Source organism: Phaethon aethereus (genome assembly GCF_964289735.1).
Source record: "Phaethon aethereus genome assembly, chromosome: 7".
NCBI classification, from domain to species: Eukaryota; Metazoa; Chordata; class Aves; order Phaethontiformes; family Phaethontidae; genus Phaethon; species Phaethon aethereus.
Genome location: NC_138583.1, coordinates 26,819,417 through 26,934,925, shown reverse-complemented (window position 1 = coordinate 26,934,925; position 115,509 = coordinate 26,819,417). Strand labels below are relative to the sequence as shown.

Here is a 115,509-nt window from a genome sequence, read left to right as displayed (position 1 = left end):
TGCGTGTGTGGCGGAGCTGCTGGCACCTCTGCGGAGGACTCTGGTTTTCCCCCAAAAAACCTGGAGAGGAAAATAACCTTCCTGTGAGCTCAGGCTGGCTCCTCTCTGCACAGGGCCGCCCCCCCCTTCCCAAGCCTGGCCATCCAATTGGAAAGTAATTATACTGCAATTTTTATTTATGACTTTTTTTTTATTGCTAAATGGTGACTCATTTTGGCAACATTAAAATACACAGGAAATCATCTCCATTTTACAGTAATCACCATTCAATTCATTGTTAAATATTTATTCGGCGGACAAGCGCCGGGCCCCTTTCGAAGGGTCAGAAGGGGAGCGGAGGGGCATCCCTGGGGGGTGGGAAGGTGGCGGCAGGGTTACGGCTGGGCTGCCCGTGGGGCTGTCAAATGCCTGCCATGAACTTCAGGGTGGGGAGCCGGGCGTGAAAGCTCCTGCCAGATGGTCTGGCCACGAGCAAAATACAGACGCACTTTCCCTCGAATCCAGTGCTACACCCCATGCTGCTTTGGCGGGGTGGGGGGGTAACCCTGTGCCACCTACTAAAAACCCCATTATTTGGCCAAACCCCAAGCGCAAATGCCCAGCAGCGAGGAGCCATGGGTCTCTGACACGAAGCTCTCCCAGCGCCGGGGGGAAGGTGATGGCGGCCACGGTGGGAAGAGCCAGCAGTTTGACATTCACAGGCCTTACAATGGACGGGGTCTGCATCTGCGGCCGCTTTGTCCCCCTGGGGAGCCCGATTTCGGGGTGACTCAACGTCAGATGCAGGCGGCTGCTCTGCCTTCCCCCAAATGGCTGCATACGCCAGCAGGAACCGGGGAGACAACCCCTCCAAACCCCCCGGCCCAGGTCCTCGACCCTTCCCCATGCAGCCCAGCCCGGAGCAGCCGCAGGTCCTACAGCTGAATGGCCCAAAGGCCTCCTGGCATGGACCCCCTTCCCCAGGGAGCCCCCCGAGCACCTGTGGACTCCACCAGTGCTTGGCTGGAGCGGCCACCTAATATGTCCGCCGCGGGGGGACCGGGCGGAGGAGTAGCAGCACCAGGGTAGATTTCGTGTAGGCCCTACCCAAACACAGGCCTTTGGGGAACAAACACGGCAGGGAAGAAGGCGGCCAGGGAAAGCAGGGCCCCCCAGGCTGGGCAAACCCACGTCTCTGCGAAGGTCCGACTCACCCTGATCTCATTGCGGCGGATCTCCACGTCACAGACTGAGTGTCCCTGGTGGGCCCCGCTGTAGTAGCAGCAGAACTGGCAGACGGCCACCTGCTCGGCCTCGCAGTGGTACAGGCGGTAGGCGTTGTGCTGGGGGCAGCTCCAGGCTCGCACGTCCTCTGCCTCCACCAGGAGATGGCCCCGGGCCGTGGAAGGTTGCTGCAGGTGGGTCTGGACGTGGGACTGGCAACACGGGGCTTCGCACCTCAAACAGATCTTCTGGGCCGGCAGCGGCGGGCCCCGGCGGCAAAAGACGCAGTGCAAGACAGAGGGGGGCTTCTCCAGGTTGAGGGAGTTGAACTTCTCCACGATGTTGGTGAGCTTCAGGTTCTTCTCCAGGTTGGGCTTCTGGTTGTAGGCCTGGTTGCACTCCGGGCACCGCACCAAACCCGACTCCTTGGCCCACGCCTCCCCGATGCAGCCCCGGCAGAAGTTGTGCTTGCAGGGCAGCTGGACCGGCTCCACGAAGACGTGCAGGCAAATGGGGCAGATGAGCTCCTCTTCGAAGCAGTTCTTCCAATTCTCGGCCATCTCTGCTGGCAGCCTCTGGCGACGTTTCCCCCCCTACCCGCTTCGGTCGCTCAGTGCGGTCTAGGGGCGGACGCCGGGGTCTGTCCTCCCTGCAACGGGAAGCCTGGGGGTGAACGGCTGGGCTCCCCCCTCCCCGCAGCACGCGCCGTAAATAATAAACCGCAGCAGATTTTTAAATCGGGGATAAAATAAACCACAGAGCAGCACTCTAGGAATCTCCAGCGAGAAAACGCGACGTCCCCGTTGCTTCGTTAAAAAAGCAACACAAACGGTTAAAAAAAACCCCAACATGATATTGTAGGATTTAAACCCCAAATTCTTAACCACCCCTAAAAGCCATATGTTTCTTTATACCCCAGAAGGTGAATTGAAACTTACCAAAGGTTGAAAAAAATCCATACAAAATCCAGCAGCAGAGTCCAAGTTCCATATAAAGCTCCTAAATTTAGCACTCCGGATCGGATTTTTCTTTTCTTAGGTTTGCAACTGACATTCAATATTTTAAAGGGACTTTTGTCCCCCACCAACCTGGCCAACAGCTGAGAGCACGGACTCGCCGGGGGGGGGGGAGGTCTCCCCTGTATTTCTCCTCCCTCTCCCCCTGATGGGAGTTGGGAATCAGAGTCTTTTAAAGGAAACAGATCAAAGGGTTAAAATCCAAAATGGGAAAAGGAGGAAGATTAAAAAAATAATAATAGCGACGATGACGATGGCGAAAAAACGAATTCTCTCTGCGGCCCCCGAGATTTGCTTCTAACCCGGCGGAGCAGCAAAGAAAAAAAAGGAAGAGGAAAAAAAACCCAAAACCCAACAGACAAGACAGGAAAAAAAAAAAAAAAAAAGAAAAAAAAAAAAAAGAAAAAGCCTCTCGCCTGCTTCGAGATTGCGAGGTCTTGAATGGGAAAGCTCGGTCATTCAGAGCAAACCCCAGCCCAGCGCAGCCCTCCCAGCCTCGTCCAGCGCTCCCGGGGAGGGATGGGGGGGTGGGGGAGGACGAGCTTCGCCAAGGGGGGGATCTAAACCCCGCGGACCCCAAATCAACCTGCTCCGCCTTCCCAGCGGGGCCGGGGGAAAAAGGCGTCCGGCGGGGCGGTAGTGGTGGGGGTGTCCGACCTAGCCCGGTCTCACGGCCGGCCGGGGGAGACAATGCAGTGGAGCCGGGGGGTCCCGGGGCGGAGGGACGGTGGCGGAGCGCCTTCCCCCGACGCGGCTTCCCCGGCCCGGCCGGGAAGGGGCGAGGCGGCGGCGAGCAGCCGGGAGGAGCCGGCCGGAGCGTGCGGTTCCGGGCGAGCCGAGTCAGCCCTCAGCCATTTTGAGCTGCCCTGCTGGAGAACGGAGACCGGAGGCGCGTTAAAAAAATAAAAGAAAAAAAAGGAAAAAAAAAAAAGGTATTTAAACAAAAATGAAATAAATAAAGTCACCCGAACAAAACCGCTCCCACTGCCTCCCCCGCCCGGCGAGGCTCCGCCGAAGGGCTGCGGGGCCGCGGGGCCAGCCGAGCCCTCCCCGAGCCGTCCCGTTCCGGCGGGGCCGCTCAGCAGAGCCCCCCGCGCTTGCCCCCGCCACCGCCGCCTCCAGCCATCTTGGGCTCGCCCTGGGCGCCGCCCGCCCGCCGGAGCCCCACGCCCCGGCCTTCCTCCCGCCGCCCCCGGGGAGGCGGCCGCGGGCAAGGGGGGACGAGGAGCGCGGGTGGTGGGGTGCAGATCCCCGCAGCGGGTCTCCTCGGGCGGGGGGGGGGGGGGGGGGGAACCGGGGGGCGGCGCCTCGCAAGCGTCCGGGCTCAGCCCCGGCGCGGGGGGCCGGGGCGGCGGCGGCGGGGGGCGGGCGGGGCGGCCATGGGGGCGGCGGCCGCGGGGGATATATCGACCGGGGGGGGGGGCGGGCGCGCCCCGCCCCGGCGCGCCGAGGGGCCGCCCCGCTCGGGAGCCGGTCGCGGGGCCGGGGGGGGGAAGCGGAGCGGAGGCGCCGGAGCCGCAGCCGGTGGGTCCCGCCGGGCGCTGCCGCTGCCGCCTCGGAGCTGCGCGGCGCTGCGCTGCGGCGGGACCGGCCCCGCCCCGCCCGTGGGCCCGCCCACCACGCGTCACGGGGAACCGCCCCGCCCCAAGACGGAGCCGCCTTAAAGCGGACACGGCCGGCGGCGGGGCCCACCGCGGTGCTCGGCGCTGTGCGAGCCCTGGGCTGGCGCGGCGGCGGTCCCTGCGGCTGCAGCCCAGCCTTCCAGGAGCCTAGGCCTGTATCCAGCGGGGATGGGCCTGCTGGCCACTGCATCAGCGGGTGGGCCACCCTGCCTGGCCACCAGTACCCCTAGGGGGCCAGGAGCCGGTGTTGCTCAGGGTGCTGGTCCACAAGAAAGGGCTGATTGCCCCAGAACCAGCTCACATCTGGGCCACAGCTGGCCCTGGGTACCAGAATTGCCCTCTGGAGCGCCCTATGCCCTCTCAGCTCCCCCTTGGATGAGCTGTCATTCTGCATGGGGCCATTTCAGGCGCAATTCCTCCCTGTGCAGAGCAACAGCCGTTTGTCCCATGGGATCTTTCCAAAACCGGTCACCCCAGCACCTCATTCCAGAGGCCTGGGCACAGAGGTGTCTCTGTTAACAGCTCTCCCACCAAATGTTTCCGCAGCTGTTTCACGGGACACTATATATCCAACCCCTGCCAAATGTGCCAGGCCACTGGGAATGAAGCATGTTGCTGATGTAAATCCACTTCCCACCAGCAAAGGGGTCACAAATGGCTTCAAAACAGAGTATTTAGACCAAAAAATGCTCCGGGTGCAGAGTCGGGTTTGTGGTGGAGTGACAAGGGGGCAAAGGCTCAGACAGTGTTTTCAGGATCTGGCCCCCACCTTGCCCCCGGGTGACACTCGCTGATGGCAATTTGCCTCCAGGAAGGATTTAGCAGGAATTTCCCAATCGCAACCTCAAAGCCACAGACCAAACTGTCCAGAGAGCCACCCAGTAGTGTCTATAGCACCCTGTAGCCCTGGTGCCACAGGGTCCCCAGGGCAGCCAGCTGCCTGCTAGAGCGATGGGCATCCTACAGCACACCTGAGGTGGGGGTGATCCAGGTAGTTACACGCTTTCCTTTATGGGAACCCCATGTGTACAGGCAGGTCCTGCCATGAGACACCTCAAAAAGGAGACAGAGTGATGGGTACCTTCAGCTGTCTTCAGGTTGGTTTGGATTTGGGATCCCTAATCCCATTTCCCTGCCTCCATTTTTCCCCTCTCACTCCATGCTTTGATGGGATATTGGGGAACACTTCTACCTGCCATCTGCATTATGCCCAGCGCAACCCAGTCCCAAAGTGCTGCCCCAGGCAAATAATAAAAAATAATAACAGCGTCATACCCCAGCACACCCCGCACTGCTGATGGGGCTGTAGCCAGCGTGTAGTGCCTGGGCTGGCTCAGGACTCCTCACTTGCCTCTCATTCCTGGGTGAGGCTCCAGCAGCCTCTTTGCCATGATAAAACCTATTTCTGGGCTCCACCAGCCGATCCCTGCCTGCACGGGAAAGCCTACAGCCGGGCCACTCCGGGACTGGGGTTCACCCTGTACCACCACCCTCGGCTGTCCCCTCCAACCCCACGCACCCAGCCCACGGCACCGATTCTTGCAAAAGGAGCAGTTTGCCGTGTAATTCCTCTGCCAGGCCTCAAAGCCCTCAGGCTGTACGTCTCCTCCGGGCTTTTACAAGCCATCCGGCAGCCGGGACCGGCGGGAGCTGGGCAGGGTGATGTGGGATGCGTCAGAGCCGCTGTTGGCCGGCCGAGCCCACACGGAGGCAAACCTCTCCTCGAAAAGTCAGCGCAAAACTATTCATGACTCTCACTTCTTTATAAACACAGGCGGTGCAGGGCAGCCCCCGGTGACACCCGCCGTCCCCATCCCATGCAGGGCACGGCTCTCCCACAGGGGCTGCCCGGGGTCCCCCCTGTGCTCTCTGCTGCGGGTGAGCCGGGGGAGCCGGCTGGCATTTCGTGGGACTTAAAAGTGGAAGGTGAATAGGATGGGGCTGAGCCAAGCCTAAAAATGTGTCCTGCTCTCAGCTGGGAATTCAGCTGCTCCGGGGCCAACGCTGGCCCTACTGTTGTCACACCTGCATCTGGATGATGCCATCTCCCCGCCCAGCCCAGGGAAACCCCCATGGCAAGGGCAGCCCCAAAGCTAGGCTGGATATTGCAACCCTTCTGCAGTCGGCGGGAGCTGCCTGGGGGGGCTGCAGGGAGGGACCCCCCTGCCCACACAGGTCCCAGACACCCTCCTGCCAGCACTGGGTGGCTGACGGATACCAGCGGGCAGGAGCTGCAGAAAGCCTGCCCATGCTTTGGGCTCCCCTCCACCAGGATCCAGCCCCATAGGGGTGCCCCAGCTCATGCCACGGGGCCGCAGAGGCAGTTTTTAGCTGAGTCCTGGTGCGCATCCCTGTCCTGGTTTCAGCTCAATCTCCCCTGCCCTGAGAGACCACCACCCTCACCAGCCCCCCGGTAAGATATCAGCATCTCTGCTGCGGCCCCAGTCAGCACTAACGGCTTTGGGCTGCAGGTACCCACCCGTGACGGGCTGGCAGAGTGTCGCACCATGCCCTGCAGAGCCAGCACGCTCCGCCACTTGTCACCGGGGTCTGGTACTGAAGTGGCATTGCCTGGTACAGAGGGACCTCGTCCCTGGGGAGCAGGGACATGCTGGCCGGTCCCCAGAGCTGAGGCGCCTTCGTCACTGCGGGCAGGGGACGAGTGAGGCTGAGCCTGGCAACTTGCGTGGAAGACTTGCCTCTGCTTTCCCTGGCAGACTCGAGCACTGTTTAACCACCCCGCAGACGTACAGAAACTCTGTTTGCTATTTAGGGTTGCGGACTCTACGGAGCTGATGGGAGAGGGAGGGTGTTCGCACAGATTTACAGAGCTGTGGGCTGTTAAAGCGACAGCTTCCCTCCCTGCCACCACGCTCCCGGCGGCTCCGGACCCAGCCCCACGCCTTCCCCAGAAGCCTTGAGCCCTCCAAAAGTAATACAAAGCGATGTGCTGCTTGGGTCATTTAGAACTCCATTAGCCAGCCAGGGAGAAGCCATCACTGCCCTTCTGCCCCCCTTCCACGTACGCTCGGTGGGGTGGCTTAGTGTGATGGAGAAAGCTCTCCCTGCCCTGCTCCGTGTGAGGAACACGTTGAAGGCTTTCACTGAAGGTTTAAGATTGGGTTTAGGGACTTAAGGAACTCGCAGGGTGGCAATATCCTGGTTTGCAGCACTAAAAGGGACGGCTTGTGGCCATGCCCCGTTCGAGCTGGGGGCCTGGAGGAGGGAAACAACCCCACAGAAAAGACGCGTGACACAGACGTCCCCACGGACGGTCACCCCTGCCCCAGCCCAGGGCATGCACTGCTTGTGCCCACTCATCCCACGCATGTCCCCGCTGCGGTGCCACACTTGTCCTTGTCACCTGCCTGCTGCGGCATCCCTGCCGCCCGGTACCTGCGGGGGAAGATGCACATGTGTGTGCGTGGTGCATCTGCAGGGGAAACCTCCCGTCCTCTACGATTAATAAAGAGGGACCAGGAGCTGGGGGTGCAGCCTGGACCCCGCAGCACACAAAGTAGGTTCCCTGCCCCAAGCACCCAAGCACTGGGATCCAGCAACATCCGCATCCGATGCTGGCAGCCGGGAACAGGGCTGGGACGGTGTGCTGGATGCAGGAATGGTGATGCCCTCGTTGGCCCCTCGGGAGAGCTTTGGCTTTGTGCAATGGATGTGCAACGAGGAATCCTCCTGGGGCAAAAAAACGCTGGGCTTTCTCCCTTCCTCCCTTGGCGTAAAGCATGGGGCGAACCAAATACTGAGGGCTGGCCAAGGGGACTGCATGGGGGTGTGACGGAGGGGAGCTCCGCTTTGGCCCGAGGCAAATCCAGAGTGGAACAACCCAATCTGGGGTTGAACACCAAATCTGGGGTTGAACAGACAAACCCAGCGTTGCACAGCCAGCCACGGGGCAGGGGTGATGCTCCGGGGCTCGCCGCCCTGGCCAGCCTCAGAGTGCCGACGGGTGCCGGCGAGCGCGGCAGCAGGTCCGGCAGCCGTGGGTCCGGAGCGTGGGGAGCCGGGATGAGGGCCGGTGCGGTTCCCTGCCTGGTGGGGTTTCTTTCTATGCAAATGCCTGGGAGCAGCTGCCCTGCTGGCGTGACTCATTTCCTGCTCTTGTGTCACATTCTGGTCAGGCCAGTTTGGCAGCGGCTTTCTTCTCTCCCTCCCTGGCTTCTCCTCCTTCTCTCCCCCACCGCTGAGGGCTGGGATGTGCATTCGCTCAGCCCCTGGCAGGACGAGGCAGGATTTTCAGGAAACTGCGTCAAAGCCACAAAACCTCCATATATATAGATATATAGATATATATATATATTAAAAAAGCAAGCCAACCAAACAAAAAACGCAGCACAATTTTCTTTTCTAATTTTCCTTTTTTTTTGAGCGTGAGGGAAACTGGCGGCCAGATGGGCTCCTCTGCTCTTCCCCCGCTGGGGTGGCTGCTTCCCCAAGGACAGGATGGGACCCGGCAGAAGAGCTGTAAAAGTTTGCTGGCCAGCCAAGGGGGAGAAAAAATGTAGCTTGATCTAATTTTACCCGCTGCTGCCAGTCGGAGAGGTGCTGCTGGAGCTGGGCTGCCAGCGGGAAGCCTTTAACAGGGGGTGGATGGTGTGAGCACCCGAGGGAGCCACCAGCATGAGGTTCGCCCGGTGTTTCGTATTCCTCGGCAGCGCTCTGGGGCAGCCTCATCACTGCACCCTGAAAAATGTACTGTCTGGGGTTAAAAGTAACTCATTCATCTTCATGGGATCGGGAAGGGATGCTGGCGAACACTGGCAGACCCCAGTGTGGTGGGTCTGCACAGGGGTCCCATATCTCCCACCATGGGTCGGGGCAGGGGAAGGTGATGCTGGGAGCGAACCCCTCTGGTTGCTCTCATGGCCCCATCCAGGCTGGCACTGCCCTAAGCCCAGTCTGTGCCGCAAGCAGAAAAATCACTTTCTGGGGCATTTCCCGCCTGGTCTCTGTTGTAGCTGCCAAGGCCAGGATTTACAGCCCCCGGGCAGCGGTGCAAGCCCTCCTGCCCCGGGGCTCTTGCCTTCCTGCGCCTCTGTCCCCAGGGTGTGGGGTCCCGCACACACACCCCTCGCTGCCCAGGAGGCCAGGGCGGAAAGCAGGACCCCTTTGCCCCGTGCCTGTGGCTACCAGTGGCCGTGTTCCTCCCTCTGCCCCAGCCCTTTCCCCCGTGCATCCAGCTCCGGCCCAGCCTCCGGCACCATAGCTGGGGCAGCTCCCTGGGGGAAAGCAGGAGGTCCTCGGCACTGCCAGCCCCGCGATGAGCTTGGGGACACGAAGCTGCCAGCCCCAGATCCGATCGTGGGAGACTGAGGGTGGGAGCAGGGTACAGTCCCACCACCTCCCTTCCCATCTGCGGTTCGGTTCAGCCTCCCGCCCACCAGAAGGCCCCTGCGCTCCCTCCCGGCCCGAGGTGTAACCTTTGCAATCTTCACTCCGGAGCAACTTCTCAGCCTCCTTCTTCCTTTCCTGCACGCTCCCTGCAATTAAAGCTGGCTGCAGCCAAATGACCCGGCGCCACCCGCATGCTAAAAGGCCGCCCGCCAGGCAGCTGCCGAGCCTTCCTTTGAAGGGCAGATCATCCGCTGCCACCGCACCCCGTGCGACCCCCAAAGCCGCAGCCCCCGAGTCCAGCGGCGCCGCTGAGCCCCGTCTCGGCGCAACCAGGGGAAACCGAGGCAGGGTGAGGGCAGGGGCTCGCCCCGGAGCCGCAGCCCCTGCACCCCCCGCTGCCGGCGCTCTCCTTCCTCTCCCGAAGCCTAAAGGTCTGTTTGCCCACAGAGGAGGGAAGAGCACGGGGGTATCAGTGTAAATTAGGTCAGGAAGCATTGCTAATAAACTGTCACTGCTGGTTGTGTAATGGGAGCAATTACGGGTTTAGGTCTCGTTAAGACACCAGGAAGGAAAACATGGTCTGGCTGGGGGTAGGAGTGTGATGGCAAACAAAAAAGGAGGGTCCTGTTGACAGAAGGATGAAGCTGCCTTCGCATCGGAGGCGTTTCCGTCCCATCCCGATGCGGCGGCAGCCTGGGGGTTGGGTTGATTCCCGTGCAGGGGGATGCAGGGAGCGGGTTCCCGCTCTCCCTGTGCCCTGCTCCTTCCCCCGGCCACCGCGGGGCACCAGGGGCCGGAGGCAGGCGGTTTTAACCCCTCTGAAATCCCCGGCCCCGGATCCACCCTGCTCAGCTCAGCACTTGGTGCCCGCTGTCCCCACACAGCCCTTCCTCGGGGTCCGACGGGGATCCGTGGGCGGCGGGGCCGGCGCTGGGCCGTGCCAGGAAAGCCTGGGAGAACTGCCCAAGCTCTGCCCGCCTGCGTCGCCGCCGGCGGCCCTCCTCTCCCCGCGGAGCTGCCAGGCTTCCCTCGCTGCACCGCCGGGCAGCAAGCGCCTCTCTGCCCGTCCCTCTCTGCCGCCGCGGCGGCCCCGAACCCACCGGGCAGGTCCCTCCCAGGGTCTCCAGAGGGATGCTTGGGCGCTGGCAGAGGTCATCCAGAGCCTGGCCAGAATAAATCCAGGGCTTCCCATGAGCAAAACCCCACGGCACTGCCAAACCTGGGGTGGGGGCACCCGCGCCCCCTCCATGGAGGCTTGCGGAGGGAATCTGGCCCGTGCACACCGCAAAGGAGGGGCCGGGGTGCCCAGCAGCCAGGGTTAGCCTTTAACCACCCAAAACACGGCACGGAGAGAGAGGAAATTCTTGAGGCATCTATTAACATAGAAAGAGTCGTACTTTACATTCGGTCCCGCTTATGGCTTATAAATGATTACTGCACCTTTTAATAAATGGTTAATCAAGTGTTAGAGTCCAAACAAGTTGATGGGTTGCTTATTACCACGGTTTATAACCTTTTATGAATGCCTTCTGTCGATGTACTTATAAACATCCATACCACGTACTTCTCGTGTCTTGACATGTTGGTCACATCTGTTCAAAGTTTATTAACTCTTGAGCTGCTCGCTAAGGGCAGACCGGGAGGGATCCCACTATTTATCTGTATTGATCCCTGCGGCTCAGAAAGCACACCTGCGCGTGAGCTGCTGGCCGAGGGGCGACGTGGACATCCCCCTTCATCCGAAAAATGTTCGAAGCAAGCGGGATGCAGCTGCATCAGAAATAAGTCGGCAGCAGGGTGTTGCTCTTGCGGGTGCAGGGTTTTTTTGCCACCAGGACAAATAGCCAAGGGAAGTCGGTGGCAGATTCTTCCTCTCTTGAAGCCATCGAGCCGAGACAGGACATCGTCCTGGACCACTCACTCGAATCCAAACCACAAGTTACTGGGCTCAACGTGAGAGGAATTGGGTGAAATTCTCTGGCCTGTGAACACGGGAGGTCAAACAGGATGAATTAATGGGCTCTTCTGGCCTGGAAATCCACGGAAACATCCTTGGCCGTCACTGTTCATGCGCAGCCGAAGCCCCCCTCGCGTCGTGTTGCAAGTAATGAAATGAAACTCTCAATAAGCTGAATAATCAGAAAACAATTTTCCAATAAAAGCGTCCCCCGAAATCTCCTTTTAAGGCAAGGACTGGGATTCCCACCGCCGAGCATGTTCCCGACGCCTCACGTTATTGTTCAGCTGCCCGGACCGGGGCTGGGCAGGCTGCCACGCCACCCGTGCCCCCGGGGACGCTCCCTGCCACACAGCCCCGCCAGCCCCCCCGCTTCTGAGCCCTTTTTGCCTTGATTTTTCCCCATTTGCCAGATGCTTCAGATAATTTTCCCGTTCAAAAAGCAAGCAGGGAGTACGAGGTGCTGTGGTCCCGCGTTTGCTCCAGTGTTTTTAACAGCCAGAGAAGGGATTTATGCATTAAGTGGATGGGGACAGTCACAGCCCGGGCGAGAAGCTGGGTCCCCCCGGTCGCCTCAGATGCTCCTGCAGGATTTTTAATACCTAGCTGTGCTCTCCACTTTGCTCCCCAGCTCCTCCGGAGCATGTACCCCGTTTCCGGCAGCAGGAGCATCTCCAGCACGGGGCAGCCTTGCCGGAGTGTGGAAAGTCTGAGGAAATGTGAATGGTGGCAAAGAGCATTAAAAATACTTTCCTCTTGGAAAAAGCAAAACCAAACCCAAACGATGCTTTTTTGGAAAGCTGCCTGAAACGCACCCGCAGCCAGCGCACCCCTGCCGCAGGTGAGCGGTGGGGGGACTGAGGGGACAGAGCCCGCATTGAGGCTGCGCTGGCCGTGCCGCCGTGGCCTGTCCCGTGCGCTGCTTCCATTAGCTTGGGCAATGAGCTGCCGGGGCGAGATCGGGACAGGTTTTTTCTCCAATGCAAACTCTGCCCAACAGCGGGAACAGTTGCTCTGAAAGCTATTTGGAGAAGCCGGAGCTTTTGGGCTGGCCATGGGCTCCTAGACAGGGAGCTGGGGCATGTGGGAGGCTTCCCTACAGTGCTTCTCCCACCCCTGCCAGGTCCCGGTCTCCTGCGCCCGACAGTAAGGCTGTGGCTTGCAGCGGGGTGAGGATGCTTGCCGGCTCCCTGCCGTCCTTGAGGCTCAGCCATGGGGTGCTCGTCCTGCCCCGGGGGAGGCAGCAGGACCCGGCCCAGCCTGGCTGCTTTGTGCCCCGCTCCGGGTACAGCTCGGCCACGGTGCCCCCGGGAGCGCGGGGTGTTACTGTGTCGGGTCCTGCGTGCCGCGGTGTGCTGGGAGGCTTTCCTCCGCACCGAGGTGCTGCCGCAGCCGGCTGTGCCCTGAACGCCGGCCGGGTGAAGCAGCAAGCAGGAGAAACACGAGGCAAAAAGAGGGGAAAATCCAAAGGGACTTGGTGTGCCGATCCCCCGCCAGCCCACGTTTCTGGGTGCTGCGTGACATGTCCTTGTGATTCAGGTGGGCTAAAGCATGGAGCACCCCTCCCTCCCATGGCTGCACCATCCTGCTGTGGGCAGGGGGACATGCCGTGGGCAGGGACGTGCTGCGGGGGTGATGCTATGGGAGGGGGTTTGGGGGTCAGGACTGTCCTTGGGTGCCCATGTCCAGCACAAGCAGCAGCCGTGCTGGCTCTGTCCTGGGTGGGCAGGGAGCACTGCGGGACTGGGAGCCCCTTGCCGTGGGGGCTGCCCCCTCGTCCTGCCCCACGGGGACCCACCTCTCTTCCCACCCCGTCCCCCCCTCCTGCCCCGCAGGTGCATCCTCTTCCCCGTCGAGGCTCCCAGGCGCTGCTGTTCACTTCTCAGATGGGAAACCAGCCCCAGCCCTCCCTCCGCGCTCCAAAGAAAAAACCAAAAACCAAGAGAGGAGAGAAATAAACAAACAAATCCCTTCCCTCTCCTGGCTTGGCATCTGCTCGCAGTCCTTCCATTATTAATTAGAGAAGCTGCCGGCATTATTAGCAACAAACCACTCCTAATGAAGTTCAGAGCCGCAGATCCAGGAGGGGCTCCCAGACACCGCTTTTCAGAAACCTTAATTAAATTCACTGCCCGAAGGTGCTTTCGGCTGGGGTGAGGCAGAGCGGTGAGGCTGCTTGGGCCGGGCATGGCCGCGCCGGTGGTGGGGCTTGGGGTGAAGGGTGACAGTGGGAGAAGGGTACCCTGTCGTGCCACAGCCCCCAGGGACACCCCATCCCCTCCAGATTTGGGGCTGAACCAAGGACCCGGCTGGGATGAGCCATTGCAAAGGGAGGACTGCCCGGCCACCGCAGGGATGGCGAAAGTGGACCATTTAATTCATGAATTAAATTAACCAAGTACCAGGGGAAGGAGTGGCCGGGGGCCAGCGGGGAGGGCTCCCAGCACTGCACGAGCCGCAGGGTCCCCAGCCGGTCCCGGCTCCGCCATTCTTGCTGGGAGGTCCTAGTGGGGTGGCCCTGTGCTTTTAAGTGCTTCGAGGCCTGGGAAGGCGGGAGGCACGGGGGGTCTCAGGCCAGGAGACCAGCTGCAGATGGCCTCTTGTCCCCCCTGTCCCCACCGGGCAAATAACCTCGCTGGGGATCCCACAAGCGACACGATGAAAGCTAGCCAAGCTATGGCCACGTTCCCTTCGGCAGATCCGGCACGGGCTGCTCTGCACCGGCGGCGCTCAGAGATCCCGCTGCTTTGCCTTGGGGCTGGGACAGCTCGTGTCAGGATGCGGCTGCGGCAGAGGTTCTTTGGGGAAGGATGGTTTTCACCCCAAACTTCAAAAGAAAACAAAACCTCACGGGAACCCTCTCCACAGATTGCTCCCCTTCTGATACAGGAAGGGCTGAGCTAACAGCCCCGAAGAGCAAGTGCAAAACCTGCCCAAAGCTGGATTTTGGCTCCCGTGCATCTTTTCCCTTCCCTGACACCCTCACTCTGCGCACAGTGATCTCCCTCCCCCTCCCCGATATTCCATCCTTCCTCTCTCTGACCTTAAAGGAATTTATTACTTAGGAGTGTAAAAAGATTACTGCAAAATCGTTCTGCGTTACTGGGAAATCATTGCGACATTAGCTCAGTAATATATTTTCAGAAGTGTTTGCTGTGTCTCTTCTCCGACATATTCGGTCTCCGTGCATACATCCACACCCCCGCAAATCCCGCTGAAGCCAAGAGGCGCTTGGCAGAGGCCGGGAGCGTGGACCTGACCCGGCACTCACCCCGGCTCCCTCCTTCCCATGTCAGCGGACATGGTTGCCATCCCTTGGCCGACCGGCCGCATCCTCAGACCCACGTGCAAGCGCTCCCCATCCCGGCTTGTCCAAATGGCATGGAAAAGCCCGGCCATCAGGGCGCTTGGGCTGCTCCAGCTCAAGGGGTTTCGCCAGCGGACAGGAGAGGGGAGCTTGCAGGGGATCCTGCACTGGCAGGGCCTGGGACTGGCCATTTTGCCGAGTTTTTTTGGGAAACAGAAGATCCCTTTCTCTCCCAGGCTAGGTGAGAGACCCCGCTCCCCCAGGGCCGGAGGGCGAAGATGTCAACGAGGAATGGTGGAGGGGATGGGGCTGCCGGGGCAGCCGCAGGGCCGAGCAGGAGGCAGGTGGTCCTGCCGAGTCGCCCGCAGAGAAGGACACCGACAATTCTGCAAATACGTTTAATGCACTTAGAATACACGGGAGGGAAAAAAACGTTTAGTGATTCACAAAAATATTACAAAAAGTCACGTGCAGGCGAAACACACCCAGCACTGCAATAACAATGTAAGAATTTACATTAGAAACTAATATAAAATATTTAAAAACCTCTGCTAGTTTAGCTTTCCATTTGTTTTTTGTCTTTTATAAAAAAAAGAGGAGGAGAGGGGGAGGAAAGGCCATCTACAAGGTACTGATACACTGGCTGCAGAAACGCGGGCTCCTTCCAGCCCTGTCAGTAGCGTCCCAGGGCTCCTCGCTCGACACGACCCCGCGCACGCAGACCGCACACACTCACACACGCACACGGGTGAACTACAGAAAGGTTCACCCCGGGCTGTGAAGGCAGCCCCTGCAGCCAGGGTTCACTGTGGTCCCGGTCACTGCTCGTGTCCCCTGCCTTTCCTCTAGGTTTTGCAGAAACTGTCCAGCGTACAAAACAAGTAGTGTCCCCAGCGAGCGGCAAAACCTCCATCCCTTTAAAAAAAGGGAAAAGTGTCCAGGCTGGATGAGATAAGGGGCTTGAATGACTAGACTTGGGTTTGGAGCGTGACTGTGGCCAAATGCAGAGCACCGGGACTCCAGGGCTGGATGGGTGCAAGGGGCATCCCGGCACGAGGGCCAGGGTGTCGGAACAAGCCCCCAGCGGGATGCCACCTGCTTCCACGGGGCTGCAAATTGCTGCTTCGGGGAAAGCCAAAAGCCGAGAACAAAAGGGCCCGGAGCCCCCCAGCCCGTGATCAGTCACTGCCGGGACGACATGGCCGCTCACACCCGCCTCCCCTTCCTCCGCCCCCCGTGGGTTTCGCAGCCCGCTTGCTGCCGCAGGAGGAATGGCGCGGGAGCCTCGTCGTCAGCACCGCAAAGTCCTTCTGTGCTTCTGTGCCCATCCTGCCCGCAGCATTGTCAACACATGCCGTGTTTATGTAGGACCTACCGCACACGGAGACAGCTCGGTCCCTCCCACCCTCGCCGCTCGTGCAGCGGAGGGTTTCCGGAGCCGCACTTTCGCTGCAGTTGGGCCCCAGGGAATGGAACAAAGGAGCCATTTTCATCTCCAGCCTCGCTGGGAGTGGAGGGAGAGGGCGAGAGAAAAGAGCAGTGTTTGCAAAGCACAACAATCGGCAGGAAATTTTCCTCCGGCTTTTGGAGGCTGTTTTTTTTTTCCTCTCTCTCTTCCTCTTTTAAAAGAGGGGAGACATAGCATCAGGACAGTGTAAAAACAACCAGGCACTGGCCGGCCACATCTGCCATGTGCAGCCCTTTCTGGGACGGTGTTCCTCTCCCGCTATCGGGGCCCTATGAGCCAAACAGTGAACGATGCCGTGGCCTTTCAGTGAGGGAAAGGGCTACCTTCACAGCACACTACAAATGATGTTTCTGAACTGACGTGCCACTTACAGTGATTTCATGGTCTGTCAGCGATTTTAGGGGAAACAGAATCATGGTAGAAATGAAGAGGTGGTGAAGCACGATACGCGACAGGTTCACTGCCTGAGAGACAGGTCGACACACGGCCGGGTTTAAAACACATTTGCAACCTCAGGCTTATTCTCCAGTTGAAATTTTGGACTCATGTTGAATACAAGGGGTGGTTTTTTTAAAGAAAAGAGAACAAACAGACACTGCACAACAGAAAGAATGTTATAAAAACAGTAGGTTGCTACAGAGCTCATTAAAAACTGCCACAGTCCCAGCGACCTAAATGCAGCTTTAAAATCCTGGGAGGTGAACCCCACCGGCAAATGTGCATTTCAAGATTGTTTTGGATACAGTTTGGCTCCTGTGCAGGCTGGCGTTTATCGATAGGGACAGATGCACAGAAAAGGATTCCTGGTTGCTCGACAATTCATCTGCTCTCGTAGCTTCCCTCATAGGGAGAATTAAGGCACAATATATACTCTAAATGGAGGGCAGTCACGTAGAGGACCAAGTCCCCAGGAGGTGGAAGGGTTCTCATGGTGCTGGACCCCCTCCTCACCTGGCCACGATGGCACAGGGGCTGAAGCTCAAGACTTTATACAGCGGAGCCACAGGGTGCAAGGCCATGCTCTGGGCTAGGGGGAAATTGGACACATGTGTCTAAGGGTCTCCTCCGGCCTGAAGGTCTGTGGATCTCTTCTCCCCACCTGACATGATGCTGCCTTGCCCTGGCCAGACACAAGCTGGCAAAGCAGGTCATGGTCTCTGGATGCCTACCGAGGAGGAGGGAGTAGTCATTAGGACAGACAAGCAGCCAACCAGCCATGATTCCATGCTGACCCATCATCTAATCCAGCGTCCTGCGAAGCGTGCAGTCAGCCAAACATTTTACAGTGAAGAATCTGAGAAACGTTTTTGTGAGGAGCTGAGGGGACATTTGACAAAGGGAAGGGACGGTAGGTGAGCAATAAAGCTCGCTCAGTGACCAGCCTGGAGGTTCTCATGAGGGGCAGCTGAGCACCAGCTCCACTCCCCACCCCACACTAATTAAACTAACAAATAAGACCCAAGCAGCCACATTACCACTCCCTATCTTTGATGCAACCTCAGATGCAGCTAACGCAGCCATTTGCAGTCTCCACCATCAGCGGTGGGTACAGGCCAGGGAGTGAACATGCAGTGGGATGTACGCGGCCGGCTGCTTGCACTCGTGCAGGACCTCAGTAGGTCCTAGCATGGAAATGAGGACTTGCCTGCTTCATGCTGTGCTGAGGCCCTGATGACTTCAACTGCTGATTCTCTAGCTTCCCTGCACCCATGCGAGCTCCCCTTGCAGCACCCAAGATGCTGCCTTGAAGAAGCCTGAGCTGTGGGTGCAGGGGGCAGGCTGCTAACCACACAACCTCTTCCCTAGCCATCTGCCCCCCCCAAGCCAAGCATCGCTTTCAACTATTTGTTTTTTTTTTTAAAGCTACATCCCCTAAATATTTTTACTGGTCACAGAAAAACAACACAACCCCCACTTCTTCAAAGACCATTTGATGACCCGATGGTGTCGTTTCAAAAGCCATCCAAGAGCAACTGAATATTTGAAGTGAAGAGCTTCAGAATATCATTTCAAATCATTGTTGGCAAATCTATGTACAGTAAAACCAATATATCACCATCCTCAAAGACATTATACACAGCAGGCATCACTTATCTAAGCCACTGAAAATACCATTGCAGATCACACCAGGTACAAAACTGACTGCTCTGCTCAGATTGTATCCCACATACTTTAATACTGAAACTATACATTCCTTCTCCTGTTTTTAATCACGAGCTGAGAGGGAGTGTAGTCCTGGCTTTTGGGACTTCTTTTGTTTCAGAATTGCTGTCACATGTTGGATTTCAAGGCCTTGTGGGTCTGCCATAAAGCTCTTCACCTTTGGAAATATCCCTATCAACTGGCATCGCAAGATTTCTCCAGGAGGGAGAAAACCTGTACTCACTGCTTCTAAACTGCACTCATTTCCATCCAGATCACTATCTTTAGCCAACACAAGCCTCACAGGTTTTGGTTTCATACAATCCTGCTTCAGACCTTCTACACAATCTAGAAAAAATCAGCACCAGCAGACCTGTTGTCTCAGCAGGTTTGGGCTAGAAAAATACTGTGGCCTTTCTTACCACTGATGCATTTCCCTTTTTCAAACTACTTGCTCACTAAAATACAAAGGTTTCTTTTCCATTTCCTTCACACACAGGCATGTCCCTCTTGCTCCAAGATGAAAATATCCAAACTTGAGATCTCATTTACTTGCCAGTGAATAAGCTTTTGGCATGGTTGCAAACTTGATGTGAATCAGGGGTGGGGAGGTCCTGTGGGTGCACAGCTCTTCACGATACTGAGTTACATGCAACTTTTCTTATTCTTAGATAACTGTTGAGGGGCAGCAACATGACCTTGGAGCTTAAGGGCTGACTTTCAACAGTTTCTCTCTTATAGTTGGTCTAACAATAAGACAGAGATTTCTATTTTAGCAGTTACTTGTCTAATATTTTTCCCCTTAATTAGATAGGAATATTTCATTTCCTTCCCTTCAAACCTTCCCCTCAATTGTTATCTGGCTACCAGCAAAGATCTGTGAGAAACTGTCTCAGGAATAGAGATTTCTGGCATGCCACCTGTTCATAACTCAAATACACAGAACTATATATAAATACATGACATGGAACAAAAATACACACACACAAGGATACTGGGTGGATTTTCAAATGCATTCAGCGTGTTCCCTCTGAAGTCAATGAAAAACCAACCCAGAGCGTCTTGATGAGAGTAAATATGGTGAGGAAAACATACACATAAGAAAGGCAGAACTGGAGCACAAACCAGCTCAGAGGAGGTGCTTTCCCTGCGTACAGCACCACATCCCTGCTGCGAAGGCTCAAAGAGTTCATAGGGCAGGATGTCCTAAGCTTTCCAGATGTGTGTCAGAGCCCAGAGAGGGTCTGATGGGCTTCTCTCTGCCCTGTGCTGATCTCTGTAGGAACAGCAACAATTGACCTTCCAAATGTCCCTTCTCCACTAAGATGTGGATTTTAAGCTCCTTTTAATGAGAGCTAGCATCTGGAAACAAGGAAGAGCAGCCAGCATTGTGGCAACGGGCCAGCTCTGCTGCAGGCACCCCCGGCAAGCTCGTACAAGAGCAGTCCATGGGCTACTGTTGGCGGATGGCTTTGGGACAAAATTGTAGTTGCTGCCCTTGCCTTTTTCCCCAACTGACACAATCGTCTGTTTGTTCGTTATCTTGCGATGGGACACTTGGGCACGTCATTTTTGAAGCTGGACTGGTATATTTTCATGCCGCTTTCTCGCCCACGCTGCCCCCTGCATATACATCTACAATGCAGAAGGGATGCTTAGTGCTAACCAGGACAAGGAAAACTGGCCAAGAGATCCCACGGATGAATGCAGTCTGCCACAGCACAGAAATCACTCTGGCTAGCACATGCAGATATCTGAAAGTTTGTTCTTTCGCAGCAGGATTTTAAGATGATCCTCTGAGTTCAGACAAAATGACACACTCATTTACATGTAAATTGCTTTCGTAGCTTTGCAGAAAGGAAGGTTCTGCCGAGCAGTGTTGGACCCTGCATTTGGCCTGCCTTAAATTATAATATAACAACAATTATAATAATACAAATACTACTTTGTACACAAAGCACGCCCTCCCCTGCAAACCCTGGCATGCTTCGGTAGGTCCTACAGCTTTCTAGTCAATAATCACCCTCTCTGCACAGAGACACATTGAGTGACTTGCCTCAGGCCACAGAGGAATTCTGTAGCAAGTCCAAGGAAAGCTTTGTGGCTCCTAAGCTCTGCTTCTTGACCAGCATTAACAGCCTCAAATATATGCGAAAAACATCAAAGCTGACGGTGCCAGGAAGAAATTAAATCAGAAAACAAACAGAAAACCAACCCTGAGGTACTGCAAGGCCTCCTGGACTTCACTGTTTGATCAGGGGAGTTAAGTGTTAAAAGCTTTTGTTATACTTGTATTACGATCACACAGCAGTTGCCCATAAATCGCCAAGTTAGCTTGTAGGCAGAAAGGGGTGGAAGGAAAGCTGCACCTCCCCTGACAAGGAGTGAAGAGTTGTCACCAAAAAACAATGGGCAGAGGAAGGCTGGGGAATACGCATCAGAAACAACCTGCAACAGCAGCAGGGGGTAAAGCCTGCAGAGTTTTGCTGCAGCATATCCACAGGGGCCAGCATCTCGATGCAGAGACAAAACCTGACCCTGCAGAGACCATCTCCTCCGCACACCATGTTTTGCTCCAAGGAGGAAACCACAGGGGTCTAGAGAGAGGGTCTTTTCAAACTGATTTTGAAGCTTTACAGTTCAAATCTATCTGAAAGGAGGGACGTCAGCAACAACAAGAGCCACCGCAGCGAAGCTAGAGGGAAAAATGGAGCTGCACTAGGGCACAACCCTGCTGGAACAGGGAGAATAGTTGGCTTTATTGAGGCTGAGTCTCCTCTCTGCTGTGCCAGGGCAATGAAGACCTCCATTTCATATGCTTTCAAGCAGCCCTCTGGATCCTGCAGAGCTGCTGAAGTTGTCCCTGTGAACAAATGGTCCTTTCTAGCTTCTGAAATTCTGTACAATAGCAAGGAAAAAATACTTGACAGTATCTCTTTAAAGATAAACACACTGTAAACAGGAGATCTCCCCCGCCCCAGTAGCTTTCTTCCTCCTGCTTGTGCAAAACCAGAGGTTGTGACCTTCCCTGGGGTTCAGGCACAAGGACAGGATGCGCGAGAATAAAGTTGCCTCTGTTTGCAGCGATACCATAGCTAATAGCACCAAGACCAACACTTAAAACATGCCTAATTTGAGGGCAGGGAGGATCTGAGTTTGTTTTTCTTGACTGAACTAGAAAGTTCATCTTTAAATCTGTTCAGCTTCAAGCATGTGAGCTTTTGGCCTCCTTTAAACAGGGGAAATACCATTCTGTTTCTGAAAAGAAAAAAAAATAGCACATGGAAGAACAGTTCTGCAGTCAGTAAAAGTTTGGCTAACAAAAGGACTCCAGAGTCACGTAAAGAACATTTAATCCATGGATTATAGGCTCGCACCTGGCAGAAATGCATGTGTAAATACAGGCGTGCAGAGCGTCTACACCCTGGGCTAAGGCAGAGGGGAGTTCTGTAGCTAGGAGAGAGAAAGGATTCTTACTACTTATTTTCATAGTTAAATATTTCTCACTCGCACTCACACATACGCAGGCTGTTCCCAGAGAGCTCAGCCTTGGGAAGGATAAAGGAAAGGGCTCAGTTCGGTCTGGGCTGGTGCTGAGTAGCTCCTCTTCTGTTTGCAGTGGTTGTGCAGCAAACTCTTTTATTTGCAGGCAGAGTTTTTACTGCATTAATTATCCTGTGAGTCACTGGGTAATGGACAGTAACTTGGCTCTCCCAGTTGTTAGGAGGGTGTAATTCAGCTCTAATGCAGCGGGTTGTCGAACACGGCATCTGGCAAGATGGAAACTTTCAGTTTCTTTTCAGGCCAGCTGTACTCCTTTGGAAGTTTAAACTGTAAGACAGTAAAGACAAACAGTTAATGTATATCGCTGCAACCTAACCCACAGAAAAAACCAAAATCGTTGCAAAGGCAGGCAGCCCCATGTTGTTATTATTTTTTAAAACAAGAGCCCACTAAGAAAACATTTCCCCATCAGTATGTTTTGGACAGCAGTGGACATTAGATAATGTGGCCTGTGCCTCAGCTGCCAAAGTAAAGTTCTGAGATTTCAGCCCAAGCACTGTTTATTTCATCAGACGGATTCTGGAGGGTTTCTGCCGCCATCGCCATTTCCCCTCCCCGACCTCTCTGCAAATCGCAGTGCAAGGATCTCCCCCCGCACCTGACCATGTGCCTTTCCTTTCACCTACCCCAGCCCTCAGAGCTCCCCGTTTGCTTTAAAGGCAGACTTATGGCAGCTTTCAAACTCTTGCTCGTACAGGCTGGGATGTAAGAGAGCTAGCACGGCTCTGCCGGGTGACAGGCTTGCAAATGGCCATCACCTTTGGGAGGGCAAACTGTGCCACCCTGGCTGGGGACAGCCAGCGTGCCTGAACAGCATTTCTGCTCCAGCCCTCCCCACCTCTGGTACAAAGGCTTTGCAGAGTGCCTGTACAATGCCTCATATTCACACAGGCACTCAGCTGCTCAGGCTGTTTTGCAAACATTGATTGAAGCACAGGGAATGGAGGGTTTTTTGCCCCAGTCTGGTTTACACAGCACTGTCTCTGGCCAGTGTTTCCCAAACACAGCAAGTACACTGGTCCCATCCCAATGCCACTCCAGGGCACGCCCCCTTAGGCTGGGAAGTCACCTCAACGTCTCGATCCCAACCACGACTGTGTGGGGGCAGAGGTCTAAGGAGCCTTACCACCAACCCTCCTCACAACCACCTTTGACTAAGGCCCATGCATTCACAGAGATCAAAAACAGCTCTGTGGGGGATGTGGGAGGTGGGGGCTGGAATCCCTTAGGCTACAGATCTGCCCCACAGCTGGATGCCAACCAGTTCTGGACACGGATTTCATGCAATCCCAGTGCCCAGCCTGAGGGTCCAAAACACATGGGGGCCAGCTCTGGAAGTCAGTTTGCAAGATGATTTTGTTTATAAAACTCTGCTGCACCCATGGTATAGCACTGACATATCGCCTGACACTGCGATAGTCCCTGACACCCCAACAAGACTCTCAGGGAAGAATCTCACCAGGATCCCACACCACCAGTGACAATCTGACCTGGAGGCAGCTAATTCAGAAGGGTTAGAGATACAGGGGTCCTCTTCTAGGAGAATCCTCAGACCAAGGCCAGCAGCACCATAAGCTTCCCTGGGGCTACATGAATTAAAGACTCGGTGCAAGGGGACAGTGACCTGCAAATCATCCATCTTTACCCGATTACTTGTCTTTCTTCCCATAAGCACTCTGTTTCTGAAGGACATTAACGCATGCTCAGTGGCAGGTTCCTGCTAAAGGAGATCCCCTCCAGCCGCCTGCTCCACAGCAAGGGCGGCTCTAACATTAATTTGCTCCTGACCTTGCTCCATTTGCAGCTCTGTATGAGGGTAACCTGCTGTTGGTACCCACGGACCTTAGTATGCCAGGCTGGCGGTTCAGGGTCTGACCCATGATCCTGGGGCATGGCAGGAGGATCGTTCAGGATAGTGGCTACCATAAACTCCCACTCTTTCTCCTCTAGGAAACATAAACAGCCCAAGTCCCACCTATGGTGGTTTTTTTTTAAACTCAAACTCTGCGTGTATCTTGAACTATATAATCTAGTGGCCCTACACTGCCCAGGGGATTCTTCTGAGTTCAGTGTCTAGGGTGTGTGAAAAACTTTGCTAAAGATACTCAGATCATTTCACTAAATTTCACTTAACACAGGTGGCTCTTTAGGCAGCAAAGCCTTGCAGCACTTGGTTCTACCACATAAGTATCATCAGCAACAGCCAGGGCTGTTGAGGAATGCCTTCAGTTAGCCCAAACTGGGATCCTGCAAGTTACAAATCCTTGGAGGAATCTGGATGCTGAAAGATCACATTTTGTCTCAAGTATTTTCCTTTTTATAAACAGGAGTGGTTCCAAAGCAATCCTCTTGGAGAAGTCATCCTTTGCATTTGTTTGTTTTTCACTTTTTAATTTAGCAGTGTCACAGTAACTCAGAACCAAGTGCCCAGTTGCTATGCCAGGAGCTGCCATGCCCATTGCCTCCGTCTCTCAGCGGAGAGCGAAGGAACACGAGCTGTCCAAAGCCTTAACTAAAAGGCCTTCAAACCAAAGTGCTCCTGGGCTTCCATGTTACTAGCAAAAATGAGCTTTGGATTAGGTTTAACTGGATAAAAGCTGGCCTGAAAGTCACTGCACAGCCAGCAGCGTGCTCCCCTCACTCACACAGTGAAAAACACCCTGGCATTAAATCAACTCTGGATTAAACAATTAGAGCCCTGAGATTTTCCTGGGGGGAGGGGAGAAGGGCGAGAGATGGGAGGGCTGCTCTACAAGCCAAGGAAAGTTTCTTTAGAGTCTGCAGGGAGCTGTAAAAAATGGGATTAAAAATATTACATGTCATTTCTGCCACTGCTCTTTGAAGTCAAGCAGAATATTTATATGGCATGCATGGGAGAGAGGGTGTTAAATGTTCCCCAGGAAGAGATCACATGGCAGGGGGAAGTTTAGCACTGCACAGCAAAGCTTTATAAAGCTCCTTTGGCTGCTGCTATAACGCTTCCAAGCTGGTGATGGTCCTCCGCATGCTGTGCAGAGGCAGCAGGTAGAGGCCAGGTAGCAGATGTGAAAAAGCTCCCGTCTGCTCCCCAAACCTCAAAAAGGGGGCCACTACAATAGATTGTTCAGCAGAAAATGTGCTGCCACTGTCTTCAGCCCTTCTGAAAGCGGGGAAGGTGATGTGCCTGGAGCTGCTGCCAAGGACCGCATGTATGGCATGGAGGTAACCCTGCCGCCTGGCCCAGGTGCTGCACCGCTTTGATCCGGGGTGCTCAGATACCACGTTAGGAAAGATGCTGGTGGAAAGGAAATGCATAGTCTCCCTTAATACCCATCCCTGCCCTGTATTTCTTGCACTCCCTTCTCTCAGTGTCTAGTTTTCATGGCAGATGTGAAGGTTTAGCAAGGCCTCAAGTCTCTGGGGCAGGGCTGCAGCCTGCAAGCTGAGGGGAGGATCAAAGGCAAGCTGCAGGATGGGCTGAGCTCTCTGGGACAGTAAATGGGAGATATGGCAATGATGCAGCCTTACTTCCTCTGGAGAATTCAAATCTTCCAAATCTTCCAGCATTCTCTCTACAAACTCTTCGGTCAATAAGATCTGCAAAGGAAATACAGTAGTTTACGCCTTTACACTCCTAGTTTTAGCTAACTGCCAAGAAACAGAATAACTTCTGCAGAGAGCACACTGTACCACCTCGCTCCTTCCCCCATGTCCTTCTTTCCCGCAATAAAAAGGTTTGAGGGCAAGGAGCTCCTAACTTTGCCTCCCACCCCAACCACTGAAAAAAAATGTTAAAATTATACAGCAGTCTTTTTTGACCCTCAATTATCTTCCTCTAAAATTAGAGGCTTGGCTTCAGACAGACAGAGTGGGGAAGGAGGAAAAGGGGTCAAGATAACAACTGTTGGAGAGACAGCGAAAGACAGAGCCACTTTCATCTGATCCACTGAAGTTAAGCTCACAGATTAATCAGGAAACAGCAGCGTAGGGAGAGCCTGAGACCCGTGCAGAGACAGTGCTCTGGGCACGGGCAGTGCAGCATGCTGTTCAGATGAACCAGACGCTGGGTACGGGAGGTGCTCCCAGAGGTGCCTGTGCTAGGCACCTCCACGTTGCATCTTGTATGCCTATCCTGTGTACTTGTGCTGGGAAAGCTTCTGGCTCATCTCAAGGCCAGGCTGGCAAGCATGAAGTGGCCTAGGAAAGCAGCTGCTGATGGGTCAAAATCCCCGGCTGAGGGCCATGACCCTGGCTCCATGGAGCCCTTCAAGTCACGCAAACCAGAGACACCAGGGGGAAAACCAGCCCCGGGAATTCAAGGGGAGGAACTCCCACCCGCTTTAAAAAAGCATGTGATAGCCAAAAGCAAACATGTCCTGCCTCTCTTCACAACAGCCGTAAAGGCCAGAGCTCCAGGCAGGCCAGCTGGCTTGGCGCAGGAGCAGAGACGGCAGTGCGGGACCAGGCAAACATCCCCATGCGGTGAGGGGGCGTTGGAGCGGCATTCCTGGGAGTTAGGTTGCAGCAGTATCCAGTGGATTATTCCCATTTCAGCCTACAGGTTTGTTTCTTCCCCCCTGCTCCTCCTTTCCTTCCTTCACTCCACCCTTTCCTCTGTCTCTGGCATTACTTTCCATCCTGAAGCAACCACCAGCCCCATGCCCCCTTTCTCACCCTTCCCTTTCCCTGTTCTCCCCTGTGAGCTCTGTGCTCACTCCCAGAGAAGGGCCTGCTCCAGCACCAAACACTGACAGAGCTAAGTGCCCAGCCCCACTGCTCGCCGCCATCCCCTCCAGCTCACATCTGGAAGAGGGACAGCCAGGCTGTCCCACCTCCGTGCAGGAAACCACTTCCCATGCCCACCAGCTCCTTGGTACCAGGAACATCCGTGGGGAGCGAGTCACCACCAGGATGCCATGGACTGTTTGGCAAGTGGAAGCCTCTGCACTCCATTTTGGTAACACACAAACAGGGCTATTGGACAGAAAGAGAGAGGGAAGACTCTGGTCTCACTTTCTTCCTTTGGCTGGCAAAAGAAGAGATCCAAGAACACCAAATCCAGATCCGAGAGCTACCAGGTGTCTGCAGTTCTCTCCCCTTCAACCTTGCCACCCTGCTGCCACTGCATACAGATTTCCTAGGGGACAAGGCAACTGCAACCTCCCCTCTCCACCACATTCCCCTCTTCACTTAGCTTCAACCTGCAGCAGGCTCCAGGCCAGGGTTTACGGCCAAGCTGCTCAGCATGGACAGGCCTTTCTGATCATACCTCGAGCCTGAAAAAGCCCTGCTTCAGCTAGCAGCCAGGAGCTTGCTGCTTTGGACAGGAGTCTGCAACCTGGCACCAATCTGCAGACTGGCAAGCTGAGAAACATTGCACTGAAACACGCAGTACCACCGCAAACTACTGCAGTCTCCTTGCAGGAGCCTGTAACTATTCTGCCTGTTGAACTGGAGACACCCGTTTGTTGACTGTTTGCAGGAGGAGGAAGCCGCCTGTCCGTGTCAGAGGCAGGAGGGCAACCCGATCGTTCAGCTCAGAAGGAAGAGCTGGGTGGGGAGCTGGGGCTCTGCACGGAGGAGATCAGTTTCTGCGGAGGTGCAGCCTGCAATGGGGTGAGGGAATGAAAACAATTTGGCAGACATCAAAATCTACAGAGCAGCCGGAAAAAGGAGGAGGAATTGGTATTCACAGCAATCAGGCAAGGAGGAAATGAATATTCAGCCATCCACGCATGAGCAAAAATGCCAGAGGTTGGGATGGGTGAGAGAGCAGGAATGAGGAGCCACAGCTTTGGCAGGGGGACTAGAAGACGAGAGCAGCAGGAAGACCCCTGGGCGCTCCCAAGGTGCCAGAGGCAGGAGAGAAATGGGAACCACGTGTGCGAGGCAGCCAGCTGCTCTGAGGCTGGAGGAAACAAGACAGGGTGTGCAGGGGTAAACAGCAAAGTGTGGAGAGAGTGAAGTGGGGACAGGTCAGGTCCCAGCTAAGCCACAGACTCCCGGAGTAGGGAGAAACCTCCATGGAGCACTGTGGCTAGCACTGACCTGGGGTGCAACCCCCTGAGAAGGCTGAGCCCATCTGTAGCTCACTGACCCCTCTCAGTGAGTTTTGGTAATCCATATGAAAAAAACCCCAAATTCCACTTATTTAGTGAGCTGAACTGGCTCCCTGAAGGGCCTGACAAGCGGAGTGGGACAGGAGTCCACAGCTCAGCTGTCTCGTGAACCGCTTTTGTGGGACCAAAGCAATGGCAGCCTGCTCTATGCAGTGCGCTGAGAAAAGGTCGCGGTGCCATTCTGCAAGCCCTGCATAGACAGTTAACATCGGTGGAGGGCAAGCATCACAGGCTGCAGTAACAAACTGCTGCAGTCACGTTCACACGGGGTGTCACTCGGAGCCTCCTCAACAGCCAGAGTCAGAAAAAAACCACCCCAACCCCTACTGCCCCACACTGCTGGGGAGACCTGCTCTCCTTCCTGCAGAAGAAGGGAGTCTCCGCAGCATGGGTGTAACCAAAAGTACAAGCAACCATGTCCCTTAGCACAGGAAACCGGCACTTTTGAGCTCTCCCAAGGATGCAGAGGGAAGGCATGCGTTCGCAGCACACCAGCTGCTGAAGAGGGCTTTGAAGCAAGAAGTATTGTCATCCTGGATTTGCATCTAGACATGATTTCTCCTCTTACAAGTAGCCCAATCAAAATGGCCCAAGAGCATTAAGGCCTATGCTCATAGATCAGGCTGCCATCCCCACCTACAATCAGCAAAACCACCTTCATGCTGGTGAGCGAGTCTTTGCTCCTACGGAGAAAGATGAGAATAAATCCAATCCCATCTCAGCTTCCCTCACTCAAAATATTTCAGGTTTCCAGTTCTTATAGCATGCCCGCTCCTGCACAGTATGATACCCCATTACATTAACACACACACGTTATATGTGCATGATATTAAAGGTGACATTCCCAGCAAATAAACATGACAGACTGCCATTGCTCTAGGCACCTAATTTAATTTCCTCTGGGATTTAAACCTTAGAAGCTCAAATTAAACAAATAGGCCCTGTTCACTTTATATTTCAGACCTGAGTCTAGAGTTCTCCTCCGATGCTGTTAACTGATCTTATCAACAGGACACTGCACAGAGATCACAACGATGAAGCAGCTTATTCCCTTCCCAAAGGAGAACAGAGCCCCACTCTTGTGCTGTAGCCACGGGAAAAGCCAATGCAATCTGGAGGGCAAACGAAGCCGTCCCATGCGCGCTGAGCAGGTCTTTTCTCCCATGAAATCCCTTGGCCGGTGCTGAGGAAGTAAAGGAGCTCTCCCAAGCAGTGGCAGGCGTACTGGGTGCCGCAGCAGCTAGGCGCTCGCAGTGCTGTGTTTTCACAGCTTTGTGCAAACACCCCTGCCAGCCCAGCCTGCCGAAGCTGGTTACAGGGTGTAGCTCAGCCTTTGTAATGGCTGTTTGCAGTATGAACAGGGAACGGCCCTGCCAGCCAGCTGCAGGTATCTGAAACATCTGCTTCAGTGCTGCACAGTCCTGCTCACGCCAGGATCTCCCTGACCTGACCCAGAGAGGCCCAGACACGTGCCATCCCATTGCTAGCAGATCTAGATTCCATTTTCTGTGTGCTTTGCAGCTGTTAGTCATGCTGCAGATGCTTGGAAGATGATGACTAGCCAGAAGATAAGTCCCTGTTTTCTATCACAGGTACATACCGCACAACCGAGGTCCAAAGTTTGGGTTCTCGCAGCTTCCCTAACAGCTGCCTGTGTCCAGACATGTTACAAAATACCAGGCTAGGCTGTCTTATTCAGGTGGATGTGTTCGCGGAACACACGGGCTGCATGCATGATGTCTCCCTCTCGTGGCAAGTCTCACCTGAGCTTGCTGAAGCCTACTTCTTACCTACAGGGCTTACCTACAGGTCAACTGAAGGAGCTTGTGTTGAAACTTTCAGTGTTGAAGCTTTCACACACGCAGATTGCTGAGAAAACCGTATCGTGACTTGTTACAGGTACGTGGCTGCAAGTGTATGAAAACAGGTGAGATCTAAAAATGTACACAAGGTCATGGGGCTCCAGACAAGTTCGGCTGACTTTGAAAGCAACTGGCGCTTAGTAAAACATTAAAGACTTTATAGTCAGCTTATAGGTACCATCCCACAGTTAACACCTCATCTCTCACCATAGGGTTCAATCCTACCACGAGGGATTGAAATTATCAGCTCAGGAAAGGCTGGCTAGGGCCAGAGGTCACACTGATGTTGAAAGCCTGGCACAGCTGGCAAGTCTTTGATCAAGGAAGGCCCTCAGAAGCTGAGCTAGGAATTGCGCTGCAGTTCTGTCCAACTTCAGGAAACATGCTTTGTCCAGGGCAAGACACAAGCGACTGGCTCAGGGACAATTAAGCAGGGATGCTTTTACTGACAATACCCCATTTTCTTGCCTACCTAGAAATAAACCAAACAATCACACACTTTGCCCTAGTGCTTTGTTTGCATTAAACACTGCCACTTGATTTTCTAGCAGGTTTGTCAAAGAAAGGAAATCATGTTTTATTAGTTCTGGACTTAGTACAGAGCTAGCTTGCATGGCTCAGCCAGAGAAGGTGGGGACACATTGCAATAAACCCCTATGTAAACCATACCAACCCTTACAAGAAAGTGTTCATCCATCCAGGTGCTATGCCTGGAACGGGTGGAGCTGTTGTAGCCTAAGCCACATGTCATCGGTTATATCTACAAATATCCAGCAACTTTTAGGAGCCCTTTGCCCTAAAAATGTTTTAGCTTAATTGCTGTTGACAGCACAGCAAAAAAAAGAAGCTAAAATGGGTCAGCATTTCCTACTGAAATTAAACATTACCAATAAAACCCCCTGATGAATCATGCTTTGTGCCACAAGCACCTCCCAGCCCATCTCTCTGCTCTCCCCTTGGCTTGGCCTTCTTTGCATTGCCTTGTTTTGATTTCAAGTTCAGGGCAGAGGCCTTCTCACTACATCTTTCTACATCATGCCCAGCCCTGACACTGTCTGAAGAGGCCACCATGCTGTCTGAATCCACCACAGCTCTCATAACAGCCTCAAAGGTACCAGTATTGCAACAAACACCTTTGATGGGAAATTCCACTGTTGCTCTTCCAGGAGATTCACAATCCTCCTTGTAAAGGAAAAACATCCACTCACAGATGCCTCAGGGACCCTGTTGCTTCACACTGTGATGTTACAATCCACGAAGACAAAGTATATGATGATGCTGAAAGATTTTGACCTTGCGGGATCTCTCCATGACATTCCCAACTACAAGGCTGATCCTGGGGACCTGGGCTCTGATGAGCCCAGCCTGACAAGACCCATCTTGTAGACAGGGCTGCTTTCAGTGAACGCATAGTTTGGCTCAGTTGGAGAGAGGGCTGACAAGGGAGCCAAGACAACAGGCAACACAAATAATTTCAGAGTAAAAATGCTAAGGAAGAACAGGCATTTCAGGGAATGCTCCAAGTGAGTGGAAGAAAAGCTACACAAAGTAGCCAAAATGTAGTTTGAGTAGCAAGGGAGGGGCAGTAGGCTGAGGGATAGTCAGTCGGCTTAAGAAAGATCAAAGAACTTGACTCATCCAAAACTAGCCTGGACAAAGTACTAGAGAACATGCTGCAGAAGAGTTGATATGGGGAGGATTGTGATGATCTAACGGGACATTTCTACCCTACTGTAAGTTTCTCCCAGTGTCTCATTCAGCAGTGAGAAAGAACACAAAGGGATAATGCAGTGAGATTTTGAAGAGTGTTTGGGGCAGACAATAAACTTACTAGAAAGTGTTAGTTTAGATTTCCTAGACCTGCTCAAGAATTTGGGGGAAGCCACCCAAAAGATTCTGAAAAAGTTTTTCTTGGGACAGATGCACAAAACTGATTTGGAGAAGAGCAGTAGCTATGGTTATATATGACTCAAACCAGTTTGTGGGTGTTGTCCTTGCTAGGCATAAGCTATCTACTCAAGTTTGAGGAGACCAAAAATCAATCCCTTCAGGAGAGAACTTGACCCACAGCTGCCACTTACAAGCGAGCATCAGAGTAGCTCTTTCAAACGTCGCTTTGAACCTCTGCTGCTGCCATTATGCCAATGTGCATAAATGATTTAACATGTGGTATAGCAGAGAGAAGAACCAGATGTGTTCATTTCCAGGGGAATGTCCTAACTCTACCGGAACAGTCTCATTCTCTTCTGCTCTCTGTCTCTGTGACTAATTCAGTGTTTTATATGATGTGGAACAACTCCAATTGGATGAGCTGAGGAAGAACCAAAATACCCTATAGTTGTGGTGCCCATAGAGCCAAGAAGAGAAATAGGGGTTCAAATAAAAGGAAAGGAATAAAATACGAGTTTCTCATATCCTACATGAGTGTTTTATCCCTCAAATATTGATTAGAGAAGGCAAAACTTCTAACAACTCAAGTTCCAGTCTGCAAAACCAGATTTTTTTTTTCTTCTGTTTTTATTGAAGAAAACCTTCTATTTCTGGTTTCATTCAACACAAAAGGATTTTTTTTTCCCAGCTTTTGGTCTCTTTAAGGCTTTTGTTTCAGCAAGAAAAACTGAAAATATTTAAAGATTGGGCTCAGTCTGATCTTCTTTCCCAGATTTTTCAGTTGGGTTGCCAAACCAAAAGAATGGATCATCCCCCATGACCCTGCTCACAGTAATCCCCCCCCCCCGCCCCTGACTGTCAGCATAGATAGCACATGTTGATAGCTGATGAATGCTGGATGCTTCCCACAGCCTCCATGTACCTATCCTGCCTACAGGCACATTTAACATTTTCTATGAGAAGTTTGACCTTGCTCTCCTAAGCCTCAACTTATTTTTCCATGCTGGATGCCTTGTTTTTTATTTTGTTTAAAAGGTTTTTAGGAGATAAAGAATCAAATTACCTCAGAGAGGTATTTTGGAAAAAGTATTTTTTGACAGTACTAACAAATGCGTATGACCATTTTGTTGCAAAGCACGAGTACTACCCCTTTACGAGGAGGGTGACAAAGATTAGCAAAAAAGTGCTCTGGAGGTCAAGGGAAAGTCTTTCTCCCGATCGTGAAAATGCTTTGCCAAGTCAGAAACCTCTGGAAGTCACTGTTTGTCCACAGCCTTTTAGAGAAAGGCAGGAAAATGTACTGAAGAGCCCTTCTTCATTGAGCATGTCCCAGCCCAAGGCAGCTCTGCCCCAAACACAGGGCAGAGGTAGCTAAGGAGTATTTTTCTCTCCGATCATTCCTCTGGGTGGCAAGGGATTGCTATGGCACCAGGCACATCAGGACTAAAGACAGGGAAACTCTCCAGCGCTCTCAGCGTTTCTGCTGGAAGTCAGGCCATGTGGAGGAGGAGGAGAAGGAATTTGCCAACTTGAATGAAGGGGAGGAGAGGAAAGCAGAGACGGGCCAGGATGAGGGAATGCAGAGACGCAGAAAAACAGGATGGAGGGCAGATCAGAGGCCAAAGCTGGAGGCAACACAAAGGGCAGGGAAACTGGAGGAGAACCCTATTTCCACTGTCTCAGCATCCACACACTCTGCTGGACATTGCGAACCTACTGGCACGAGGCGAGCAGAGCGTCCTCCAGCAGTGGCTGGTGCCAGAGGATAATACCCCATCGCCGCTGTGAGCTCCTCCGCTCACGTGGAGACACAGACCTTGTGCTGAGAATCGGTGGTGCCAACTGCAAATGAACCATAGCCTCCATCTCCCTAACGGGATTCATTCTGAAACCAAATAAATTACCTGGAAAAAAACCCCTCTACATTCAGAGATGAGTGTCATCAGGCATACAAAACCTTGGAAGTGGCTGCACAGGGACTGCCTGCCCCATGCTAATTTGGCCCTAGTGTACGTCCGCTGAAACAAATCTGTAATCACAGGATTGCCTGCTGTTTTTCTCCCACAAGACCTCTGCCCTGCTCAGTCCTCAGGATGGTTCTACTCACTGAATGCAGCATTAGTCATAATTTCATTTCATTATCATTCACGTTGTTTCCCCATTCCCTCCTACTCTCTTCCCTTTTATTTAGTACGTTCCATCCAACTACTGACAGTGTGGATTACACTGTAAGTACCTAATCTTACTGTCCTTACGACTCTCTCAGACTCTGACGTGCTCAGCCTCAGATTTCTGCGAGGCAGGGAAGCACTCCTCTCCATGCAGCAGATGGGGGAGGCAGGCTAAAAGAAGCTAAGAGACCTAACAAAGTCACAGAGAAGATCTCCAACAGCAGGGAGCTGAACGTGGGTCTTCAACTCCCAGTCTGCCTCCCTACCCCAGAGAGATCCTTTTTCTCTCCTGACCTGCAAGAACAAATTTTAATCTCTTCCTGAAATTGTTTCTGGTGTTCATCTGTGGAGCTGGAATGCCTGGCAAGCACTGAATTAATCTTCACAGGATGACTGGAAGAAGGTTTTCCTGAACAGACGGAGGGAAAATTAGTGATGAGAAAACTGAGTCTGAACGTCCACTTCTTGTGGGTGCCCATCTCAAGACTTGCAGATCCCTGTTTTCCAGCCCACTCAGCCCTGCAGGGTACAGGGGTATCTGCAAAGGAATTCCTCCTGGCCTCCTCCTGCTGCTGAGAACACAGATCAGACCTCAGGTCTCGAGCTGGCCATTCCGAAAACAGGGAACGCAAACTCACTTGCCACCTGAGAACATTTTAGATTACGGCTCTGGAATAGCACTGAGAAAGAACAGAGCAGCAGAGACAGGGACAGGATTCAGTTCTCCAGGGCAACATTTAACAGGCTTCACCATGAGACTATTGTGATTTTTCTGCAATTACCTGCCTCATTCACTACACACCTTCTAATTCTGACAAACTAACGAAGTGGAAGTCCTATAGGCAAGAACCTACTTTACTCCACACTCCTGATTCATCCCCCAAACATGCTGCATCTTTGTGCACTGAATGAGGCAGGCATTCTTTGTAAAAATACATACGGTCCTTCAATTAAATTAGTATTGAAATATACATGTGTGGCAGGGGCAAGGCTAAAATGCAGAGATATTTCTTAAATTCTTTGTGCTAGATTTTGCAGTTAACGAGGACTCTTTAACTATAGGTTTGTTTTTACTGCACTGTATTGGCTTGTGTGTCAGAGTCTGCAGCAATATCTGATGCGTAACATGTACGTTGCACATGATCAAAGGCTTGAGTGTCATCTTCCTCCCTAGAACAATGACTGCCTAAAGCAGCAGGAGCAGAAATTATCTAAAGGTAGTGTTAAACAAACCTCATTCTCCCCTCTGGGGAGAGTAAGCAGTCCAGGTGAGCAAGGTAGGAGGGGAGAACAGTCTGCTTTGTGCTAGACAGGCAGAGAGCTCCACATAAAAGCAGAGGAGCTTTGCAGAAGCATGTCCTGACTCCCATCACTGGAGACTTAATGATGGTAATTCCCAAAGGATGATGCATGCTGACAGGCTTTGACACAAACTACCCCAGGATAATATTAATATGTATTAAAGGCTCAGGCAACTTTATTGGGACAGGCTTGATCAGTAACACATTTCAACAGAGTGTCTCTATCATCTGCTGGAATGCAAGGGAGGGAGTGAGAACACACGCACAACCTCACCTTGCTTTGGGTAGGTTTAGAGACAAACACAGTTGATCTGTGATGAATTGTATGCTTGGCACAGCTCAGATGTTGGACCAAAAACCTTGGACACTCCACTACAAATACGAATGTCGCCGCAGGGCAGTTAATGTCAGAGCCTGTCTGCATGATCAGCATCCTTAACCCTCCAGCATGGGACCAGACACGTCCAGCACAGCCTTTCGCTGTGCATCTGGAGCATCTACCCCTTGGAACAGAGGAGAGGTGCTCAGGAGGCAGTGTGGGGGCTCTGCTGTCACAGCACTGGGGGAAGGGGGAGTGGAAGAAAGAACTGCGGAAGCCTTTGATCATGTGTAATGTTAATGCAAGTGTTACACATCAGAGACTTTGCCACGGTAACTAGCATATAAACAGGAGTCTAGTGTTAACAAGGAGGACTTCTTGAATATGTTTGTACATTTCTGAGTCAAAGCAATTTCCCTACTCAACAATACATGACACAGTGGAAGAAGTTCAGAAATAAACCAGCCTGACATGCTTAGACCTTTAATAGAATTTAGCTTCTTAGAACTAATTAAATGTTACTTAAACGAAGAAAAAAAAAAATCCAAGTACTTGGGAAAGGTGCCAATTTGACAGCTCTGGCGAATGAAATAATCTAATCATCCCCAGAGCATGGGCAGCAGCAGGACAGGCTTCCCCTACTAACATGCCTCAAACGTGACCTGGAAAGACTTGATAGAAATGGGGTGTACAATCCCCGTGGTCTAATGACTCCTTGCCTTTTCTGCTGAGACTGCCAAAACATCTCCTGACGAGCACCAGCTGTAGTGGTGATATGGACACCTGTCTGGTAGGAATGTCACTGGGACCTGCCAAAGTCCTGTCATCTGCTAACCCTCCACTGGAGCCCAGTGACTCTCAGCTTGTTGCTCAGCCTGGGCAGACTGTGCAGCAGCTCTCCAGCCTGTCCCACCTTGGACACGCTCCACTCCAGCCCACGAGATGTAAACAGGAGGTACTGTGTTTAGTCTGCAGGTTTGGGCTTTCACTGTACCAAAGCTCAGCTCAAAAGGAGTCACACTCTGGCTGCTGCAAAGTCGAGGCTGGGATTTTTCAGGCTCTTATGCCCCCCCTAAGATAAGGAAAAAGTCCACAGGAGGAGATGCCTGCCATGGTCCCCCCCTTTACTTGTCTTTGCAACAATCCCCTGCACTGCAGTGATATGCTTTCAGCCACCAACCCTCCTTGGAGCTCACCACTGTGCCTGGAGTCCCAAGTGAGGGAGGAGGAAAATCCTCTCTGGGCTTTGCTGTGAAAGCTTTGCAGGGCTTGCCAACTTGGCCAGCCCAGGCTGCAAGGGACTAAACCAAACGCAGCTCGCCTCCTTGGAAATCTTATGCACCACAACTTCTTTTACTTCTGAAGCAAAGCCACATGAACCGCCCTCCTCCGCTCCCAACACCACAAGGGACTGCTGAGCACGGATCAAGCCTCTCATTGCATATTAAGCCAAGAGCCTCAGACACTCCCACATGTATCTCTCACAACCGGGTGCTCCTCCTCTTGTCCCAGGCTACTTTTGGCCTCCTGTCCTCCCCCACCCAGTCTGTCCTCTTTCATTCTCATCACAGGATGGGGCAGGAACCAGCAGCAGAGCCAGTCGCATCAGACGAGAAGATCCAATAAGTAGACCTTGTGTAGGAGTCAAGCGAGGGAACTTACTTCTCCCTACTGCTGAGAAGCCAGCAACTCTCTACCTTTCCCTCCCACCTACTCCAAAAATCTTACATAATTTTCAGCACAAAAGTAACGGGCATGGAAGCAACCAGGTTGGGTAAGGGTTAATATTAGTTACATGTCTGAATGGTGACCTAATTATTGCCATTCTTCAATGTTTAGAGGTTACCTGACTACTCTACACATCAATACATTTTGAGATGTGATGTAAATGCAAACAAACACTCTTATGTTTGGAGTTAACACAGTCACAAGATCCTGTGTATCATGTGTTGGCAAGCACAGGAACCAACAGCAAATGACCCACCCTTAAACCTGACCGTTTGCTGTTAATCATTACAGGAGTGTTGCACTTTCCAGTCAGTACAATCAAAGCACACAAGCTCTTTGAAAATCCACACACACAAGATGATTCTAGCCAAGATCAGCTCCTTTACAAGTCGTACAGATTTGAAGGTATGATGTCCTCCAGACGCATGAATACGGGCAGTGGAATGCCTTGAAAACAAGTCACTGGAAGGTTAACTGCAACGCTGCAACGCTAAACAACCCCCTGACTTACAAACAGAAGGGGAGGCAGGAATGCCACAGTAACAGCGAAGGCAGAGACGTACTGCACACATACAGTCCCTCAGAGATGGGCTTTTCTGCATAAACGCACTCCCCAAAGCTTTTTTATTTTTGCAATACGTTTATAATCATGAAGAAATTCAAGGTTAGAATAATGCTATGCCATCAAATCATTAATGCATCACTGCTCTGTAGGCCTGACCCTCAACACCAAGCAGATGGGGAGTTTTCAAGGAAAATCTGTGATACAGAAAAAATCTGGGTGCTGAAAACGTGTGGGTGCTTCAAGCAACCACGAGCTTTCGTCAAAGAATCAATACAAAAGAGCTAAAACTGAAAGAAGCTGTGCTCTCTGTGCTGCTCTTCTGTTAGGGATGATGTAAAACTGAGATCTTGGCTCTGTAGGATCACAGTCCCACAGCTTTCTAGCTCTTCCACCCTGGCTTCATTCTTGTTTAGGTCATTCCACTCTGCCTCCCCAAATTCCTTTCTGGAAGAAATCAAGAGTAGATACAGCCTGTAGTGTGTTCGCTGACTCCAGGAAACGGACACTACTGTATTGACAGATGATTTTTGAACTTTTCAGCCACTGCTTATCAATCTGAGTTCCATTAATATAAACAGTAACAGTTCACCATTATTTTTTTGAGTCCATAATTACTGAAAATGTTACACAAGAGCTATGAGAGATGTTGCAGCAGCAAAGACAGGTTTGTGACACTTTTAAACCACATAAGCCCTTAGCAAGATCATTTTTAGGACACAGTAAAGGAGGAAGGGGGAGAAAAAGGATGGAGGCTCTCTCACCTGTAACCAAGGTCCATGTGCTGCATATGGGTGCTCTTCTGTAGCAAAGGCTCCTTCTACTCCCGTTGATACAAACGTGATTGCTGTATCCCCTGTAATACTTTTATATGTAAAGTGCCGTCCATGTAAGAGCCTTCCCCTGGGGAATAAAACATATGTGTGTGAATTGACAGGGTGTGAGAGGCATTCAACAGAATCATGAAGATATATCACTATAGCTTCTGCCATCAGCATGGGAAGCCATTCTGAAGGCAGCAACTATTAATTTTTCAGGAATATATGAATGATTTGTTTCACAAAGCAGGTCATAAGCCTCTTTCTGAGGCAGAGAGTTCCCTTCTTAATCTCAGGGCCTTTCTTACAGAACTAGAACACATCTAAATCCCACTGCATGCCTGTTCCCATGATGAGGTGCTGATGTATGCAATGGCAGGGGACTGTCAGTCTTTCAGAATGATGAAAACTGCAGAAGAGAATCCAGACTCCACATCATGTGGGAATGTGAAGATGCATTTCTAAGCAGGCTCATTGGTGGGGCCAAACTTACCTACAGCGACAATACCTAATAATCCACTGCCGGTGCTTGGCAAATGTAGCCTGTCTTATTTAAGCAAATACTTAGAAAATATACATACATGACCATCTATGGTATCACTTCCTTTTTTTTTCATTCAGTGCTTTCCACAGGAAAAATCACAGCTCTGGTATTTAAGCCCAGAGCATGTGTGACACACATGCATGGCTTCCAACATGCAAGGGGGAAAACTTCAGGTAAAATATACAGCGCCTAACAGAGTCACAGTTGCTTGATGAGTTACTGCTGCTCAGCTGAGCTGTGGTAACTGATCAGGACAGATTGTTCACACATTTGTGATGTAAAATAAAATATGTTCGTGTTAACTATCCCATTCATTTCTCAACAGGCACAGGCGAGTGTGCACCTGCTGCTGCTAACTCTGATACTACAGATATGTAACTCATTAAGCTAAAGTAACTCAATCACCTGCAATCATTTGTCTCTACCCCACAGTTCATCTTTTTGTTAAGGACTACATTTGCCAGAGATATTTTTTAAAATAGTGCTGACTGAAATTGTGGAAACCTAGAAAAGTCACTTACAGTGGTGTGCACAGCATGAACCTTCAAAAGACAATGTGTAGAGTATGCACGCAATGTTTTGTTCCTTCAGTCATGTAAGTGACATAATTTGTCTTAAGAACACACTTGCATGCATAAACTGATTGCAAACAGGCTTTGCACAACCACTTGTGTCTGAGTCCATAAGCCAGAATTAACCACTTAAGGGACTTCTTTGACAGAGTATGTTAAGACATCCCTTCCTTATCACAGAGTTGCCAGCATTAGACTAATAAAAAACCCCCTATACTAACCCTGTCCTGTTTCAGCACTCAAAATACACTAAGAGGACATTAAAAGAACGAGAAAAAATTTTACCATGATGAACACACATGCAAAGAATCATCTGTTTCTAATGTGTTTTGGCAAAATATCTCAGCTCTGGCCTTTAAAGACCCATTGCATGCATGTCTTTATGGTGAAACAATGCCACAAGGCAAAAGCGGCATGTTAGCACAAGCTGAGGAGGAGGACGGCTTCACTCACCTTAGACAGAGGGGAATGAGAGCTCCCGACTCTTGGTTAAATTTCAGGTGTACACTCTCCAGCTGTCTCGTGCGGATTAGCTCATGAGGAATGATAGCTGCTGAGCTCTCGCTTTCTAAACTGTCCTTACGGCTTCTAAGAGAAGAGACAAAATGCACATATTTAGGATCCCAGTCCTGTGTGCTATTTCTGCTGTGTTTCAGAGCAATTGTGCAAATATTGAAGGACACAGGAGCAAACTGTTACAAAGATACATCTGAGTTTTCATTACCCCTGCAGAGACACAGCCTTGCTCAGGCTACCAGTCCCAGCACGCAGCTCTTCACCTTGATTTGATGACCTAGGATCTCCATAGGTGCACACACATGGTGCATCCCTTCCCAGCATACAAGAAATAAAATTTCTGGAAAGAACTGTAGCAAAACTACACTCTCCAAGACCCCAAACCACTACAAAATGGCTTGGAAGAATTACCAGGTGTGCCCTCCCTCCTGCTTTTCCTTTATCAGTGGCCCACAGAAAAGAGTTGTCCAGTCCCTTGTGCCCTTGCTTGAATATCTTTGAGGTCTGAGGCATCCCTACAATTGTCTCCAAATAATTTCTTTGCACAGTTCAACAAGAAGGTTTTGGGAATCCTCCACTTCCACCAGCATCAAGTGCAACAGCCAAAAGACGGACACTACATGTGACAAGTAGGACATCCGCTGACTACTTTCCCTTGTAAGTGGGGCTGCTTTAAGACAATGCAGCTTTGCCTTCTTATTCATTCATTTCTGCAAGACCAGCATGTTGTGAAGCTATGACTAAAGGTTATGTTGTTAGATGATTAGGAACTTTGCCAGACAGAATTCTCTAGATAATCAACCCTGTATATCTCAAAATACTTGACCATAAACACTTTATATGTTCAAAGAGCATCAGCGTGATCCCTTACTTGATAGTCCAGAACAAAGAATGGAGGATAGGACAGGGTTACAATTTTTGTGGACTGATGTGATGTGTCTGATATGTGATTTATATTTCTGTCACCTGGCATTCCACGTGAACTTAAGCGAGGTAAGACTTCGTTAAGATAATTTCTACAGTACAGAATCACCAGAGGAAAGGGGCAGGGAAAGCGGGAGGGAACTGAGAGATGCCACATTGCAACGTGGTTCTATTGCACCAGACAGACCAAAAGCCAAACAAGGCTATCAGGCTGTGACTCCATTTGGGAACATTGTTAAAACAAACCTGGATCCTTCCTCCACCCAAGTGGAGCCACCTTTAACGTACATCTGGAAATGGTTGTAAAGAAACAGCTTGACCCTCATGAGCTGACTTAGATCACACATCTACTTGATTTCACATTTGGGTGCTGTCCCAAAATTACTCCCATCCACCACACACATATTAATACAGTTCAGTGTGGCTTCCAAAGCAGATCAGCCTATTGCTTCTGCCAGGTCACCTAGTCCCAGGTAAGCCTTTCACTCAGGCTGCTGAGCTGCCCACTCTGAAATGAGGATACAAGCTAAACTCTGATATCTCACAGTGCCTTCCTGCAAATACTCTGCATGACCAGGTCAGAGACATGCAGGAAAAAAAAACAGAGCAGCTCAGCTCCCTGCAAGATAAAAACTGTAAAACATGTCCCATCTTCTGCCTTAGCAACACACAAAAGCAATAATGGACCCAGCAAGGACACAGTAGGTCAGGATACAGCTTATGCACGGGGTGGGCTGATGGACTGACAGTCAGCAGAGTGTCAGTGTGGTGAGTTAATCCTGAAGCAAAGACATAACATGCTTTGTAGTCTATAGGTGGCACTTAAAGCTGTGTTTAATCTACTTCAGCAAACATTTTACAGCTCTTTGTAGGTGGGGTCTTCAAAGAGTGGAGTGGGCCAGCATTTTGCAGGCTGATTACCTGAGAAGTGCAGTTACAGTTGATTAATGATCAGTTGACCTTAAGCTAAGCTTTGCCTCAACTTCCTTATCAGATCTTATATACACAGTGAGCTGTGGGAAAGTCAGCCTGTGGTCTACCACTTCCAATCATTCATTTATCAATCCCTACCAAAAGGGTCAGCCATTAGCAACGCATGATTTTCAAGCAGGCCATAAGCTTGCATTCGTTAAATGCAGTTCCAGAGTTTACGCGCCCTGGAGCAGATCAAGAGCTTTACAGCAATGTTACTGCTTCAGACAAGAGACTGCCTAAGTGCACCAGGCACGTCCCACAACGCAGCCTCCCAGGCGACAGCTTCTGTAGGTTCATGCTTGGCCAGGACAGACAGCTGCAGGACAGTTCCCCACACCCCTGGGCTCCAAGCCCCCTGAGTTGAAGGTGGGTTTTTAGGTTTCCACCATGCTAGCCAGTACAGCTGCTAGCACAATGGGGCCGCGGTCCTGAGGGGAAACAGCCTCCGGTTGTTAATGCAATAATAGGAATGACGACAATATTCTGGAGGCAAGGGGCAAAGCTTTCTAAGTCTTATTAAAAACAGCAAATGCTGTTTGTCATTATATGCTCAAGAGAAGATGTTGACTAATGTATAACTATCAAACGGAACTGTCATGACTTTAAGGCTGTCAATAATTATGACTTCACATTAATAAGTAACCAGCCCTTCTGTCAAAAAAGTGAAGGAGTAAAGCAAAATGGTAGTTAATACTTTGAATGACATGAAATTATTAATCCTTTCCACAAAACTTTTCCAAAACAGTCATGGTCTCTGTGTTTCTTGTTTCACTTTAGTAGAGCTCACACAATTTCAGCTATTTAAAGTTAAGGGTGAAACTGCAATAGTAGAAAAAAAATAACCTTCTATTTAAGCTTTACCTTTCTAAACTACAGTTTTGTGTGGTGGGCACTTCTGGACATGTTGTGGTCTGTGCATAACACAAGGCCACAGTGACCTCACTTTCAGACTCTGGAACACACGGACTCAGGTAAGACCCCAAAATTCTCCCTTTGGGAATGAAAATACTTGTGGCAACCCTTCTAAAGGGTGATGGCCCAGATGAAGGGTCAGCAGGACTTCTAGGTTGTTATTAATAAAAAGTTCATGTCGTAACACATGCTGCCATCCACAGCTTGTAGTTTTCAGCCTCAGAAGAATATGTAGAAAAAGTTTGCTTTCTAACACTAACATCCCTGGTTTTACGACTGTCAGTTACCCGTAAGCCTTTGCTTCCTCCACCCCATCACCAAATAAATCAGCAGCAAAAGCCAGTGCAGTTTTATTTGTTATGACTAAGATCTAGCTGACTATCACGTAAAATGTTGCAAACTTTGTCTATTCCAGATTTAATACTTCATCCAACCCACACAAAAAAATTCATGTTTCTCAAGTGTCCAGAAAAAACAAGTCTGCAAAAGCCAGGGCTGCTGCATTAGGAAAAGCAGTAGATTTAAATGGAAGCAGCATGCCGGAAATGCCCCAGTTTAAGGACTGCGCATCTTGTATTTTGTGAAACTGGAGGGGAGTTGGAAGAGATTAAAGTGCATTTCCCTCTGATTTGGAGCTTGTGGGAGGTGTAAACGTGGGCAGTTGTCAGATTAATTCTTTAGATGATTACATTCTTTTTGTTTCTTTAAAGCTGTTTGTAGTTGGGTTTGATGTCTCCTGTTCTGGGCAAGTGTATTGCTGCAGTTACCAAGGTGACTTTAGCTGACTTTCAACTATTTCTTCCAGCTTCAGCTTCTACCAGTAGTCTGCTTCTGGATGGAGGAGAGATGGAGGAAATTATGTTTGTAATTTTTCTTATTTTTAAATCTCGTGAATGCTCATTAACAGTCCACGAACTTAAACAAAGCCATATTTGATTTTTTTTTTTTTTTTTTTTAGAGTGGGTGGTCAAACCATTGCAAAGGGGTCCCATGTGGCCTGCAGCTTCCCCAGACCTCTGTCAACAGGGAGAAAGGGCCTGAGGAGACTACACGTCCCAGCGTGCTGTGCTCCTTCGTGATGTGAGCAGCCACACGCTGGAACCTGTAGCCTCCTGGGGGCCCTCTCTGTATTAAAGATGAGGGTGGCTGCAACCTGCTTAATTTTATGCCAATTAGCAGCAGCCTGTGGGGATCCTGGAAAATCACCAATGCAATCACTGGGTTGCGCAAAGTTTGGATGTCCCCTCCTTGTAAATCATGTTTATGGCAACCTCTTCTCAAGCAACCCCACCGGCAGTTATTTTATAGCATTCAAGAATAACCAGGTTGATCTGATTAAGAAAGGTTTATTTATTCTTGCATTTGTGTTTTGCTTTATGATCAGAGCGCCTGATCTCATGGATCTGTCACAGAAGGAGGTCTCAGTTCCTTTCCAAGCTCTGTTGCTGACAGGGAGCACAATTTCACTGCATTTCCAAGTTACTGTCCCAGGTACCAAAATCACAAAGGACACACTGTTGGAAGCTGGCCATGGCAGGGGCTCTTTGTAGGAGCAGGTACCCACTGCATTGCTAACCTGAGTTATAGTCACTGCTCCTTGCTTCCTTGGTACAAAACCCAGCACCATGAGTTACCAAATGCAAACTATTAATGCAAGCTTATACAGCTGTGAGAGAAACGTTGGACCACTTTTTTTTCCCCTCCGTCTGCCCTTCCCAACTGTGGCTATTTCAAACCTCCTCACTCCCTAGTGAAGATATGGTCAAAGATCACTTAAGTGCCTGCAATCTTCCAGTGTCTTTCCCACAGTTTCGCCTGAAGGGCAAACCAGCAGTTGTGGGAAAGAGCCCTAAGCATCTTGGCACACAGAGTTACGGGACACGTCACAGACGCACGGAGGCAAGTGCAGAAATGGGGAGGACATGGTTACACAGCTCCTGCTGTGGTCACACTGAAACGGAGCTAGCTTCAGTGCTCAGACCTGGGCGCTCATCAGCCTGGTTAAACCGGACGGTGAAGATGTTCTGTGTGCATTTCCTGGCACAGAAGGGCTCCAAGGACAATGCCAGTAGCAACAAGCTCCTTGCCACTCACATATCCCTTTGGAAAGCTGCATAATAACTACTGTCAGTGCTTGCAGGGGTCAGACTGTTCCAGACCTGCAGCTGAACTGGGACTGAGAGATTTAGGCTGTGCCACTGGCACCCTGCAGACTTATGGGCTAAGTCAAACAACTCTTTTTATGTTTCACGTTCCCTGTCTGTAAAACTGAGACATTCTTCCATGTAGGGGTGTTGCAAGGATTAAGTCAATGTTTGCAAAGCACTTCTGGATTCTTAGATGGAGAAAGCTATGCAGAAGTGCAAATTATTAGCATGGTGACCGCTCTGCACTTCTTCTGACACTGGTTTTCCAGACATTTGCTTTTCCAGTTCATAGGCTTGTCACCCAGCACTCAGCCTCATGCTGAGAGACACTCCCTAAAGTATATTGCCTCCCCCCATTCAGCATTCCATACTCAAGCAAGACACCACTGAATGGTGTCTGGATGAGACAGCATGCCTAAATAAGCAGGACTGGATTGGAAACTTACTGCTTAGTGGTTGCAGAATCTGAAAGTCTAGCCAGAACTAGACAGTTTCAGAGAATGCTGAAATGCTCCCCTTTACGTAAAAGTTTGCCTCCAAGAACTGAAGACAGGAAACCAGCTAAACTGACAACAGCTCCCCTCTGCCCAAGTAAAGCAGCAATTAAAACCCAATGTAACTGCAAGCAGTGAAGGGCAGACTCGCCTCGAAGCAAATCCTACATCTTGCTATTACCATCAGAGCTTCCTCAGAAATGCTGCTCAGATAGAGCTTGCTAATGTGCATTAACCCAATGCTACTCTCACTGAAAGGAGAAATCGGCATGCCCTGCTTACCAAGTCAAAGGGACTACATGGGCAGTGGACTCCAGTCCTGCAAGTGGTGCCACTGTTACTCATGCACTCCAAACCAGGCACAACATGTGACGGTCTGGGTTATCACAGAGGACTTCTGGAGTGACACAACTCATCCCTCTTCCCACATGGGAAGGGCAACAGCCCGAGATGTTCAGGGTGCAGTGCACCAGAAGGTCGCAGCCAGGACAGTCCTGCCAGCCCCACCTGCCAGAGGGGTTGTTCCCTGCTCTGTTTGCCAAGGACCTGCCTTCATTTCCCTGCACAGCTGGAAACTGTTCAGGGCTGGATGGAATTAGCACACGGGCACAGAGCTACCATATGTTCAGGTTTCCCTAGGCTCAACCTGTCTTTCTGCCTGCAAATTGAATGCAGATGGGATTTGTGGCCTCTGGAGCATCCGTTGTGGGTCCTTGGCCAAATGACCGCTGTGCATGAGGGGACCAGCGCATGCACAGTTATCTGGGAAATCCCAGACAGAAATATGGGAATCAGGCATGTTGAACCACACCACTTTATCTTCCTTGAGAAGAGGGACAGGGATAAACAGTAGAGGGATGCTGGAAAAGCCTTGTCAAAGCAACACAGCCTTGGGAGACTTTTTTCCACCACTCAAGCACCACCTTCAGACAACTGGGGATGCACATGGGCATTACTTGAATCCTGGCACAACAAAATGTAGCAATTACTGATAATTTTATCTTCATCACGTGCAGCAATGCAGCACGCTAGCTCTAGGTTTCTGCTCCATGCCTCAGCTCACAGGAGCAATAGAATGGTCTGAGTCAGCCAAGGGGCAGAAAAACATCACTTTCAGAAACACTGCATGATCAAGGGGACCCCTGAGGGGTGGAAAAGGTCAAGAATTCCCCTAGCCCAACCCTGGCTCTCACTGCAACTGTGGCAAATTAAACTCCTCTGTCCTAATCTGTAAAGTGGAGATACTACTCACCTACGTCACAGGAGAGCACAAAGCTAATTGCCAGGGACAATTAAAGACTTGGCCCCAGAACTTTCTACATCAAGAAATTAAATAGCGAATGAAGCAAGACTCCACAAGTATCACTGATCTTTGACATCTGGAGCTTCCAGCCCACTGAGGTCTCAACAGCAGCAGTGTTTAGCCTGACATCTAAATGTTCCCTCTGGGTAACAGCTCGTTGTATCCAACACGGGTGAATCTGCACGGCTCAGGAGGCTGGGAGCCTTGCCTTTCTGTCTGTCTGAGCAGCACCTACTATGCTGATGGGTCGTAAGAAATAACGCGCCACTGTAAAGTACATTTGTATTCATATACACCTTCTTCCAAGCAGTAATCAAGAGTATTATGTTACCTATGGTTGAAATGATTAGTCATGTTTCCAAAGATTAATTTACATGTTCTTCTGTTTAATGCATACGAACTGATTTAATGGCTGCTTATGAACTGAGCTAACAGTCATTTTGAGAAACAGATGTCCAATGCAGTTTTAAGCATTAAGAGTGCTTTTATTCATATCCTTAGGAGAAAAAGGGCTACACAGTCTACAGTAATAACACTAATGAATCAAAAGTACTACAGCTGCCCAACAGGGTTTGACAGAAACCAGCTTTTTCTCAAAGGAACTTTTTTTTTTAGGATTCTGGGACAGTGAACAACTGGTAATACGCATGCTTAACATGTAAGTATGTGCTTTGCTGAAGCCAGAACACTGAATCAAGCCCTATCTGCAACCAAACAATGTGAAGCTTTTGCATAAGTGCTGAAAACTGTAACTACACAAAGACAGGGAAGTCTGTATGGAATCCGTATCCTCCACATTTTATACAAATAAATATTCAAACATTTGAGTGTTTCTGATACTATTTTGTGATGCTGAATGCAGAACAGGTTGTCTGCTTTAAACCCTGATAGATTATTGTGTGTGGGTGGTAGGGTTAGGATAAAAGAAAGGGAAGAAAGCTACTAGGAAAGCAGTTGGTGGCTGCAAATCTACAATAAATAAACAGCACATTCCTCTTCTGCACGAAGCCATTAGAGTCTGTGTCAGACTTTTAACATCCTAATGTCAGCTGGGTGCAAATTTGATGGCCTGGGGTTCTGCAGTGCTCCCTATGGAAAGTAGATTTGGAACAATTTGCCATGCCCCAACAGAGCACTTCTGTCAAGTTCCCGAGGAGCCTCTAACACACCAGTTATTCACAGGAGCCTTGCAACGAACCACTGGTTTGATATTTTATGGTCTGGTGTGTACAGTTCAGGATATGATTACACACAAGCCTGCTTCCCATCAGCCAGCACCTCGTAATCGTTAACATATTTATCCTTGTGGTGCCTCAAGAAGATGACATTGTTATTAGTCCCATTTTATAGATTCAGAACTGAAGCTCAATAGCTAAATGACTTGCCTTTGATTACACAAGATTTACAGTTAAGGACGGAACTGAGTCCCAGCCCTACCAGGCCCAAGCAAGGATCACACCAGCAGGACTAGATCTACGTGCAGAGCTGTCCATCTCAGGTGCTTGTAAGTCTTATGAAATGACTGTATCTGCACAGGGTTTTTGTGCCTTTCGTGTCTCAGTCTTTGCCACTGCAGGTATGTGTAGGGAACATGGATGTAAATATATTACTAACATGTAAAAGCTGAAGTCCAAAGTTACATCCCTCTGCAGCAGCTGGAGATGAGAGTCCCCAGATCACGCTCATGTACTTAATAGCATGTTGAGCAACTTCGCTCAAACGCATAAGGCATGCTGAGACAGTGTATTAAGAAAGGCTGAGACCTAAAAGATCTTCCTCTTCTGCTTCATCTATACCACATTGTGCTGGAAAATACATTGACTGATATGTTTTAGCCACAGTAATGGTAATCACCAGGTCTGATTTAAGTACCATTTAGTTGGCAGTTGATAGTAAACACTGCTTTCCAGCACAAACCAACCCTCTCAGTACAGTCAATGCATTGAACAAGTCCCGTTGTATCTGCTACATGAATTGGAGAAGAGAAGCCTCTGCCCAAGAAGAAAAAGACTTTTTCCAAGCTCCTCTCAAAGTAGTCTTCCTTAAGTTGAGGAGATCTTCTCTATCCCTCTGATACTATCACCAAAGTAACTGCTGGCAAGATGCACAGCTTATAGCTTTCTTTCCTCAACTGAATTGCTATCATGGAGAAACAGGCTAGCTATCAGTTTCCACAGTGGTAACTATAGACCTCAGAGAAATGTATTGATCTTCAGGAGGCAAACACTTACCAGTCATTCCTACCACTCAGGCTTCAGGTAGGGTGGGTGCACAGCTGCTACAGGTAAAAGAGATTTGCAACAAAGAGCACTGTCATGGATAATGAGGCGCTGAATTTGACCTGCCTTCCTCTCTGCCTCAAAACAGTTAAAAACCCAGGTAAATATTTGTGTGCTCCATCGTAGACCTCTGCTGCCCTTTCACCACTCTGTCTTGAGCAAATCTGTGTTTATCTTACCTTGAATAACATAAAGCTTTCTTATCTAAGCAACAACTGCCTCCCAGCATTAAGGCTTACCCATCAACTGCCTCCCTGACCTGATGTGCACCCCAAATGTTTCTGGTCATCCCCAACCACTCCAAACTCAGAGCTTTTACGGGGCATGCAGATTCATGTGGGAGCCCAGCATCTGTTAGAAATTCTGCTCAATACACTTTTGAGCCTTCCAAGGCTGGATGTGATTTGTGCAAATCAGATGCTATCATTTTGTTTTTTCAGTGGGGCCAACGGGACCAACCAATGGTCCAATGGGATCAACCTTCAGGCAGGGAATTGCTACTCAAAATCTGAGTCAGGTCAGAATCTGGCTCCATATAATGACTATATAGCAAAAGTAAGATTATTCCTAAAGCAATAATAAAGCAATAATAAAAGTCACTTAAGATTTTTTTTTTTATAAGCATCAAGATCTCGTATTACTTTTTCATACACAGCATCAACAATTGACCTAACACTTCCCCTAAAGGACTGGGCAACTCGGAAACATTCATGTGTAAGGCAAATCAGAATTCACCCACAAAAAGGAACAAGAAAGGACATCAGGGTCCTAACCAAGTATGAGGAATATTTTTGTCATTAAATGCTTGAATCAAGAAAGAAACAGGAATTGAAACAGAGCAGGATGCTGTCCTTGCCTGGCACTACAGGAAAGATCTGATTTCATGATCATCTTTACTCTTGGAACAAGAAAGCACAAATGTTCATCAGAGACTAGGAAACAAAAGGAAATACCAAGATGAAAGAGTGCAAAGTTGCATGCCTTTCTGTATCATTTAACTAGCAACTGAAATAAGCCTAAGAGAGGAAGGGGAGAAAACCAGAAAGATGGAAGTGCAGATACTGCAGATGGCTTGAAACCACAGGTAATTTCCTATAGACTCACTGAAGTCAAAAGTTACAAATGAGGAGAGATCTACAGGTCCACCTAGTCCCACTTAAATCACCTGTAAGTCTACAGACTATTAGAGACCAGGGTGGTATTGCCATGTAATTACTGCCAGAACCCGCCTCCTTAAGCAAGCAAGATCAAAGTCACTTAAAACAAAACAAACAAACAAACAAAAAAATCAACATTTTAACCAAAAGGTTTGTAATTATGTGCTTGAAAACAAAGTGCACAGGCAAAAATATCAACAAACACTCATCTATGCCACCTAGCTCTTTGGATACCATAGCACTATTCACCGGAGTGCATTTTATAGGGCTCAGTACAGTCTGATTTCAAACACTGTATACCATGAGCAGCAGGTCCTACAGAACACAGTCAGAGCCACTCTGCATTAGCAAGGTTTGTCTAAAATCCCCCTCTAAATCTGCCCACCTGAGTACTAGTCCATTAACCCAGCTTGAACAACTCTTCTCCCTCTATCCTCTCGCTTTGCAAGTATTTGTTGCTAGCTTTCCTCTCCCCTTGCCCAGCCTTTTCTCACCCAGCTTTAACGTTGTTTTCCATGCTGAGCCCTTTAGCGTCCCTCCTCCCGCCATCTGAGTATGCATGGTGAAACTTACGGTGCTCGGTCATGGTTCAACCCATTCTGTCTTTGTGCATTTATTGGAGGTAGAACAGGTTTGCTGTTAATCTCAAGCCCTCTCCGCAAAGTCTCCCTGATTTGCTCCGTATCTGCAAAGAGAGTTTTTTTAAACATGATTTAGAGTCCCCAGGAACATCACAGACACAAGGAGATGTCAGCTTTTTTTTAAAGGCCTGTTTCTATAGTGTCTTACATCTAAACTCTTCCCCTTCAGAAAGAAATTAAACGATGCTAAGGGTGAATTCTTAATGGCTCTTCCTGCACCTTAGGAGCTATTTCACTTTATGAAGTCAGTTTGAATTCTTCTGGTTTGGGCTGCAATGTCATGTCAGGCAAAGAAAGCTGGACTTTTGGTACTGAGCTCTCCTGATGAGGAAATTCTGAGTGGTTTTGTATCCTTTCATAAATGAGGTTGTTTGCTCATTCTGCAGCGCTCTCAGAACGTCCTAATACTTCCAGTCCTTGTGCTGGAAGTCATTTTTCCCATTAGGCATAACAGGAATTTGTTCCTTTACTAAATGAGTGCAAGGAGGTTCCTGAGTTTTTGCAATTGGCTTTGCAAATCTGTTGATTAATTTAAAGCAAGATTCACAAAAGAAAGGAATTTTATGCAGGGAAAACTTTAACCTCAACCTCACATTTGAAAATAAACTGCAAATTACGCAGTTCAGACGCTGTCTTTTTACTTTTTCATTTTCCTGTAATGTCTAATGGCCAAATACTTTAACAGGATGCTTTCCTACCTTTCTTAGAAGCTTCCTCATCTTTTTTTCTGAGAAATGTAGGAATGGGGTAGAGAAAAAATATCCAAATGATTTCAAAATCATTTGAAGGATATACAAATATCACCATGTATACCTATCTTGGGCTTTTCATTTGCAGAGCTGAGGGAAAATAGCCTTTTTAGATCCAGTGCAGTTCAAAACATTTGCATAGAAGCCAGAAGGAACCCTATACGCATTTAAATATTTTTTTTTTAACCATAGACTTAAAATCAAGTAAGATATAATTCCTGTGGAAAGCATCGTTAATTCCAGGAAATCTCAAGCCCCCAAGTTTTATGTTACTTCACCCATTTGAAAGATAACATGCATAATTTCAAGCATGTGTAATGGCTACTCAGATGCCCTGAGATGGCATCTCACTGCAAAGGGGAACTCCACTGTATTTTATTTCTTCTTTCCAGAGTTCCACATTTGCAAGAGTCACTTGAGTTCAGCTACAGCAAATGTGCAGTGTCAGTCCAACTTGCCACCCAAGAAGTGACAATATTAAAAAGGAAACAGTGTGGGAAAATGCAGTTGCTTCATGTTGCAGGTGTTTACAGTCCTACTTTCACCCAGTGCTCAGTTTAACTTTGCAGATGTAGATTAAAAAAAATGTAAAAACTGAAAGAAACATTTAGACAAAACCATGCAAAGGTCCCTTTTCCTCTCTTCTGCCTTCCTCAAAGAGGCCACACCAAAATTAACCTCAATTCCCTGAGACATATTGAGTCTTCCAGTTAATGTAGTGTTTGTTATGAACCCCAAGATGCTGCATGACTCAGCCTACTGCCCAGACCCATCAGAAAACAAGCCAAAGGTCATGACAGTGACTTGGCCCAGGACCTCTTACCTTTCCCAGAGAGCCGCCGCGGCTGGGTCCCAATGCAAATGCTCCTGCTGTCTTCATCATCTTCCGGGGGCCGGCTGAGATCATCCCAGGCACATTTGGCACTCACTCCACTGAGGTTTGAACCATCTGTCTCAATCCCTTTGTCAACTCTCTCCTGCTTGAAAAGATCCAAAACCCCAAGACTTTTTTGTGTGTGGCTTGAACCTGAGCTGGAACCCACCCTGGCTCAACCCAACCTTCAGCAGCTCCTGCAAATCCCCCTTCGCAGACAGTTTTCACTCTCTGGCCCCCGTGCTTTGATTTATCAGCTAACGGTCACTGCCCATTGAGACAAATCAGGGAGCTGATCTGAACTGGAACAGGAACAAACCTTTTCCACAACAGGTTGGTCTGAACTCCTACCCCTTCCCCACTGCTTTACTAGGTGGCAGGCACAATGCAGGGAAAGACAGAGGTGGAAATCAACAGGCTGAGTTGCCTCTTTCAGTGCTAGCTCCAGTTAACACCAACTTCAAGTATTTAGGACACTACAGCGTATACACCTGTACGAAGCACCGTTTGGCAGTCTACCTATTATATGTCAATGATAACAAACTCCTGAATAACTAAACTTAAGATCCCTTTCCAAACTTACTAAGGAATCCCACAATGAAAATAGCTCACAGAGAGACTCATCATTCACAAGAGTTCATAATTTGAAGACTGCCTGGACAATCACTGCTTTTCAGCATGCAGTAGAAGTGTTCAGTATAGGACAAACATGCAAGGAGACATAGGTCTGCATGCAATGTCAAAGCTTTTGCATAGCTTTCTCTATCAGCAAAATCACTAACTCCTTCCCTTGCAAGTTGGGCTTTCCAAGCATGTAACCACTGTTTCGGTCTAGGAAGGTGTTGCACACCAACCACAAGCAGCTGGATACTCTCAGCACCATGCGCTTTCTCAAGGACTCATGCATCTGTTACCAGCAAGACTGCCCTAAGCTACAGCCAAGACTTCCACAAGACAACTACCTGTTAGGGGAACTGGCATTAGTCTGAATTTCCACGTACGTCCCACAAGGGGGTAATGTTGAGCTGAACAAACTCAGGACTGAGCTACACCGAGGAAGGGCTGCTCTGACCGCTCCCACCTCTCCCCTAGCACCGAATCAGCCGGGCTCGTTTTCCCCTCTTCTGAAGGGTTGTCACTTCCGGTACTGCTCAGTGGCACTAGCAAGATCTCCATCTCACTACTTACACCTAAGTCACCTCAGAATAGGAGTTAAATGCCACCACTTCCGGGACAGAAACTTTGAAGATTTGAGGAAAGAGCAGAGCAGATCGCTCTGCTCGCTATTACTACCCTCCAGTTTGACCTTGCCACTGGAGTCAAGAGACCGTGGGAGCACCCAGTGCTTTGCAAAATCAGTTCCCTAAGAAGCAGTTTCCAGAACAAAACCCACATACATTCCTCCCCTTGCCCGGCTGCACACCCTGTGCCCTGGAAAGAGCATTGCCTGCTCTCGTGACCATTCGAAAGAGGATTTGAGCAGCTCAAAGATAAGCACAAGCACTCAGGGTGTGGTGGCACAGCAGTTTAAGATGATGTAATTCACAGTGGCTGTAGTCCCACCCTCCTCCATGTGCTCCTACTCCTTGCCTTGAGCCAACTTTTTTTTTTCCCCAGCTAGTTCACCGCCCTAAACTGGCTCCTTGGCCCAAAAGCAGAGGCAGAAGGCCGTGGCTGGGGGCAGTACCAGAGCAGTCCTGACTTAGACTTAAGCATTCAAGAGACTGCCTGCCTTCTGCCTCTCTCCCTGAAAGACTACTCCTTGTTGGGATCTTTCTCCAGCGTCAAGGGAAACTGGCTTCTATGAAAACGTAATGGGAAAATCTGAGAAATAATAAATCTCCTGGGATTTTCTTTTGTTATATCCTAAACATAAAATGAGCTGTTTCACTCAGAAATAGAAGTTATGGAAAAAGAAAGAAAAATACATCCGATCCTACATATGCAAACAATGCTCTAATTGAGATTTCGCACATGGGTCCTTTGGGAATCCTCTGCAGCGCTTCGTGAGGACCCAAATCAGCTGGCATGGGGAGGCTTAACTTGTCAGCATGGTTATTCTTCATTCCAGTGATTGGAGAAGCACGGGAGAGCCACCAAACTTGCCCTTGAGCAGGGACCAGAAGCGCCCAGAGGGCCCCGAGGGATTCCGTCGGGCAGAGGCTCTGGTAGGATGCGCTTCTCCATCCCTACAGCCAGAGGCCCAACTCACAGACACAGTCGGGGCCTGCGGACAGTGCACAGAGCCTCAGGGAAGGGGAAAGGGACTCATCATCTGCATCTCAGCTGGTTTGCAGAGCACTTCAGGGAAAGAAGCGCTGCTCTGTTGGCAGCCCTTGGAGATCAAGGGGGGCTGATGGAAACGAGCTGGCCTAAGGCAGCCTAATTTGCATGCCTGTTTTATAGCGTTTGCAAGTATTGATGTTGAAGGGGGAAGAAAACAAAAAAACCCTCTAACCAGTGCAGACTCTCAGCTGGGGCAATGCACAGTTTTACCCCATCTTTAGCCAAAGTTGTGCATGGGCTGAGGGGCTGTTCTTCCTCCCTTGAAAGGGCAGCCTGGAGCAGGAGGTTGGAGGAGCCCAGGGCAAAGAAGGTTCAGATTTTTCCTTCCTCAAAGAAAGTATGTTTCTGTCCCATTTTCCTCTCAGCATGTGGGAGGGATGCTCTGAGACTCTTATAAGTCATTGATCCCTTTCTAAACAAGCCAGAGCACTGCAGCGTGACCCACAGAGCGGCAACCGCAACTCAGGAAATTTAAATCAGCTTTTTTCTCTTCTGAGATATCTGCTAAAACAGAAGCAAAGCACTGAGAATCACCACAGAGCTGGGGACCGACAGGGATTGTTTGACAGTGCTGCCAGGGAAATCTGAATGGCCTACAGGGAAGCCAGCGTTGCCACAGCGTTAATTGCCAACATCCTGGGATGACATCTTAGTTGGGATCCGTTCTCAGCAACTCCGAACAGAAAGTACAGCTGCTGCTGCCAGGGCTGGGTTTAGGCCTCAACCAATTCCCACAAGAGACAATACAGCCTCAAAACAAGCTCTGCCCGCTTCCCAGGCAGACAACGTGCTTGCCTGCTCCCAGGAAAGTTGACTCTTTTCCCTGCCTGCTCCCTCCCTTCTACCTATCTTCCACTGCTGCCTTTCAGCACTCACACACCCCGTACCACCACCAAGAAAATGCCAAGTGAATGACACTTTATCCTTCCCCCACTAATTAGAGCAGGAGGCGCACGGCGGGGCTGAACCCAGCCCGGCACAGCCTAGCTCCCTGCGGTCAGCAAAGGCTCTTTGCAGGACTCGGCGCCGCAGCGGCAGGTTTTGCTCTGTGAATCCCCAGGGGCTGCGGCAGCAGAGCAGGAAGGAGGTACACATACACACACCTGCACATACGCACTACTGCAAGGGCAAGAGAGAACAGAAACAGGAATGTCTTCAATGTGAGGAAGTCCGGAAAGACCACAGACAGCGGCTTTCAGTGGTAGGACACACTGGTGAGGCAGAGGTACTCTTTATTTGCCTTAACTTGCCTTGGCTGACTCAGATTCCAGTAAGCTGAGCTACTTTTAATTTACAGTAAATTGAAGAAAACCCTGTTATCATCAGGAATCACCAGTGTGCAGAGAACAGAGAAACACCCTCCAGGAGGGGAGAGGGGAAAATTTTGAAGAGCCTAAAAACTTTATAGGACTTGCAGTTGTATTAGCTCCCACACTGTGGGACATTTGTGGAACTTTTTTTTTTTGTGTGTGTGTGTCTCAGGCTGGGGTTATTTTAGACTAACAAAGCCTTAAAAACAGTAAAAGTAGAATTTGGTTTTGTTCTTAAGCTTTCAAAATAAAAGATGCTGTGAGGCAACTGAGGGTAATCAGATGCAGACACCCAGATCATACGCAAATGCAACAGTTTGTACAAAACGTGCGCGTATGCACGTGCCCTACCAGACTAAGCCACAATTTAAGGCTGTTAAAGGCAAATATTCAATGATTCACTGAAACAAGGTCAGCACCACACTGGATTTGCCTGGGACCCATGTACTCCAGTACCATAACTCTGCTGAAGGGATGCAGAACTGTCTCCTGAACACACAGATCAGCAGTAGCCCACGGGACAGTAACCCCTCCATAGAGGTCCTATTCTGATCTTTAAACTTCAGAAATTAGCTTGAACTCTGAAGAAGGTGGTTTAATATATCTTCCTGCATGGATTATTAATAACTGCATGAGATACTTCTGGCTTCCCATTATTTCTCAGACCACACTAACTACTTGGCCTCAAGTGACATGCTACAGGAATGACCTACGCTGTCACATTTGCCGTGAAAAAATATTACATAGTTGGTTTTGAGTTTTCTGCATGTTATACCTCCTTATGCTTGCAAAGAATTTCCTGATCTATCATAGAATCTTTGGGTTGGAAGGGACCTTTAAGGGTCATCTAGTCCAAAACCCCTGCAATGAGCAGGGACATCTTCAACTAGATCAGGTTGCTCAGAGCCCCGTCCAACCTGACCTGGAATGTTTCCAGGGATAGGGCATCTACCACCTCTCTGGACAACCTGTTCCAACATTTCATCACCCTCATTGTGAAAAATTTCTTCCTTATATCTAGTCAAAATCTACCCTCTTTTAGTTTAAACCCATTACTTTGTCCTATTGCTACAGGCCCTGATAAAAAGTCTGTCAACTCTAAATCTTGTACTGCTCTATGTTCTTTTATCTCCTTCTATTTTACTCCTTTCTAAAACATGCAGTCCAAATCTTACCAATTTGTCTCACATGTGAGATTCTGTTTTCCTGGACTCCCTTCCCTAAATTTTTTCCTAGAGCTGCCATGCACCTGGATCTGGACATGTGCACTCTTGAACAACCTCTGAGGGGGCAAAGAGAGTCTCCAAGACTTTTCCGGGGTTATTGCAAACATTGAGAAGATCACAGCACCTTTACAGAAAATAATCAAACTGTATTATACCATTAAACCAATTCTCCCTGGCTACTACAAAAGACATGGCATTTTATTAACTAAACACATACTTGCAGATGTGGATCAATCTCAAATATTGTCTCTCCTCTTCGCATATCTGTTATCAACCAGGGGCCTCCAGCTCTATAAAGAAAGAAAGAAAGGTAATGAACCAAACAAACACTTCAGCTAGTACTCCCCAACAGAGTCCTTGGAGTGGACCTGTACTGGAAGGAAACACAAGTCACAGTTTAAAACAAGCCTAAAAGCCCCTCTATGTTGTGTATACATCCCATAGCATGCATTTGTCCTTTACATTTCCCAAATACATAATGAAAGCTCTCCATGACCTATCTGCCTAGTGTCTGGAACCACCAAGTCTTGCAAAGCCGTCAGGATTTGCAAAGCAGTCAGTGCCTGCAAAGCAGGCACCACAGGCTATCCCCTCTGTGGACCCACTTACTCATACAAGAGTGAACTGTGTTTGAATCTTACAGCTAGCTGAACTGGGACTGAAGTCCAGTGTAGCCTAGGTCTAAGAAAGATGGACAAGGCATGGGGACAAGATCTATACCTCTACTACATACCTAAAGATGCAGCAGGGTCCCAATGGGACTGCACTTTTTGCTGAGATTGGCAGTCATGTTCAGTACCATAAAAAGCTAATTGCTCTGATGAATATCCTCACAAGAGACATTTTGCCCAGTTGGTACTTAATGGTCGAGTACTCAGATGGTTCAGGGAAATCTTTATTTTCATTAGCAATAAAAGTTGGGTCAAGGTATTTCCCAACAAAGGTGACAGAAAACAGATTACTGTGAAGATGAACTACTTGGAGACTTTACTTTGGGTCCCAGTGCAGGCAGACTGCAGAAGTCAGCCTTAGATGGTGCTTTTCATTTGAAGTAAAAACTGAAGTCTTTCGTAATTGCCATAAAATTTTTCATTTTTTCATTAGATACTTTGTTATTGCAGTCAAAAGCCCCCTCCTCTGGCCTTGTCTGTGTTACAGTCTCCTAAAGCACTTGGAGTGGGAGCAATAAAAGTTAATATTTTATCGCTTTTCAAATGCATCAATAGCCACTCTTTTTTCACATCACTTTGGAAGCTGTTAATTATTAACTGCAGAGGTGCCACCTGCTTCAGTCCCTCACCGGGATGCAAGAGACTTTTCACCCTGACTCCACATCAGCAGCTTAGTAGTTTGCAGCTTTGCCTTCGAATCATGCACATTTGGGTTTCATTTTATCCTTGGAAAGGTGCTTGTACCACAGCACAGAAGCCAAAAACCAACATGAGAACAGACTGAGGAGAGGGGTGCTATATCTATTGACTTAGAGGAGTCAAGGGAGCTGCAGGCAGTGGTTATTGTCTTGGGGTCCCAGAAACAAAGCTTGCAGCTGGACAAATTCACTCTACTCCAGGGCATTTGCATGAATTATCTGCACTTGTGCCTAAAAGAGAAAAGTTCAAGTTTAAGCAATCCAGCAGTAAAGGCTGGACTCTTCCATATAATCAATCAGTTAACAGCCATTGTGACACTAGAGAGTGTACTATTGTGCCCAGGAACACATACTCAGAGCCATTTTGTTTGAGCTACAATCACAGGGCAGTAACTTCCACTAAACAGAAGAGAAAAATATTTAAACAAAACACCTGCAAGCCAAAAAAGTTTAGCTGCAACCTGGCAGCAAATAAAGAATCAACACATCATTTAACATTTAAAACTCACCTCCTCCTTAACCCAATGACATCTTTGTTTTCCCAAGGGAGAAATAACAATGAACTTCATGTGCATGAACAGTCCTCCTACTGCAAATTGGCCCACCAAGAGTAGGGCCAGTTTGGGAGTGACTTTCTCATTTTCAGACAGTACCCAAGCTTTGCTAGGCACTGTAAGTCAGGCCCTCTCCTTCCTTTCTTTTGAACTACACAGAGAGGTCACCAGTACAGTTATTCCATCTCTCTCCGGAAGAACCAAGGAGAAAATGCTGCAGGCGTAAGAGGAAGGAAATTAAGCTTTCAAGAACTCATTCTATTCCACACTGAACATGTGGACTTCCACATGCATTAATCTGCCATCTAAGTGTCTGTGCGTGAGAACAGATTTGCAATGAATTCCCATCTCTTGCTACAGCACGGGATTAAATAAGTTCCATCAACAATTAAAGATTGTTAATAAAAACAAACAACTGAATTGTTCTCTGTGGGAATGCTCCCCTATAAGGGGCTATATGAGCACTTACACTGGGACAGTCCGAAGCAGTTCCAAGATCCCTTGCCCGTTCCACTGCTGAGCCGCATGCAGTTCCTCCGTGCAAACTCCAACAATCTGGAGTAAATGAAAACAGAGATACTAAACTGGATGGGAACTGTGCAAGAACTGTAAAGAAAATGTGCCATGTGGTGCTGGATCAAACAGTGCAGATACAGAGAAGCACCATTTCTTTAAACTAACTGGATGAGTGAGGACAAGTGGAGCCTGAGACAATAGAGGGATTCTACAATTCCTCTCTCTACACTTACCATGTGAAATGCCCATTTAATCTTCCATGGCATGTGTGAACTTAACTATGAGGGGGGCCTGGTGACAAATCAGGGTATACCGAAGATCCACTAGTCTGTTCTCACTCTTCAATCTAGTCCACACAAGACAGGACAGGTTAGGGTCTGAGCACATGCAAAACGCTGCTCTGTCAGCCAACTGCTAGGGGCAAACACAGTATCGCACCAGCAATTTCTATGAGGCAAGGGACCTCCTGCCACAAGGGAATGCCTTGGAGCTCATAAATCCTTGACCAGCTCAGTTTGCTGACTAGTTACACCTTACCCAGCACCATAAAGTAAAGCTGCTTACACATCGCATAATCCACTCGTCACCGCGGGCAATTGCAGACTTCTGCCTTCCTGTATAAAGCAGGATGTATTTGCTTTTCAGGATGGGAGCTGCCACACAGAGCAATACCAGATGTCCCTCTCACAGCAGCTCAGATCAGATGCTTCAAATGAAGGGGTAAAACACCCTTCAGCTGATAGAGGAAGGCAGTTTCTTCCTGATCCATCAACCGCTGGCTTGTGCCTTTGAGCACAATGAGTCACTCTTTGGGATGAAAAATTATTTTAGTCACGGCCTTCTATTTTCTTCCTCAATATTCTAAGCCTTTTCCAATTACATTAGATTTTTTGTCAAAATCTGTTCAACTGATGTTTTATCAGAAAAGAGGAAAACTGAAATCTAAGTTCTGAAAAGCAGCAAGCAGATGTGCATGATGTGCGTTTGCCATAAGCACGTATCTGCACTGATAGAGATCTGCGTGGAAAACCATCAACGTCAGCATGTACCCAGTTCTGCACGCCCTACCTCCCCTGCCCCTTGCAGAGCTCGCTTTGTCAGGACCCAGCCCTTGGAGATGCACTTCATCTCCACCCATCTCCCAGGCTTTCTCCATGAACAGCCTGAATCACCCTTGCTTCAGGACACCCCTCCCTGGGCCTTCACTCACTAATTACATACAAACAGCAAGACTCTAAACAGGAAATTATTTTGTGTTTATTCTTTTCTTTTTGCAATCATTTATCCTCATGGGTCGAAATAAATCCATAACAACAAGCATCAAACAAAGGGGAAAAACAAGTCAACTGTATGTGTTGTGTAAGATTAGAGGCCAAGAGCCTCAGGATCCAACAAGTTAACTGTCCTTTGATCCAGGACAGCTGGGCACTAAAGAAGAGATGTAAACTAATGCAGCACTAACTGGGGAGTCAGCCTGCTTAGTTTGGCTCTCTGTCTCTGCTTCCAGGTCCCACAACTCACCTTTCACTGACTAGTCCCACACCCATCTCTTTCTCATTGATAAAACACAGTCTTTTGGGCACCTCGGAAAGTTCAGGAAAGCCTTTGCCCTTCCACAGCAGTTGCCTTGTGCAGGTCTGTGGTAATGGAGCTTCCCCTTACATCTTGCAAGTACAGCCAAGCACAAATGGGAGCAACTTGAAGCTTGAATTGTAAAATACAGACACTTCCATTTTCCCATAGGAGGGAAGCTTTTCCATGGAGCAGGGAGAAGTCAGCAGTTTGTATAAGCTATGCCAGCTCTTCCACTGAGGTTAATAACTCCATATGCAATTTTAAAGTGCCCAAAGCAGCCGACATCTAAGAGACATCACTGAGAAAGAAGACTTTGGGAAAGCAAGCAAACCTGTTTGGCCAAGGAAGCTCTCCCCACTGACCAGTAGGGTTAAATCGCAAGGGTTTTTTTTTTTAAATGTTTCTTTTACAAAGCAAACCTGAACCTTTCTTAAACTGTAGATCAATATGGGAAAACTCACTTAGCCTCTAAAGAATTTTTGTGTCAAGGCTGCAAGTTACATTTCTGCCATTAATTAATGCTAAAGCAACTCTGAGTCCTGCTCCAAATACCTCTTTTCCTGGAACTCAAACCAGCGGATGACTTACCTATACCACCATAGAATTAATTTGAATTTAGGTCTACATTACCTTTTAAAAGTGTTTCTCTCAGCTTTTTTCCCCATGTTCATGTTTCAACTTTCAGAGCAGTAATGTAATATTCAACTCCAGGTCTGTTTCACAGTGTAAACCTTTTCTCCATCAGACAGGCCTCTACCTTGAGAGCTGAGTGTGCCATTGCTCAATCCTGCTAAAATGCTTACTGAACTATTACTCCAGAGTAACAACTCAAAAGATGAGATCTACGGTAATCAAATAAGGAAAAAAATAAGCATCTGACTTATGAAAGCTAAGCGAAACGTAATGTTAACCGCATTCCACTCTCAGGATGTGACAGTCAGAGCCACCATTGCTGGATCATACCTGTAGGAAAGTAACGACCCCAAAAGGAGTCTGCACTGGCTGCATCTGAGGGTCTTCTGTCAGTAACATATGCTGGATTCTAGATTCACTGTTGTCCAAAGGGCTGTGCCACGATACATGGTCACCGCTGCAGAAGGTGTTTTCTGCAAGGAAGATAAACAAGAAATATTTAGTCTCTAAATTCTGTTAGAATACTCCTGTTAGCATCTGCTCCTGACTGCTATCAGGCAGGGACCTCTGGTCTGGACCAGGACAGCCACTGGTGGCTATTCACAGTAACTGCTTCCAGCCAGCTCTGCTGAGTCTCTGAGTCAGCTGAAGCACCTGAAGCAGGAAAGGGGTCTCATTGAGCCATCTGAATTCAAGCACTGACTTTAAAATTGCCCTTTCTTGAGTCCTGTGGCAAAAAATAGTGCCCTGCTTTGATATTAATCCCAACACAGGAATACCAACAAATAAAATTAGCTTCTCTCTCATTTACTATTAGTCTCATTTTGTGAGAGGGCACAGAGTCAGCAGGCCATACTGGATGCCTATGGGACCGTTATTCATACTTAATTTGCAGTTCTGATTTGCCACAAAGAAAAGATTCTGAAATGTGAATTAAATACAAATAATACTCTGCTATATCTAATAAAAATCCACAGTCTGCTGCCCAACTTGTGATGATCTAAGTCAAAGTCACTTTCTCTCCCAATTGTATGGTGGCTCTGGTGCAGAATTATAATTAATGTGTTCCTTCCCAAACAATGAGAAAACCAGTAGGGTATAAATGTCACTCAAAATAGACTGCAACAAAACAAAAAGCCAGAAATTACCCTTCCCTCTTCACGACTGTAAGCATTCCTTTCTTTTCCTCCTCTCCTACTTAGAAAGCCAAAACCCCCAGATAATCCCATGTTCCACAGCCGGTGCATGCCAGAAGGCACACCAGAACCCATATGTATGTTGCTGCCCCATCACAGGAAAGGCTAATGCTTGCTTTCTGAGTGAGCTAGAAGTAAAACAACCAACCACGACCATTTTCACAACAATTAAAAAGCATGCTCCATTTGCACACAGCTCCTACAGCATGGGTGCAATATGCTGACTAGCTGACTGCCTTGTCCTCACGTCTTCTGCTTGTCCCACTCCAGGTACAGTTTTTATAGCACATACAAATAAACAGCCTGGAAGCTATAATCTTCCCTCTGATACAGGTGTAGTGCCCCAGAGGTGAACCAAGTACTGCCTGCTTCCAAAGTCAGTGGCAAGCACAGCACCCCTCTCCCTGACCAAGCTTATTGATGAAGGCTGCTGTCTTCACCGTGGTCTCTCCCAAGGCTGCTCTTACAGGAGCGTGGGAAGGAAGGCCTTGCCCACTGGAGGACTAGGACTTCCACTGCAGACTGGAAAATGTTAGTGGTTACTGGAGTTGCTGTCTGTCGAGACTGGAACACCTCATATAACACAGAGCAGGATCCAATTCAGATTCCCCTGCCCGGCAGCTAGGAGCAGATGTGGTCCTGGATCTTCACCTAACCTTCCAACTCACCTTCCAAATATACGTCAATAGGACATCTCTTAAGTCTCTATAGGGCCTATCTGAGAAACTGTGAACATGGCAGCTTCTGCAGCAGGAGAGAAACAGCATTTGCCAGTAATTGCAGCTTTGTCCCCAGCCACACTAAACAACCGACACTGAGGAATCGTGTCCTCGCACACCACTCACTGCGCATCGGCACCACCATGACTGCGCGCACGGACTCCTGGCCAGCAGCAAGTGCAGGACGCTTCGAGGCAGCCATCAGCAGCAGGCAGATACCCTAATGAGAGTTTTCTCGCAGCTGCTGTGCTTGTAATTACTCGCAGTCATCCCACTGACCAGCTCACTCATGCCCTTCCTGGGTTTAATGCAGGACGTCCGGGGCAACTCGGCGTTTCTCCACCAGGTGTCCCCATTGGTGTGTATTTGAACATTTATTAGCTCTGATTTCTCAGATGAATTTCTTGGACAGCTGATTTGATTAAGAATTAAAATAAACTCCAAATACCATAAGGAACTTGGCCCGAAAAACGAGGCATGTAACAGAAGTGTTGTGATACGGGAATGTTTTCCTTAGTTAAAATTAGGAAAGAAAGAAAACATAGCAAATGCAAGCTGCTTAAAAGAAAGTGTTTGTCGTTCTATACACTAAATTACATGCTTTCAGCTCTGTGACTGAAAGGAGTGGTTCAGATATTACTTCACGTTTAGAGTTGGAGAAACATAAGCAGACAAATGAAAAACTTTTTTTTTTTTTTTTAGTGTTAAAATTGGATTAAAGAAACAGTACTTAGAACGTTGCAAAGGATCCTGTGATATTTTCCAGGTTGGCCAAAACGTGGCTGATTTTTTTTTTTTTTTAATGATAAAAGCCTCTCAGTCACAGTTTTCAGGAATGAAACAAAGCCACAAAGAGCTCATTCTTGGGCCCTGTCTTTATACCACAACATTTTGCCCATCAAATGCTCACACAATTCTATGCTGATCGATCGCTGCGTTTCACTGCTGGTGCTGCTTCTCCTGGGAAAGCCCAGCCCGTTCAGAGCAGGTTTTCAAATGCAAATGTCTCTGCTGGAAACCCACCTGTTTATGTTCATGTGAACACTGAACACTTAGAAAATCTCCTTCTCCCTTGCATGCATACGAACACCACAAAATTCACACTGACTACTCAAACCACAAAAAAAAAAAAATAATCTATTTCTGCAAGTAACACGAAGCCAAATTAAAATCTGTAAGAGTGTAAGAAATTCAGAATTACAGCCTGAAACTCAGCTCTTCGCTTGCTGCATTGTAACCCATATGGAATGGAAGATCAGCTCTTGTACAGAGACCATTGCAGCACTGAGGACAGCTTGAATTGCAGGACTTGTAGCCACAGAAACTAAGTTGTTACAGAAACAAAGGACTAGATAACCACTTTCTCTTGCCTCATGCTGGAAACAGGGATGAGCATCCTCTCTTCCCACTTCTCACACTCATATTTTCAAACCAAGACAATCAAAATCTTTCTAACCATTTAAGTTTTAAACAATGTTTTAGCCAGAAAATCCTAAAGTTTTCATAAACGTAAATTTATAACTTCGTGAAAGTAAATTTATAACCAAATTTGGGCTTTCATGAATGTTGAATTCGAACATAAAACATCCAGATAAATCGTCAAAGTCATCACAGCACAGATGGATGTGAAGTCTCCTGTGGTTTTCGCACCTTTCTATCATTTGCAGTGCTGTCAGTAACACACTATACAACCTGCCTTTCATCCACAAACATGCACAGTGTGCAAGTATTTCCTACATGTACATACATATTTCCATAAAACCAAGAGATGAGTAGGCACAGGACACGTGCACTCATCTCAGGTACACAATGAGCACCAACACTTTACAAGGAGCAACACACTTCAGTCATATGTGCCTGAAGACAATTCCTGTTCCCAAAAATGCATCCCCATGTCTCTTGTACCATATGGACTAGCCAGAGAAGCAGCCTGTCATCTCCAAACTGATTTTTGAGACCGTTTTGCACTGCTGTGAACCAAGGATGGGACTGGGACCTTCAGTGATAACAATGCCAATATGGGTGTCTCAACAACGTTCACAGTTTCATGGCCATACCTCTCAGTACACGTTTTGATGCCTACTGCAGATATCAAATGAGACACCTACACTCACAACTGGAAGCTGAAAAAATAAGTATTAATATACACGTAAAAGAAACATTGTATGTAAGAATAAAAGATTACAGGAAGAAGTTTATGTCCATGGAGCACTGACCGAGTCTGACAGGACTCACTGCTACAAGCACCCCAAAACAGTTTCTAGTTTTAAGCCAAAACACGACTCCCCTTTCAGATGAGCACAGAACATTTCTTTGCAAATTATCTCAGTTTAGTAAACCTGAAAGTTTAGAGCCTCAGCAGCAAAGCTGGTTCTGCAAGGATCCCATCACAACACTGATGCTGTCCCAAGCCCTTGGAGATTTGGGAACAGCCTCTGCTTTATCCACATCCATTTACAGCAACCATCAATCCAACACTTTTCACTCTTAAAAAGCTCTGCTACAACAACCCTTTTGACCTGCTGTAATACTGCGCATACTGTGGCAATGTTTTTTACTGGTTTTGAGGAGGGACTGAAGCACAACAGATGTTACAAAAGTCCTTTTTCACTGTATTTCTTAATAAGACAAAATGCATTTGCATCAGAATCCAGGAAAAGGTGAGAGCAGTAACTGAAAAATCATGGGCTGCTACTGAAACAAGCACCTTCTCTGCCATTTCAAGAGGGCAACGTTCAGTCTGCCAGGACTCAGGTATCATTTGCTACTGCAAAGACTTCTGCCTCTTTGAAGTTTGGTGTTACCTGAGTCCACAGCAAAGCCAACAAGAGATGGAAAGGGAAACATCCAGGAAAACCATTTTATATAATGGGAGGAGTTTAACATATTCTTCTAATAAATAGCAAGCCTCAAACCGGTGGTCAGTCAATGTGTTCCCATGCTCAGGAGTAAGCTTGGAGAAGACTTCTATGAACGGGGGAACTAAGGATGCTCTTTTCTCTGTGGGTTTACACGTTGTAGATGGATTCACTATTGCCTAAGGAGGAAGGAGCTCTGACTAAAGCTTTTACTACAGCTATGGCACGTACAGGAGGACCCTATCTAGATTCACCTGTGTCTAAGGTCTAGTGTAACACATCTTCACTCTTCTCCACTGCAGCTGGCATAGTTAGCATTTTTACTCACCTGCTCATTTTTACAATCCTTTAAGAACCAATTACCTCCAAGAGCCCTACCACTCTGTTAAGTCTGTTTGACACTGGCCAACAGGTTCAAACACCATTAGGGCAGCACAGCCAGTCTTCTAGGCATGACTGCGTAAGCCTTGTTTCCTTAGGTGAGCACAGCAAAACCAATAGTCACCAGAAAAAATTACCAGGACTCATCAGGGAATTGTCAAATGCATAGAACACACAGACAGCAAAGCACAGAAATGATCCATCCATCAAGAGGAAGAATTAAATAGCAAAGGCACTGAAAGAAAGTATGTTACAAAATTAAATCCAAATTACTTTAGTGTATGGTTAAATCAGTAAATCCTCAGGAGTAAACTAAGGCTCTGATTTACTGCATGTGAGTTGATTCACATTGAATACGTCTGCCTCACAGTAAACCTGAGGTGGTTACATGTTCCGTCCATGGAGGGAAGAGCTAAGCTAGCTGACCTGCCTCAGGATAAACACATGTCCTTCAGCAGTTACCATGGGTGCACTGGATGTGTTGTAAATACACAGGCTTGCTTACAGTAACCTCTTGGACACTCACACCCTTCCTGCTTGGAAGGGGCACTAACAGGACTTGAACCTAACGCAGAAAGGTAATCTATCCTCACAGACTTGAAACTGGTTCTTTTTCTGCAAATTGTGTTTTAACAAAAACTACTGATACTTACATTTTTTTTTCCTTTCTATTAGGGAATGCTGATTCCATTAAATGAAACTGCTTCACAGAGAGGTATTGATTTCATAAGAATTCAACAAGGAAATCTTTAAAATATTTCACTATTTTATTTCATAATTTATAATAGCAAATCTGAAGCCTCTCTCCAGCTCCATAGACATGAGAAGTCTCTAAATTTCCCATAGACCAGCTCTTGTACCATTCCATCATACAAAAGCAGCATCTATAAGACAGTTATACCAGACCACTCTGTTAAGCTTCCTATATCTTGAAGTCTTCAAAACATCATTATCCATTTTCCTTTACAGCCCACATAAAGCAGGTGAGGTTCCTCCATGCAGCAATGGTCATAATTCAGCTGCGCAATCTCTCCTAACTTTACTATCCAACTGCTTTATAATGAGAACTGGGAAAATAACTCAGAGGGAACCATTCCACTGTGGAGTAGTAAATTTTCTTTGAGTAACATTGCTCATTTATTTTCTTGGAGTGCATCCCCCTCCTTTAATTTGACTAAATATAACTGATGCCTAAAGAAATATTCTTAGTTTCAAGATGTTTTATAAACCATGTAATGCATGCAATCTATGCTCAGGAGGTGTTACCTAGCTCCAGAAAGAAACACAGACTACCTCCCACTGTATTTTCAATTTCTTTTTTAAACCTGCCAGTTTTGCATGTATGGGATGCTGCTAGGAGCCCTTACTCCCTTGAATAGCCACAGGGAGTAAGTTGAAAAAGACAGCAAACCGAGACAAATACTAGGATCTAAGACAGCTCCGTCCAAAGGGTGGCCCCAAGCTGAATCTGGGTCAGGGAACATCTCAGTGAGCTTGCTACCCTGCACCACCCAGAGCAGATGGGAAAGAGCTGATTGTGCATCTGGGAGTCGATGTGCATCTGGGAGTCGAAGATCTTCTCTGGCATGCACATGGAGGACCATGTGGAGGAAAACAAGGAGCTGATGCTGTTCCACCAGCAAGGAGACAGCAAGGGAACCTGAAGCATATCTCCTGTCCATGCATGGCCTTGCACAGAGTCCCCAGACTGAGTCTGGCTCTGAGGTAGTTCAGACTGCATCACCCTGGTTCACCCAAAGGCCAGCAACTTCCTCCTTCTGACACGGTCACACCATACAATTCTTTAGACAGATTTTCAAATTAGGAAAATAGATTTGTAGCCTGACCATTCCTGTGTACCTCTTGTCAGACACCTCCTCCTTCGAAATGCCAGCTAAAATCTGCAACAGAGGGGTTAAACTGTTCTGCTAATCAGTCAGATAAATCCATCTGGCCAGTGTGTTACAGTTTATGAGCTGATACTGCGCAGAGTGGGAGAAGCCCTAACTACATTGACTACTAAGTGTGCTTGGTTTTGGGAAAACAGCCATGCTACTGCACTCATATCTTCAACAGCAAGTTTCTGTGTTCCTCTCTTGTTTCTGCGGAAAGGCAGGCCATCATTACATAGTCACTTTATTCTGGGATGTGTGCAAGATGCTGCTGAAAGAAACCCTTCTTGTCCCCCTGAGAAAGCAGCAGCTACCTGGATCACCCCCTCAAGCCAGTAACGTCGCTTAGCTATACAAGCACAACGCTTGGCACTTCCCCGGTAGCTTGATCTAAAAAAATATACTCAGTAAAGCTGCAACAGTGCGTGGCAGTGGGGACACTGGCACGCAAAAAAGATGACCACATCCCTCACACGAGCCAGACCTACATTAGCCGCATCACTCAGCAGCTTGGAAACGCGCTGCTCTAAGGGGTACAAACCTGCATCTTGTATGTGAGACTGAGATTTCTGCTAAACTGAAGGCAGCAAGTCACAGACGTCAGAGAAATTCTCTATTCGAGGGCAAAGCAAAGAAGGATTTCGACTCCATGACTTACGGGTGCAGGAATGTTAAAAAGGCCCCCAGTGAGTTCCTGGCCAGCATGACAGTGATGCAGCTAGACATTTAAATTGAATGCAGCTTATCTGCTACTTACAGAAACAATGTAATTTATTGCATTTCTATTACCCCATGCACAGTCTGTATAATTTATTATCTAAATGCATTTTCTCTAACACATTTTTAATATTCAGTCTGGCTTTGTTTAAAAAAAAGGTAGTCTGGCAATCTGTCACAAATAAGATTTGATGCTGTTTTTCAGTACCATTTTGCAGACTGAACAGCTAGAATTAATTGAGAGAAACTAAGGGCAGATGCAGAGTCCAACATTGAAATGCATTAGCTATATTTTTCACCAGAGCTACTTAATATATTTCTAACTAGCTCAATAATGGATATAAGCATGCATGCAAAGATGTAGCTATAATAAACCAATACAGAAGCTAAACATGAAAATAGTATCTAAAAATCTCAAAGTAATACTCTTACTGCAACCCACTTTATAGATGCAAATTAAAAAAAACAGGGTATAAAGAAAAATACTTCATTCAGACTCATGTGGCAGCCACATTAAATTAAGATAATCCAGGGATAATCAAATTAATGTTAAATGCAGTCTGTATGCTTAGTTTTCTAACCTAAAAAGGACTGCACACATGGATTGGTAAAGGGGAAAAACAGAATCTGTAGGGCTCACTGGCAGTTATTTTATAATTTCACTTTCAACTCAAGCTGAACGTGTTTTAAGAACATACAAGTAGAATCCAAGCCATGATGTATTTGCACTACGTTAAAAAAATGCTTTTCCTCCATGTTTTTCTTTTTCAGTGCAGTTTTGCTGCCCCTTATCTCCTGTCTGGGAAACAGGAACTGCCCCAGCCCGGGCACCCCAAAGAGGTGTGAATTCACACGGTGCTGCTGCCTACTGCAGACATGGAGCATAGACAAGATGCCCGAGGAAGAATTAAATCCCTGGAGTACAATTAAACAATAGCTCCACTGCAGGGATTCAAATTGGGCTTTTAGAAACAAGGGGCCTAGGCAAAATATTCTTAAAAAAAAAAATAGTGTGGAAAAAAACCCAGATTATCAGTACTGTAAGGATTGCTTGACCTCTGTGGTTTGAAGACAGTTTCAGAAGAGTGATGCAGATTTTTTTTTTTTTTTTTTTAAATCGGCCAGCAGGTTGAAAATGCAAAGTCGATTACTGCACAGCTCCAGGTTTAAGTTCTCTGGACTGAAAGCCAGATGAAGGGGCCAGAATCAGGCCCCTGCATGAGTCCCCAGGGTACATTGCCAGCAGAACAAATGTGATTCCTTATTCCTCTGTGCCCTGCTCAGGGCCGTCACTCATGCCTACTGACAGTGGGATGGTGGAAAACACGTCTCGCTGTACTACGGCTTCCGCTGATGAAAAGCAGCAAATGCTGCTTTTCTTATCACAAAGTAGATCCCAGGCACCTGGATGCCTTATGGGACACTGGAGAGCATAATAATTTAGCCAAAAACCAAATGCTAAAATGCTATCATACAATGACCAATTTGGTTCTGGGCCTTCTCTACCTCTTCTGTTTTCCAGGACATTTCTTTCCATCCCTTACACATCTGCGTGTCTGGCTTGCTCCTTCTCCCTGCCCATTTCTATGCGCGTATACAATTTCCATGACTGCAGCCTCCGAGAATTTCCCACGCAGGCTCCCAGCAAGTGACTCCCGTGCCCAGGGCACGCTCCCACCCTCTGCGAGCGCTGGGCCCCCTGTCCTCTCCCTGACTCGGCACAGCCTGCTCCGCCAGCCACCTCCTCCCACGCTTCCTCTCCTCCCCACAACTTCATTCAGCTCCTCCACATCTGCTCCTTACAGCCTTCTCCAGCCCTCGCAGTCAGCAGAGGCAGGAGCTGGCACATCCAGCACGCTTGGCACCCCCTCGGTATAAGCGCTGCCCGGGGCAGGATGCATCTCCCACCTTGCTTTTGCAACAACACAGCTCTCGCCTATCTACAGATTTATCTGTATGGCTCCCTCCCACAGGGAGGGAAGGCTGGAGGAAGGCACAGCAACATGAAAGGACTTACTTGGCATTGCCGAGTACAGTGGGGAAAGAAAAGGAACACAGACGCGAGTTGCTCCTTCGCAGCCCCACAAAACTCTCCTGCTCCAAGCTCTTGCTCCTCTACAGCCCATCACTCAGGCATGTTGTCCCTGGGTGCTGCAGGGCTGGGCTGCTTTTACCTCCTCCAACAGGCAAGTGGGACAATCTTCTCCCTGCCCTCTCCATCCCCCAGCCCAGCAACCACAAGGGAGCAGGAGTGACGCACTTGCCAAATCCCAATCTCCAGGCCAGGTGAGAGACCCTTCCCACTTTTGTCCAGCTGCGCTGCACCACCAGCTTTCTGCATCCTTCACCTGAACAAGACGTGTTTTACAGCTCTCCTTCAAATAATGGTATTTATGTCTTCAATAGTTTCAGAAACTGAATAGCCTCAGGATGGGGTGGAGGCCCAGGAGCAAGAAAGGATGTTATACAGCAGGATCTCCTGTCAGATAAGGACTCAGCTCAAAATAGGTATTTAATGACAGTTGTTTACAGATTATGTGGTCCCACGTGGCCAATCTGAAGAGATACTTGCCTTTCAGTTACAACCCTATCCTGTGTTCTGGCATGTGAAAGCCAGGATGTTTTACGGTTACCTGAACGTTTCTCAGCCAAGTGCAACTAGAACAAAGACTTATACCCACAGCATTTAGTAACTTTTAGATGTCCTCAGCAAGGGAAGAGAACTGCAGCAGGAGAGAAAACCTTTTTTTCATGTTGTTGGCCCTCCTAAATACTTGTGCATGTGCAAGCCACCAAGAAGGATGGATGCTTAGATGGATGCAGCAGGAGCACCATAAGATTGTACAGTCACTTGTGATCTTCCCCTAGATACCTAGCTACGAGACGTTTCTGCCGAAGAGCTTTCAAGGAGTTTGAAAGGGAAGCAAAGGAACTATCTTCCTCTGAAGGACCCAAAGATGCAAGCAGCTTCTTTTAATAGCCTTTACAGCATAGACATCTGGCAGAAAGACTGCAAGACTGCACTAGGGTATCCGTTTTAGCAAAAATTACTCAAGGGAAGACTGTGAGAAAACACCTACGGAGTTATCACATTGTAATCTCTTCAGAAAAGTTGTCTACTTATGCAGGCATTAGTTCTGGAGCTTATAACAGACAGGAAGAGCAGGAGTCTTTGAGAGCGCACCATGGCATTTTTCTCAGTGGTTGATTATTTTCTCTCAAATTTTCAGGAATTTAAAGCTTGCACAGGCCAAACTTTTGTTTTACTTTGGCAAAGCAGGAGGCCGAAGGGCAGGAAACAGAGGAACTTTGTATTCACACATATTTGTGTAAAATATTAGTTACACATTGAGCTCTACCAACCCATTACAGTAGTGCAAGAGAAACACACAAACTTAGTCCAAGAGCTATATTTACAACTCAAATGCAAAATGACCAGCCTGTTTATGGAGCACCTTTTGAAACACCATCCAAAGTGTTCTGAGATGATTCCTTTAAGGCCCTGATTTTAAACCAAAAAGCAGCAGAGTCCACTTTCCACAGCCTCTGGGCTCCCTGCAGTCTCTGAATACATTCTCCCAGTTTCTCTTCCCCACCAAGAACAAAACACTTCCCCTACTGTGCCCATTTGCTGCCTCCTGGCTGAGCAGGCTGCAGCAAAGGATCTTTGCATGGAGTCTGTCAGAAGATGGTCTGTAATGAGCTCCATGTACTCTGCCTGTAAGAGTGGCAGTGGGTTAGAAAGCACAGTTTGAACACCACTTGCTGCACAGATCTTCAATAGAAAGTGTAAGAAGGTGGATATGTAACAGTGAACCCAACTTCCACCTCAGTCTAGTCTACTCTGCAGTTTCATCTAACATGGGCTTGGCAGCTGTCAAGGGAAAAAACAGTCCTTTTCCACAAGGCTACTCAGTACATGTAACTTTCAAACTCTCCTCTGTGCATCCCAAACAATTGCACAGAGGCAGTGAGAGAAGATGCTCCTATGACTGCAAAACAATCTCTCTGTGTTGTGGCTTTCAATTCCTTGAGAGAAGGAAGCAACACTATTCTGTGCAGAAGCCTTTAACTATCAGAGTGGCTGCTTCCATTTCCCAGAAAAGGCTGGGTGGGACAAAGATCTCATATATAAGATGCCAAAGGATCTCACACCAGCAGGAGGGGGAGTTTTCTGCCTTTCCCAGAGCCATTTCCTTTGTCTTGCATTCCTCCTTCAGTACAGGGGACAGAATCTTTGTCCGAGGCTGGGCTGACCATGTGCAGCTTCTCGCCAGCTTTCTTACCCCAGGAGTAAGGGATGCTCTTCTTAACGGGGCTTGCTGGTCCCCAGAATGTCAGCTCCGCCTCACCCTCCTGCAGCAGGGAGGCTCTGGGTAGGATGGAGAAAAGGCTTCCTGCAGAAAGCTCAGTTCCCCTCCACTTTGGGCAGAACACGTTAGAGAGATCAGTTCTGACCTTGAAACATGGCCACTCAGGATGAACACCTGCTAGGGGCCAGCATCCAAGCGTCCCAGGGCGCGGGGCTGGCTGGCTGTCCTCCTACCGCTTCGGCTGCTGGGGCAGCCTTGCATGGAGATGTGTCACACAGCTTCCTCTGGGTCTCCATGCCCGTTTCTCTCCTCTCTCTCCCAGTGGCAGCCCATATGCAATATGAAGGCTAAAACGACTTGTGCATTTATAAATGCAACCGTGTATCAGATTTACAAGCGTTGCTGCTTTGTCCATTCCTGACATTTGGGAGCAGCCTCAGGGCACATGGACTGATGCAAAGCACAGAGAGAAGACGGGTCTTTCAATTTTTTTTTTCTTTTTTAAATAAACCAACTGAATGAACTGTATTGAACAGCTGAAAAGCAATGAGCCAAGTTCATTTCCCAGGCAGGAACAGGACACAAGTTGACAGAATTAAAAGGGACAGCATCAGTTGAAATCTAGCCAACTCAAACTAGGCCTAAACCTACTTTATCTAAATTGCAGTAGCAGCTAAAAACAAGCCTCCTCTTTCAGACAGTGTTGAGATCCCTCACCTACTGCCTAGAAATACTATGCAATCAGTAAAGCAGTCCAGGGGAAGACAGCTTTCCCTCTATTTCAAAGTCTTTTATAGGGAACAAAGACTTTCTGTGCCTCTGCTCCTGGCACAAAGTCTCTTCATGCTTTAGTGTCAGCGTACCCTTTGGGGCCGGAGAAGGTCAAAGACCTGTTCTCAGCCGAGAGCTAGAAGTTGGAGAGACAATAGTGGCTTCCATGACAAGGCACAGGAACTACCCAGCCTGACCCATGAGTCCAGACAAACTGCAGGAAAGAAAAAAGCCCAAACTCCATGAGGTTGGGGAGGTAGAAAAGAAAAGGCTTTAATTTATACTACATAGCTAGCTCACTGACAACGTAAGCCATGGACTTTTCCTCCCCCAAGTTGAATGAGAGTACAGGTGTCCTTGGAAATTCCTGGGTTCCCAGTCATGCTTTCCTACTGCTTAACTGCAGACTGGGAGGAAGCTTGGAGGAGCCTCATGCACAGTCCAGCTTCACACCACCAGTGCTGATGAAGCAAAAGGCAATGTCACACAGCAGTGGTGTTGGTTGCCTCCTCTCAAGGTCCTGAGACAGCATCCAGCACTTTTTAAACCTGGCCAGTGGGTTGCAGGGGTTCTTCTATCACTGTAGCAAAAGGAATTTTGTGGAGAAGAGATTCTCCGGTGTGGCACAATGTCCTAACAAGTCCCAAGCAAAGGCCTGGGAGATGCTATCTGCCAGCTTGTCCCATCAGCGGCTGAAGAAGTGACAGTGCTCCAAGGCAAAGGGCAGGTCTGAGACCGGCACTGGGGTGCCTCCAGTATTGCAAAGGGGCAGGACCCTGCCTATTCTAAACAGAAAGATAAGGGAAGTTAATTTAGTCAGCCAAAATCTAAGGTCATGCAACTCCATTTATGCTGCCAGGAAGGAAGAGAATGGGGATGCTCCACCTGTGCAGTAGCATAACAGCACTCGGCAGCATTCACAGCTGTATTTCTGCTCTATGCCCTCAGCTAGTTTACCACTCACACCTGAAATCACTCTGACACAGGACTCACATGGAGGAAGGACAGGCCACCAGGTGTGTGCTTGTTCACAGCCTGGGAAGCCTCAGCCACAGCTGGGGCCCCCAGAAAGTTCCTCTCTTAATGACTGGCAAGCCTCCTCCCTGCCCTGTGCCTTGGCACCCAGCAACAAAATGGTGCTGGGTGTGTTTCCCTGCCTCACAAGGGAGGATAAAAGTATTGAACTTGGAAGGTCCCCAAAATTACGGCCATACAGACAAATAATATTAATCTTCGCAAGCATGCAGAGAGAAACTGCATTAATTTAATCTAGGGAAGCCAGAAGCACCTCTGCATGCTGACCCACGCACCAGGCTCAGTGTCATCAGTACCAAAACCTGTCCTCTCCCACCTTTCCCAGTGGAAAGGCTCCCTCCACCAAAAAGCATGAATGTTGCAGACGGTCAATATTGCTACGCTCATTCCCTACAGACCCCTGCTAGGGGTTGGAAAGACCATCTTAACACTAAAAGCAGGTGCTGGAAGTTTACAGTTTCTTTGAGAGGGGGAAAAGATGAGTTATATTAATGCTTTTCTAATGAGCTCTGCTGGACCAAGCCAAGAACAGTCACAGAAAAAAACAAAATGGACTAGAGAAAAAAGTTTGATGTCAAGGACTAAACAGCAAGAAGTCTTCCGACTTGCCCAACAGTTGCTATGTCAGGAAAGCAGATGGGAGTCTAGCTGCCCCATCCTTCAAGCACACTCAAATTAAAACCGCATAAAGCCACACTGCAACACTAACTTCTCTCCTCCAAGAGCTCAGATACGCAATCATATTACTTGGGTTCAGAGCCATAGGCTGGCATGAAGCAGGCTGTCATCTCCTGTGCTGCAAAAAGAAGAGTTTCCTGCAACTGGCGCTGCCTTGTGTGTTGGCTAATGGGTGCACACGCACGAAGTGAGCAGAGCTGCTAAAAAAGGACAAGCCCCATCTGCCAGGACATGCAACACAAGCGGTTTGACCATCCAGCATCCAGCTTTGGGCAGGGCAGGGTGATCACATAGAATCTGCAGGCATATTTCAACCCTTGAGCATCCTGAGCAGTTAACAGCAACGAGAAAGTAAGAATAAATGCAGTCCCACCTTTAATGGTTTCTCTGAGCAATCCTGGGACAGTATTTCAAGAGGAGATGCTTTTATGTGCCTGCAAAATGCCTCCTCTTAGAGTCATCCTTTCTGCAGGCAAAAACATTTTCCATGAGGTCTCTTCAGTGTTGTCTGGCTGATCAACAGCTTTGCAGACAGATGTTCTCTCTGGAGTACTAGCAGCGCTGCAAAAGCTTTATTTGCAATCTACAGGGGGGGAAAAAAAGGGCTGGGTCCATCTGCAACCAGCACTTTGCTGCAATGGCTATCAGGACAATTAACAAGAGTTGCATTTGGCAATTTCCACCCCAGCAACTTCAGAGCCTCCAGCCAGCTCCAGGGGAAACCAGCGACAGGTTGGAGGCTGAAGCACGAGCTCGGTAGCTGCCTATCATGCCCAGCACGTCAGCCAACCACTCCACACACAAGCAATCGGTTTATCAGCCAGCATGTCGTTTGGTACCAGCCCTGGCACGTACATCCCAGCTGGAAGCTCGGGGACGTGGCAAGGCTGGCTTAGGAGATGGGGGAAGGGATGGGAAATATTGGGGAGGTGAGCTCATAGGCAGCAGTGTGGGGAGAAGTGGATTTATTGCAGTGGTGTGAGATGTAGAGGGGCTAGCACAGAGACATAAAGGACCAGGCTTGATCTGTGCTGCTGCTCACAGAACAGCTTGTTTTATGGGAAACGTCTATGAGGAATTAGGCTAAAACCCAACCAATTTCTCATGGACCACTGAATAACTATCAGATGATGAGAGCTTTTGGCCATGACAAACTTGGGTTAAATTGGAACCAGTGACTTAATGTTTCCATACCCCTTTGCAGAGAAAAGGCACGCAGCATGGTTGAGTCCTGTTCACCTACAGCAAACGACCAGGCAGGAGGCTATTTTATAAATTTCACTGCACTACAGTTTCAGTGTTTGCACAGCAGAGTTCTCTACATAACAGGTTCTGCTGAAATGAAATTCATGTTGATTTATACTTCTTTGTGGAGCTAAAACACACAGTTAATCCCCCCATTTTTAATCTAAAATCCTGGAATACTACAGAGGAGCCAGGGCCAGCTCTACAATGGAAACTGGTCAATATTACAAACAGATGACAGGAAAAAAAAAAATATATTTTAGAGCCATAGCAACCAGAAGAGAACAATAAATCAGCTTGGGGTTGAAAAAAAAAAATAAAATAAAGGCACAGTCAGGGAAAAATATATATGAATTACTGGGAGATTTTATTTGGCTGTAGTCGTCCTACTGGGAAGAAATAAACACCGTTTTACAAACAAGCTAGACAAGCCTCATTTGTATTCGAGGAAGCAAGAAGTTTGTTTTGGGTTTGGGTTTTTGGTTTGGGTTGTGTGGTTTTTTTTTTTTTTCCCTTTTTACACACAGAAATTGGCCTGTGTCAAGAATGTTTGAAAACATGTTGGCAAGGAAGTAGTCACTGAGACTACCACATTGAAGCTTTCTGGACTCCAGAAGATCTGAAGATGAAGTCCAATGGTTATGGCAGGGCAGCAGGTGTCAAGGTATCCACTGGCTGAATGGCTGCAGGTCTGTGACCCCAGCCAAATCACTTAATCCCACTGAGTCCCATTTTCAGTGTAAAAGTTATACTGCCTGTCAAACACAAAGTGCCTCCGTGGCTCAGTCTAAACTTGAATCAGATGGAAACTGCTGAGTAAGAAGAGTGCATTTATACCTGCAGTGCTTACAACTCCTGCATTAACAATTGAATACCAAAGGGGAAACTGAGGCACGCAGAGCTGGCATAATACCCTCAAACTGATGCACGTGGCCAACGACATAGGCAGGAACAGTGTACGTGCTTCCTCAAACTACAGACAAACCGTCAGACAATAATTCCTACCTGAAGAAAGTATGACATGTCAGAAATAACTAAGGAAAGCTAGACATACCTCATTTCAGGCTTGCTTTTCAGCCTGGCTGCTGCAGGCTAGTGTGGCTGTGCTGCCTCGGGCACTTGCACGCATCAGTCAGAACCATCCTCCCTTACAGTAACTCTGGGAAATCGGCCTGCAGACTTGAATTGTGACAGAGGACAGAAGCTCACAGTTACTAAGTTCCTGCAGGTTTCACAGAAATAACTAAAGGACAAGAGAAGATACTTCATACCTTATCCCCTGAAAAGGGAATCCCTCACCGTAGCAAGTCTGCCTCCTCTGCACTGTTAAGAGAGGTGTTTGCCGGGGAAAAAACCCAACACAACAAATCAGCTATAGCTAGTTTGGTCATTGTTTTGACATGTTGCTATCAACATTTATAACTCATCCTGTACCTGCTGGAATTAGTTCTGTGCAATACACTTCTCAAAACTGTAATAAATTTTCTAAGGAGTAATTCGTATAAGCACGTTTCTCCTAAAGTAATCAGCTGAAATCTGCATGAAATTTCCACTCACAAATTGTATTACTTACTTCCTTTCCTTGTAGATTTTGTTACTGTTTTGCAGTCCTCAAGACACAAATAGCTTCCTACTACTGACTTGTCAAAGGTTAGATATTAAAATTCAACTTTTAAATTAGCTGAGTGTTCAAAACTCACATTTAAATATCAGGAAATAATGATATTTAAATATCATTAATCAGGAAACTCTGAAAACAACATAAATTATGTATTTATGGAACCACAGAAAATGACATTTAGAAGACCTGAAGAGGGCACCTAATCAGTCAAGATATTTGTAATGTAAAGGAGACTCAGAAGGCTCCTACTCTGCCCTCATCTAAAGGAGGGATCAACTCTTCCTGACAAATATCCATGAAGAATAGTTCGACTTGTTCTCAAAGCTATGCAGCAATGAGGAATCTGCAACTATTCCAGTGCTTCACTACACTTATCATTCGAAAGTTTTTCCTAATAACAAAGCCTAGCCCTACCTTACAGAAATGTTAGTAGTGACAGGCCTCTCATATCTCCAGTAGGCACACAGAGAAGTTTATTACTTTATTCCCTACATCAACCTTTTGCATATTTGAAGACTGTTCTCACATCTTCCTTCCATCTTCTCTTCCTTAGACTAAACAAACATAACTCTCTTGATCATTTCTCCACAGGTCATATTTTCTGGACCAGGGTCATTCTTATTGCTCTCCTCCAGACTCTCTCCAACTGGGATGCATCTGACTTGAAAGTCTTTTGCCCGAAACAAGATACAGTGCCCTCTCTTTCCCCTCAAGGTATTGCCAGCAATGCAGAAGGACTCTATCACATGCAATACACAGAATACTTCTATTTATACATCAGAATAATTTCACTTCTCTCTGAGTGAAGAGGGTGTTGGTTTAGGTATAGCCCATTGGTGATACTAAGTCTGAATCATTTTCTTCTCCTTTCAGAACTGCTACCTTTCCCCAGCTGATAATTGTGCATTGGATTATTCCTGTATCAGCACTGACCTTCGCACATGTTGCACCTCCCTGACCTTACTGCGTATCAGTACTTCAGATCATTCTCACCATTTGCAAAGGTTGTTCTGAACTCCAGCCCACTGTGCCATAGTGCTTTGCTGTGTCTGCAGATTTCATCCGGATACTCTGTATTTCATCATCCTGGTCAATACCAAATTGCATGAGCGCTAGGACAGAATCAAAACTCTGCACATCTTTTGTGGTTGATGGCAACACATTGACAATTACTCAGAGTCTAAATATCCAACCAGTATTGCATCCCTCTTTAGTTTTTATCAAGATCGCATCTCCTCAGCTCGCTCACATACCTGTTGGAAGGAACAATGTCGGAGGTCTCACTAGTAAGGTGAGGTAACCAACAAGGTAACCAAGGTAACCAACATTCACTGCTTCCCATGGTGCCTGTTACATTGTCACAATTATTTTGTTCTGATTTATTCTTGACAAATCCATGCTCGAACATCCACTATTGCCCGGATGTCCTCTAGATGGTTTGTTTTTCCTAGCAGTTTCTTAAGACCTGAAGTCTGATTGACCAATTAGAAACTGCAGGTTTTTGTATTTTTGGGGTTCTTTTTTGTGTGTGTGTGTGTGCGCGCGTGCGCACGTGCATGCATGTGTGTGAAGACCAGCGTGTGCGAGAAGAGCAGCATTTGCCATTTTCCAGCCTTCTGTAATGCTACCTGTACCCCGCAACGGCGGGGGCTCAGACTGCTCAGGCTCACATGTTCTGGGGTAAATGTTATCAAGCTCAAGACAACCTGCAAACCTCTGGTTCATGGACATCATTTTAATACTTTTGAAGCTAGTTTCACTAGCTAGTTCCCCACTACAATTCATGCATTGCAGAGAATATAACCACGACATATGCTGTATCATTATCTTTAGGCTCTGTGCATGACAAGTTTTTCCTGACAATTTCTCCAGACCTGTACCTTACAGCTGCAGCTGTTTTCTTTCAGGCCAAGAAACACGAAGCAGCAAGAACCCATACACACAACACATTTGTTTCCATGCTACATCAATATATTGCCCTCATGACGTATACCAGGCAGACCCTTGGAAATAACCTAACTTTACCTTAGAAAGAAAAAGAAAAAAGCAGATTTTAATTTCAGGAAAACACAAACCACTGCCTCTCTATACTGATCAAATGTCATAATACTGCAGTACCTAAAGAGTTAACAATTGTAACAAGCCCTGGATAAGCTTTCCATAGTAGGAGCATTTCTTCCTCTTGGTTTGAATTCTAAGTTTGTTCTACCATGAGATATTCCCAGTACATCCATGAACCATGACAAGCTACGGTCACTGAATTGTTCAAAGTTTCATTTTCAAGGTTTGCAGGTCTGGGTTTTTTTTAAAACTAAAAATAACAGAGTTGGAATTTGTGGTCATGGTCAAACAGTGATAAAATTAAGAACAGATAAAGCCACAAATACTATTTTTTTGAGACTTGCAAGCTTGGTTTTGTTGAAGGAGGGGAAATAGTACCGTTTAATCAAAAGCACAAAGCATCAAGTGTTTGTTACAGTGAACAGGGCCTTCCCAAGGCTCTAAGAGGTCTGAAATTCAATGCAGAAGACTGCTTTTCTAAAGCACAACCACAGTGCAGGAGAGATGGAAACAAAGGAACGTAACAGTCATTTGCCTAGAAGTGTTTCTTAAATAATACATCACTTGCAATGAGACATGCTTTGCAACTTCAATACACAGTAATAATATTTAGGACAGCAGTAGCTTCTAGATGAGTCTCTTAACTCAGTCATCACCATCTGAAAATGCTCAGCTCAGCTGAGCTCAGGCTCAGCAGGCTCAGTTACTCTCCCCCAACTTCAACCAGACCCAGCAAAGCACATCTATGATAACCAAAAAGTTGGCTTATTATTCAAGAGATAAGAATTTAGCTCTTAGCATAGCTTTCAAAGTAAACAATCCTTTGACAAGCGAAAGCGCTTGGAGCCTATCCAAAAAAGTTCCTGCCAGTTTTATTTTTTTTCTTCCTTCCTCTTCAGAGTGGATTCATAAGCATTACTCAAATTGTTTCAGTTCATCAAATGTTTTTAAGGCTATTTTGGAGTATTAAAGAGACTCCACAGATTTTTTTAAAACAACTGAAGAGGACAACATTAAGGTACACACACTAGAGTCAAACAATGCCTATCATTGTTGCATTTGATTAATGCTCCAAATGGTACAGTTAAAAGAACTTGAGCAAAAAGAAACCTTTCACCATATAAAACGATGCTGCCGTGCCACAGCCTGCCCAATGCCCAGTGGTCTTTGGAAGAACTGTCCCTTCAAATACTTCACAGTTTTAAAGTTTTAACATCTGACCAGAGAAGTCCTGTAAAAGTCCAAGGAAGAACAATGACGGCAGAAGCTCACTTGGCTTTCCAGAGCGGCCATGTTGGACTGGGGGAAATCCCACTAGGCAGAACAAAAATAACACTGTTGAGCACTGCATGCCTGATCTCCCGGGGTGATGCAAGGGAGAACATTGGAAATGCTCTGGAAACTGCCAGCCTGAGAGGAGGCAGCTTGCAGGAGTAAAGCAAAGAAAAGCAGGACACGTCAGATGTAGCAAAAGGACTGGGGGCTCTGCAGAGCAACAGAGTGAGTGAACTTACACTAAATTAGAAAAAGATTGCATCTAGCTATGGTCAAACAGTATTGCCCCAAGAGATCAAGAAGAAACATGATAGCCTGCCCCATTACAAGTCTTGCTTTTAAATGCATTATCTTGTCAGGATTAACCTAAGATCTACGATTAGCCAGAAGATTTTAACCTGAGAAAGTTCAAGTGACAAGTGATAAACAAGTTTGTACTAAAATAAAAGTAGAGCCCGATCACTTGCTGCAATACGGTTTCCTTCTATATAGGGTGAGGAATGGTTGGTAATACTCAGTGATAGAACACAGCTGCTTGCTTAAGGGCATAAAGCTGTATGGAAAACCCCAAAATCCAACTCTTCTGTGATATTTTAAAGAGCCTCTAGAAGTCTCTCGTCCAACCTCCTCTTTGAAGTGGAGCCATCACCAATGCTAGATCAGGGCTGCTGTAGCTTTGTTGCGCTAAGCCCTGAGCCCTTTCAAGAATGGAGATCCACCAACTCTCTGATAAACTGTTCCCCATGCTTTGCCACTCTCCTTCTAAGCAAGTTTTCCTTGAAGCCCTTCCAGAACCTCCCATAGTACAATTCAGAGCTGTAGGCCCTTGTTGTGTTATAGGGCTTGACCCCAAAATCTTGTACCTACCTTCCCAAAAGCTGTAGGCTCCCATTAGATCACCCTGCATCTTCTCTTCACAGACTAAACCAGCCCTGCTCCCTCCAGCTCTCCTCATCGCTCATGTGCTCTGGGACCCCAGCCACCCTGGACTCTCTCCAGTTTCTCAGCATCTCTTAAACTGGAGGCCCAAAATAGGACACAGTATTAAGTGAGGCCTCCCCAGTGCCATGCACAAAAGGTAATAACTTCCCTCAATCTGCTGGTCATGCTTTTCCTAAGGTAACCCAGCATGTGGCTTGCCTATTGCATGATGAGCGTAGTGTTGGCTCATACTCAATTTCATATTCAAAGAAGTCAATTTATGATTCATACATGGGGTTTTTTGATAACATAAATCCCAGAGGCTAGAATCCATTAACCTATATTTGAGCAGTGCCTTTAAGGAGTCATGGTGGATAGAAGGTCAAAACCAGCATGGATAAGCTGAGGATAATACTGAAGGCCCTTAGAAGTTCACATCAAGCTGATATGCATGGGCACAACTGCTCTTTCCAGTCTAAAAACAATTCATTTGCTTTGAGGCGAGAAAGATGCAACTGCATTAGTGCAGGAAACCAAACAAGGAAAGTCTATGCCTGGAGTGCCAGCTTAGTCACTAATAAGTTTGTCCTAAAGTATCCTACCAAATCCCATTTCACCCTGCAGACCTCCTCTCACCCATGGAAAGGGTGAGACAAACAAGCAACTGCTATAGAGTTGTTGCTTAACATGCAAATAGAAGGCACTGAAATTACTGTATTAAAGAGACTGTTATGAGAACCTACACTGGACTAGAAAATTTAAAGCGTTCCAAAAGGGGTCTTTTATGTAAGATAACATATAATATGTTGTATGTTATTAAAGTCTCCTCCTTAGGTATGAAGAGTCAGATGTTTTCTTCAGACCCTGCAGTCAATACACAGAAAATGAGAGAATGAATTCATCACTGCACGGTCTGTATCAAAAAGCTACTGTACAATACAATTTAGGCAGGACAGGATCCTCAAATGGCAAAAATGAGAGTCATCTGGATTTAGATGCTTGAACAGCAAAAATCAAGATAGGAAAGAGAACAGATAAGCCCAAATTTGGATGGCAACTGGGGAAGATAGCTACACAGCAAAGGTTACAAAACAAAAATGTTTCCGTCATTTCAAACTGCAACAAGAAACACTCCCAATACGAAGACAAGTGATCATCTGTGCTGGCACTGGTCTCTCACTGCCAGTCAACATTTAGAAGAAATACCCCACAAGAGTTGCCACTGCCTCAGAGATTTGTCATGGTGCTTACGAGAGCAATCCTGTTTTCACCCAGACCTTTCCTCTTTGAGAGTCAGCCAGCTGACTGAAAACCAGCAATAGAATCAGAAGTTACTGAGCAATTCATTAACTAGTAGAGCAAGTAACAAATGCTACAAATTCAATAATCCTTGATTTAGAAGGTACTTTACTTGTAAGGGACCTCAAACTAGGTTAAAAAAAGTTCTTCAAATATTTTCATTCAGATCTTGTGATGATGGAGAGTATCTTTCAAATACACTATGCACTCAACCATTCCATGAGTCTTCATGTGCTCACAATATAAACTAATATTCAATCCACTGGTATAAACAGAATCTAGGAATGGTAGTGCAAGAGGGTGTTTTATAGGCACTCTGGTTCCCAGCTTTCTGGCAAGTCTCCATCCACATTAATGATTCCTAATTGTTAATTCCTTAGCCCTCCCAGCCTTGTCATCCTTTATGACTTTTACATTTTCTCATCTTAGCAACTCCTTGTTTACATACATTACTGGTGCTCAACTGCACAGACCATAGGAAAAAGACTTGCTTGTGAAGGAACTGCAATTGTTTTGGAAGTTACAGCCCTGCTGCTCAGAAGTGAGACCTTATCAGATGGGTCCTTCTCAGCCGTTTTGGGATAAGCAAATGAGGTTTTCTTACTGAGAGAGCGTGAAACCAGAAATGAAGGAGGGCAACAAAGAGCCACTGAGCAGGCTTCCTATGGTTACTACGCATCCTGTATCATCAGCTTTTCCATACAAGGGATTTTGAATTACCTGGACAGCAGCTGGGTTTTGTCCCCAGCAAGCGGGGCTGATGGAACGAACACACTCTTGGTTTCCCACAACACGAAAATTCTCAAGATTTGACTGAGTGCTGATCTAACAGATATAGACCTTCAGAATGGAAGCAGCAAAAAGTGAGGCAATATATTTAACCCTGCAGTACCTGACTGGAAGACGTATCTTGCTAAGCCTTGCATTAATTCTGCTGGCCAGGTAGGTGGTGCCGACTCCCCTGTTTCTCTCTTTAGCCGAAACGTCAACTCAAATCCAAAACCACTTGGTCCATCTGTTCCCGTAAACCTGGAGGGAATGAAAAATGAAAAGTTGTAACATACTTCTTTTAACCAAAGCAGGCTGCAAGATAAGGACCATGGAAAAAGGATGAGTGTTCTCCACAGAGAAGGTAAGTTTAGAAATTCTCTTACTTCGGTCTACTCTAGCTCAAATGGCATAACATTGTTAGGTTAGTTGATGTAATACAATTTCAAAGATAACTGTCATAGTAGTGTTTTCAGTCAGAAAAATGCAGTTTTGGAACCATAACTTCTTTCCTGGTACCAGTGGGATTTTCAGCATCCTGAATTTGTTTTTAAAACAGCATTGTAATTTCTGCACCAATAGCTGCCCTGATTATATTTGATTAAATGGTAACACCAAAGAAAGTGCACATCAGAAAATAATGTTATTCCACCCTTGTGAATTCAGATTTCTACACATTGAGAAGTGGGATGCAACTAAGCTACTGGGCAGTAGTCTCTGGGTTGAAGCAGTTGAATTTTTGATGTACAGCACACAATTATGTGTTGTGGATGGTCAAAGGGGAGGAGGGAAACAAGAAGATGCAGGCAGAAAGTTAATAACCTCTCACACAATGCACTAATTCTTATTTTGCTCCACTGTATGCTTGTGCACATTCTCCTTGCATATCTAGGAGGACAACAGTAGTAAAGCATTGAATGACAACTACTGCTCAAGAAGCAGTAGTTTGGTCATTTCCCCATTTGACAGAGATACGTGCAAATTTATCTGGTTTGGTCAGACAGGGCCTACCCAGTAAACTAAAGTCGTATTAGAGGTATCAAGGCTATAACGAAAAGGAGCAAATAAAGGATATCCGCATACTACCCGTTGCTTCAATAAAACTAGTCCTTGAGAATCCTGTATTTTACACTTACACATATGGGAAAGTTCCTGTTCCAAGTGCCCAACAACTAAAAATGCCACATTTGCCTGTGAAAAAATGAGAAACCTCATGGATAAATGCATAAGCTCAAAAACTTGTTTTCAAGTTGGGGACATCCATGTCCTTTCTACCACTGTCTCCACACCCCTCACTTGTTTGCTGTGGCTCTTCCACAAAGGCAGAGGAAAGAAAGAATGGTTTACACTGAGCACAAGGACACTCCACAGAAGTTTTCATAAACCAGTATCATTCTGCAAGTTCAAATCTCCAATACCTGCAGCCATTGGCAAATTCTCTGGAGAAACTTTGCAAAGCTGTATGGTGGTACCTTGCTGTCCATGCACAAAGCATTAGCATTGTGCTATTTCTAGAAACAGTCAAACAGAGCAGTCAGGAAAGTGATGAGAGCACTTTCCATTTGAAAAACACAGCTCACCAGCAGTGCAGAGACCCATTCCAACTGCTGGATGGATTGTTCCCATAGTAAGGAGTCTGGTTTGAAGCAGAACCCCTTTATAGGGATCCTGCCTAGTTGACAAGCGTTAAAAGCGCTCGAACTTGAGCATCGATACAAACGCTTCATCATGCAATATATCTTTATTTGAGGATTCTTCAAGGAAAGCTTGATTGTGGTACACTTTCAAATGGTGTAACAAAATTAGTTAGGAAATGTATCAAGGACAGAACTAAACTATGGGACAGCCCAAAGAGATGGCTGTTTTCCCAATGTAGTGCTTCAGTATTACACAGATTTACTGCATGCAACTCAAAACATCATGTTGTTGGAGCTACCTAAGTTGTAACTTCCTACTGGTAATACAACAAAAAATATCCAGAGACCTTCACTTGAAGGATCTCCCATTCTTCACCATTTAACACTTTAGGCTAGATATAAGGAAGAAATTTTTCACAATGAGGGTGGTGAAACACTGGCCCAGGTTGCCCAGAGAGGTGGTAGATGCCCCACGTCTGGAAATATTCAAAGTCAGGTTGGACGGGACTCTGAGCAACCTGACCTAGTTGAAGAGGTCCCTGCTCACTGCAGGGGAGGTGGACTACATGACCGTTAAAGGTCCTTTCCAACCCAAACTTTTCTATGATTCTATGAACTGTGACTGAAAATAAGAAAGCAGGTATTGAAAGCCAGTAAGACATCTACAACGAAGGGGAATAAATAATATATCCAAAAAAACTATTTCATTAGTATAAAAATATACAAGCATGTCCATTTTTGTTTCCCTCCATGTTATGGTCAACAAAGAATTTGAGAATTATATACTACCAAAGCAAATTGCCTATGAACAGAGCAGATAATTAATTTCAGAATGGTCAACTTGGTACATATAAAACCTCTTTTAGGAAACAAGTGTACCTTTAAGCAACAAGTCAAATAATTACATTTGGTTCTTAAACAAAACAAGAGCTTACTGAATAACCAGCCAGCCAGAGAGTGGAATCTAGATGTGCAGAGAAACTTGTGTTCTGCAATCATGCATGCAGGTCCACCAAAGAGATTGGTACAGGATGGCGATAGCCTCAGAAATATGAAGTTGTACTTTGTACATTCAGCACCCCTGTAGTGTTTTATTAGTTTCACATATCATATAGCAGAGGAAAACCAGAAATATTTCTTAAAGAGAGAAACAGAAACGCTTCAGAATGGGTAGTTTTCAAAGACTGATTCCAGGAAAAAGCATACACCAGAAACTGAAACACATTATGAACGGGTCAGTTTTAAGAAGGATCAAAGTTAACAAAAAGTCTTCAAGCTGATCTTTAACAGTTAAAATTTTTGGAAAGTAAGATGGCTCCCTATAGAATTTCTTCCTTTCAAGGCACGTTCTGAAACAACACAGTTTTACTTCTAATATGCATCGAGCTTGAGTTTAGTGGGGGTTTTTTTTGATCTCCACAGATCTCTCGGCTTCCCAAAAATAACTGTTTAAGACAAGACCACACATGCTTTATACTGATCCATACACAAGTTACGGAGTAACAGAAGTGTCCAGGTGAGTATCCAGCACATTTAAAGCAAGATGAGCATTTAGGAGAACATTGCTGGTCAGCCACACATCAGTAGTCACAAAGCAGTAGGCAGGCAATGTTACTTACGTGATTTTTTGTATGGTACTGAAAGACTCTAAAACAGAGAAGAACTACTAGAAAACAAATAGAATAAAAGATAAGGAATCGAGCAGTAAATTACTTACCTTCTAAGATTTAAAAAAATCCCTGAAAAATCAAAACATGTATCTTCTAAAAAATACTCAAAAAATGCAGCAGCATACAATGCTTATAATTCTCAACTTAAGTTAACAGTTAAATGTTAGAAAAAATCCTATTTGAGTGTAAGAGATTTGCATTTAAAGATTAGATTTTAAATGTTTTTGAGTACTTAATGGTCACCAGTTCCTAAGAATACACTGCTTTGTTACAGTGAAATTTTAAATACATGCAATTCACCTGTATTGTGCAGCTGTTCTGAGGTAACAGCCTATAAAGTAAAAGTCTTTGATCTGTTTAATTTTAGCATGGTAATTTATTTTTGAAGAAATTGTGACACATGTGGCTTTAGAAGCTTGCAATTACTTTCGAAATCATTTATGTTTAAATCAGGTAAATCTTTCATAGGAACAAATATTAATATTCAGAATGTAATCAGGACAGTAATTTTCAGTTAGCATTTTTGACAAAGCTTTTGCTTTCATTCTTCAAAAAAAGTCTTGTATTTGAAAGTAAGTTGAATGTAGTTTCAACAGCTGCCATAAAATTTCTCTCAATGAATAACGGACCATAATCCAGGACCAGAGCTCCTGGCCGAGGTTCACACAATGTACATGAGAATGGAGACAGACATGAGCTTCAGGAACTACATAAACCTAGGACCCTGTCACATGTCTCTGACCCTTGGTCTAACAAAAATCACAGAGGAGAATCCAGTAGCTCAGTTACACAGCTTGGCTCCTCTTATGGAAGTCCTTTTCACTAGGGAGCAAATACTTACACCAGCTCCAATTCCAAAATTTGTGAGGATAAGGATCCGTCAGTCCACTGGTGGAGAGGCAAGTAGCAGCCACAGCCAACAAACACAAGGGAAATGGATTTGCCTGGTAAGAAGCCCAAGACCTCCAGATACATCTGCCATACAAATGGAATACTAAGCAAATGGCTTTTTACCCCCCCAAAGATAAAGAGACTCTTCCCTTATATCTGGGCAGCTGCTCATTCCATCAAATCACCTGTGTCCATTTTTGTTCAAGATCTTACCAACAAGATGAAAGACTATAACAAAAGAAACCCATTCATCATATGGGAGATAATAAAGTGAGATTCCCCATAAACAAGTTAATTATTCATATTTAATTAAATTTAATTAAGAATATATTCATCTCCATAAACAATTTATACCAAGATGTTCCATTACTTCCATGTGGAAACACTGGAGGCAGCCTCCTCCTTGTAAGGTATGTCCCCACTGCTTGGGGGTTATCTTAGGAGGCTGCGGAGGAACTGGACAAAAAAGGATCACACCTTGCAGTCTTGTAGATGTTAACACTCATGCTTCTTCCTACAAGTTCCCAACAATATTCACAAAACTTCCAGAAAGCTTCCAGAAAAGTCAGCCACCTTCATCGAGCCATGGTCAATCAACAAGCTAAAGAAAAAATATTGTTCCAGAAGAGACAGACTCAACAAGCTTAATTTCCATTGGAAACTGAATGGAAGGGTGAGGATAACCCATAGATGCAGGAAGTCTTGCTAAAGCACATGGAAGTCAGGCTTGCTCATGACCTCATCTATCAGCCCCCCCAAGTTCACTGCTACCTGTACTAACTTGTTTCCCTTCCAAGCGGGCAGCAAAGTGTCTGCAGCAGGTTAGCCTGACCCAAACTCCTGTGTCAACTGTGGAGGGAACACGTTTTTATTACATGCTTTTTGTTCTACAGAAGCAAGAAACCTCCCCCAAACACTATGTGGGGTTGGTTTCTTTGTGAGCAAGGGAGGTGGGGACTGGGGTGGTGGTTTTGGGATGGGTTTTTTTGGTTGTGGTTTGTTTGTTTAGTTTGGTTTTGTTTTTTTTTAAATCTGAGGGTGACCAATTCAGACTACAGCCAGTTTAGAACAAAGGCTTTGGAGCTCAGTTCAGCATCAATACTGAAGTGCTTTGCAGGTCATTTCTTTGGCAAAACAATTACAATACAGCAGTCCAAAAGCACCTCAGCTTTACAGTTAGGCGATAATCTGGATGGAGCTGTGCAGGAAGGAAACCTCAGAATTAGTACCTTGTATTTGTGCATGGGCCAGGTACATAAACTGAAAGCTGCAACACAGCATTAAGTTTCCGTACTAACAGATCTGAATATTTCACATAGTTTGCTTTATGCCTTGGTTCTGCTGAACCCTGCAGTTTTGAGTGAAAGTTTCTTTTAAACACCCCTAAATTGCTAAGGGGGGGGGGGCAAGGGTGGAAATCCATATTTTGCCCCAAAACTAAAGATACTAACAATAAAAGAGACAGCATGGATTGTATTGTGCCCACCACTGCTTTGTCCCCTCCAACTCAAGGGCACATCACCTTTACAACCAGCCCAACTGCAAAGCAGCTGGCTAAGTTTTCACAAAAACAAACACTGATGCAGAAATTCTTGGCTTGCTACATGCTCACTGGCACACATCAGATAGTTTTATATTATGACTACAGCTATAATGGAAGGCTGTGGTATCTGCCAAGTCAAATCCAACCCTATATTTAATACTAAAATCTTACTTTGTCGCATGAACAAAAATAAACCTTTTGAAAGCCAAGGTCATACATTACATGCCATTCTTTGGGTTAAAACTCCCTTTATCTGTTCAGCAAATCAGCTCAGCAGAACAGACCACATCGCAGCACTGTGCATACGCTGAAGGAGCCTGGCTTGTTCCTTTAATGAGGTAAGAGTTTCACTGATCATGATATTTAGTTCCAGCACAAGAATCCAAAGAAATAGAGGCCCCTTCATTTACAGGGCCATGCGGCCGGGCCCCCCGAGCCCCAAGCCACCCCATGCTCTGCCAGGCCCTCTCCTGAAGCCACACACAGAGAACTGAAAAGCTGCTCCCCTCTGCAGCAGAGTACCCAGGGCGTTTTTCACATCAAATAACTCAGCTTAAGAGGATCAAAAGCCAAACTAGCCCTTCACTTTAAAAGCAGCTCTGAAAACCAGAGGCTTTTCATTTTAAATCAAAGCTATTTGCCACAGCATTTTTATTCCCACTTTCGCAGGGAATGAGAGAAGGTTTGCTTCACTTCAGTGCAAAATGGCTGTATTTCTGAAATTCTGCTTTTGAAAGCTACACAGCTCTGGACAAGGAGCAGAGTGTACTAGGTGTTTATTTTTTGAGAGTTTAAGAGTACATGTATATAAATATATTAGGTGAACTAATCCCTCAAAATGGGAGTTTATGCAGGAAAATGCTGGCTCTTCACTACGATTATTTCAGCCAGGGAACAAGAAGAAAGCTCGTTCAGGGTATTTGGGGATAGTTAGGACTGCACTTTCAGAAGTCACAGCTCCACTCCCAGCAACTCCAAGGAGATAAATCAGGTCTCTTCTGGGAAGCAAGGACAGGCGCACAGTACTCTGGACTGACTTGTCCCAGCTTCAGTTTTCAGCTCCTTCACCACTACTTTTGTGAAGCCACTTAAGATGCTTTTGTTTCAACTCCCTAATTGCATTTCCCCACATCTTCTACAAAGACAAAGCTTCCTGCTCTGCCGCTGGTGAGCCACTCTGATACTGTTTTCAAGGCTGCAGAAATGCAGTTATCACTGCATTTCTAAGCCTGGCATCAGGAAGAACAGCTGTTATTTCCATCAGAAAGCAGTTTTAATTCTACCACCCACCTCCCCTGCCCGCCCCAAGCCATGGTAATTGTCAATCTGTAGCTTTCAGTACTCCAGATCAGCTTATCAGGACATTTTAGAAGTTTGAGAAGGTGGTTAAACCAAGCTGATGGGCAGTGCCCACCACTCTGCTTGATGAGACCAAATTACTTCAAGGCCCAAGTCTCACCAGTGTTTTAAGACTGCATAGCTACTAACCATCCCAGAAGATTTTTCTATTAGCTAGCAAAGATATTACTATTAGCAACACAGAGGGCTCGTGGGAAAAAAAGCATCAAGGTACTCAATGACCGACTTCATAGGTCCTGCCTGAGAAAAATCAAAACGTATACCATTTCCCTTTCACTGCCCACATCTGCTTACAAACAAGCAACACAAAGGGTGGTCTTCTGTCTAAAACACAAGGAGAAGCCTTCAGCAGGTTGTTACAGCTTTTGAGTGGAACACTTTAGTGTCTCCATCTCCTAGGAGCGACATCAGGCAAGAGCTGATGTGACCCAAACAAGGTTACGCTGAGAGTCAGTCTTCTGCATTCAAGCTCCAGGTGCATTGCACAATGTCTTTCCACTATAAGCAAATGACTCTCAAATTCCAGAGCTTCGGGGGGATGTGGAGTAAGGGAAAAAAAAAGTGACCCTACCTAGTGCATCCAGCATCGTGCCTAACAGGAAATGGTTATTTTTAGTGTAGCCGTCAAACAATATAAAAGTCTCATCCAAGAGCCTTAACAGCATGCTGGGACACTCCTGTGTGTGAAAGCAATTTCATCAGAAAACAGGCACAGCAACCCCCCTATGTGAAAGGCTTAAAAAGTAGCCAAGAAAGTTATTTTGGTCAAAACCCACCTGCTTACTCATATATTCTCTTGGATTGTCTCCTGGCATTGAAAAAAGCATCAATTTTAAAGAAAGACACATAAAAACATCTGAGAGAAGCAGAATGTGGTTGTCTGGATGTCAGATGGTTATCTCTTCAGAGTGCTCGACAGGAAATTCCATGAGCTCTCACCACCACTCTGAACCTGTGTGCAAGGTCTTACTGGACTCCTTTCTATCTTGATTTAAGAAAAAGCTTCATGCATAAACAGAGCAAATACAAATGCAAAAAGAACACATGCTGAAAGATTTCTGTTCATGTAAAATCAAGCTTGGAAAGCGAGTGACACCTGGTGCTTGAGATGTCAGTCTATGGCTATGCCCAAAGCTGTTGCTCAGAGCTTGCTCTTGCAGTACATCATATCAAATGTTAGGCCATCAACCAATGGAAAACCTTTCTAGAAACAGCAACTTAAATTCTTTTCAGAGAATTATTCCAACACCTACATCCAAATAGATGCAGAGGTGCTCACTATACAGTTATTTGGAGATGGGTTTCTCAGCTTTCTGAAATACTCATGTAGGATCAGCTTAGAAAACTTACACTGAGATACATCTGAGGAAAATTTAATTGATTTGTTGCTGGCCCATATGAAAACAGAGCTCTGCTTTACTGAGCTTACCATTCAGTGAGCAAAGTGCTGTTACAGGGCAGAGGGGGAAGAGGAGACAACAGTTTAAGTTTCTCTCACACATACCCAACACTGATTTCACACATTTTGCTGTTCAGCTTCTCCAAAACTCAGCTGGTGACAATCTTGCCCCTGAAGCCTGGAGACTCAAAGTTTGTGTTTTGTTTTTAAAAAACTATTTCTGTAAATAATGTATGTTGATACAACAGACAAATTAATTTTTCCTCTAAACATTCAGACTACAGAGTCAAGTCAACTTGACTCCTAACTCCACAGACACAACTGTATCATGAGATAGTGTCACTTGAACTATGCAATAATACAGTAAGGGTTTCCAGCAGCTTTAGACACAAGCAACATGGGAATTGTGTGCATGTTTGTAGAGCTGACAGACTAGCCGCTTCTTAGAAACCTAAATCAGTCAGGCATGTGAGAAGCACTTGGCATGCAAGTGTCATTAAATATGTCCATACCACAGTCACCTACATCACGAGAGGCTGAGAGCTGGGTTTGTTCAGCCTTAATAAAAGAAGGCTAAAGGGAGGGCGTAATCTTATTGCTGTCCTCAACTACCTGTTGGGAGGGTGAAGGACAGATGGAGTCAGAACTTTCTCAGAGATGCAAAGCAAAATGGCAAAGGTCAATTCCAGTTTCATGTATGTGGAAATCTTTTCCACACGATAGTGGTCAAACCCTGGAACAGCCAGGGAGGCTGTGGACATTGGCCCTCCAAGCAGACATCAGCTGGAGACTTTCAAAGGTCCCTTCCAACTCAAGTGATCGTACAAAGCATCACTGCCAAGAACACAGGTATGAACTTTTACTACCAGTACCCTGTGCCCAAAACCAAGCTGGCAGGATCCACAAGCTGGTAATTCAAAAACACGCAAGTTAAATTTGTTTTGACAGAAATGGTTACTGTACTCAGCTCCTGCCCCTCACATGGGAAGCAGCTCCTGAACTATGCTCTCTCCAGCCCAGCATGTTAAAGCAAACCACTTTATTGTGCTGGGCTGCAAGTTAAGGCAATTTAGGGGCTGCTTCTTTGAGGTTCAGCTATCAATGACATGAAAGTAGTAGCATCTGGAAGAAGGATAGGATCTCGCTTAGCTGCTGGAGGTTAATCCCTTTGAGCTCTAGAGACCTGGAAGCATTATTGTCTCATTCTGGAGAGCACCAACATACAGTCATACACAGAAGGATAGTGCACATAGATTAAGAGCTAAAGGCTGTAATGGCTCTGTCAGTGCCAAAGAGATCTATCTGCTTCATTACTAACACTAAGTCAAGAAACATCATAACACTCTTAGAGTCCTAAAACAGCATCCGGATGACCTAAGTTTCAATCTCATCTGCTACAAACCTCCCATCCTCCTCAACAAGTTACTTAGGAATTTGATTCTCAGATGTAAAATAATGATATTTCCCTGCTTCAAAGAGTAATGTGACACACTGATCATATAGGAAATGCTTATATACTCGATCTATCAAGGTCACAAAAGCTGGGAAATTAACTCCATATTCTGCACAGCATGGACAAATACTGAACACGGGAAATGACTAAAACAACAAAATATGAAACAGGAGGTTGCATGGGATGTATCACTCTCTACCCCAGCAAAAGACATCCACATGAGGGCAGGTTACTTTTTATTTTCTCTGTTTTATAGTGCATGGATGTAGCTATACCAGTAGGTGATGGTTTGATCTTCCAGTACAGTCATAACTAAACTGACAGGACCAAACCACTTCATGATTCCCAAAAAATGTTGTTGGTTTTTTTTTTTAATAAAAAAAAAAATCTATGTGAAATCAGTTGACTGGAGGATTGGCCATGCTTTTCAGCTTGAGGGCTTACACATTTCTCCACAAAGCCACCCAGGCTTCCCACCTCACAGCCAGCAGAACCCATCCCAACCCAGCTGAGGTGTCCCTGAGAGCAGGTTCTCAACCACCACCTGCAGCACACTGCAAGCACAGCTAGCACCACAAGTGAGGCTGCCCTTCTTGGCACTACAGAGAAAGTGCAAACAGCCTCACTGCAATAGCCTGGGGAAGTTGCAGCAGAGTTACATCATCTTAATGCCCAGGAGTACAATAAGGATTTCCTATTACATTAACAAAACAAGGGGCAGGGAACTAGTGGGGGAAAAAAAACAACAAACAACTTACCAAGACCTGTACTTTAACATTTTACCTAAACCACCTATTTATGTTGAACTTAAGAGCTACACATCCTTAATTTCTACAAGGTCCAGCAGAACAGTGCTCTCATTTGGCTTGAGATGGAGGTGGTTCTGCAAACACAGCATGCAGTCACTGGGCTATAAAGCGCACTAAAGAAAACCACCTTTCATCTGCACACGGATCCCATTTCATATTGGGACTGAATCTTTAGCTCTGATGCACTGGTCTTTGCACAGCCGGCAGGGAACAGTAATACATCTCCAAAACTTCACCTAAGGGCTCAGCTGCAACCTCATCAGGCAAGAGAACATAAGCGAACAGCCAGTTCAAGCCAGTGTGGCTGGGAAGGACGGCATTGCTGTGCTTGGTGAGCAGCTGGGAAAAGGGCACCGACTTCCCTTGCAGTGTCTGCTGGCTCCTTCCTAGCTCCTACTGTGGAAAGTTCTGCAGCTGCTGGGAGGAACCCATTCGCATAACAAAAGCGGCTTTCAAAAGCAGTATAGGAGGGTGGGAAGAATAAGAGAAAAACCCAAAGCCAGAAGCTACACTGACAGCTACAGTTAGTTTTTTTCAGCGTTGCCTGAAAGTCTCAGGCAAAGATCAGGGCTCCAACCTGTTACGTAGAATATAAACACTGACTCTCCCATTACCTTCCCGCTGGCTAAGGAACACACATTAAAAAAAAATCATACAAGAAACAACTTTAGCACACCCTTGAGCACATTTTTAGGACTCTCCTACAATTAAGTTCTCAGCTGTGCAATAAATGAGCTTGAGGCATAAAAGGTATTTAGGAGCTTTTAGGAGCCTGAACTCAAACAGATTTTGAGCGGGGTTTAGGCACCTGAGTATCCTGCTAGATCTGGGATTCAATCCCTGATTTCTACAGCTAATGAAGTGAAAGATCAAGACAATACTTTCTCACTGGCTGAGCTGTTACATAGTCCCATTTCATTGTAAAGGGTGCACTCAAAAACATAGTGATGAGCACCATAAGAGATCTTAACCAATTAAACAGGCAGGGAAAGGCCCTTGGAGCTCATGCTGTAATTCCAGGGAAAAGAAAGCACCAGGCTGCTGGTGAAAGACTCCCAAAAGGGAAACACAAGACAGCTGCAATGAAAAGTCTAATATATGTATTATTTTTAGTTTTTTAAAATTTGCCTTTAAGTGTTAAGCTTCTCCTGCAAGCCTATTGTTCCCTTGAAGCATTGGAAACTTTCAGAGGTAGGAATCATAGGCTGATATTTTTGATCTATAAACACCTGGCTTGTGAATGTTACATGGACTCCATCAATTTTAAGACAAAATCCAAAAGGATAAAATAAACCTTGGCCTCCTTAAATCAAACAAAGGAGGAAAGAAAGCATCACTGCCCCCCTTCCTTTCAGTGGGTCCAGGCTGACCCCTAAAGATTTTAATAGCAGCAAGAGTTTTGCCTCTCAGTGAAACCACTTCAGTTATGGAAACCACAAAATGGCTCAGCTTCTTGTAGAAACAGGAGTAAAGTTGGGAGACAGATGTCAACTTACAGCATGTTTCAGTACCACTTACTTTTTAGTGCAGTAAGCACAAACATGCTCCTCACGTTCCTGATCACTTAAGGAGGAATAACCTACCCAGTAAAACACACGAGTTCAGCGTACAGCTCATCACAGCCACTCTGTTACAGAAAATCCCCCATTCATCTCTGAACATTAAATTCTCTGCTTTTCTGCTTAATGTTACTCTTCTGGGTAAAAAAGAATTCAAGGCCCAGAAACATATTATTTTTGCGTAATAAAGTTATACATATGGATTCAACTTAGCTAGGAAATGTCAACTTAAGGCTTGTCTTCATGAGGAAATTTACTGTAACTAGTCTACCAGTATAATTATATTGCTGTAGTCCTACTGGTAAAATTCCCCTGTTGAGCCTTATTCATAACAACAGCTGCCTTTATAGTTTATTTTGGTCAACTATGCCAAAAAAGGCCCCTGCTCCAGAAAGGCCACAACAATTCACAGGGGAGGAGGGGAAGGAGCTATGCCAGTGCAACTGGAGCAGTAGAAAGAGTAACAGTATAGAAATGGTAGTATTTCGCAATACTAATGAATTACTTGCTGAAAAAAAAAAGAAACGCTCTAAGAAAACTATACTGAATATCAGATATCATTGCAGGTAAGGTATGTGACAGATTTATGCCACATTTCACAGCTTTGGTAAAGTTCCCCAAGCCAGACACTGCTCTGCATCAACCCTTCCATGTACATCCTTTTGTTCTCACCTTCTCCCTGGCTGCTGCAGTGCACTTCCCAGTTGCAGGCTCTTTCACCCATTCCCTTACAGGAGTGATGCATTGCAGCGCGGCAACTGCCCTGGGCCCCTTGGACAGAGCACTGGCCCTCCAAAACAAACGGGTGTTAAAGACCAGCCCCTCTGGTTTACAGTTTGCATCTTCAGGGACAAGGGATAGCTGCAAAGCAAACAGCTCTCTTTGCAAAAAGGATTTTAAAACAATTGCCCTTCACTTCAGCAGTGCAAGAATGCTGAGCGAGACAAAACAATGAGCCATCTGTGCACTCTTCCCTCCTTCCCTTGTCTCTACCCTCTAGGTTTAAGTCAGAGCTCCCCAAGAATGGCCAAGTCCCCCCTTCTCCTCCGCCCACCCCGTTTACATCCTGCAAAAAACACAACAGTTTTCTGGCTCCCCCCCCCTCCCCGGCTTTTTGTTCTTAAGAGCCCTTGCAAAATCTTCCTTTAAACCTCAGCCCTTTGTCAGGTGGTATCCCATCTACCCAGCTTTGTCAACTGATCAAAAAATGCCTCCCACCAGATGATCTGTTCCTTGTTTACCATCCCTGAAGGCAGAGTGGCACTCAGGAGCCCTAGCCACCCCTTTGTCCAAGGAAGGGAATACCATCTGAATGGGAGACCACCAAAGATTTGCAGCCCTCTTTTGTTAGCCTGGTGTCACTGCCTATTGGGCCTTGATTCAAAATTGAGATGACAGTAGAGAGGCAGCCGAGTTCGGTAATCACTATGGGGTTTCCAGCTTAGGAGAGAGAGAAATACCAATAGCTCAAATTTTCAAATAAAATTGGTAATTTTATTACCAATGGTAGTTTGTGGTTACCGATTTTAACCACTGACCAATCAAAAAACACAGATGATTCTAGTACTACTCAGGAAGGCATGTTCCCAACAGTAAATCTGCGTTGAGGGAAAAAAGGGGATTAGGTCTGAATAACAGCATTCAGATGCATCTCTTCAAACATTCATTTTGTTAGTATCATTATTCCAGAAAGCAAAGGGATAAAAAAAAAAAAAGTCAGCCCGCCTTTGATCTCACAGCCAGAATGGCCACACAGCTCAAAAAAGCTTTCACCTTCATGTCCCACTGAAAAAGAGCTCGCTATCTTTTGATTCTTGCTTTTTAGAACATCCTAAACAGATCTTTATCAAATAAAACAATTTTTCCACTAGAAGACTCAATTTTGATCCCCAGTCGCTCCTCCTCCCAGCAGGCTGAACTTACTGGGAGAGCAAGAGAGCCTGCAAGCTCTCCCACGTCATTCAGCACTAATCCAGCTGGGAGAGGAGAGTAAGGAAGCCTTGTCTCAGGCCAACTCGCTTCCCATATGCCAAGATCATAAATGTCAAAGTCTGCTGACAAAAAGAAATCATCCAAAAATGCCATGCCATTCCTCTGCATGGCAGCAAGAGTCTTATCTTACCAGGATGCACATACAGATGCGCTACTGAACAGGATACAGAGTTTGCAGTCAGTAAACCTGCTTCCAATCTTTTTCCTTTTTTTTTATTGAAAACAGTCCGTGTTGTAAATTGAACTACTGTGCTGTAAATGTTAAACGAATTTCCTTCAATGCTTAAAAAAAAAATTCCAAGTCTAGCACAGTTCAAGCGTGCTCTTGTCGCACAATCTCTGCACGCAAACACAGATACACCGCAGCACAAAGCGCTCTTCTCTCTGTAGGTGGCCTTCATCTTTCGTATTAACAACGATGCTAATACCACCAACAAATGACATTTGGAAGCCAAGTGCACTCTGCTTGGGAGCAGGGGAAAAAAGGTTTCCCCATGGTGACCATAGCTTCAAGGGAGGTCTGCCTCCAGCAGAGAAACACAAGTCTTGGACAGTCCTGGTGCATTGCCTCAGTCTTTGGAGGGACACCGCCAATGGGGTGCGTAAAAGGCATGACACTTGGTTTAACTGTTTTTTGCCTGGGAAATAGGAAATTGAACTAAGGTTTAAGGTGATCACACTTGTGCTGCTTTAAAACATCTCCACAATTTTTTAACTCATTGGTCAAATCCAACTAAGTCCTTCAAAGGAAGAGCTGTCCCCAAAATACCACATTTCTACAAAGTAGGCATAAATAGCCAGAGAGAAGCAATTTTCAGTGGAAGCACAACTGGTTTTTTAGACACTAGGGAATCCACACAGGAGAGAGTTACAAGTACCGTAATTTTGGGAAAAAGCTCGGTCTAACTCATCTCTTTATAGGCACACAAAAAAATCCAAACACAAGACAAGTCCATTAAAAAACAATCTTAGTGCGCCCCCCCCCCAACTACTAATTTCAAATTTGATGGATTCTCAAATAAGCTATCGTTAAAAGGAAATACCATTTTTGTCACAGAACTCCCTAATTCTGTGGCCTCTCCCTTCCTACTCTGCCATGAACCTTCTTCTCCCCTCTGCCTCAGAAAAAAGACCAACTGGAAAAAAAAGTATTACATTTGGGGTCAATCTCTGATAGACAAACAAGAGACCGGGGAAGAAAAAGGAAGTCTAGAGTATGGTGCCCACCTTGGAATCTCCCTCCTCTAAGTCCTAGCTCTTGTACCTCTTTCCTAAACTGATGCTTACTGATGTCCTTTTCCATGTCATTCACTTTAGCTGGGGCAGATGCTCCACCTCCATCAATGGTACGCAGAAGAAACATTTCTCCAGTACGCTGGCTAAAGTTCAACTCCCACAGATGAAGCCATGGCAACACAAAGCAGGAAGCTATGGAGACCTGGAAGAAGCTCCTCAATAAATCCCCAGAATTTCATTGCTGTGGCAGCTGTTCCCTACAACCAACCTATCAGTCACACGTCACAGAAGTCTGATCCAGGAGCAGAACCACTATTTTCTGATCCTCAACTTGAGGATATGCCCCCCAAACTCAACTTCACTTCCCTATTCCATGTGCTGAAGTAGCTACCACACAGCTAGCCCTGACACAGCAGGTGTCCTTCAACTTCAGAGCTAATGGCCTAATGAAGCGAAATTAGGATCAGGAAGGGAGCGTTTATGCATCTATACTATTCTTTAAGAAAGTCCTCAGGTTCCTCTGCATGAAGTGTGCTTCAACACCACACTTGAAAGAAACTGGACACCATGAAAGGTGGAAGAAAGCCTTGGGTTTTTCATAATTTTCCTTGAATTCCAGGTTCAACTCCCAAACTAAACTAATTTGATCTTTCATCTCCTCAGTGATGAGGATATGCTGAACTCTACAAAAGTTGTTTCAAAATCTTACCTGAACTATAACTACCACTACCTTTCTCTAATCTACTGTCTTCCCAAAGGCCCTTTATTTTATTGCACTTTCATGAAAACTAAGAGGGGCAGAGTCAGTCTCCACCATTTTAAAAGCGTTCACTGTCACCTTGGAGTTCAGTGTAATATTTCAGCAGTGCTTTAGGCATGTAGTTTATAAAGCATTTAGGGACCCATTAAATACCAAAATTTAAGGCTAAAGGCTGGCAAGCTGAGCAGTGAGCTTTTAAATTTATGAAAGGCTACAGAACTAAGAGGCCACTAAAGTGACAGCTGTCAGCACCACTCCATCCTACATTCATGCAGGCTCAAAGGAGAAGCCAGCATGCACTCAAAAGAAAGAGAGCACTCGTTCCAACTTTCAGGCTATGTTCTAAATACTCTTTTCAAACTCCTTTCATACTCAGAAAAAGCCTTCCAGAAAACATCCACCCCTCTGCAAGCCTTGCATTTGTTACCTGATCCAGTTTTGCGTTCCTTTTTCTTCCTCCCAGCTCTAACAAGCATCCTTGCCCTTTTACAAGTTAAGGTCATTCAGAGGATCTATACAAGCCAGCAGAACACAAGCTGGACTGGAGATCTTGAAAGGCTCATGCTTACCCTCACCTTTAATAGGGAGGCACCACCCACAGAGACAACACGTTATCCCGGCATGCACCGCTCCATCCCGTTCCAAATGGTAAGTAGCACAAATCAAAAGGACCACAGCAAGTTGGAACCTGTTGTCTCCGCGGGTGGTACCCTGCATCTGTATTAGAGATGAAGGCAGCTGTAATCTCTTCAGTTTTATGCAAACGGGGGATGCTGCACTTCAGCTCCTGGGTAGCTGCCAGGAAAAAAAAAAAAAAAACGAACAAACCAAAACCACCAGCCATGTCAATATGAAGTTTGTGTAGATCAGGAAACTCAATTATTGGAATTTGCATAAAAAGCTAAGCATCAAAACACAGTTGGCATGTTTCTTCGCAGGATGTGGGAATGCCACAGATACAAATCTTATCTCTTAACCTAGCCATAATTTAAGTTTTGCTTTCTATTGTGGCTCTGAATTACAACCTTGCAATTTTAATACAAATAAGACTATCCAAGGTTTTCAGGAATTCTATCACATCATGGTTCTCATTTTTCCAAGCACTTTTTAAACTGTTAACAAAAAGAGTGAGCATTCAAACTACAGGAACAGTTAATCGGAGATTCAGCCTTGGCCTTACAGCAAACTGGAGATATAAGTCAGTCTGATGAAAACACATATCACTTTCTCTCTCCCTGGACAGCCCTGCAAACCCCTGCGCCAGCACAACCCAGGGCCAGAGCACGCTGTGGCACTGCAGCAGCTGAAGCAGGCATTGCCACTGATAGAGTCCGAGTCCAGCTACTCTTGCTGATGCTGCCTTCCTCAGGCACCCCACGTAGGCAGAAGTCACCATCACGCCTGAAAGCTGCAGGATCAGGTGCCTGTGCCCTGGCCATGCTGATGGTCTTGCGTTGGAGCATGAATCTGCAGTTGCCCGCTGAGGCACCGGCACCACGCTTTGCGTGGACACACAGGGACACATTCCCTGATGCTGATTTTGCTTTGAGTCAGTAGCTGCCATCAAGGGGTGGAAAAGGGAGTAGGACGTGTCTCCTCTTCCACAACCGCACCGGCCAGATGCCCCCTGCCAGTGTGCTCACATGCTACACATGCACTCACTGCAACAGTACACAATCTTTCTTTCAGAAAGCAAGAACAGTCCAAAAAAAAGGCTCTGGTCTAACCCTGCTGAGTAGATTCAAGAAGTTACACACCGGTTTTAATTTTAAACTAGACAGAAAAAGTTAAAAATTGAGAATAACTTGCAAAAATGTCCCGGAAGGATTTCTGCCGCCACTCAAGTTGTGCAACATGCTCGACTAGAGACGCTTATTTCCATGCAAACAACTTGGCTTGAAATCCCACTGAAAGGCCTGTGGTTCCCAAACGCTGTCATGACGTCATGATTTAGGATTTTTAGAGAGATCAATCCAGCACAGCTGGTGTCATGGTTGCCATTATACCATGAAACACTGAATGGTTTTAAATGAAAAAGGTTTCCCTGTTTGAAACTCTTAGATTTCTTCCATCTTATTCTGTGGACCCTTAAAACCAGACCAGTTCTGTAAGCAGAGTATAGCTGATATTTAAGCAGAGCAGGAAATAGTGTTGCTTTAACTGAAAATAAATCTGTCAACAAGGAGGCACAGGGAGAGCTCCACTTCAGACTTTTCAGGTTCTTATTAAAAAATATAAATTAAAGTCAACATTTTCACATTACTTGCTACATCTGTTTGCTATTCCATTATAAATAAAAATATAGGGGCCTTCAATTCTGCATTGGTTCACTCAAAAAAATCAAAAAGTCCTTTTCGTTTAATATTGTGTTGTAATTGGTCTAGATTGTACTGTATTACCAGAAGAGGTCCAAGAAATAAGCTATACATTACCCAAAGTCAAGCTGCGAGATTAAAAACACCTTTGGGAGTGTACGATCCCTCTTCTTCTCAAGGATGAAGGACAGCAAGGTTATGGAAGCACATCCCTATCGTAGGAATCTTACTGACTGTCACAAGCAGATCCAGCTCTGCACTCTTTGCGGAGAGAGCTGAGAAACCAAAAAACCCCACAAACTAACGCCTATCACCAGAGGCCAGGGCAGTTGAACAGAGTTCAGTGCCACACCAGCTTTAAATGAAGTCTTCCAAAGATTTAAACAACTTCCCTTCCATCCCACACTCCTGCCAACCATCCCACAGCACGCTTTACCTGGACCAACAGAATCCCAAAGTCCTTCAAGCAACAGACTAATACCTATTTTCTTAAACAAAGCCTTTATTAAATTCCCTGCCTGAGCCCAAGAGCCTCCTAAGCGCATAGGAAAACCACTACGTTCCTGCAATGAGTCCCCAGCGCTGGTCTGGTGATGTGCAGTTCATATGGCAGTCGTGTTTCATGAGTAGTTGGCAAACAGGGAGTGGTGGGGAGTGCTCATCTCCTTTGAAAATCTTCTCTCTGCCTGTCTACAGTGCTCACCTACCAGATGATAACTTCAGGTTCAGTGTTTAAGAGATGTGTAGGTTTTGACAGCTTTACCACATGCGTAATTGTATATTGAGACTTTTTGCCATAAAGGCAGAGCCAGCCTTCTCAACAGCACATGTAGTATTAAGTTTTGTAGCTGCAAGAATGAGGCCAAAATGAAGGGGACAGACTGCAGACAGCTGAACATCTCAGGGTGAGTGACGGAGACACCCTGCTCTGGGGCCAGGAACACTGTTCCAGCAACAAAGAAAGAAGGGAAACCTGTGCATGCACCCAGAACACAGAAATCACTTTGATGGATCTGAGCAGGCCTGTGTGCAAGAGATTGTGGCCAACAGCCCCAAAGCAGCGCAGCAGCGAGGGCTTGCTATTTGCTTGCAGTGCCCAGCTGCAGCAGCCTCCGGGAGTGCGGTGCTGGGGGTAGCCAAGGCAAACTGGCTCTCTAAGCCTCCTCCCAGGCTCACATACACACAGCGCACTTGGGGACTTCAGATCTCCCAGAGCATGATGTAGACTTTGCTCCTGCTTCACTTGGAAGGCCTTGGAAATTGCCTGCAGCCTGTGTCTAGAGATGGGGGTTTAATTCCTGTGCCCTGCAACCTGCAAAAAGTATATTTCACCATCTCAACTCAAATTTCCAGACCAAACCATACAACAGTACGAAGAGTTAGGAGGTCTCATGCCAGGAAGTTACTTAAAGTTGTGACATTCCACCTGTGTGATACTTCCACTCCTCTACCCCCAAGCTTTCCACTACAGAAGAACAGCAGTGTTCAGTCTAACAGGCAGGTTTGGGGAGTGAGAAGCCAGAGCATGTGCCAGGGCCAAGGAGGCTGCGTCCTTACATAATTTGCTTTTTCATTCATAAAAACACATTATTCTTCATGTCTTCAGCTGAGACCCTCATGTCCACTCCCTGCTCTCACTCAAAACCATCAGAAAAAGAGTCTGAGCAAAGACAGTAGTCTCACCATGGGAAAAACTCAGGCTGACAAGTCACCAAAGACAAAAATTCAGCACAGCACTTACTCCCTCCAAAATCAGTCCCATCAAAACAAGGTGGGCAAACACAGGTCACTTAATCTTGACAAACTCAGATGTTCAGTGGCAAAGATCAAATATCATGATCTGAGAACACAGGCACCATGTGAAGGCCTATATGTCCCTGGTAGGGTCTCTTGTGGAAGTGAGGGAAGGAAGCCTTTAACTTAATTTCTTTCATTTGTCCTACCTTTCCTCTGCCCCAGCAACTAATGACTGGGGTTTGTTGTTAGTAGGTGTGTTGGTTAAACGTCCCAGGCAGATCTCTGTGACACTAGGGTTCTGTATAAACACCGGTCTTAAGAGACTGGTCTTCTGAAAAACAGTTCTGTAACCACAAACATGAAAAAAAAACAGGAGAAACTGCCTTGAGGACATGGGTAAGGTTAAAGAAATTGCCTGACTGCTGCTGTTGCAAGAGAAGCACCTGGGTGAAAAAAGGTGCCTGAACCTTAAGCAAGACAAACAAAAGAGGGGAAGCCTGGGTGAATGAACCGGGGCCTTTGCTGCACCATTCGTCAAGGATGTTTACCTTGCAACTACAAAACAGCGCAAAGATGGTTTCACTAAACAGCAACAGCAGAAACGTTCTGCCATTTCTGTCAGGTTAAAAGGCCGTGTTCACTGCCCCAAGATCATGACAGCTTGGTTACTGCTATTCACTTTAACTGGAGATAAGGAGCAAAGACATAAAAGAAAGACAAGAATAAGGTTAGATCATGCTGCTTGCCTGGTCTAATACGAAACACCTGCTGAAGATCATCCGTAAGAGCAAGCTAAGATAATCATGTAATAATTGGAGAGAAGACAGTCAAACAATTATAATTTTATGCTTCTGTTACACGGATTGGCACTTTATAGAGCAGCCACTGGAGTGGCAGTCTGCTGACAGTAAAATTGCTGTGCCAGCAATAGGAAAAATGCCCTTACAGCAGTTTTCCAGAGGAAGGCATTTAACATGCACAGGGAGGGGTCAGGACTTATGCCTATGACCGTAATAGACTACCAAGAGTGCAAAACACAAGACATTCAGTTAAAAGAAATAAAATCTATAAAGTCACTCAACTTTTAACACTGAAAAGGAAATATACTGCACTGAAAGCCTGCAGAGGGGAACAAAGTAACTCTTCTACATTCAAGAACAAGCATACGTCACCCCTTGTGAAACCAGGGCTATGGTATTCTCAGCAGAAAACCAGCTGTTCAAATAGTAAGAACAGCAGGACAGGATTTTACCTACGCCCCCCCCAAATGCAACACAAGCCAACACACAGCAACAGAACTTAAAATGACACTTACTCATGTACTCTGTTGTCTCCATACAAGTCACTTAACCCAAAGCTGACGTAGTGCCAGTGCTCAGGAACATTCAGCGCTGGGTTTCCCAGGTTTCTGTACATGCTAACGTAGTCCAGAGGATCAGGCCCCCCCAACCTGCATTAAAACCAGAAAGATTCTTAGGTAAGTCAGTTTATTTAAGACAAATGTGAAGTCTCCACAGGTGCTACAAGGGGCTATAAAGACCTGTTTTAAGACATAGCTAGTGACAAAAATGAAATTAGCACGTTCAAGTTACCTCTAAAAAAAATTGAGGAGAAATGTTGGGTTAAGTCCAGAAACCTTCAAGCACAGGAAGGCAAAGTGCATGTGTGCAACATACTACAATGTTTTTAACATTAAAGCATAAAAACCTCCAGAAAATCATATTAAAGCTTCCACAAAACACAAAGAAAATTGGGAAATTGTACCAGTAAAAGAGCAATAGCTGTATCTGCACTGCAAGCTTTTAGCTCTTAATTCAGTCCAGAGGCACATACCTCAATTAAAAAAACAAAACCCGACACTATTCCTGAAAGCAGAATTTGAAATGGCTAAGTTTGAGGATAGTAATCCATACTTCTGAACATAAACATGACAGTTACAATAGTGGAGAACAACACTGATTCATAAAAATTAATACCAGAACTTGAAAAACACACTAGCTGCATTGATCAAGAATGAGCAAAAAGCATCACTGCAGCCTCTGTTTCAACATTAGAATGGGTTCTTTAAAATAACATTACTTAAAAGTCAATGCAGACAGCCAGACTATGTTAAGCAGCAATCACCAAAATCCACGGCCACCCTTCCCATTACAAGGCACACAGAAACCAGGCCAGTGTGCCAGCAGAGCAAGCACAGCATACTCCTGCCGCTCGCCGTCATGTCTGCCCATGCCTGTTTTGCTCGCTGTTTGCCCTGTCAATCATAAAACACAGGTAGAAGCAAGCAAGAAGAGACAAGACATCTAACCACCTACCACAAGCATTTATGGAATAGTGTGAGCAGCTGTTTAGCTGTTTAACTGTTTCCTGCCTCCGTTTCACTTCAAGTTCAAATACTCTCAACTGCTCAAAACAAGAAAATCCAAACCAAGATGACCCCCTTCATTCAAACCACTCACTACACATCAGTTTTACTCCTCTGTGTTGTCTGTTCAGACTCTGACCCTATCGTCTGCAGGTTGCAGGGCATGCCTGTGCTTCCCTGGCTAGCCCTGGGGGGTTGTGTATCATCATTATGTATGCCACAACCACTGCACAAAAAGTGTTTGAGCACCTCAGTTTTGTTCTCTGATTAAAGTACCACTGGCTTATATAAAACACCAGCAGGCTTGGCAAGAAATACTTTCTCAGCTTCTAGCCTGCTTGTCAACCTCTCATACCACCCCGCTCTACCACTGCTCCATGCCTCCTGGAAGTGTTCATGCTTCATATATGAGTATCCAAGGAAGCTCTGGGGTAATCAAACAGCAAAGCTTAATTGCAGTTATCCTGCTTAAGGCCAGCACCCTTCTCGGAGTCGCATCCGGCAGCACAGAGAAAACACTGACAAGTATTTCAATCCTCAGGCATGAGTGTAACCAGGCTGCTGATAGTAAAGCCAGCGTTACACCCACCAGCTTCAGAAAACAGGCAATCAGTGCAGAAGAGATTTAACCCTGAGCTTGCACAATTACTCCTAGATCACATTCATCGAGTACAGCAACTTCTTTGAAGTTCATTTAGGAGAGACCCTTGAGACAACAGGGTTCTTCAGAGCTAGGGTATCTGAACATAGGTGCTAAAAAGCCCAATTCTGCACCGGCCTCACCACAGAGCTGCAGCACCCGGGCACCTCCATGGGAGATTCTCCAGAAAAGTAGTCACCATGGCTGGACAGAGGGATTCAACCTTCACTGATAGCTCATCAGCTTGGCAAGAGCCCAGTCAGAACCTGGTTGAGCTGACATGCAAAGCACCTGTAAAGAAGATGCTTTCCAGGGTGAGCTCTGGGGAGAGGTAACGCATATGGGAAGGGTCCCCAAGTTTATTACCAGAAACTAAAAAAGAAAAGAAAGGAAAGATAGTGGCAGAAGGGGCCATAAGACTGTTTCCAGAAGGCGCCTACATACTCTATGCAGATTTCCAGTGTCAGTGTTACTCTACTCGAAATCTCTGCCCACCTTCTGCTGCCCAACCTTACCATGTCTGTACACAGTAATATACCAGCTTGTTGTATTAAAAGGCCTGTGGGCTCCCTCCTACTACTGCAGAAAAAAACACAGAGCAGGGTAATCTAACACGAGTGACTTTCCCTAGGACAGCTTCCCTCCTCTTAAATCACATAAGGCCACTGCAATGGCTCCAGGCCAGCTCCAGCTTCCCAGCGGGTCAGTTGAGGATCCAGTCTAGCACACCAGGGCAGGACAGAGGGAACGAGTGTCCCACCGCCAGTAATGGCACTGAGGTCCATTGGCAAGGGCTAAGTCAGAATTATGCAGACTTTCTTGTAAGCAGCATCTTTATGGCATAAAAGGCAAACTGAAGAGCAAGAACCGAGAACACGTATTAGACCCTGGCATGGAGCAGAGTTTGATCCTCAATGGCAGCCTGGGAAACCCTTTCTTGAAGTACAGCGATAGCCTGAAACACTCAGAAAAAACAAGTCCCCCTGACACACCACATCTCCAGCTGCCTTTCCATTCCTCCTCACCAGCACCAGGCCAGGCTGTGCTGGAGGCTGAGATCTCTGCCATAGGTGCCCACCCAGGTGGCTACGTTCAGAGCATGGCACTGACACCCTGGCCAGCACTCAGGCTCCCCATGACAGTAACTCCTGCATCTGTGATGGAAGTAACCAGGTGGAAGCAATTCCAGACGGGATAGTCACTTACCCCCAAGGAGTGGCAGTGAACAGCAGCAGCCACACAAAATTATTCAAAGTTAGCTGACTGGGAAAACTCCAGAGCAAGGGAGGTCGATATGCTGACCAGCAAACCAGTGTGAGAGATTAACAAGTGGCCGGAGCAGATGCGTAGCATTTGCAATGCAGGGAAAATACCTCCACCTGCTAAGCAACAAGCATCTCCCACGCACACAAAACCTGCTTCCAAATTGGATTTAATAACACCTTAGATGTCAAACAATTCACACCGGAACACTGATGACACAGACACTTTGACACTGACAACACACAAGACAAACCCTTAGACTGCCCTTTTTCAGGACAGGGGCTGCTCCACAAGCACACTCCTCCCCAGGGCTACTCAAACACATTTGTCACGTCTGATGCAGACAGCGAGCAAGTCCTCCCTAGACCGCACCGCAAGTCAGACACCTCTCCCCTGCTCCTGCCAGCAATGCCGTGCTTCTCTCCAAAGGCCAAACCTCCCCGGGGACCCACAGCCAGCATCGCACTACCCAAGAGGTGGCTGCAGCAGTGCAGCACTCGCTGGCTCGGGGGAGCTGAGCTCTGTCCTGTCCAGAGGAGACCCGGTCAGCATTAACTACCCACCAGTTTACACGCTGCATGACAATCCAGACAGACCATCTTTATTCCCTGAGAAATTTGGTAGGCTTGGAAGCGATTCTGAGAAAAAACCTGCAGCAGTGACTAATTACACTTTGAAAAACACATCCAGGCCATATACCTATCCCCAAACCCCTGCAACTGCAGGGGCATCCGGCACTAGCTTTAAAACCAGCTGCCTGGAGCACAGCTGGGAACGTACCCATGGCAATAAAGCTCAGCAAAGGCTACTCGGCACAGGTATTTATCCAGTTTCAGCGGCAGGTTTTACTGCTATGTTAACTAGTCGAGCACTGCTAGTGCCTGCTCAGGTACATCCTCCTGCCCACAGCTGCTTGTTGCAGGGTTCGACTTTGTATCACAATCTACATATCAGTACAGGCGTTCACAAAGAGCTGGAAGCATTGGAGGATTTTATTAGGAAGAGCCCAACTTCAAAGCCAGAGGTACAGAACAAATTTGTTACATTCTCTATTCATGGAGCTCATTCAGGAGCAAGAAGGACAGCCTCAGGGGAAACCCGCTATTTGCATCTGCACCAAGAGTCTTCTTTTGACTGATGTTATGAGTGCTCTGAAGTTTCTGTGGAAGGAGAAACCCGAAGTGGGCAGAGAGGAAACATCTCCACAAAGGGGGAAAAAAACCTGGAAAATTCCCAAACCATTCACTCTGAGAAGCCCTTAGTGGATTGTTTGTAGTCACTTCCCAGCAGTTGAGAACAGACCTGCTTTTCACAGCTACCTTTTGACAACCCTTCAGAGGTAGTTCGTGATCCTCAAGCAGCTGGAGACCAGTGCATTTGTTTTCAAGTACATGGCCTAAATTCAAGACAGGTGATGAAAAACCAACAGTCCATCCCAAATTCTGCCTATTTCAAAACCTATCACAAAGCAAGGAAAGTACAAACCTGCTTTTTCACCAGCAATTTTATGCATCAAGATACTTCACTTAGAGATGTTCAATCACATTTTAAAAATAAAAGCAGATACTGGATATCAACAAAGAAAAACTCCTCTGCACATGGCCTTTATAAATACAAGGAACTTTTCCAAGAAGTTCCTCCGATTGCAATCACAAACTCTCTCCCAAGATATGCAAATAGGTTTTTTTTAAAAAAAAGACTAGTTCCATTAAATAATCCACATGGCTAAACCCCTTCATTTAATAGGTATGTGGTTCTGCAGATTCTCCAACATTACAAAGTAAGAATCTGCTCTGCCATGCAAGCCCAAAAATATAACTTCAGCTCCCTGAACAAAAAAAAATTGCTGTTAACCATAGAGAAACTGATACGTGTAATTAAAAGCTGATTAGTCTTACAATATTCCTCCTAAGGCAGGGAACTTTGTTCAGCAATTTCCTCTTCTAATCTAAACCAACTAATAGCTGGCAGCCCAGGCGGAGGAGGACAGACTAGAAGTCATTCTACCAGACTTAACAGAACCAAGCTCCAAGTTTCATCTCACAAAGGGAGAGCAGGTACGTGTAGCGTCCGTGTAGGCTCCACCTTGCACAAGAATTTCCTGCACAGGACAGCAGTAAGAAGCTCACCTCTGATTTCTACGACAGAAGCTCTCAGCTCTCACTGACGGGTGAGCTGACAGTCAGAAGAAGCACTAAGCGGAAAATGCCAGGATAAACAGGCCTTCACATTACTTCTTACTTGCAACTGGCCATCACTTGCCAACAGCAGTTTTTCTAGTGTTTGGGCCCTAATTGCAGTGAAGCCCTAATCAACCTCTTAAGCAAACATGAAGCAAGGTTTCTTCCCAAACGAGAGTCTCTGCCATTCTTCGTTATAGACCTAAATCTCTCTCCATCCCTCACAAATCTTACATCACTCTAGTCAGTATTGTTTTAAGCTGCTGACTCCTAAATCAAGGGGACTAGAAACTCATCAAGCTTGAATACCCAAGATTAGAAATAGGTGTAAAAACAGACTGATCAGACCACCACCAAAGTACTGCAGTACTGACCCACACAAATGATTAAGAAATTTATTTTGAGGTCTCAGATTTCTTACCTTGGTCCACTGTATCAGTTTAAGTACAAAAAAAGCCTCAGCAATAAGGGCTAACAGACATATTTCTTGCTAGAACCACAAAAAAAAAAACCACTTTGGAAGACAACAGTAATAGCTTGGCTGTCAGAGTAGAACACAAGAAGGACGTTATTCTGCTGTTGCTCAGGACTCAACCAAGTAAGAGACATACAGGTTAAAATGAACTGTAAAGAAAGAAGTTGAGCATCTACTAAACTTTTTCCAGTAGGAGTAGGGACTGATCAATGTCAGGTACAGCAAACACTCAGGGGTGACCTGAACAGGTTCCTTAGGCTCGGAAGAGGGGGCTGACCAGGAAAGCAATAGTAAAAAGCAAAAGGAACTCCTCTTCACACAGGGCTAGACGCTAGACACTTATCTCGATAGCTAAACATCCAAGTACTTCCTTCATGCCACTCTCTCACATAAAAAACTGCTGTTACTGGTGTCAGACACTGTGTCAGCAGAGACAGTAAGCAGCAGATTCGCAGTCTGCAACAACACATGGCTACGCAAGGGCAAGAGAAGCTGGCTCTGCCCCGTGGGGTTTACAGATAGATGCACAGCAAACACCTGGCTTGGAGGCTGGAATGCAGATTCACTCCGGCCAGTGCTGGCCATGCTCGAACCCCAAGCTCCAGGCCATAAGAAAAAACTCGTGCCTCATGTCCAGGAGGTGAAACTCCAGCCCCCCACCGTGTGTGGGAACCCCTCCATTCTGTTAACACACACTCCCTTTTCCCATAACCTGCCCCAGCCAAGGCCCTCATGAGCTGCCCCTCACTCAGGAAAGCTCCAAATCACCCCAGAAACCCCAATACCTCCTCCTGTCTTCAGTGCATCCCTCCCTAGACCCCTCCTCCTGTTCCCAGTGCATCCTCCCCAGGAAGCCCCCCCAAATACACCTCCCTGGCACCGAACTGCATCCCCAATACCTCCTCCCCCAGACCCACTGCACACCCCCAAACCTCTTGCATCTCACCCCAAACTCGGCACACAAACCCCAGTCCCTCTCCCCTTGCTGCAACCCTCCCCAGCCCCACTGCCTCGCAACCCTCCGCCTCATGCAGTGTCCCCAGCCCCACTACTGCCCTCAAGCCTCCCCCAAGCCCTCTCCAACCCCACACAAGGCCCCCGGCACCACTGCTCCCCCCAGCCCCACATAAGGCCCCTGGCCCCCTCCAGGCCGCAGCCCCGGCCGCCTCACCAGTACTTGAGGATGGCGGTGACCTGGAGCGGGTTGGGCTGGTCGGGGTAGAGGCGGCGGCACTCGCCGTAGATACCGTGCAGCCCCGGCGGGAAGAGCGATGGGAAGGAGCCGGACCCAGACCCCGAGCCTGAACCCGGCCCGCCCGCGGTGGGGCCCCCGCCAGGCCGCACACCCTCCATGTCCTAGCGGCGGGGACAGCGCGGCGGAGGCGGCTGGTCCCGGCCCGGCCCGGCTCGGCCCGCTCGGCTCGGCTCAGCTCCCGGCCCGGCCCGGCCCGGCCCAAGCGGCGCTGCGCGGCGCGGCGCTGCGGGAGGACGGGGCGGGCCCCGCTGCCCGGGCGAATGATGAGTGACACGGCGACTCTGCCAATGGTGACGCGCGGCGCGGAGGGTAGCCGCACCTCTTCCCTCTTTCCTCTACGCCACGCCGCGAGCGCGCCCTCTAGCGGCGGCGGGGCATCGCGTGGAGCAAGGCGAGGGGCGGGGCGAGGCGAGGGGCCCCGTGAGGCGCTGAGGGGAGCGCGGTACGGAGCTGCCGGCGGGCACGGGGGTCCCGTGGGCGTGAGGGAGGGCCTGGGGGGGCCCCAGAGGTTACCGGCACCTGAGTGGGCCTGAGGGAAGAGGAGGGGTCGCTGTGGGGCAGCCTCAGGGGGAGCCCCGCGGCAGGGAGCGGTGAGAGGCCTGGGCAGCGCCGAGGGGGGCGGGTAGCCCGGCTGGCGGGAGGCCTGGGGCAGGGGCCTGGTGGGCACCATCCCTCGGCCCTTGTTCGCCCAGGGGGCTTACAGCAGGGCAGGTCCCGTCCTGGGGCAGGTCCCGTCCTGGGGCAGCTCGCCGGCCGCAGCCACCCCCGGCCCCGACGCTCAAGCCTGTGTCAATCTTACCCGAAGAAGGGAGGCTGTAATTGCAGCGGTTCAGGAGCTGCTTTTGTTGGGCTTCATCTGTCGGCGCAGCAGGGCCCGGGACAAACGGCTGGGTGTGAGGCTTAGCACTTGTCTCCATGCCGGGACCATGGCTGTGCTCTGAGACACGGCCAGCTAAGAGCCTTATTTCCTTTATCACTGCTCATACTGCTTTTGTTACTGCTGTCTCTATCCTTTCTCCAAGCCTCACAGTGCCTTTATTCTCCCCATGCACCTGTCTGTATTAGTAGGTTCCTCAGAGGCAGCTGTGAAGCAATACAACAAGTAGATGAAGTTCCAGGCCTGTCCGATCAAGGATCTTAATCTGTGTACTAAGCACGCTGAAGATCTGGCTCATTCCTGAGTTGCAACTGTATCTGTGGTCGTGCAAAGCCGTGTATGTATGTGTGAGCTGGCGTGTGTTCAGTAGTCCTACACATCTTTGCTAGAGCAGCGACCTGCTTTTTAATC

General features: G+C 47.2%; 2 protein-coding genes across 3 annotated transcripts; both read right to left on the bottom strand.

Annotated features, from left to right (window-relative positions):
* Positions 1–1,082: 1,082 nt before the first annotated feature.
* Positions 1,083–1,763, bottom strand: TRIM8 (tripartite motif containing 8; the record flags this gene model as incomplete). The annotated part of the gene is made up of 1 exon (XM_082002305.1): positions 1,083–1,763. The coding sequence occupies one exon, from the start codon at positions 1,761–1,763 to the stop codon at positions 1,083–1,085; it is 681 nt and encodes a 226-aa protein (XP_081858431.1).
* Positions 1,764–21,805: 20,042 nt separating this feature from the next.
* Positions 21,806–114,319, bottom strand: SUFU (SUFU negative regulator of hedgehog signaling; the record flags this gene model as incomplete). Of its 2 annotated transcripts, none has more annotated exons than XM_082002243.1 (12): positions 21,806–21,895; positions 25,136–25,204; positions 38,324–38,462; positions 39,947–40,081; positions 50,774–50,885; positions 52,414–52,570; positions 57,504–57,576; positions 59,679–59,764; positions 62,264–62,406; positions 85,808–85,944; positions 107,359–107,493; positions 114,138–114,319. In XM_082002243.1, the coding sequence occupies 12 exons, from the start codon at positions 114,317–114,319 to the stop codon at positions 21,806–21,808; spliced, it is 1,458 nt and encodes a 485-aa protein (XP_081858369.1). The 2 variants fall into 2 exon arrangements, with proteins under 2 accessions (XP_081858369.1, XP_081858370.1); XM_082002244.1 differs by having other exon boundaries at positions 52,414–52,567.
* Positions 114,320–115,509: the final 1,190 nt, after the last annotated feature.